Source organism: Gopherus evgoodei, chromosome 11 (assembly GCF_007399415.2).
Source record: "Gopherus evgoodei ecotype Sinaloan lineage chromosome 11, rGopEvg1_v1.p, whole genome shotgun sequence".
Classification (NCBI taxonomy): Eukaryota; Metazoa; Chordata; order Testudines; family Testudinidae; genus Gopherus; species Gopherus evgoodei.
Window position 1 is genome coordinate 37,629,948 of NC_044332.1, and position 144,179 is coordinate 37,774,126.

Here is a 144,179-nt window from a genome sequence, read left to right on the forward strand (position 1 = left end):
AAACTTAGTAAGTTAATGACACGTCATTTTGATCCACCACTGATTTGCTAATAGTTAAGGAGCTGATTTGATGAGTTCACTGATGTCAATATACCTTTCTAATTGGCACCCCCATTGGTACCTATGTTATATAGTAAAGTGGAGCACTCAACTCCCATTGAATTCAGTGACAGCAGAGGGTGCTGGGCCATGCTTAAAATCTATAACAATTACAACATAAGAACATAAGAATGGCCATACTGGGCCAGACCAAAGGTTCATCCAGCCCAGTATCCTGACTGCCGATAATGGCCATGCCAGGTGCCCCAGAGGGAGTGAGCCTGACAGGTAATGATCAAGTGATCTCTCTCCTGCCATTCAGCTCCACCCTGTGACAAACAGAGGCTAGGGACACCATCCCTTACCCATCCTGGCTAATAGCCATTAATGGACCTAACCTCCATGAATTTATGCAGTTCTCTTTTAAACCCTGTTATAGTCCTAGCCTTCACAACCTCCTCAGGCAAGGAGTTCCACGGGTTGACTGTGTGCTGTGTGAAGAAGAACTTCCTTTTATTTGCTTTAAACCTGCTGCCCATTAATTTCATTTGGTGGCCCCTAGTTCTTGTATTATAGGAACAAGTAAAGAACTTTTCCTTATTCACTTTCTCCACACCACTCATGATTGTGTATATCTCTGTCATGTCCCCCCTTAGTCTCCTCTTTTCCAAGCTGAAAAGTCCTAGCCTCTTTAATTTCTCCTCATATGGGACCTGTTTTAACCCCCTAATCATTTTAGTTGCCCTTCTCTGAACCTTTTCTAATGCCAGTCTATCTTTTTTGAGATGAGGAGACCACACCTGTACGCAGCATTCAAGATGTGGGGGTACCATGGATTTATTTAAGAGCAATAAGATAGTCTCTGTTTATTTTCTATCCTTTTTTTAATGATTCCTAACATCCTGTTTGCTTTTTTGACTGCCGCTGCACACTGCGTGGACCTCTTCAGAGAACTATCCACGATGACTCCAAGATCTCTTTCCTGATTAGTTGTAGCTAAATTAGTCCTTATCATATTGTATGTATAGTTGGGGTTATTTTTTTTCCAATGTGCATAACTTTACATTTATCCAAACTACATTTATTACACACTGCCTAGGTGCACTAACATTGAACTTGAAGAAATTGACTCAGCTGTATCATCAGAAAGAGCAAAACTAAACTTGGCTGTTTGCATAATATTGTTCCTTTGGCCAGCCAGACTGAATATTTTGGGCCTTTCAGCACTGTTGCCATTAGGAGGAGAAATGGATGATATGAGTCAGGTATATTCTTTGGTGTAATCCTGTTTATTTACAAAGTCCACAATGTTCTGTTTCCCTAAGCAAAGGAGAGACAAACAGCAGGCAGTTTCCTTGCCCACAGTTTCCCAAGTCTGCCGTTTCACTCAGTTCTGTGCCCCAAAGAGCTCTGTCTCTCTTCCTCTCAGGGCCATGCTCATGACTATCCCGTCTACTGGCTCTATTTCACCTCTTCCTGACCCCTCCCCACAGCTTGCCAAAAGAATCCCTAACCCCTCTGTTAGCAATCAGGAATTCCTTCAGCCCCCACACTGCTGCAGTTTCTCTTGTCTCCAGGTATCTCACAGAAGAAGCTGATTGTTCCATTTAGCTGGAAAGAAGAGTGCTTAGTATACCAGTCAGCTTTTAAACCAGGTCTAATTGTTTGTAACTCAAATTCCTGCCTGAAGGAAACCATTAACACCTTCCAGCTTAACAATAACCGTTATAATTCACATTACAACACGTGGGAACAGATACTTAGGAGCATGAATCCTAGAAGTTAGAACAGAATGCTGCAGAGACTCCGTCTGTGGAGAGTCACTAACTCTCTGAGCTAAATTTGCTCTAATCCAAAAGTTTAAATACAGAGATCTTCCACATTTGTTTCAAATCACACAAAACATTTCAGTAAATGCTGCACAGAGATTTATAGGGATCTCCAAACACAGTCCACTTCGTGACCGATATTGAGTGCTAATCCCTTTAGGTTTTGCCTTTGGAAAAGCCAACATTGTTACTACTTCTCTGGTCAAAGGTTACGCTTCCTGCTCTCCATCAATGCAACAGACCTGTGAGTGTTTTCAGATATTAGCCAGGTCACTTTCTTGCAAGAATCACTCTTGCCAATAATCTGATTACTGTGGCTAGTGAAGTTAATGCTGTTATTAAGAAGGCATTACTTACACCTTTCCTTTTTTATATAGGTGAGATAAAGAAGCACAGGCATCACACTCTTCCATAAACAATCAATAATTTTCAGAGTTGTGAGACACTTTAATTTCACACACCCAGACCTGCACAGATACGTGTGGCTTGGAAAATCAACAGCTAGAGAAAAAAGGTTCAGGAAGGGAGAACACTATTAATGGGAACATACAGGCTAGATCACAGTTTACATGGGGAGTACTGTATCTGACCTGTTGCATAATTAAATCCCCTTCTATTAGAAAATGCAAGACCCCAAGTGTTGGAGAGCTGAAGAGAGTTCATCATTTGACAAATCATTGTCTGATTTAGATGTAATTCTTTGGGTTTAGCAAAGGTTTGAGAAAGATAGTTACTGGTCTTTTCAAAGTGCTTTAGGGCAGGGGTTCTCAAATTGGGGGTCAGGACCCCTCAGGGGGTCACGAGGTTATTATATGGGGGGTCGTGAGCTGTCAACCTCCACCCCAAACCCCGCTTTGCCTCCAGCATTTATAATGGCATTAACTATATAAAAAAGTGTTTTTAATTTATAAGGGGGAGTGGGGGTCACATTCAGAGGCTTACTATGTGAAAGGGGTCACCAGTACAAAAGTTTGAGAACCACTGCTCTAGGGGCTTCCTCTTTTAGCCTGTTGGTCAAACTTCTACGAGTTTTATGTAACAGAAATCTGATACAGACCAACAGATAATTAGTGAAGAAAAATAAACTGAATTTCCATATGAGCCAAGTTATGTACAGTACACAGATGTTTAGATTAGTTCTCAGTTCAGGTATTGGGGCTGGTTTTGACATCAACTCAAGACTCAAGTTTTTTTAAGCTTGTAAAACAGTCCAGTTCACCTCTGCCTGAACTTGGACTGTCTCAGAAAACCTGTCTTCTCTCGGAAAAACTGTTTTCCTTTCCATTTCTTTTCCTCCATGCTGCTGCAGCACAGTTTGTACTGAGTTGTGATGAATTTCCCTTCTCCACATATTTCAGTACTGAGTCCCTGTCCAGGAAATTAAATCCCTTACAATAAATAAAAGGACACCACAATGATCTACCTGTATGCAGAGCTGGCTTTAGTCCTCAGTTTCAACAAGTTTTCATTAAAGGTGGCTAAACAAACATCTCGGCATCTATCTACTCCACTAGCCATCTCCCATTCTTCAGCTAGCTTTCTTCTTTGTTTCTTCAGATAAACCCTCCAATCTTACATCATTCCCCTAGGGCAAACTTTGAAGGTCAACTAATTTAGCAGAGTGAAGTTTAATTTGCTGAAGGAGAGGATTATTAATTTGTTCTCGTTTCTTTTGTTGATCTTCTAAATCTCCTACACATTTACACATCTGCAGCTTACATCCAGTGAGCTAGTGTGTATGTTTTTCAGATCCCTAAAATACATTGGAAGATAATGTTTATTGCCTCTGCTGGATATTTTGTTTTATTTATAAACAGTGTTTTAAATTCTATCCTTTTGTATTGTAGTCAGATTTCCCCATCACAATATCTATTGCTGGCAATGAACAAGTCAGCACCAAGGAATTGATTTTTTCATGACAAGTCAGAGAGAGAACAGAAGAGAGAGGCTGTTCTACAGTCAAAAAGTGATACTTCTAGAGAGTCAAGCGGGTCAAAATTCAAAAATTCAACCTGGTGAGACTTTATAGACAGAACAAATGTAGAGCATTGTAGCTTGCTCATTATTATTAATGCAACACCCAGAAATATAGGAGATAATTTTCAGCTCAAATAGTTCTGCTCCAAAGACCCTGCAAAATTAGGCCCCACACATGCACAATAATCTATCTTAGCAAATCTGGTGACTAAATCAGATGCTTAGACGCAATGCAGTGAGTATATGTAAGAAACAACAGGTGGCATGGGGTGAGGAGAAAACACTTTCAAACGTGTACTTGCTTATTTTATTATATCCCTCTTGCCAACCTTTGGAGGTAGTTTTTCTTACATTGTCAGCTCTCTGGGGCAGGCATCATGTCCTTTATGTGTTTAAACAGGACCTAGTACAATGGGGGCCCCATTCTTCATAATAGGAAGACTATTACAGTAACAAGGTCAATTACAATACAGTAGGTGTACTTCTAAAAGGTTCCAGTAATTTAGGTAATTTAAGAAGGATCCCGCCCCCCGACCCCTCCCCCAAAAGGATCATGACCTCAAATCCCAGGGACCCTAAATAATAGCATTATCCACAACACAGTTAAAGCAAATGATTTTGGCTTTGGAAAGTTGTCCAGGAAATTGGATGTTCAATGAAGGTTTGCTGGTGTTTGATCTTTCTGGAAGACCCCATCAATTGGTGACTACAGCTTTTTAGCACTACATTCCTTGTCTAGGCATGGGCAGGGGTATATCTCCTTACATCATTCATGAGCAACCAAAGCCATTTTTCACTGCAATTTTCTAATGTATGTACTATGTCAGCAGGGCTATCCCCTACCCTGAGTGATTGGTATGGTCCAAAACTATGTCTCAATCTCAAACAAAGCAAAAATCGCAAAAGACAGATGTGATGCGACAGCCACTGGTCTTATTACTATTGTCTCTGAAGGTCCTAGAACATTAACGACAGGAGAGCTGGAGTTATAATACTGCTGATGCTACTGCTTCTTTTGCAGTACTGCTACTGTGTATTCAGCAAAACAAGAACTACTGAAGAATAGCATAGTATTGATGATGAATGACAACTTAAAACAAATTGATACTATAAAAGGCTCACTGTCAGGTAATTTAGGCCCACACATTAATGAAAAATAAGGTTTTAAAACATATTACAAATGCTTTCATTAATAGGGAAAAAAATCAATGAACACAGTTTGTTTGAATTGAAATAGTCCCCAGTACTGTTTGCAACACAAACATTGCACCACTAATCTAGTGCACCAACATGAGTAAGAAAAAAATTTTTCATAGTGATAAATAAATGTGAACTGTTCTGTTTTCATATTGAAGTTAGATATCCAAATATTCAGGTTCGTACATTAACTAGCATGCATCTTATACTGAAGAGATAGTTCAGTGTCTCAGATCCTTCGTCTTCAAGGTCTTGTCTACACTTGTGATGTACGTTACTCTAAGTTACTCTAGTTAAGTTACATAAGTTACGTAACTTACGTCGACGTAACTTACATCAACTTAACCCAGTGTTTACACTACACTATGTCAATGGAGATGCTCTCCCATTGACTTATCGTGTCTTCACCAGAGCTACTAAATTGATGCCCACTGCATCTATTGCAGTGACGCTGATATAGCCTGGATTGAAGACAAGCCCCGAGACTGGATGACCACCACTGTGAATCATGCTGGGAAATTCTACAGAGGGAAGAGGAATATTCTGTTACTGGTTTCTTCAAAACCTAGAACAATATTTTCCACCTGTCACAAAAACTATATATCATCAACATTTTCTACTTTGTGGTGACAGAAATGGCCATTGCTGTGAGCTGTGTTTGCAAGCCCTAAACTTATCCTGGCATACAAATACACAGATGTTGCACAAAAATCTTTTTTCATTTCAATGAACATTTTGAACCATCCTTTTAGAGTAACAGCAGTGAGATATAAATGGCACGTGAAGTGAAGAGACTATGTATAAGGATTCTTCCATTTGCTATTCCACCGTTACTTGAATTATATTTAGTTCTCCTGTAGCCATGTAGATCAAATAAGAGAGTTAGCAAACAAAGTTTGCTCGTCATTATTTACTATTCATGCTGTATGATTGGTAAATGGTATTATCTGAGCACCTTCCAGTAGGGCACTAAGTGACATGACTAACATCTGTTGCCTGTGACTTGTTATATCTCTGATCCTCTTTCCAGGGGGAGAATTATGTGCAGTGTATTGTTTTGTTTTGTGTGCAGGGTTTTGTTTAATGTACGTGCTGCTCTGGATTTGTGTTAGAGAATGCATGGCAAAGAAGTGTACCTTGCACTTGGAGTGGAAGGTAATGAGATTTGAGGTGGTAGTTACTTCCCGTAAGAGTTCATTCCACAGTCTTGACCAACCCTCAAGAAAGCCCTGTTTCCAGCAGAGATAAGCTTTTTAATTCTCGTACAAAGTTCCTTTGTACCTGAGGAGCAGAACTGTCAGCCACAGTCCTCATCCCTGAGCTGTAGGTGATCTTTCTCATATCCTGGACCAAGGCCACTGAGTGCCTTGAAGATAAGGACTAAGACCTTGAACTTGCCTCAATATTTTATGGGAAGCCAAGGCAGATAGCAGAGGATAGGTCTGATGTGCTCCTGGTAGCCCATTTTTTCCGAGGAAATGAGTTGCTATTACCACTCTCCTTTCTGGCCTTACAGAAAAATCTCTTTTGTAGCCCATTTCTTTGGTTCTGATGGTTGCATCTGCTTCATACCTCAGTCTACTGCGCCATATTCCACAACCACATTGTGAGCTTCTTTCAAGCAATATACTGATTTTAAAATTGCTCTTTAAAATTGCAATTTTTAAAACTGACTTTTATTTAATTGACTTTATTTCTACCTATGCATCTCGCTGCTTTATGAGGTAAAAAGATATTGGATTTCTTACCATTCTGGTTAAAGATTCCATGGCATTTTCTTGAGACTAGGACTGATAGTTCTAGTGTTTTGACCAAATACAACTTTGGTTAACTACATTTTGTCCACTGTACCTAGTATTCGCCACTCTCCACTTTTAAATTGTTGTATAGTATTGCTGTGTCCTGTTTAAGCATTTTGCTGCTGTATACTCAGAGCCTGCTTTCTGGTGGGCACTATATGTGTGTGTAGCATCTCTCTCTCTTTCTCTCTCTCTCTCTCTCTCTCTCTCTCACACACACACACACACACACACACACACACACACACACACACACACACACAGAGTAGGTAGATAGTAAAAGCACTTTGGTGCTCCATACATTGAAGATATTATTAATTCAGTAAATGTCTATCCAGACAGAATTGCTTTGATTTTTTTCTTTTAACAGCATCTATTATTCCTCTCTGTTTCCAAATAACAATGTTATATAGCTGAAGAAAACAGTAATTTTTAGACACAAAGCTTGAGTCGTATGGTGGTACCAGTGTTGGCTCTTCTAGTTAGTAGTAATTACAAGTGCGGAATTATCACTTAGACTTTCCCATGAATCTGAAAGCATTCATGCTCTCTCTGTGGTCAAAGTGTAGCACTTCAGCACATTTCAGTCACTTATATTTGCTCTCCATCACATGCAGAAAAATTGTCTTTCTACCTCTTAGATTTGCGAAAAAGCTTTTAAAGTTCAACACTAGGAAAATGGATCCGATTTCTGTATGACAGGCACTACAGCAACATAGAAATCATAAAACCCCACAGAACTGTAACTGTGTAGCATGAGAAACACTGTCTTTAGCCTGCCCTTGGGTTTCTAGTGTGTTATAGTAATGGAACATCCTATCATTCTAGATACACTCTTTATACCTGCTTCATTTACAAACACAAGCACAAGCAGGTGGCGATTAGAGTACATAGGTATGGAAAGATATGCCACCAGGTAGTGTAATGAAGCAGCATAATTCATCCTTTGCTCTCTGCATTATGTACAGGGGAAGCGAATGCACATGAATCATGCAGAAAGCAGGAAAAGGAGATGTATGGAAGGGGAGAGTGATATGATGTGTCCCCCTCCCTAGGCCTCACATAGCTGGCAATAGGTTCACCTGTTGAATAATGTATATTTTGACATACATGTCATTTGACAGGTAGGGCCACCAAGATGGGCAATGTTAGGAAGCAGCCACTTATTACCAACAGAAAGGCGTGACCAAAGGGTTATTACATTTAAGGTAAAGTAATACTCACTCAGTTGGCATCCACTGTTGCAGATAGGGCACCGCAACATGTTTTCAGCTATTGGGAGCTATTCTTATTACTCTGAAATTCTGTCTGTGGAGCTAGGACAGATCACTGTCATCTCTACTAAGTGCAACAATTCCAAGGAGAGAGACAGAGAGGAGGAATGGACCTGCTGTATTGCATTATCCATGCATACAGTTCTTCTTTCCACTCCAGCTCTCAACAGCCAGGGCCCTCTCTCACATTACAGAATCCACAGTTGCTGGAAAGAGGCATTACTACCTTTGTTATGTACTAAGCCCTGGTCTACACTATGAGGTTAGGTCAAATTTAGCCGTGTGAAGTTGATTTCATAAGCAATGCGGCTACTCAAGCAACCTCGTAGTGCAGACGCAGCGTTGTGCAAGTCGACAGTATTGGCCTCCAGGAGCTATCCCAGAGTGCTCCAATGTGACTGCTCTGGACAGCACTTTCAACTCTGATGCACTAGCCAGGTACACAGGAAAAGTCCCGGGGAACTTTTGAATTTCATTTCCTGTTTGGTCAGCATAGTGAGCTCAGCATCCCAGGTGACCATGCAGTCCTAGAATCGCAAACGAGCTCCAGCAAGGAGCAAACAGAAGACACTGGATCTGATTGCTGTATGGGGAGAAGAATCTGTGCAGGCAGAACTCTGACAAAAAAGAAGAAATGCTAATATATATGCCAAAAATCGCACAGGGCATAGTGGAGAGAAGCTACACCAGGGACACAGCAGTGCCGCATGAAAGTTAAGGAGCTCAGGCAAGCCTCCTGCAAGACAAAGAAACGGTCACTCCAGGTCAGAACCCCATATATGCCGATTCTATGATCAGCTGCATGCCATTCTAGTGGGGAACCTTACCAGGACCCCACCACTGTTCGTGGACACCTGCAAGGGGAGAGTCTCATGCAACATGGAGGAGGATTTTGAGGAAGAGGAGGAGGAGAAGAAGAAGAATGCGTAGCAAACAAATGGAGAATCCATTCTTCCCAGCAGCCAGGACCTTTTCATCACCCTGAAGCCAATAGCCTTCCAAGGTGGGTTCCCGGACCCTAAAAGCGGAGAAGTCACCTCTGGTGAGTGCACATTTGTAACTACAGTACAATATTTAAAAGCAATACTGTTTAATGTTTGATTTGCCCTGAAAACTTGGGATGCATTCACGGCCAGTACAGCTACTGGAAAAGTCTGTTAACGTGTCTGGTGATGGAGCTGGAATCCTCCAGGGACATCTCCATGAAGGTCTCCTGGAGGTACTCTGAAAGTCTTTGCAGAAGGTTTCTGGGGAGGGCTACCTTAGTTCATCCTCCACGGTAGGACACTTTACCATGCCAAGCCAGTAGCAAGTAGTCTGGAATCATTGCAGCACAAAGCATGGCAGCGAATGGTCCTGGGTTTTGGTCGCATTCATGCAACGTTCAGTCTTTATCTTTCTGTATCAGCCTCAGGTGAGTGATATCATTCATGGTCACCTGGTTGAAATAGGGGAATTTTTGTAAGGGAACAGTAAAAAGACCCTGTTCATGCTGGGCTGTTTGCCCTTGACTAAAAGGGATCATCCCGGAGAATAGCCACGTGGTGAGAGGAGGGGTGTGCTGCACATCCAACTGAAAACTGCAGCCCCCTCCTTTTAAACGGCAAACCCAACTGGCATTGCTTGCTATGGGAAGGGAGGGTGCTGCAGTTTGAAACCATTCCCATATGTTATGAAGGTGGAAGAAGCCAATCCTGCGTATCTTTTGGCTTACCATGGCTGCCTGGAAACCAAATTCTGTTGCCCACCCATGTGTGATGTGTCACCATACCAGCAGGTGCCCAATATAAAAGGCAAAATGCGACCTTGTACCAAAAGCACATGTATTGTCTGCTGTGAATTGCTCGATTCACTGTGAAAGAGTCTCCGTTTTGTTCTCAGAAATGTATCTTCTTAAATTTTACTCTCCTTTTTTATCCTCCCACAGGTGCAAATGTTTCTATGCTCCTTGTATCTCTGTCCCTGAGGTTATCGCAGATTAGAAGGTGAAAAAAACGCACTTGCGATGACATGTTTTTTGAGCTCATGTAGTTCTCCCACACTAGTAGGGCACAGCTGACTGCATGGAGGCATTCGGTGGCAGAGGCCAGGAAATCATACAGTGAGCATGATCAGAACACGCAGGAGAAGATGCTGAGGGTAATGGGGGAGCAAACAGACATGATCAGGCATCTGGTGGAGCTACAGGAAAGGCAACAAGAGCACAGATTTCCACTGCATTCATTGAATAACTGCCTGCCCTCCTCCCCAAGTTCCATATCCTCCTCACCCAGATGCCCAAGAACGCGGGGGCAAGGAGGCTCTGGCAGGACCTCTCGCAGGGGAGAGGGGGAAGTGGGGCAATTTGCCCAGGCCTTAGGCCCCACAGGAGCCCCCACGAGAGTTTTCAGGGACCCCCACAAGAGTTTTCAGTGGGTCCTTCAGTGCAGCCGAACACACCTGGAGTGAAGGACCTGCCGCTGAAGACCTGGAGCTTCTTCCGCTCAGGGGCTTTGGCAGCAATTCAGCAGTGAGGGCTCCTCCTGCTCCGGGTCTTTGACGGCAGTTCGGCGGCGGGTCCTTCACTCGCTCTGGGGCCCGCCGCCAAAGTGCCCCGAAGACCCAGAGAGGAAGGACCCCTACCACTGAAGACCCCAGGCCCCCTGAATCCTCTGGGCAGTCCTGGGCTCCAGGCACCCAGCCACTCCACTCCAGAGGATGGCCCAAGCAACAGAAGTTTGTCATTCAAACAATTTCGATTTGTAGTGTAGCTACAATAAGCAATATGACCTTATCTTTCCCTCTTCCTCTCCTCCCACACCCCACCAGGGCTATCTTGTCAGTTATCTCACTTTTTTCTTCATAAATAAAGAATGCATGGATTCAAAACAATAGTGACTTTATTTCCTTTGCCAGCTGTGGTCGAACAGGGAGGAGGATTGGCTTACAGGGAAGTAAATTCAACAAAGGGGGCGGGTTTGCATCAAGGGGAAACACACACAACTATCACACAGTAGCTTGGCCAGTCCTGAAACTGGTTTTCAAAGCCTCTCTGATGCGCAGTGCACTTAGCTGTGCTCTTCTAATTGCCCTGGTGTCTGGCTGTTCAAAATTGGCCACCAGGAAATTTGCCTCAACCTTCCACCCCACCAAAAACGTCTCCCGCTTACTCTCACAGATATTATGGAGCACACAGCAAGCAGCAATAACAATGGGAATATTCATTGCGCGGAGGTCTAACCTAGTCAGCAAACATTGCCAGCGAGCTTTTAAATGTCCAAAGGCACATTCTACCACCATTCTACACTTGCTCAGACTACAGTTGAACTGCTCCTTACTACTCTCCAGGCTGCTTGTGTATGGCTTCCTGAGCCATGGAAGCAAGGGATAACTATTGACATTTCAACATCCCCAATGGTAATTTTCTGGTCTGGGAAGTAAGTCCCTTCTTGCAGTTGTTCGAACAGTCTGGAGTTCCTAAAGATGTGAGCATCATGCACCTTTCCTGGCCATCCCATGCTGACATTGGTGAAACATCCCTTGTGATCCGCCAGTGCTTGCAGCACCATTGAGAAGTACCCCTTGTGGTTTATGTACTGATTGGCAAGGTGGTCCGGTGCCAAGATAGGGGTATGCATTCTGGCTATCACCCCACCACCGTAGGGAACCCCATTGCAGCAAAGCCATCCACTATGACATGCACATTTCCCAGAGTCACTACCCTTGATAGCAGCAGCTCAGTGATTGCGTTGGCTACTTGGATCACAGCAGCCCCCACAGTAGATTTACTCACTCTGAATTGATTGCAAGCTTCCACAGGGTTATCGCCACTCACTTCTCAACTGTCAGGGCAGGTCTCATCCTGCACTTCAGGACGGGGGAAAGCAACTCACACAGTTCCATGAAAGTGGCCTTATGCATGCAAAAGTTTCAAGGCCACCGGGAATCATCCCATACCTGCAACACTAAGCGATTCCACAAGTCTGTGCTTGTTTGCTGGGCCCAGAATTGGCATTCCACTGCATCAACCTGCCCCACTGCTGCCATGATGTCCCAATTGCCACATCCGGTACTTTCAGGAATGTCTGTGTCCATTTCCTCCTCACAATCATCCTCATGCTGGTGTCTCCTAGCCAGGTTCTGCACATACTGCAGAATGCGAGAGGCGTTTACTGTGCTCACAACAGAAGTGGTGAGCTGAGCGGGCTCCATGCTTGCCATGCTATGGCATCTGCATGGGTAACCCAGGAAAAAAGGAGCAAAATGATTGCTTGCCGTTGCTTTCCAGGAGGGAGGGAGAGAGAGGAGACTGACGACATGTACCCAGAACTACCCATGACAATATTTTTGCCCCATCAGGCACTGGGAGCTTAACCCAGAACTCCAGTGGGCAGTGGGGACGGTGGGATAGCCACCCACAGTGCACCACTCTGTGAGTCGATGCTATTCACGGTATTGAGGATGCACTCTGCTGACCTACTGCGCTTAGTGGGGACATGCACAATCAGCTGCATAAAATTGCTTTCTAAAGATCGACTTCTATAAATTGACCTAATTTCATAGAGTAGACATACCCTAAGTGAGGCTGTTCTTTCACATGTTTGTTCACTGTGTTCTACTTCCATTTCTGAAGTGGCTGCATTTCAGTGGTGAGTGAAATGATCTTTGTATGTACTGTACAGTACAGGGTCTTCCGAATCCCGGAAGGCACTGTGTATACACCAAATAAATCACTGTAAAAGTAAATTGCTAATATTTGGTTAAGCTTCACAGACCTTACTCTGACAAAACCCCATTGAAATCCAGATTGATCACTGAAATCAGTGGAAGTCTTAACAGGTAAGGTCAACAAGATGTGGTTCAACATATCTGAGACAGTAGACTGAAGCCACGTGAAACTAGACTTGTGTTTTTACGCTTTCTGGACAGTATTTACTTTTTTGCCCAATCTTCTCCATCATATGTGTGTATTTTCAATAACTAGAATAAATCCAGCCCCTGGCATGTCTGCAGTGCAGATCACAGCTGGAGTTCTGTGGCTCAGTCGGGCCCCTAATCAGAGAATCCGAATCAGATTCTGACTGTTGCCCAAGCCATCAAATCCCGTTCCCTAAAAAGCTTTATCACCCTGGGCATTAAAATGCTTAGGGCCCTCCCTGTGTATTTATGCTTAAAAGACAAGTTTTGCCTCCTTCAGTTCAGCAAGAAAGGGTGCAGAATGAATGCCTCCCTAGCAGCCTTTTGGCCAAGGAGAAGGAATAAAAGTCCACCTGGCCCGGAAAGACTCAATGGATCTGTATGGCACAAAAGAGGACGGACCTAATAGCTTCAAACTGGAACCTAGAAGAAAGTCTGTGTCCTGTGCGGCAGGAGTACAAATCTTTCCCAGGGGTATGTGAGAAGGACACAGCTGCTGCCCAGAACCCCCTTCCAAAGCCTTTCAACACTCCTCGAAGCCCAGATCTTTATGATACCTAGGGCCTCAATCTGGGCTCCTCTTCTCCCACACAGCAGCTATGCAGGTGCTAACGCAGCCCTCCATGGCCCCTCTGCAAGAAGGGGCACTACAATTTGAAGGGACCATCTCAAGAGATCTCCTTGCCTCCTTGGATGAGTGCAGAAGGGTGGGCACAGAGCTGATTGCCTCCATCCTTTACCCAGATCAGCTGTACTGTGTAAGAGAAGGTTGCCTGTAGCCTAAAGCAATTTGTTTGTAGAAGGGCTTGATGCTGGAAAGGAAGTAAAGTCTAAAACACACAACTATGCTTATGTTTAAATGAGCGTTAATCGTTCGAGTATGAAATCCTCAGCCCCTCGTAGTGTGCCAGGCACTTCCATAGCTAGCCTTGCTGTGGGAATGGAAGAGAGCAGCAGGAATGGCCTGCTGCTTGGATACTTAAGCTATGTAGGTTTTCACTGTTCACCTATGTATAGGCCATGGCCTTGTGCAAAATCCCACAGAGGAGAACAAATTCATTCAAAATTCTGTGACTCCAGCAAAGCATCTGCACATTTCCCCCCCACCCCAAATCCCAGCTGCTGGTTTCTATGACCCGTAGCAGTGAAACAAAACGAAACAAAAAATTCAGCAGAAAATGGACACATGGGGAGCTCTGTGCTCCACAGATCCCAATCTCGACTCTTCCTCTTCGCTCTCCTCCAACGCCCTTCCCTCAAGCCATGGCAGAGTGTCGAGGCCAAGAGCTGTGTTATCAATGGCTGCCACTCCACTGCTGCACTCTGATCGCCTGCAAGAAGGAATGGCAGAACAAAGAGGGAGTTAATGTTACTTAAAGGAACATGAACTTTCTACTAGACTTACCCTACTCGTTTCACAGTCCTGCTGGGGATGCTGCTGCTTAAGATCACTCATTTTTTCCATGCAGACCTTTGGCCACGTGTTCACTATGTAGAGAGAGGAAGGTGGCTACGTGGAATAGGGCATCCCACGTAGCCACCTTTCCTCTCCACGCGGTCCTAATGAAGCTTTCTTTTGCTCCTCTTTATGCTGCCAAAAGTGAAGGGGGGCAAAGTAATTGCCATAATTACTGATCACATCATTGATCCACCCAGTCTATTATTCTGCTTATGGCAGTGGCAGTTAACTGGTAGTACAGAAGAAGCCCTCGATAGACTCCTATCTGGCTAATTTTCAATTCACAAAAATCTTACCGATGACATTTATCATCTTACATACTTTCAGTTTATATTGAATAAGGCCATAAAAATGATTAAGTGTAAATATAAAAGAAAGTCACAGGAAAATCAGTTCTGACAGATGTTCACTAGCCTGATACACTACAGATTACTTGCTTAGCTGTTTTCTCTTCTTACCACTAGCTGGCACTTAAGGTAAATTAAAGAATTTTTTCCTTGTTATCATTATAATAAATATCACCTTTGTTTATTTCAGTTACTTTTCTTTTTTGTTCTTAGCTCTGTTTTTTTTAATCTTGATTTTATTTTGCTTGCTTTTGTTATTTTTTACAACAGCTTCCTTTAAAGTGCTATATTTAAAGCAGATCATATGGAACATACCTAACTAAACAATATCTATCTCCCCAAAAATATTGTACTATTTAGGAAGGTAACATGGAATTTTAAATAATTATTCACACATAGAAAAGTGCTGTTTAAGAAAAATAATCAACAAAACACATTTGGAACATTCTAAACCTTTGTGCTGGTTGTGTGTTACATTTTTTAAACTTACTTTTAAACATTTATTTGGAATTTTGGGCTACATGTTTTAAAAGCTTGAATTAAGAATTCAGCTGATCAGTTTTAGTTATATGTTGCACCAGAATCTTTGAGGTTCGATGCTCCTTAGGAACAGACCCATTTTGAAAACTAGGGAGGTATGACTTGCTGAGGTTTTTGTTTTTTTCTTTGATTTTACAAAAATCTCTGGGTATATATTTCTAGTTAATAACATAAACTAATATTTCTAGATAGTATTTATAGTAATACTTTTGCCGCTTCATTTTGTCTCCAGCTGACAGGAGAAATTTGAAATGCATCATACTCACTATTCAAACTGACAACATGTGAAAGGTCCAGAAGAAACTGTTTGTAAAATTTCTTACACAATATGTCTTGTAGTGCTGCTTTGTGTCATGTTATGTGGTTTTATATCCTAATCTGACATTATGAGATTACATGATATATTTGATCTTTAAACAAGTATTTCTTTAAAATGTTTGGCAGACTTATAGCACTTCAGGTATTATTTTTTATTATGGACAGATAGGTCAAATCTGCAAACAATTTAATGGTCATATATCTCTGTCCTTGTCAAGTCGATCCTCCCAGCAAGTGTACTACAGGCAGGAGGAACAAATTAGTAGGCTAATCTTTCAAGGTGCTAAACACACTCAACTCGCATTGGTTTCAACTGGGAGTTGAAGTCTCTCAGCACTTTGCAGGCCTGGCCCTCCTATTAGCTTAATTTACAGTCTCAGTAACACAGTAAGTTCATACTTCCTGCATGTATTTTGGGACTACAGCTATCCTTTAACTTTTCCTCCTGAAGTCTGAGTAGGAGCTATGCAGTTTTAGAGCAAAATGGCTCCAGATGGTTCTCAGCTCCAGTTTTGGCTGACATTTTTCTTTCAGCTGAGACTTCAGAGCTCAGCTCTGCTGAGCGTAAGAAAATGTGGTGTTCTCATTAACACCTCATCCCTGTTTCCAAATAAACTGCCTCACACCACCATTTACCTTACTAGTGTTAGGCAAAAAATATTTGAGATGTCAAAAGGGGAACAAACTTGACACAGGAATTCCAGAAAATAATTACTTCCTTGCCTGAAGAGATGGAGGAAGGAATAGTGCCTGGAGTACACACAGCCTAGTATTACAAAGATCTAACTTAGTAATTCTTCAACTAGATTGTTTCAAGAGGGCTTGCATGAGCTGTGTGCTGTCTTGGTTAGAACACAGATGTTTCATATCTGCAGCCATAATGGAGGTATCTGAGACTGTTTGCTGGTGTGCTGGCTGTAAATAAAGATTTAGAAGCCAGGATGCAGCTGAGTCCTAATTTGAGCTGATTCACAATGTAGCCTAAAGGGGATCGCATCACCTCTTTCTCACTCGATCAGCACAGATGAAAAACCTAATAAAAAACAGAGTCACACCAAACACCAGATCCTTGGCCTCAGAAGTTTTCCTACACGTATCAATGTTTGTTTAAAAGATATAGGAAGGGATAGTTGCCATCTCATAAAGATGCAGATTCCATGCACTGTAATGATTAAAATATTCCTTTTGCTCCCCAAAGGCTTCACTTTGTATTCACTCCTCCCTGACTTTCATCACTGCCAAGTACTGTATTTCTGCGTGAGAAACAGGCAAGTGACTCCACTCTGAACCAACAGCCAAGATGTGCTATAAAAGTCATATGGTGCTTCCATTCCATCTCTTCACAATGTGCATTAATAGCAAAGCACATGAAGAGCACAGAAAACAACAGGAACAAAATTCACCAAACCCAGGATGCTCCATATCCTTGCCCCTCCCTCCAGCATAAGCAGCATCTTTTGTGTGGTCTTACCCACTGAACACATGAGGTGTGCTAACATGGAGCAGGGGCAGAGGGAGTCCGGGGACTGGCCAGCCAAGAAAGTGGGAGGGAATGTGCATGACTACAAAGCTGTGGGTTGCACAGTGTTGCCCCAAGGCCTCTGCAGGTGCATAACGTAGGCACCAAAGGTACTGTAGAAAGAGGAACATGCACAAAGGGGCTCTGGGAGTGAATGGAGGGTCGGCACCAGACCTGAAGGTTCGTTACTAAAGGAGCTACACAACGAGACCAACCATTCAAAGTCAGAGTGTGCATGAGGACTGTGGGGGTCTTGTGTCTCAAGAGGCCTCAGAGCACCCCTTGTCAGCAGGAAAAGTGGGGTATTCTATGAACACAGTAGCTGTAAGTGAAATCTCACTTCTTGGTAGTCATTGATAGCACCAGTGGGATGACATATAAAGATGTCCTACTTTAGGTGTATGGAAAACAAATGCCATATTCTATCATGGGCCATTTAAACATTTAAAAGTGTACATTTCTTCAAGAGCACAGAAAGAATATTTGAAATGTTTCTCCACTGAAAAGTAGTTTTTTGCTAGGTAGGCTGTGTTTCATAGAACCACCCCACTCCATGTTTATGCTCTAACAGCACTTTGCTGTAATAGCACATTGGTATGGAATACTGATGTTAAAAGCTGTTTTTAACATTTAATGAGCATGAAGTAGAGCTGAGTGAATAATGGGAAAATGCTTTTGTGACCACATTCATTAAACCAGATTTCAGACTTTGATTCAACCCTGCATCTCATCTCATTCATCTATTTTTTCTTGAAAGTTCAAGTTTATGTCATATACATGCTTGGGGAGGGAGCTTCTCTTCATGCAAATACTTGTTAGCATAAGGAGTCTGATACTCACAACAGAAGTGCTGGCACACACATCGCTGTTTGAGAGTCAGGGTGTTAGCCAGCAAGAGAGTGAGAAAGCTAATGATTACATCACAAACAAAATGGAGATGGTACAGGCGGTAGTATGGAAATGGTCAGAGGAAAGTCAGATATTCCTGTAGCAGACTGGTTTCTTGCCTGGAGACATTTTCAGCATGCCCCAGTTCCAGAACATGTAATAGGGTTCCAGTGGTGGGGGTCACAGATACATTAGTTCATCATGTACCTGTGCAATTCATATCATGCCGGTCCAATTTAACTCCTCACCTATGGCATGGGTCTATGAACACATGTGCTCATACATCTCTAATTTCCTGAAGACAATTGTAATAGCTTTGGTTCTTGAGATGTAATATCTCTTTTCAGGAGCCCTGAACTCTCAGTAGCACTATACTAGAAAAACAAAGGAAGTCTCTCATTAAGTGTTTCCTTATTTGTTAAATGACTCTGAGCTCTTACAGGAAGTTGACTAGAAGGGAAACTTTTTTAAAAAATGGGTGGTGGAAACCTCCTTATTAGTTAACTATGATGCTTCAGTGCTGTTTCTAATACATAGGATCATACAATAGTTTATTTCTGTATTGATTTTAGAGCTGATAGCAATGCCTTTAGTTAAAGTTGCCTGACATTTCCTACTATGAGATCTTGTTTTGATTGCTTATAACTTTGCCAAACTTTAATCATTTAAGGGGAAATTTTCCATGCTGAATGTCTGCCTTAGGCTGATTTTATTAATTATTATTATTGTAAAGTTTCAGCTAAAATGTTTCAGCTATTTCTGAAAGTCAGGTTACTGATAAATGCTTTATTTTGTCCCTGTTAAAAATTTTCTTCCAACCTTTTTGTTGAGACCCTCTTGATGCTCCATTCATTGGAGCGGGGCCTTGAAATTTGGCAGAGAGGTCAGTCTGGTGTCAGAAATGTGCTTTTTCTGTCCCTGTGAAAATCTACCCAAAGTTAGCAAAGTTATAAGCCTTCAAAACAAACAATTCAGTTTGCACATGCTCAGTAGAGAGTTGTAAGAATTTGGCAGCTAAATTCTCCAAAGATTTCATCTGCAATGAGCATGATGCAGCCCCTTACAATTGCTGAGTGCTGACCTGACTGTGCATCCATCATTCCACAGAGCAACTGAGCATACTTCGTATTAGGGCTGCAGAGTCTGAGCAGGACTTTCCCTGCAATTGCTGTTCCCAGGGGCTGTTGTGGTGCTGGACACAAGAAGTGAGAGCAGGGAGACTGTCTCTCTTCTTCTATATTCTTAATACCTCTCTTGCTGTGGCTCAGGCAGTAAAAAGGGGAAGGAGGAAACACTTGATTCAAACTCAGTGAGATGTGAAATGGGTGGGGAGTGGGAAAGGAGGTTGCAGGAGTCAGAGGGCAAGGAGGTGCCAGGGGCAAGAGCTAGAGGGCAAGGAGAAGCAGGTAGTTAGAAGCGTAGGAGAAGGACCATAGGAGGCACAAGATGGAGAGTTGGATAGGAGCATAGGGAGACCTTACCATGATTCAACCCCAGAGCACAGATTATCTTGTGCACTAAAAGAGGCCGGGGTCCTGTGGAAAAAAAAAAGGATGTGATCATGCAATTAAAAGGTGTAACATAATACATACACACAAGGGGGTGAATTAGGGTTGCTCAGGCATCCTTCACTGTGAATTTCCTAACTTTTGAGTGCTCAGCCTTGCAACCTTAATGTTCTTTTAACACACTTTTTTGGCTATAATTTAGCACATGGTAAAGGGACCTATAGTGCGGTCTACAGAAATCTAAATAAGTACCTAGGTAAATATCTTTGAGGTGATGTCCAAAACATGTAGCAATTTTAAAGCCAGGTTTTCCAGCCTCGTTCCTTTCTACCTTCTGGTAGACAAGAAGAAAATAAAATCATCTTATTGTAAGAAAACAAAGGCAAAGAAGTCTATGTATAGTGTCTAGTTCTAGAAAACAGGGCACCATAGGGCATACCTGTGGCATTTACAGATGTGTACTGTACAGAGATATTTTGGCAAACCAGTAAAGTGCCTGAAATCATTACTGATTATTCCTGCAAGCAGCCAAGTTAGCAGGTCATAAACATGTTCTTAGGTAGGCTCTCATAAAGTAGAAGGATAGAATAGAACTTTGACATCTCAATGACAGTGACTGTTTTAAATGAAATTGAATATGAAACAGGCTGGCATAAAAGTTACACTCTGGTCTTAAAAATCTTAAGTGCAGGTAGTCACTGATTTCAAGGCATAAACTGATAGCCATCCGCAAGGGTCACAAAGGAATTGTTTCCCTCTTTGTACAAGGCTGAACAGTTGACTCAGTTAATTATGGGAGGCTTTTTGTGTCTTGTTCTGAGGCAGCAGAAACTGCCAGAGGCAGGATGCAAGACTTCCTATTATACTTGGTGTATGGAGTTTGTTATATCTTAAATGCAAATATCTTTGTAACATCTTAATACCTTTCTCTGCTCTGATTATTTCAGTGAGTTTGGCAATGATCATTTGTACTTCTAAATCACCTTTGAGCTGAAAGTATTAGTCCAACATTACTAGATTTAGCCCCTGATATATAGGTATTACCATCTCCATTTTATAGATGGAGTAACTGAGACACAGACAAATTAAATAACTTGGTAAAGAACATTTTTAACAATCATTCAGGCTTTTGTAATCTTTCCTTTCAAAATTTAAAGGCATTAAACCATATTGTGACCTAATTTCTAGCAAATTTTTATTTGCTTCATCTATATAGTGAAAGACCATATTTGCTTCTAAGTCCCAATCCAGCAAAGCATTGAAGCATATGTTTAACTTTAACTAGGTGCCTAAGTCCCATAGAAGTGGCTGGGAATTAAGCACATGCTTTAAAAGCTTTGTTGAATAAGGATAGACCATTGAAGGGACACTAATCATTAAGTTCATTTTCTCTTTTGCACTGAAATAACTTAAAAAATCAAAATAATTTTCCACAGAAATAATAATTTCTGAGACAGAGACATTCGATGTCAAGTATATAGTGTAGCTCAAACAAATTGTATGGACCTGAAGCAGAGTTAGCTGAGTGAGGTTCTTTGGTCTGTGTTATAAAGGACTTAATAATATCAAACATATCACACAGATAGTCAAAATAGACCATCATATTGGTCCCTTAAAAGTAAACTCCTAAATATAGGGCTTCTTAATTAACACAAAGGAGGACTCAAGTGTACCAGGGTTTGTGGGTGCAGTTTGAATGGTTGAATGAATATCAGTTTTTTTAAATAACATTTTTTCTGCTTACAAATAACCAAGAAAGCCAAATCTGACATATAGTCAGTGAAACTTACATTTGTGTTTTTAACATTATCTTTTTTCTGTGTAATTCACTGGTTTAAAATGTTTAAATGACTGCTAACAGTGTAATATAGGTTATCTTGTTCATACAGACATTTGATATGATTAAGTACCTCAATGTACTTTTTCTGTACCAGCTTTAATACTGCTACTTACAAAGGTTATTATCTGAAATCTAAAAGGGTAGGCTTGTCTTCCTGAAAACAGGTTATCAATTATAACTTTATTTTGCTGAATGAGTAGTGATGTCTCCTCTTTGGAGTGTGTTGGATTGCACACATATGTATTTAGGGACTTTCTTCTCATGTGTGACAAGTAAGTTTTGTTTCTAAGTTTCCAGATGTTTTAAACAGCATAGGGGACAACATGAAATATTATTAGGAAGCAAGAAGCCTAGGATGCATCCACAAAGCAACAGCTCAACAAGATTGTGAACTTCTCTTTTTTGACATTTGTAATGAAATGGTCTTTGAGAAAGAACATAAGGCCTAGAGAGCTAGACTGTGAAAGCATGAAATAGGTGTTCATTATCAGTATTACATTCTGTATTAAGTCCTAAAGAAAAGAAATAAAGTAGAAATCAACTGCAAGGTTTGGTTTCTCCCTTTCTCTTCCCTTTATTTTGAAATGATTGTAACAATTAATAGATATATTAATTTTATATTTACCTCAGAGAGACATGCTGATGAATTTCTCTTAGAGCTGAGAAAAATTGTTATAGCAAAGCTGTGAGACTCCATTTTGAATCCAGTGAAGTGGGTTGATGGGCCAGGACCTATTATTGGTGGGGCTAAAGAACTATAAAGCCTGGCTCAGCAGACAGGTTCACTCTATTTTAGCAGCATAGTCTCTCTTATCAGAAGTGTTTTCCTGCTCTAAATCTAGATTAGTTAGAAAAGTTCATTCTGTTTTAGGAATTGAATATAGACTGGGAGCATTGTGTCGCTCAGAAGCTCATTCCTGTTTGACAGTGTGGTTTAGCTCTGAAGCTTGCTCCAGCTTGTGTGTTTAGTTTAGCTCTGGAGCTTCTTCTATCTTCAGGAGCTTACACCAGCCCTGGGAGCTGCTAGATTTCTAACAGCCTCCAAGTGCAGTGTGACAACATTTTTAACAGTTGATGGATAACACGTGATATCGCTTTAAAACCACAGTGTCATTTTTGGTGACAAGAAGAAACTGTGAATATTGTCAGTCTTTATCAAAGGAGACAGAAAAGTGTAAATTTATTATTGTTCCCTTGACAACTTCTGATCATGCAGTTTGTAAATCTCTTCCCTTTTAAGTGAAGTGGACCCCACGTATATCCATATACTTCTAAGGGCCAGATAGTGCTTTAAGCCGCTGCCACAGGCCTTGTTGTAAAGAGCTGAGGAACACAGAAGTGTTCAGGACTCTCCATAGAGGCACTAGAAAAATGCATGCTGGATTAGGAGCTCTGCCACTCCTCTTCCCTCTATAATTGCTGATTTACAGGGGAAAGAGACAGTAGCCCACCACACTCACACCCTTTGAGAGTCTAGCATTATGTCTGTGCTTCCAGTTCCTAACCACATTGTGCTTGGCTACAAGATTGACTCTATGTGATCAAACTCAGACACATTTTGAAGATATACAAAGAACAAAGCTCATGGTTAGTTACAGATTTGTTGCTGTTACTGACCAGGTATGTAGATGACCCAGATTCAAGTCCCTGCTCTGAATCAGGCAGAGAAAGGACTTGAATATGAGATTCCCCTGCCCTTGGTGAATACCCAAACTTCCAGGGCAGGGACTGTTTGTATTAGGGTTTTGTGAAAATTTTCACAAGGTCTCATTTTCTTTCTGAGGCAGAATGAAAACAAATTTCAATGCCTCAAAATTCTTCACATAATAGAACGGTTGTATTCCAGGCAGCCTTTGTCTGCACTCAAAGGTGCTTGGAAAGAGGTTACCACAAATAGACTATAAAGCTTTTCCCTGCCACAGAAAGGAGGAGAGACAAGGAAGACTGAAAAGCCAAAGTTTTTGGTGCTCTGTTTCATGTTGTTTATTGCTCTGCTTTGTCTCTGCCACCCGCATAGTCAATAAAACAATAAGGCTATTTGAAAAGTTAGAGCAGCTTTTGTTTGAGTAACAGACTGCTCTTGCAAGGCATTTGTATTTCAATGTACTGAACATTCATTATGTATTAGACATTCAACCCTGTAAAAATAGATCCAGGAAAAACATATCTTATCAACTTGGCTACTGCCCTTGCATAGCTTAGATTGTAGCTCCTCAGGCCAGCGATCACTCGGCACTTCCTCCACTGTGGTCTGGCTGCTTTATGCACTTCAGCAGTGCAAAGCAGAAGGAAAGTTGGCTTAACCAGCTGCTGAAATCTAGACACAAAGGCGAACTCAAATTGATGCTATGACACTGGGAGCTTGGGTGGGGAAAAGGAGCTGAGGTCAGATTACCTCTGCACCCCAGTGATCAGTGGCTGCCAGAACTGCCCCTGAGGCTGCTTTGAGTTGAATTGGGGGCCTCACCTGCCCCCTAGTCCTAGGATCAAGACTGCAGCTGTGCTGGGCGTTGCTCCAGTGCAGCTCAGCATCTGGCCCCAGGTAGTCTGAGAGCCCAGTCATTTTAGATATGTGATATGACATTTCTATCTTTAACAATAGTTGTTACCGTTTATTTGTGAAATGATGAAACCTTTCACCGAATTTTGAAACAGAGAAACTAGAAAAAAAATGGGGATACCAGCAGGTTACATACATACATAGCTCATTTGGATTATAGATGGTCACAGTTTTATACCCAATAAATGCAAATCCCTCATGCATTAGAGTTTAATTTATATTATATTATTGTATATAACAGTATATGAGTCCCTTGTATTTCTAAACAAGTTCAAGTGAGAAGCAGACCGTGTACCAAAAGCATTATGAAGCAGCCTACCAGTAAGGATACAATAATGGCTCATTTCCTGACCATTAATTCAGACATCATGCAGTCAGCCAAATGAATCCACTGTCCTTTGCAGCTATTTCGGTGACTGCTGCCCTATTGTCACCGATGGAAGGGACCTCGACTCAGTAGCTCATGTCTGTCTTTAATTAGAGTCAGTGATAACCCATGGACAGATCAGTTTGCCAGTGGCAATCTATCATACAGCCTTCAGTTCCTGGCATCAATAGATTACTGTCTATAAACAGAATATCTTTGATATAAAGACGGCTGGAATGAGAACACCATATGAGGAGCAGAAACTTACCTACTCTGGACAAATTAAAGTTCCTATGTGCAGCTTCCCCACACAGCTTGGCAGGATTTTTAGTGTAATCCCATGTTTTCTGCTTTAATTTTGACCCCATATCAAAACATGAGATGATATTGGTGCCTTGAGACCAAGAACCCTTTGAAGATTGCTTGCTTTGCCTCTCTTATTTTAGTGAGAATCATAGCAACGCTTAGTGTTCATTGGTCACAATAACACTCCACATCAATCAATATTTTAATGAAAAAAACTTAACAGCTGATCAGCTTTCCCGTATTAGTTGCTGACTCAGTCCCTGGTATATTATGAAAAAATAGAGATATTGTCTATGCATGCTATAGACATCATTGGTGTTTTATTTCCACATAAATGGCTCACTTTCTTCTCCACAGGGTTAACAGCATTCTTATCAAAGGCAAACACGTCTGAATTTCACCTGATTTATTAATTATTATTTATGATTATTTCTTATCATTATAAATGTAATTTTAAAACCAGAACATAATGCCCTGCAGCTGCTGGGATACAATGATTATTCTAAAGCCTCATCAACCAAATATTGCACAGCAGCGGTAGTTACTTGTCAGCATGAAGTTTACCTTTCACTGCTGCTCTGCCGATCAATGGGGCAGATACTGCACTGTGAGTGAGAGGCACCTCCAAAAATATTTTGCACAACTAAGTCCCTTTCTGTACCTTCTACCTACTTCTCACCCCAGGAGAGAAGGAACGGGCACAGGATTAGAAACCCAAAGCAGCATTTTTCTCTAAGGAGGAGACAGATAAGGTGGGGCAGGGTGCAGAGCAGAACTGGAGCGCCTTGTTATATCTACATATCCTCAGGTTCAGAGTTTTAAAGCTGGAATCTCTGTCGCTTTTTCTCAGAAGGGAGCATGTCGATTTTTCTGACTACTTTCATATCTCTTCCCCATTATTTGTAACACAACAAGGGATGATTTGATCCACAGCAGTGGGATTGCAGCACTATTAAATATTGAGTGTAGACAATTTAATTTGTGCAGAGATGCCAGAGATATCCTGGAGGATCCCAGGTATATAACACTACTCTGACTGGAAAGTTATAGAAACAGCTGTGCTCACTTTTAGCCTATTTGAGGTATTACTTGTATTGCAAAATCTTGGCTATGTTTGCAATCAGGAAATTACTTATGTAGCTGTGCCTACACGATTAACATTTTGTTATTTAAAAAGCCTTCGTGATGACTGTCTAATAGTAGGGAGATGCAGTGTTGTTGTGGCCACGTTGGTCCCAGGATATTAGAGAGACAAGGTAGGCGAGGTAATATTTTTCATTCAACCAGCTTCTATTGGTGAGAGAGACACGCTTTTGAGCTACACAGAGCTCTTCATCAGGTATGTTGCCACATGGGACTGGAAGTGTGAAGGCCTGATCCTCCAGCCACTTAAGACAACTCTCATGGACTTCCCTGAGGACAAGGTGAGTTCTTAAGGCTTTTTTCCAATGGAATATTGCCATATGCTTAAGAATTCCCAGATACAATAAAAATATAACAGCAGCAGTAAAGCAGAGACTAGTTAGTAAATCGCTTATAAAGAGTATAACAGCACTACCTCTGCCTGTTAAAATTTTATTAGCACACCATGAATTAGCTAGCCAGTGTGTCTTAGTGTTACAAGCCACTACTGTTGATTATATAGTGTTCTGAACCCGATGTGAAGAACTCTGAAACCCAACTCACATATCAAAGCAGAGTCTTCTAAGCAGGCTCTGAACGTGGTAGGCAAATTCCCTGGTGCTTCACTTGACAAAAAGATGGATTAAAAAAAAACTCTAGGGCATCATTATTATCACTGATGTGAAAGACTGCTTTGCTTATTTATATTAATTACAGATTAGTGCTTTAAATAGCTTCAGCTCTTGCAAATATTTTGAATTGATGTACTGGTATGTGTAATTCCTTGCTGAGGGCTAGCTCTACTCAACAAACATTGACACAAACAGGCCGCACAGTGAAGCTGTTTGCGTATTCAGGATCTGCAATACAGGAAAAAATATATACCTTGAAGGCGTTTCTATTAAGGGAAAGAATAGTTTGCAGCTATTGCTGTACAAAGCTCTGTGCTAAGATTTTAAATGGAAACTTACTGATGTGCTGCCAAGGTCTTGCAGGGCTCACAGGAGCCCCTTGTTAACCGAGACAATGCCAGGGCTCTATTATTTTTACTCTATTATTATTTATAGGAATACCCAGTGACCTCAACTGAGATTGGGGCCCACCTTGTCCTAGACACTGTCCAAACTGCACTGGTCCCTGCTCTCCAGAGCATGCTATCTTAACAGACAAGACCAAGGGAGAGAGGGGAGGTCTTATTTATCATAGAAGGTTGGTGTTGGAAGACACTTCATGAGGTAATTTAGTCCAACCCCCTGCTGAAAGCAGGACCCTATTTATCCCCATTTTACAGATTGGAAACTAAGATACAGAGCAATTAGTGTATAGAAGTATGTTTCCAGACGTTCCCCCAAAATTTTAAGTGAAGACGAACAAAAATTTAATATACAACTCCCAGTTGTCTGTATCTTTTATGTAGAACGTGCTGAGCTTTTAAAGCATTGCATAGATTTCAGATAAGTTGTAGACGTATTAAACATTATTTGTTTATTATTATTATTGATTATATTGTTCAAAATCTGACAAGCACCAGATCATAAAAATCATACTGTCCTGTAAAAAGTACTTGAAAAAGTACTTGAAAACACTGAAATAATGACATTTCTCTCCAATTATAGGCTGTTCTTTATTGATCAAAGGAGTAAATCTGACCATTCTTATCAAGAAATTGGATAAATTTAGTAAGAATATGAAGGTTCCAGTCTTCATACAGAAATAAAATTTCCGAGGAAACAATGGATTATTTTAAAAGGAGGAAAAAAATGGAAGGTGTTGTAGGAATGTTGGCACCTCTTATCCATCTTATGCATTGAATAAATGGGTTAAGTATTGTAGAGCAGACCATGGAAGAAAAAGATTTTATTCAAATGAGATTTCTGGGATTCATGATTGTTCGAGAGAGATCCAGTGCTCTTGAGGGGCATTTCTGCACCAGCCAGCTAACAGACCAAGCTGAATTGTTGATTATTAAAGGGTTAAGTTAGGATTTTGTCTGATAAAGGAGATCGACTCTAATTTTGTATCTGCTCCTGTCCTGTTAATATGTCATGCTGCAATTGTTTAAAGAAGTTTAACTGTGTTAGGGACTAGAGGAAACTTGTAAAAGGCAATTAATGAGGGGAGAAGGTTTCTCTTAATAGTGTTTATCCAAGAAAATTATTATTTTAATGCATATTGTAGTAGTGTTTAAAAGCCCTAGCCTCATTGTGCTCGGACCTGCACAAATCCATAACCAAGAGATGGTCCTGCCCCAAAGACCTTACAATCTATGAATAACTAAATAAGATTTCCAGTGTTATTTATGCTTTGGAAAATACTCTCCCTCCCCCCAAATATCTAACTGATGTGGAAGACCAGGAGAAAAGACATTTTTTTCTTTAAGGGCTTCTAAATGCTTCAGGCTAAAAGCCAAAAGGAGTACCTCTATTTTATTTTCAATACAGAAAATTCTGCAGAAATATTATGCTGAACCAATGGAAAGGAATATTATTGGGTTACTGGCAAAAAGTAGCATCAATCACATGTAATCCAATCCAGCAATTAACACCCCTGGCTTTAGACCGGTAATACAGATGCTGGAGCAAATTAATGGGGCTAAAGGTGCCACCGGAAGAGAAAAAAGGGAAAATTCAGGGCAATCTGGCCTAGTGCCATTTTAAGCTACTGCCCTTAGATTCATAACCATTAAGAGGGATCTGGGATGTTGAGGCCCGATACAAGTAACTTGTCCACGTAAGACATGTGAGTACAATCCACCCTGCTCCAGGTCAATGAAGAATCACCATTCAGTGTGAGCAAAGCCCTTTGAACCATCTAGGGATAGGATAACAACAGAAGTGATACTTATGTTAGCAGAGTGAATTGTATTGAATAACTTCTGCTATCAGATCCCTGGCAAATCTGTATAAATTCTACTGATCAAAGCCCACAGCCCAGTAAAGGGAGAAATTCTGCTATCCAGGTTGCTAACATTTGGAATAAGACTTCTACATCCTTGCTGATGAAAGAAACAGCCTTTTCTGAGGCACACTCTGCGGGGCCCTTACCGTTTTGCATACAATAGTGATCATGCCCACAAACCTGCTTGGAGGCCAAGAAAAGAGGGAGTTGTCTAAGGTTGTGAACATGGAGACCAATATTATTTCACACTAGTTTATAAAATTCAACCTTATGCCTCTCATGGCCCAGGAAGCCTACTCTACCTCATCAGCTGAGATGTCGTTTTCCATAATTCATGAGCACTGGAGCAAGGCTAGGCACTGGGATCTTGGGTAAGTACTCATTAATTTCCTCTTGGTTTTAGAAATGTCAGAGGTGTAGAGTTGAGAATAATAAAAGTCAAATTTCTTAGATATATCTACTATGTGAATAAGAATATTATACTGAGCATTTCTGATATTATACAGCCTCTGCTGTGTGCTTGTGTCTTTAATTGGCATGCAAGGAGTTTATCTACTTTACCGCCTGCACTTATCAGAATAGATATAAAATGGTATAGTGATCATGGCTGCTTTCAAAGAAAAAGATATGTTCTTTTCAAGGGTGTAAGTGTAATAAATCTTTTAGGTTTAAGGACTCTGTGGAAGAGAAGAGATACTGTTCTGCTGACAACTGAATGTGGTAACTTTCCTCAAGGAAAACAAATCAGGCTTCTATAGCAAAATATAGTAAAAAGTCATTGAAATGTGCTATTCCAGAACATGCAATACAGAATTTCTAATTAGCTCCTCTCACCAATTAAGACACACTTACATCTCAATTTGTTTTTTGAATGGTTAACGTAGGTGACCTGTCATTGATTTAGAATATTTTCAGTCTGGAAATCTCTTGCTAAGCTACAGTTCTACTGAAAAACTCTGTTTTAAAATAACCAATCAGCTTTAAAAGAAACTAAAATGAACTACAGGAATTAATTTATACTGGAAATAGGGACAAAAAGATTTAATCATCTCAGAAACTTTCAACACTGCTGTAAAAAGATTAGCTAAATCTTACTGTAAAATAACTACAGGAGGCTTAAAGAATACTTTTATACTTTTTTCCCACAGTATATCTGTGAAAATAATTAGATATTTTTATGTTTGGATATTACAGTGATGAAGGCCACATAAGTACCTAGATAGATGTGTTTAAATTGATCTGTCAGTATGGTGCCTCCCAATGCTCACTTTTTCATATAAGCCTAGTAACTAAGGTTAACGTGAATTTAAATCATTCTTCAAGATAAAATGAATTAACAAAAAAGTTGAATAATGGTATGGTCACCTCTGACAAATCTCCCAACTATTAAAGAGCAGACTGCTTCTGAGTACCATTTGCTTGCGCCTTTTTTCTTTCTTTTTTTTAAATCTTAGCAACGCGCACCATGCAGCATCTGACTAAACGTAATACAATTTGATTTGTGTTGTGGTGGTTCTCGAAAGAACAAATCTGTAAAATTACAACATGTGAAAGTTTAACACAATGATATAAAATGGCAATGGCACTGTTCATATCTTAAACTGACAGACTGATGGTGATTATTGCAAGGACAATGTCCTGCATGTCAAACGATTTGCAAATAATTTATGTCACCTTATCCTCCATTATTGTTTTTGCAGAGGACATAAAGTGTGTCACTAATATTAAACTGCCTGCAAGAAAAAGCCTAGCTCAGCTCTTTCCTGGCTGAGAACACAGAGCCATCTGCACAGAGACAAACATGCATATGGCCATCATTTGTCCATCATCTTACACAATGTGAAGGTTTTTACTTGAAATGCCAACCTGTGTGGCAGATGATGTATGTGTTTCTTCAGTCCTGTGATTACCAGCACAGAGCTGCTGTGCAGTGCTCTTCACCTCATCAGTTCCACAAGCTGCACTCCAAGGTGTGTGAAGCATTTGCCGTAAGATGGCTTCTGACGTGCAGCAAGGCAGAAGCATTCTGGTGTGAATATTTGACTCCAGATTTTGTTCAAATCAGGGTCATATTCTGACCTGTAGAAATTAGTGTGGGTAGAGATTTAGCACTACAAAACAGCAATTTGAAAACTAGAATGAATATATTTCAAAGATGGAAAGCAAAGGACAGTGCTGTGTCTCCTGGGTGATTCCAGGCAAGGCAGGAGTGGGGGTGGGGAAAGACTTTATAAATGACCTGCTTTTTTTGGGAATAAGCGGAGGCCAACACAATATGTGTCATTACTATTTGTAAAAGTTGTACCATCCTCACAGCCAGGAATAAGAGAGGTTCTTTGTCTAGTTCCTTTGAAATACTGAATTTATTTCTACTATAAAATACATTCAGTGAATAGCTTTAAAGGGTTATTTGCAGTGGGCTTGTTATTATTAAAAGATGCAGTGTGGCGATCCGAGCAAGGAAGTGGGAAGCAAGACTCCCAAACTTTTATTCCAGATTCCGCAACTGACTCACTCTGACCTGCGACAACTGATTTAATGCCTCAGTTTGCACCTCTGCCAAACATATATAATTATATCACTTACCAACAGCATGTGCCTACATTGTGTGTGTGTTTAAGTACCTCAAGATTGTTAGATGAAAATCACTAATTTCAGAGTAAGTTATCTATATTTTTAAATGACTATAGTGTTGTAGCCAAATGATAATAATTAACTTCAGTTCAACACAAAGCTCAACTTCACTACAGTGATTTGGAGGGTGCACTGAAAATATGGGGTTAATACAGCTTCAAATCTATCCCTACCACTCTGCATTGTCCTTTCTCTAAGTATTTTGAACATTTTACTGTATGAAAAAAATCCATTTCTTGCCCTATACAGCTTTTGAGTCTGCCCATAAGTAAACAATTTATGCTCATTGTATTGTTTATACTAATAAATAACTAGACTAAACTAGAAAATGCAAATGAAGAGGAAAAAGATGCATTTTCCAAATGATTTTGCATCATTTATAATTCTGTGTGATTCTGCTTTCCCATGTAATTTTCTCAAACAAACAAAACCCCAGCATAGTGGCCTGCCTAAATGAATTTGGCCATTTCTGCCTAGTTACTGCAGTAATTGGAGATTAGAGTTAAATCTCTTACTTTAAGAGAGGTAGACATCAGACAGCAAAGTAGTCCATTGCACACACAACATGGTAACCTGAAGAACATTTGAATCAAAGTCTTTTGAAGGTTTGAAACATTGCAGTCATGTGGAACTGTGAAGGTGGCAGGACTGCAGAAGCAGGCCCTGGTACATGCATCTTCCATGAAGGTGGCACAGTTCTCACCTCCCCTGCTTTTTCCTGTTATAGGATGAATGGACTGGAATTACAAAAGGCAGTCTGGAGGGAGGAGACCCACAGAAAGCCAAACAAAATGGCATCCATAGGAACCAGTGATGTAGGAGCTATTCAATCCTGCCACAAAGTCTTGTCCATGTGAACAGCAGCAGCTTCTGCAACAAAAAGCAATTTTGGGGGGGAGTTATTTGACAGAAGCACGTTTGAGCATAACAATGTATGCCCTTGCATGCGGGTTCATGTTTATTATAATAGTCTTCAGAGACCCTAGTCAGGATGGAGGCCTAATGCTGCTAGGCAATGACAGTATACAACCAGTCCTCTTCCCCAAAAATATTACATCCTCAGAGAGCAAGTGACATACAAAAGTTGGGGAAGAGGTAAAGTCAAACTTACATGAAATGTAAATAAATAGATAAAATACCAACTCTCTCCAGCTGGCCACAACCTGGTTGTCAATGACTGATTTCTTAAAAAAGTGCTGCAACAGAGGTGGGTCTTTGGAGAGTTGAAAGAGGAAAAAGGTCCTTACAGATCAGTTCAGCTAAGACTCTTCTTGACTAAGGGGTGGCATGGAAGAAAATGCAGACATGTTTGTGTGACAAGCTAACCAATAGATGTAGTCCAGAGGCATTCTGGATATTAGGAAGGAGGTTACAATAATCAAGGCAAAAGACTAGGAGCTGGGTGAAACTGAAGGCTGTATGGACAAAAAAGAAAGGACAGATCTTACAAATCTTGTAGAGGAAAGAGTGGCAAGGTTTGGACAGTCTGGAAGCGCAGGGTGAGAGACTGAGGAAACAGAGATAGATCACTATGTTAAGGGCTTGAGTGTCAGGAATAATGGTGTTGCTGTCAACAGTGATGGGGAGCAATGGGGGATGACCAGAGATGGTTTAAAAGGAAACACTGGTGTTCTTTCTTGGCAAGAAAGGTTGAAGTTGGCAGTGAGACATCCAGGAGGAGATGTCAGGGTGAGAGGCAGAATTAGATAGATTGGAACTGGTCGGAATGCTGATCATGCGTCATTGGTGTAAGAGGGGGTAGCTGAATTGTACAAGTAGATGAATTCACATAGAGAGAATGTGAAGTCAGCAGAGGAAGGGCTATAGAAACAGGCAGCTCTGGAGACTAGGCCATACCAGAATTTGGTTGGATTAGCTGGATTCGGGACAGCTGTTTTCCAGTACCTGGTGGAAGCTGAGTAATGAGGACATTATGCCACTCCCTCCCCCCATATTGTCTGCAGCAAGGCAAGCTTATCCACTTTGCCCACCTTCCTCTCAGCCAGTTCCGATGACAGCCCATTTAGGTAGATGGATGCTCCTTTCACTTGCAATGGCATTGGCTGTTTCTTCTCCTTGACCAGTTCATATTAAATCCTCTCATTTCCGCTTCTCCACTCCCATCTCCCCATATCAGACCCTTTCCTCTTGATTGAATTCAGGGATCTAGGAGGACTGACAATTTGAGTACTGCCTAGAGTCTGTAGAAACTAGTTGTCTCGTTACTCACTGTGGGGATGAGTATTTTAAAACGTTCTTACAAACTTAGCTTAACCTTCTAGGTCTATAGTTTAACTAAAAAATATTGATAATGAGCTCTTGGATGTTCTTAGGTATGTTTGTTTATTTTTAACAAACAATTCATTTGTAAAAGAAAAGTCATTTCCAAAAATACATTTAGTTACAAAAATGGCTTTATAGAAACAACAGGAATATTTTCAATGTCAAACCAAACAAGAGAAACGGAATGGCATGTAACTGCACTCATGATTTCAAGTCAATCTCCATACATAGTAGATTGGAAGATACACTAATCTTAATGCTGGTTAGAAGTAGTTAGTTATTGTGCATGAACAGTAGGCACTTTTCCAGCATTAATAGCTTGTCTATTACAATGTTCTAAATTTACAGCAATAGATATAAGAGTACTTGACATTCTATATGCAAAGAGTCTGCAACATGACATGTTTTAAGCAAATGAATTTGACTTATTGGAAGCCACAGAGAGCCTCTAAAAACACCAAAGTTCTATTTTTCTTCCTCCCAATCTATAATACATAAAGAATTCAACCTGAATTTAGCCCTCATATGCCCCTCTCCTGGAGTGAGACCCCCTTGAATCAAATTTCAGCTTGGTGTCAGTTTTTACATCTGATTGATAAATCCCTTGACAATAGAGTTTACATGGAAAGTGCTGACTGACCAACCCCTCAAACTGGCCTCACTCAGGCACATCCAGTTACTGAAACAGGATGTGTTATGCCACCATGGCATGTGGGTTTAGAATATATACAGACACTATTCTAACATTAGAACCAAAGTGCTGGTCTACACTTTAAATTTACTGGTATAATTGTCTGTCAGTGTTTATTTATTTATTTAATATAAACCAACTTAGTTATATTGGTAAAAGCCCTAATGTGGTTGCAGTTTTTACCAATATAAAAAGGTGCCTTATACCAGTATAACTTATTCTGTTTCCTGAACCTTGTAAGCATTTTTATATTAGTATAACTGTATCCATGATAAAAGCAACGAGGAGTCTTGTGGCACCTTATAGACTAACACATGTATTGGAGCATAAGCCTTCGTGGGTGAATACCCACTTCGTCAGATGAATGTCCAAGTGGGTACTCACGCACGAAAGTTTATGCTCCAATACGTCCGTTAGTCTACAAGGTGCCACATGAGTCTTTGCTGCTTTTTACAGATTGAGACTAACACGGCTACCCCTCTGATACTTGTATCCATGACCATACTCAAAATACAAGTTGACAGTCAGTCAAAAATGAAAACTGTATCCTCACTAGGAGGGTTTGCTGCTTTAACCAGACATGGATACTTAAAGTGGCAAACTTTCTACTACAGACAAATCCAAATAGTTAAGTCAACATTCCTTTTGAGGTAGGCCAATTATTGCATCATCTCCCACAAAAACTTTTAACTTTTTAAAAACTAAGGTGTTGTCCAATATTATGCACTTACTATGAGACTCAAAGATTACACGTTAACAAAAAGGGAAGAGACAGAAGAGTGAGTAGCAAAGCATGATCTACGTAGCAAAGTACGACTAAGCTAGCTAGTACTCTTCACTTCCAACTCCTGCATTTATTGTAAGACCAGATAATGAGCAGCACTTTTTCTTTTGTAACAATTCATTAATCAGAGAAATGATCCTTGCTAGTGTTTAGATGTTTTACTTAATTTGGTACTTCTGGCCCACTGCCCCACTAGTGCCAAAATTATTATTTCTCCCCCAGCAGATGATAAATAACAACTTCAGTCATGATTAATACCATGAATTTCTCAACCTGACTAATACAAAAAACTTGAAACCTGCAGAACAAGTGGGTGATAATTGTTGTGAGAGCCATTGGAGCTATGGTCTGCTCCTAAAGAAAGCAAACCACAGGAAATGAAGTGTTTGCTAGCAGCCCAGCTGATCCTAAGAGGCTTCATTAAGTGCAGCTCGGCAACATTCTCCATGTTTAGATTTGTGATACATTTTCCCCCCCTACCACCAAGCTTTAATTATCTTTGAGAAACAGAAGACTGCCACAGTATTTTCTTCTGAAAAAGCCAGAGAAAATAGCAGATAAATATCATATTAACACAGTTCAATATTGTAATATGTACTGGCTGATAGATGTACAATATCTTCGTAACATGATAGCTGACAACGCTACTCTCAGGAGGAGTTTTTTAAATAATTCAATGTTTCTGACAAAGCTGGCCACAACATCACTTACAGAACACAGCCTCACTGAAAGCCAAAGTAGAACCATTTTCAGAGGGTGAAAAACAAACCACTGGCCGAGCATTGGTGACCAACTGAAACAAAGCTGTGTTGCTAAAAGAGCTGTGGGTGAAATCCTGCCTCCATTGAACTCAAAGGGAGTTTTGCCTAGGATGACCAGATGTCTTGATTTTATAGGGACAGTCCTGATTTTTTTGTCTTTTTCTTATATAGGCTCCTATTACGTCCCACCCCCTGTCCTGATTTTTCACATTTGCTGTCTAGTCACCTTAGTTTTGCCATTGACTCCAATGGAACCAGGACGTCATCCTGTATCTTCTTGGCTATTTAGTTTGGCACAGAATGCAACAACCTTTGCTGCCAGGGACAGTGTTGCATTCAGTCTGCTTAGTCTACGTCCTTAAAATTCAGCTCCTTGTTACTTTTTGTCTTGCTTGTTAAGACAAAAGTGGAATCCAGTTTCATTAATGGTCCATAAAACAATCTATAGCTGAAGTAACAATATGCTTGGTGTAACATAAGAAATTGAGGCTTAGTAAAAAAAAAAGGGCTTCTCTTCCCCTTATACAAACAACTCCCATTCTTAGCAATAAATTAAAATAGTTTGGACTTGGGTTCTTACAGCTTTCGGGGTGATAATCCCATCTTTATTGATTCAATGCAATAATGTAATTATTAGCTGCAGGAGTAAAACAGTAGTTCATTGTAGAGAATTATTTAATGAAACCTTTGCCTACAGAATACTCTGGATGTCTGATTACAGTGGTGCCCAGTAGCATTACAATTTTATACATGGAGTGTGGCGGTAAACCAGAGTCACAACAAAAATTGTATTGTGTGGTTCCATTTTTTTTTCTCTCTGGCTTCCAGATCAAATGTTAGTTTATAGGAAAAATGAAGCTTTGCCCAAATACCACTGTTTGTCTTTGACCCACCATAAACTCAGGGACACTAAAGGGTACTCCAAATCAGTGTAACTTTGTTTCATGTTTGAAGGAACTTCCCCTTGTTTTGGGGCCCCAATTCTGGCCTGATCCCTATTGTGATTAAAGTGCATGATGTAGTGCTGGCTGCTCTGAAAGAGGCCTTAATAGTGTCTAGAACCAGTTGCAGACAGACAATTTTGTGTTGATAAGCCACCAGGACCAACCATGAGGTGTACCAAAGATCGCTCGACTTGCTCTAAGGGCACATCTACACAGCAAAAAACTGTGCAAAGGCTAGTTTACCTGAGCTAGCTTGAATCCAGCTAGCACAGGTAACAACAGTGAAAACAGCACAGCACAGCCTCAGAGCCAAGTATGTACATTGGGTCCATGCCGGGATTGTATTACCCATGCTAAAAATCTACGCTGCATTGTCTCTTATTACTACTCTACCCACACTGGCTGGATTCAGGCTAGCTTGGGTAGCCTGTGCACAGCTTTTGCAGTGTAGACATACCCTTCATATTGTCATGGCTCCATGACTCAGACAGTTAGCGACACCAGTACTACCATAATCCTATCAGCACTTATTGGGAAGGAGGACCTCTATTTTCACTAAAGTTTTTTGATTCATTTTAGTCATCAAGGTGGGAAAATAATTCACTATTTTCAAAACGTCATTTAATACAGACTTACCATCTAAGGGCTGGTCTACACTGGGGGGGTGGGGTGGAAAATCGATCTGAGATACGCAACTTCAGCTACGCTATTCGAGTGGCTGAAGTCAAAGTATCTTAGTTCAACTTACCTGGCCGTCCTCACGACAGCAAGTCAACTGCCACGGCTCCCCTGTCGACGCTGCTTACTCCTCCTGCTGAGGTGGAGTACGGGTGTCGATTCGCAGATCGATTTATCGCGTCTAGATGAGACACGATAAATCAATCCTTGATAGATCGAGCACTACCTGCAGGATCAGTGGGTAGTATAGACGTACCCATAGAATCAAACTGTTAATTCTCAGGAGAAAAAGGCATGAAGAATAAAACAATGCAACACTGAACAAATATTCTATACACAATTTAAAATCAAGAAGGTATACTCAGTTGTAAGACATACATATGTTTTTACACATTTGAATCTCATTTTAATCTTTGTAATCAGGTTCTGGTGGAATTGATCTTTAAAATGTTCAAAGATACCGAGTCATGGCATGAAAGCTACTGGCATTACTGTGTTAGAAATCTTATTCAATTTCACATTTCTCTAAATTAAGTATATTTGTGATAGTTCCAAGCCTTTGTGTTTTGTGTACACAAGGTAACCTTTGGGAGTTTGTTTTATTTCATAGATATTAAGGCCAGAAGGGACCATTGTGATCATCTAATCTGATTTCCTACGTAAAACAGGCCATAAAACTTCCCTGAATTAATTCCCACTTCAAATCCAATAGCAGAACTACAGGTTGTTGTTGTTTTTTTTTTTAAGGAAGGCAGCCAATCTTCATTTTAAAAGAGTCCAAAGATGGAGAATCTGCCATAAGTCTTGGTAAACTGTTCCAATGGTTCAATTACCCTATTAAAAAAGTGCACCTTCTTTCTAGTCTGAATGTGTTTAATTTCAACTTCTAGGCAATGGGTCTTGTTATACCTTTATCTGACAGAGCGAAGTACCTTCTATTTTCAAATTTCTGGTACTTCTAAACTAATCAAATTACTCCTATCATCTCTTTGTTAAACTAAACAGATTGAGCTCCTTGGGGCTTGATGTACACTACAAAGTTAGGTCGACATATGCCATGTTAGGTCGAGCTAATAATTGATGTGTCTACACTACCGAGTCCCTGCCACCATCCTAAAGAGCCTGTAAAGTCAACTTCTGTACTGCACCTCCACAAGAGGCATAGTGCTTCAGTCGACATCCACGCATCGACATGGAGATAGTGTAGACACTGCACTATGTAATTCAAATGAATTGGCCTCCAGGTATCCCTCAGCGCTCTGGAGAGCACTTTCAAATCCATTGCACTTCAGCCAGGTACACAGAAAACAGCTGCCCACCGGTTAAAGCCCTGGGAACTTTTGAATTTTTAATTTCCTGTTTGATTTGTGTGGAGAACTCATCAGCACAGCTGACCATGAATGTTCAAGGCCGCAAACGCGCTCCAGCATGGAGCACACAGAAGGTGGTGGATCTTATTGCTGTGTGAGGAGAAGAGTCTGTGCAGGCAGAGCTCCGATCCAGCAGAAGAAATGCTGACATCTATGCCAAAATCACACAGGGCATGGGGGAGAAGGGCTACACACAGCAGTGCCGCATGAAAATAAAGGAGCTTCAGCAAGCGTATCAGAAGACAAGGGAGGTGAACAGTTGCTCTGGTTCCGAGCCACAGACATGCCGCTTCTATGAGGAGCTGCATGGGATTCCAGGCGACATGCAGGGAACACAAGCATGACACACAGGATGAGATGGCATGGATTATAAGGGAGCAATCAGACATGTTGAGGCATCTGGTTGAGGTTCAAGAAAGGCAGCTGGATGCTAGAGTCCCGCTCCAGGCTATGGTGAACCTGCTGCCAAGTTCCACATCCTAGGATGTGGCCGGGGGTGGGGTGGGGGGAAAGAGTCCGGTATCTCTTGCACTCAACTCCAGTAGAGGGTACCAGGACCAGAAGGCACCCATGCCTACACTTTGATTGTTATTGCAGTGCAATTGTAAGCAAGCTGTCCTTGTTTGTCCCTTCCCCCCGCCAGTATTATCAACCCCTTAGCACCAGGTTAGCTCACTTTTCTTTGCTGTCTCTCAGTGTTCGTGAGCATAATAAAAATAAACGGATTGAGGAGAAAAGGCTCTTTATTCATTCAGTACACTGTAATTTGCGGGGATGTAGTTTAGAGGGGAGTACATGCAATGAAGAGGACAGCTTGGTGAGGAACACCACACAAGTGTCACATTACTGTGGGTCATTGATTAAACTAGTTTTTAAAGCCTCATGGAGATGCAGTGCATCTCGATGTGCTCTTCTTATTGCCCTCATGTTTGGCTGCTCAAAATTGGCTGCCAGGTGATCTGCCTCAACTCCCCACCCTGCGGGAAACTTTTCTCCCTTGTTTCACAGATATTATGGAGCACACAGCAATAACAATGGGATATTGCTGTCACTGAGGTCTAACCTAGTAAGCAAACTATGCCAGCAGGCTTTTAAATGTACAAAGGCACATTCCACCACCATCCTGCACTTGCTTAGCCTATGGTTGAACCACTCCTTACTGCTGTCCAGGCTGCCTGTGTACAGCTTCATGAGCCATGGGAGCAAGAGGCAGACTGGGTCTCCCAGGATCACAATTGGCATTTCAACCTCACCAACAGTTATTTTGCAGCCTGGAAAGAAAGTCCCTGCTTGCAGCTTTTTGGACAGACCAGAGTTCCTAAAGATGGGTGCATCATGCATCTGTCTCGACCATGCCATGTTGATGTCAATGAAACGGCCCCTGTGATCCACCAGCGCTTGCAACACCATTGAGAAGTATCCTTTTCAGATTATGTACTGTTTGGCAAGGTGGTCTGGTGCCAAGATAGGGATATGCATGACATCTATCAGCCCACCACAGTTAGGGAACCCCATTGCAGCAAAACCATCCACTATGTCCTGCATGTTGCCCCGAGTCACTACCCTTCTTAGCAGAAGTCTATTGATTGCCATGGCAACTTGGATCACGACAGAACTCTCAGTCGATTTACCCACTCCGAATTGATTCCCTACTGATTCCTTCCACGGAGCTATCACCACTTGCTTCTCCACTGTCGCAGCAGCTCTCATTTTAGTATTGCCGCACTTCAGGGCTCTTCGCACAGTTCCATGAAAGCGGTTTGTGCATTCAAAAGTTCCGCAGCCACTGCTCATCATCTCATAGCTGCATAACTATGTGGGCCCACCAGTCAGTGCTTATTTTCTGGACCCAGAAGCAGTGCTCTACTGAGTCAAAGTGATGTGCGACTGTCACCAGCATCTGTGAATTGCTCCGCTCCATGGCTTCCAGCAGGGCTGCTTGTGTGGCATCACATTGTTCCATGCAGCAACTCCTGCTTTATACTTTCATGTATACACACACATCTCTACCCTGACATAACACAACCCGATATAACACAAATTCAGATATAATATAAAGCAGTGCTCCAGGGGAGGGTGAGAGGGGGGTGCGCACTCCACGTTATATCGAACTTGCTTTGATCCACTGGTTTCACCTATAACATCATAAGACTTTTTTGGCTCTCAAGGACAGCATTATATTGAGGTAGAGGTGTGTACAAACATACACACACACACACTATATTTATGCAAATACTGCAGGATAAGACGTGAGGTGTTTATAATGCTCACAACAACAATGTACAGCTGAGTAGGGTCCATGCTTGCTATGCTATGGCGTCTGTGCGGGTAACCCAGACTTAGGAAAAAAGGCACGAAAAAGGCTTGGTTTGCTTGCCATTAATTTCAGGGAGGGAGAGAGGAAGGGATTTTAGTGCATCATAGGAGGCTAATGCCATGTTCCTATAACCACCTGCACAAATGTTTTGGTCCTATGAGGCATTGCAAGCCCAACATTCCACTCAGCTCCATGCACTGCCGGAGAGCGACTCACAGCGCAGCACTCCATGAGGTGATGCAAGCCCCTGCTAGTGAGGATGCACTCCACCGACACAATGAGCATAATGGGGACATGCAAAATCAACTTCCTTAAATCAGAGGCTCAATGTCGACTTAAATAAAATCGACCTAATTTTGTAGTGTAGACATACTCTGAGTCTCTCACTATTAAGGCCTATTTTCTATCCTTTAATCATTCCTGTGGCTTTTCTCTGAACCTCTCCAATTGTTAACACATTTCTTGAAGTATCGACACTAGGGGTAGGTGTGCGCTTGGCGCTGGAGATGTGGTTTCTAGCTTGAGGAGATGTATACATATTAGCTCATTATTTTCAATGCGCTAGCTCCATTAGAGTTAGTGTGGGTACATCTCCTTGATCTGGGAGTCACCTCCCCAGCTCCAAGTGTAGCTATACCATAGAATTGGACACAATATTCCAGCAGTAGTCACACCAACACCAAATAGAGGCAACAACTTTCCTACCACTACTCGATATTTCTCCCATTTAGAGAGACAAGGTGGGTGAAGTAATATATTTCATTGGACTAACTTCTATTGGTGAAAAAGACAAGCTTTCAAACTACACAGCTTTCAAGCTTCCTCAGGTCTGGGGACACAGACCCACCTTGTCTCTCTAATATCCTGGAACTGAAATGGCTACAATAGCACTGCATATAACATATTCCTGTTTACACATCTAAGGATCACATTTGTCCTTTTGGACAGAGCATCGCACTAGACACTCATGGATTGCTCATTATTCATCAGGACCCCCAAGATCTTTTTCAGGGTCACTGCTTCCCAGGATAGCGCCTCCATCCTGTAATTATGACCTACATTCTTTGTTCCTATGTGTATGGCTTTACATTTGGCCGTACTGAAATGCATAATGCTTGTTTGAACCCAGTTTACCAAACAATCCAGCTCTCTCTGCCTCAGCAACCTGTCACTATTCACTATTTATCACTCCCCTAATCAGTGTGTCATAGTGTAACTGTTAAAAAAAATATGGTTTTCTTCCAAGGCATTGATAATATAATAAGCAAAGGACCAAAAAGACCCCCTGCAGGACCCCACAAAAACACATCAGTTTAGTGACGATTCCTCATTTAGAATTAAAGTTGAGTCCCAGCAGCTAGCCAGTTTTTAATCCATTTAATGTATGCCATCTTGATTTTGTATTAAATCAAACTGTTGTGCTACACCAAATTAAATGCCTTACATCAACACTATTAAGCTTTACTGATAGCTTTTTTAATGAAATACAAATTTCGTTGATAACCTCATTAAAGAGTGACAAATCTGTTATATTAGTGAGCACACAGAATTTCAAAGGGTTAATGTAAAAAAAGACATTAAAATTTCAGTCATATTTTACATTGCAGTTTGGTTAAGTTTGATAATTGTAATATACCAACATAATGGATCCCAAAGCACTTAAAATACTTTAAATTATAGATATGTGCCATATAGTAATCACTCCATTTACCACTGAAATGCAGCTACCTCTGAGGTAAACACAGCAACTGTACCAGTGCTCAAGAACACCACACACCATTTAGGCTCGGAAGCAGAGAATACTCTTTTTCCCAATTGAAACTACACTGGGAATTTTGATAACTCAATTACTCAAATAATAGAAGGAGAGGGTGATTAAGGATACAGAAACTATTTAATTTAGTTGCAAAGTCTTATGGTCTTGCATCTCATCTTACTTTAATACTGAGTTTTCAATCTAATTCACTATTCTCTGCATCCTTAAGTGCAGTCTGAGTGGTTCAAATAGATTTACAAAGGCTTTATTTGTTTATAATAGATCTGTATCGTTTGCCAACCATTTTCATAGAGTTTGAATTTATATTCTGGAACAGACATTCAGAGAGAGTTAATGCATATGGCTATCTCAGACTTAAAGGGGGGAAAAAGGTTGATTTGACGTTACCGAACAAGATTTGCAGTCATTTCTGTTTCAAATTAGTAATGAGAGGATTGTACAAAAAGTACAAAACCAAGTTTGTATAGTAACCTTCATACAAAAGGTTGTCAGAGTGCTGTACAAATAAGACATTCAGGGCTGGCTGGCATCAGTCCAGAAAGAGCTATTCTAAAAAGCCATCCATTCACATATTAGAAAAGGCTAAATCACATTGCTAGGATTAATTCCCTTCAGTAGAAAGAGTTCCGCATCCAAAGTGCTGCATTACTAATGCTCTTCCTCTCTCCTGAAACCTGTTATTGCTAAGATATAAAAGGTTACTGAGCTCACCGCTGTGTTTTCAAAGCACTCTAAACTTTTGCTACAAATCTAGTATTACACTAGCAGCCACTGCAGAGTCTTAAGAATAAGTGGTCTACGTGCTCAGGTTTTTGTACCTGTGAGTATTCCTGCAGCTGGGTTCCATACAAGCTACTGTTCAGGCACAAAGGACACTTGAAATCCATTGAGTAAAATATACCTGTAGATAAGTCTAGTGGTAACAGAAGAATGGCCAAAATAACTTAAGATTGGTTACAATCTCTCCTTTCAAATGCTCATTTGTCTTCAACAGGTGGAAGAAGGCAGGTTGGACTCATGGACTTTAAAGCCAGAAGGGACCATCATGATCATCTAGTCCAACGGTTCTCAACCTTTCCAGGCTGTACCACTTTCAGGAGTCTGATTTGTCTTCCGCACCCCAAGTTTTACCTCACTTAAAAACTACTTACAAAATCAGACACAAAAATACAAAAACGTGTCCCAGTACACTATTACTGAAAAATGGCTTACTTTTGCATTTTTACTACGTAAATATAAAATAAATCGATTGGAGCCTGTTTTTCACTTGTTGAGCCTTGTCTGAAGCTGGACAGCAAGACTGGAGCCCCAGCCCTGCTCCCCAGGGCTGATGCATGTAACTTAGCTTTGCGGGGCCCCTGTGGCATGAGGCACCGAGCAACTGCCCTGCTTGCCATCCCTTAACACTAGCCCTGCACTTGCGACACCCTAAACCCATCCCACAACCCCTCTGGGAGTCGCAACCCGCAGGTTCAGAAACACTGATTTAGAGGAGTTGAGTACCCCTAGAAAACTTCTAGGAACCCCTAGGGATACAGGTACCTCTGGTTGAGAACCAATGATTAGTCTGACCTGCACATTGCAGACCACAGAACTCGCTCACCCAGTCCTGTAATAGACCCATAACCTCTGGCTGAGTTACTGGAGTCCTCAAATCATGATTTAAAGACTTCAAGTTACAGAGAATCCACCATTTACACTAGTTTCAAGCTGAAAGTGACCCGTGAACCATACTGCAGAGGAAGGCAAAAAAATCCCTGGGGTCTCTGCCAATCTGACCCAGGGAAAAATTCCTTCCTGACCCCAAATATGGTGATCACTGCTTGAATATGATACTCAAGATTTTACACAGGATCTAGTCAAATCTGAAATTTCTTCCATCAGAGACTGTTAGTTTTTATCTCAAGAAAAACGAAAAAAATGTTGCAGTTAGGTCTGGGCTAGGCAACCTATGGCATGGGTGCCGAAGGCGGCACACGAGCTGATTTTCAGTGGCACTCACACTGCTCGGGTCCTGGCCACCAGTCCAGGAGGCTCTGCATTTTAATTTAATTTTAAATGAAGCTTCTTAAACATTCTGAAACCTTATTTACTTTACATACAATCATAGTTTAGTTAGATATTATAGACTTAGAGAACTTCTAAAAAGGTTAAAATGTACTATTGGCACGCGAAACCTTAAATTAGAGTGAATAAATTAAGACTCAGCACATCACTTCTGAAAGGTTGCTGACCCCTGAGTTAGGTATTAATCAATACTTCATTCTCCTCTAACTTAAAAAAAAACCTCACATCCATGATTTTTGGTTTTTGCATTCATGTGACTTATGCAAAGCAGTTACTCAAAACGGATATCTGAATCTTCAGTGTAACAGTTTTAATTAATATTTTGATCATAGAACATCTCACCACATAGTACTTAAAAGGTTTTTTTTTTTTGGTTTTGTTTTTTTTAAATGGTACTGGACCAACATGCAGACTTGGGAAATTCCTCAAAGACCAAAAGCAGGAATGGAGCTACATCTTCCAGTTTTAATAAGCCTGAACTGCTAGGTTATAAACAAATGCTAGACCTGCATAACACTCATGTCAGTGTACTTCTCTGGAGGAAACCCGATGTTCCAGTATAGGACTGAAGAATTCAGTAACCACATTTCAACTGTGCAAGTAATAATGGCAACTTGTAACATTAATAATAGTAAGATCTCAGTTAATAATTAGGTTAATAGTTATCCTGCTGATGAAGCTGTGAAATGTGCCAGGCTTTCCAGCAACTGGTCTTTGCTAGCTTTATGAGACACAAGGGAACGTAAGTTAAAACCTCATGATTAATTTGTAAACAATCAAAACCATAATTATTTTGATATTGATGACGGCAAACCAATGTAGCCAGAGGAGTGTGGACCTCACACTCTACATCACTGAAACACAATAGTTCCAACAATCAGGCTCTTGAGCTAGTGCCTCACTGTGCCTCGGTTTATTGAACCTAGAGTTTTTTGGCAGAAAGTTGATGTTTCTTGTTTTTGGACAGTATTTCTGAGCAACATCTCAACTTAAGTTTTGGAAAAATATCATGCAAAATGTAATTTATAAAGTAGCACAGAATGCTGTTATTAAATGTGCCCAGAGATACTAAGCACTCGCAAGGCAAGCAGGAGCTCTAAATTGCATGCTAAGTAACCTAATAAGTAGCCTCACTGAAATTAACAGGACTACATGTGAAGTAAGATACTAGATGAAATAAGGGTGACAAAACCGGGGTTTATGCAAATAGTGTGGGAGAAAATTTGTCACCAGATTGCTTTCTGAGAATTTTTGAAGTCCAAAGAGTAACCTGCATTCTAATATATTTGCCACTAACAAACAAACAAAACTGATTTTTAAGTCTAGTTTGGTTTTGTATTAAAAACCAAAAAGAGCAAGACTTCTGGCATACCATAATGGGATATGTAACTTGAAGTACTTTACTATCATACTAATGCACCTAAACTTATCATAGGAGAGCATCAGAAAAACCTCAAGGAGCCGAGGGAGACCAACAGGAGTGGGGAGAAAGAAAAAATATGCCCAGAGAAGAGACAGCCAAGTCCTTCTACTTGAAAGAGGAAGAAGAAAAAAGCCCATACTGTGGGCTTCAGAGTTTGGGAGCAATACTGTCAGGCTGGAAGCAGAAACAGCTGGACACAGACATTTAAGTGGCAACAGCTAGCGTGCTGGAGGAGAAACAAGACAAGATGAAAAATAGGAAAGACTGAAGAAACATAAATATAAAAACATTCAGAAACGAAGGTGAAGAGATTAAGAAAAAGCAAAGCCAATAAGAAGTACCAAAAGACAAAAAATGAGAAGTGACAAAATTAAAGTTGATGCTGTAGAAATTACTGATGCCTGTAAAATCTGATTTGATGACTAGTTTTTAATCAGTTGCCAGAAAACTAGAAGAAGTTTGTTTTGCCACCTCATCCCAGATAGAGAAGCTTTTTTTGAGGTGAAATAATTAAGATACTGTAAATAGTCCTTTCACCTTTAGCTCAGTAATTCAAAACTAGAACAGATTGGAGTGAGACAGTCAACACCACAAAATGGCCTGTCAGGTTTCCTATCAAAAATGAGCTAAATAACCTCAATGCCGTTTCCATATCCACATCACAAAACATAAATTTCTGATACCTTTCTTAGCTATCTGAGTAGAGGTCAAGGTCTGATGTCCTTTCTTTCCTAGAAGTTGTCATTCTGAGACATCTTTTTGGGACAGCATGTGGAAACTTGCATGGCTCATGCACATGCTGTACCTGTTCTGTGCATTGATAGGAGGCCTCCACACTCCCAGGCTGTTCACTTTTCACAAGCATTATAGTCACCTCAAATTTTTTTTTTTTAATTTCTCAAGACAATACCAACAAATCTTAAAAGTTGCTTTAATTGTATTGCATTGTTACCATTTCATTTAAAGTTAGTGGTATCCTACATCTGATAAAGCTGTAGGCATATTCTTCATTTATCCATCTGGTTTTGAATGCCAATCTCTTAAAAGGACCTAATCACCTTGTAAACACACTGACTTTCAGAGTGCAAACTTGTTGAAGCCTGAATAGAGTAATTTTCATATTACTTGCTCTACCATATAGTCAACAGGTTAATCCTGCAGGATGTATTGCAAATTACTTTCCTTTTGTCCTTCTGCTAGGAAGATCTGAAAACAGTTTCTAACATATGAATAAAACTTATTAAAAGATTTTTGGAAAGATCGAAGAGACTTTTAAAAACAATAGTTTTTCATTTCTTTTTATTTTTAATACAGATACAATATTGTTCCAAGGTCACTTCAGTTTAATATTTAATAGCCTATATGGCATTTAATTGGCAATAGCTCAAAAATCATTTCATGTTAAATGTATACAGTGAATTCTATAACACACAAAATGCAGTTTGAACTTCCCTTGCTCCAGAATGTTTTAAACCCTCTTTTGGAAGCTGCTATTACACACTTTTTCATTTCCAAAGCTGCCATCATCATCATCATCATCATCTGTTAAACAATGAAATCAAAATTGGTTTCAGAAACTGGGCCTCCTCACCACAAAATGAAGCATTTAACTTGGTAGATAACTCTTTGAGGATCTGGATGCAGCACTTGCAGAGCTGTCTTTATCATGATCCTCAAAATAGTGTTGCTCTATTCTCCTGCAAAAGGCCACGAGGTTGCTGTAGTTTTTCACTTTTTCGGAGAGTTCATCACTCGTCAGCTGAGTAGTAAGAATTGTGAACAGATGTCCAAATACCAAAGCATCTAACTCAGTTGGCCTATAAAAGAGACAGGGAAAAATGTGGGCCCCTGGGAGTCAGGAATCACTGAAAACCTTATAAAGAAAATCCTACTGTACTCTGATTTTTTTAAATATTAACTCAAAAAACTCCAAGTATTTTCACAAAGTAATCAAACGGGTCATATTTAACCAAATAAAGCTTGAGATTTAACAAATGCATGAAACCTTAAATACAGTAGAACCTCAGAGTTATGAACACCAGGGTTACAAACTGACCAGTCAGCCATACACCTTGTTTGGAACTAGATGTAAGCCATCAGGCAGCAGCAGATACTACAAACAAACAAACATACACAGTACAGAACACACTGTGTTAATTGTAAACTACTAAAAAAATAAAGGGAAAGTTTAAAAAAAGATTTGACGAGGTAAGGAAACTATTTCTGTGCTTGTTTCATTAAATTAAGATGGTTAAAAAGCAGAATTTTTCTTCTGCATAGTAAAGTTTCAAAGCTGTATTAAGTCAATGTTCAGTTGTAAACTTTTGAAAGAACCACCAATATGTTTTGTTCAGAATTATGAACAACCTCCATTCCTGAAGTGTTTGTAACTGTGAGGTTCTACTGTATTTTACATGTACACTAACAAATTTTGGCCTGAATTCTCAATGTGCTGCTCAGTGCTCCCATTAACAAATTAGGGATTTTTGGGTTGTTGTTTTTTTCCCCCAAACAGTAAAGAAGTTACAAAATACCTTTTCATAAAATGTATGCGGAGCCTAGCCACTGACTCATCTGTCCGGCACCAACTGTTCCTCACTTTTTGATCTTGTGGGAAGGGAATCTATATTTCCAGTCTCCTCTGCAGATACTGTGCATAACAAAACTACCCCTTCAAGCAGAATGGTGCTCTTCAAAACCGCAAAAAAACCACACCTCTCCTGGGCTTTTCAGCCACCAAAAATTCCTTGACTAGTGAGAAAAAGTTACTACATGTTGGTAACATTTAGAGCCATCTCTTTTGTGTTAAAGAGACTAAACAAATGGAAATAACACTGCAACTAAAGCCACTACAACCCAAAGGAGAACAGTGATTTCTTGAATACGTCTGCAGTCATACTCATGGCTATGTGTACAAGCCTTCCAGAGCTTGACCTTAGTGAACTTTTTGCAGCACTGGTCTATATGCAAACAAAACAAAAAAACCCAAACAAAACATTTTCCTTAAGTATATTTAACAATTTAGAGCTTTTATTCACTAATGTCCAAGAACTACATACTAATATTAATAAGCTAGAAGAATATTTTATTAGATTAATTATAGAGAAACTCTATGACTATTTACAGACAACAAACATTTTAAAAATGTAAAGGTTGAAAGCGTGTGTTATGGAGTCCAGCTAACACTCCCAAATAATAGCACTTCCTTTACAAAAATCACCTTTATAAAAGACAGTTCAGAATGCCTCAAAATGAATAGTTGCAATACAGCTTCAATTTGTTCTCTACTGCTACGTAATCCTACAGCACTCACTCTCATCCAATTACATTGCTCACCTAACCTTAACTTTGCAAAATCTTTGGGGGCAAAGAGGCGAGAAACAAAATATTACAGCCTGCTAATTGAGACATTTCTCCATCCCCATCTAATGTACTGGGGATCAGAAACTGGGCTTTCTTTGGCCTGTTCCAAACTAACAAGTAACAGCCCAGTTGAAGTAAGCTTAACCTATGGAAAAAAAAACAACAATACAATTTACAGTTACTCAGCTTCCCAATTCCTCCTTGCTTTCTGATTCTGTGGCATAGCTGGACAAGACAATTGCTTCCTCCTACCACCCCACCCCCAGATGCCTCCTCTCTGAATCTCACTGGCTCCTTCATATATCCTTGCTTTAATAAGCCTTTAGTTTCCTTCCCCATCTCTATTAGTGTGTAATGTCACAAGCTGATTTTATGTAAGTGTCTTTGTAATTTCCCCATTGTTACCCCACCAAAAATATCTAAAACTGGCCCCCAGATACTGCCATGATCAGGGGAACGTGAAGGCAGCTTTTTTTTTGTTAAAAATCACATACATTCCAAGAGTAATGTACATTCTTTATGTAACTTCATGGTTCATATGCCATGGTGATGGGTGCAGTACATGAATATATTCAACATTAATTACAGGAATATTTTTGGGAAAGTATACATTTGCAACTGGATGTGACTGACAATAGCAAAGGACATCTGCTGTATGTCAGATTTGGGTCCACGGTGGCTTTTCTGCAAAAGCCCTGAACCGTATTCTCTTACACAAATTATAGCTGCTACTTTGTAATAAATCCTTTGTGGGGAGAAGACCAGCATTTCCCCACAGTTATATGACTTCACAGGCATCTTCAGGCTAACCCAACTCTGTAAAGTATGTCTACGCTGCAATCCAAGGTATGAACGAAGCACAGGTAGACTTAGCGTTGATATGGAGGCACAGGCTTCCAACATGAGTATTTACGCAGGGTCCCCAGTGTGCTTGTGCAGACTGTGCTGCTATTTTTAGCTATGCTAGCGCCCTTAAAGCTAGTGTGGTATGTCTATCTGGGCTGCAATCACACCTTGGGCTGCAGTGTAGACAAAGCCTTCCCCACCACTGTGTCACTTGAATTAACATGTGCAGGAAGCACGTTTTGATCAAAATACATCACATTCGTTCTGCTTATGGATGTATTGGCGCACTTACACTGATAGGTATCATCTACGAAATGGCAACTTATGCTCATGTAATTAAGTGGATTATTACTTAGTTACCTATTAAAACTACAGGTTTTTGTTTTTACATTATATGTTTTTAACTGACAAATTATTGTGTATTCCAGGTGTAGGAAACCTTGGCACGCGTGCCGAAGGCGGCACGTGAGCTGATTTTCAGTGGCACTCATGCTGCCCAGGTCTTGGCCACCAAGCTGGGGGGCTCTGCATTTTAATTTATGTTTAAGAAGGTTCATTTAAAATTTTTTAAAACCTTATTTACTTTACATACAACAATAGTTTAGTTATATATTATAGACTTATAGAAAGAGACCTTCTAAAAACGTTAAAATGTATTACTGGCACATGAAACCTTAAATTAGAGTGAATAAATGAAGACTCGGCACACCGCTTCTGAAAGGTTGCTGACCCCTGGTGTATTCTGTGTCAAGTCAGTGGAAAACAGGATTAAGTCTATAAACACTAGAGAAAATATATGAAATATTTTATGGAAACTTAGTATCTTTTGTAATATTTACAATTACTTAGTAATTTCAGAAATTCTTATATATGCAATTTACGGATTCATTCCTACATGTTCCTTAACTACTGATAAGGTATTAAAATAAGGCAAAAATAGTCCCCATTCAGCTCTGTTCTGGAGAGTAATATACCTACAGTACATTACATTTCCATATAAAGTAACTTACTGCTTATTGAAGAAATATGGTTGTGTTCCCAGCCTTTGAGAGAGAGCTTGACAACACTGATCTACATCTTCCAACACCTAACCAAACAAAAGATTAGTACAGTACCTAAATAGTCAGATGAGAACACAATTATCTACAAAATAGCTCCCTTATTGCATACATAACACCAGTAGGCATTTGTAATAATTTACTAAATTAACTATGTAGACCATAGATATTACACAGATCCAGATTACAAATCTTATTTCCAGACCTTAAATGACAAGTATATTGTTGACATAAGGAAAGTTGTTAATTTCCCTATTGTCAATAATTGGGTTAAAATTAATACATTAAATTTTTACCTATAAACGTCTTTGTATTTTTCTTGGTGCTCCAAGAACAAATTGCCACAATCCTGCAAAGGGACCCCATTATCTTCACATGGAAATCAAAGTCCTTGGCTGCTAATCCCTTTCCAGGATCATGGTCTAAACTCACATAAAGAGATACTCAGCCCAGAGATAGATATTCATGAGAAAACATCTTTCATTTTTCTCAGATTGTGTGTGTGATTTAAAAGTTTATTGCTGTCGAAGCCAGCAACATGGATTCCACAGACAATTGTTTTAAATGTACGGAGTTGCACAATACATATATTTTATGAAACACAGGAAATAAAATACTGTTTTTCTGGAATTTTGACACTTTTGATATTTTATTTATATGTATTTCATTGCTGAGAGATTATTAAAAAAAAAAAATAAATGAAGAAGTCAACTCTGGCTATTATCTGACAGACCTGTTCAAGTGACTTGCCAGCCCATCCAATAGCTTTCATCTTACGTCTGACCTCCCATTGTTTCTGATAAGCCAAAATGCGATTGAGAGGCCAAGGATAAGGGGATCCATACCTTGGATGAGTAATCTTTGTTTAAAAAGACAAACAAACAAAAAGACCACAAAAACAAAATCACTTTTTTTAAAAAAAAAGGCAAGTAAGACTGTATACGGTTATTTACAAAATAGCTATGGTTTTCATGGATCAGAAAGCATTTACAATGGCTTTTATAAAATATTAAGAAGTTATTCTGCACAGAAATTCATAGTTTGCAGCCTAAAGAAAAAGAAACCATTTACTCTATTACCTTAAAAATATATAAAAACATATCTACTTTGCAGCCAGGTACCTTAAGTAATGATACATAGATTCCCTAAAACGTATATGCAAGCAAAATTAAAGTGAAAAACTATATCATTAATGGTATAAACTTCTATGTTTCATTTATGAGTAGGGACTTGCATTTGTGAGCAAAAGTGTTTTCTCATTAAATTTTAATTAAGATAAATGCTGCAGAACCACTCACCTCCTCTACTGTTGTATCATCACACCACTGAAGATACAACTAGGAAAAAAAAAACCACCTTTTATTCTGAAATTTCAGTTAGACTGCACAGAGAGTTATTTCTAACTATTGATGTTTTCTTTTAAGTTAAATTAATAGCATATCCCAAAAATATTTTAAGTCTAACAGTGCCTTCCATGAACACAAAAGAGAAGTTAATGGTGATGCTTGCAAGACAAAAGCCGGTTGCTAGTTCTCTTTCAGAACAGCCACCGGAACAGATTTGAAATTAAGATGGAGTTCAGAACATGCTATATACATTATGAGTCAACTCTCTTTACATCTACATGTTAGTCTTTATAAACTCATCATTGTTTTGTACAACAAAAAATCAACCACATTTCATGAATTTTTCATATGACTATGTAAAGAGACCACAGAGAATGTGGAGTTCTGTTCTTGTAAGGACACTAGCCTAGGAGTTGATGAACTATTTCCCAATCTAAGAATTTGAAAATAAAATACATTTTCCACATGGAAAAAAATGCTACATTTTTGCCCACTTATCACCTACTCAGAAAATCAACAAATTATTATGGTTTGCTGTACCTCTGCTGTCAATAACATATTATTGACTAATTCCATGTAGGCTTTCATCTCAGCTTTTTGGACTTCATCCAACCCATCACTGAGTGAATGGCCCTAAGGGGGTAAAAGAATATACAACCCTGTAAGAAAGGATATTACAATATTCAGCTAGGGCTTGAGCCAAAGCCAACAGAAGTCAATGTGCTTTAGATTAGGTCTTAATCTCTCTATATAGGTCTCTAAATCATAAAATAGATGGGTAAATATTAGGAAGTACCTTCCATACTAAAATTACCTTCAATATTAAACAGAAAATGTTACACTCCAATACAATCAAACACACATGACAAATGTAGATTTATTTTCAGCTACAGAACTACTGTGCATTTCTTTTTTAGCTGTAAACTTGATTTCATGGCTTCACTATTACTATGATTTCTTCTGTGCGAAGAAGTAGGTTGATGATATAAACAGTTTATCAAAATAAACTGCTTAATAAGCAGACATTGCTTTACAAGGACAGAATAGAGTAAAAGCAAATATGAACATATATTAGCTGAAACTTCAAGACTTAAGCAAACACTATGTCTTTTCTAAGAATACTATACTTGGGAGCCAAAAAAGGAGTGCTGTTGTAAGGTCTAGGTTATTTTCCAGCCCCTTGCTAACATGATGAAATCCTGTACTTACAGCTGATTTCTATCATTTGAATAAATGCCAGAGGAAAATATCCCCATCATACCATCACAGACCTCCATTACACCATATTTTCCTTAAGCAAAAGGTTACTCCCTGCATTGGGTTAAAATAGTTGCCATATTGTAAAAATGCAGATACCTTTACATTCATATGAGGTTTTTCTACTTTACTCTCTTAAAAACTAATTATGTCACATTTCTTAAGAGTAAGCTAAATGAGTGCAAATGCTAAAAAGGGTGACTACCGTATTTATCAGTTACTGAGCAAGTATACTTAATATCCTTACCTTGGCTTTTACAAACTGGACTATGGGGCCAAGTTCAGATACTACTTGATTTCCTACACGAATAAAGGGTACTTTACCTGCAGTGAGATACGGTAAATTTTTAGTAAATTAAAGCTTTCTAAACATACAGAAAATTATTTTTGAAATTATGGCTTTGAAGTGTTTCAGCACAAAGTCTATCAGATTGTACATGACAGTTAATATGCAAAGTTTCATTTGAGAGACGCTCACAAATAGAGCCTCCCCATGCCTATCTCTTTAATTCACTTTTATGCTATGGCTTGCCCTACTGATTGGCTTTCACGCGAACGCAGTGGTCCCCAACCTTTTCACCATTGTGGTTCCCTTACCCCGTTCCCCTCCCACCCACCCAGCCCCAGGAGCTAGGCCAGGAGTGGGGACATGGCTCGGGAATAGAGCGGTGGACAGGAGTAAGGGAGCCAGGGCCAGGGGTGGAGGTTGGAACTGGGAGCCTAGCTGCAGCCATGGGGTGGAAGCCCGAGGTGGGGCTAAGGCTGGGTGCGGAGTCAGGGTGGAGGCCGGGTAGACAGGGCTGAGGCTGGGTGCAGAGCTGTGGCCAGGCCATAGGCGGCGGGTTGGGGGCAGAAGCAGGGGCTGTGGCTGGAGGCAGTGCTGGAGCAGAGCTGGAATGGAGCAGGGCTGCATGGTGCTCCTTCCCTGCCCTCTGCTGGGGCTGGCCTGGGCCGCACCATGCCCCCCGAAGTTTCCTCCACACACCTCTAGGTGGACATGCCCCACAGTTTGGGTACCACTGCTCTAACGAATATTTGCAAGTTATTGTATAAACTGATAGGTCTCAATCCATTAATTAAATCGTGCTTTGCTGGGAAGATTGGTTGTTCAATGTTTCCACAAAGCACAACTGTGGAAATCCCAGGGAAGCAGATAGAGCACTTGGCTGCCTTTATGAAACACCTATTTGACAGACACCATCTTTAAACACCTTTACATACACAGTGCTATGTAAATTTAAGAAAATTTAGATTATATATAATATGTATTTTACATATTGTTATTTAATCACCTCAGCATGGAGGAAAAGACATTGGACATTTTTTATTTTACATTAGTAAACATAGTTTACTGAATATGATGAGAGACAATAATGGACTTTGCCCATAAATGAAACAAGTCACAGTACACAATAGGCTCACAATGAGAGACAAGGAAAATGAGGATAGCCAAGTGTGTCTTCATAGAATATTTTAAAAGAATAAACCAAAGTCAAATATTATGTACAGGGTTTTTAAAAGTAATATAATTTGAAAGATATTCATGAAAAATTAAGAAGTCCAAACAGATCCCAAATGCACAGAATCTACTGCTAGACCTAGTTCAAATAGAATTCATAACAACAGCAGGTTCAGTCATGGTCTCTATCATGAGATTCATTCCTCTCTGATTCACAGTCAGCCTAAGGGGAACAGATGAGGTACACTGTATCAACAAAAACCTCATCTGCATCTGTATGATGAAATATTACAATAGAAATGCAAGGTTTTCTGAATTGCAAAAACTCTGTGGTTTACATTGCTGGCATATAAAGATGATCTTTCGGTATTCCTATATCCACAGTCAGCATTTGACTCCTACAAAAGGATTTTCTAGTTGTGGAAAGTATCATTACAAAGAGTCCTACACAAATGTGGAGATGCCCGTCTGAGAACCACTACAATCAGTTTGAGATTTTTTACAGGAATGAAACCTTTTGCGAATAGCCTGATTTGGTTGGAATTAATTTTCATGTTATTAAAATGATACTGAAGTAAACAGAAAAACAAACAGAAAACTGCAAACAAATTGTAGAGGCTCTTAGGACAATAAATCACCACGTTTATACTCCTAGCTGTATTTAAAATGGAACCAGCATGACAAATAGAATATGCAAGATGTGATCAGTGCAGCACAACTCTCATCAGCCCATGTCAGTCATACTCCTTTCTGCATTATTTAGACAGTGGTATAGAAAAAAAAAGGCTTCAGACACAAATTATGGTGTATTAGATAATAGCCAATGTGACTGGGAGAAAGGGAGTGCAGGAGATGGAAAATACAAGTATCACCAGTCTTAGGGCTTGGCTACACTTGCAGTTGTGCAGCGCTGGGAGTTACAGCTGTCTTCAGATAGCTGTGTAGGGAAAGCGCTGAAGTGTGGCCACACTGACAGCTACCAGCGCTGAAGTGTGGCCACATTCGCAGCATTTGCAGCGCTGTTGGGAGTGGTGCATTGTGGGCAGCTATCCCACAGAGCCCCTCGTCCCATTTTGGCACTGTGGGTTGTGGGAAGGGGACGGAAGGGTGCGGGTCATTCCACTTCCTGTCCCAGCGCCCCGTGGTGCATTGCTTCACATCCCAGCAGTCACTGTTTTTCCGTCCACGTTTGGTGCCATTGTGAGTCTCCCAACGGTTTCTGTGCAGCGCGATTTCTGTGGAAGATGGAGCCCGAGCTGCTGAGGACTTTGCTGATGAGTGTCGCCAGCACATCACAGTTGGCAGTTGAGCTATTCCTTCAGCTCCAAAGTGACAGTGAGGAGGCCAACGATGATATCGATTCGCCTGACGCGTATGACACTAAATTGCTTTTGGCATTAACGGAAATGCTCAGCACCGTGGAACGCTGCTTTTGGGCTCGGGAAACAAGCACTGAGTGGTGGGATCACATCGTCATGGAAGTCTGGGATGATGAGCAGTGGCTGCAGAACTTTCGGATGAGAAAAGCCACTTTCATGGGACTGTGTGTTGAGCTCGCCCCCATCCTGCGGCGCAAGGACACAAGATTGAGAGCTGCCCTGTCAGTGGAGAAGCAGGTGGCTATTGCAATCTGGAAGCTGGTAACTCCAGACAGCTACCGATCGGTCACGAACCAGTTTGGAGTGGGAAGGTCGACCATTGAATCGTGTTGATGCAAGTTTGCAGGGCCATTAATTGCATCCTGCTAAGAAGAACCGTGACTCTGGGGAACGTGCAGGACATTCTGGATGGCTTTGCACAAATGGGTTTCCCTAATTGTGGAGGCGCGATAGATGGGACGCATATTCCTATTCTGGCACCACCCCACCTAGCATCCGAGTACATTAATCGGAAGGGTTATTTCTCTATGGTTCTCCAGGTGCTTGTGGATCACTGTGGGCATTTCATTGACATTTACACAGGCTGGCCTGGAAAGGTGCATGATGCACGCATCTTTCGGAACAGTGGCCTGTTCAGGAAGCTGCAGGCCAGGACTTTTTTCCCAGACCAGAAGATCACAGTAGGGGACGTCGAAATGCCCATTGTGATCCTTGGAGACCCCGCTTACCCGTTAATGCCTTGGCTCATGAAACCGTATACAGGGAAGCTTGACAGGAGCAAGGACCAGTTCCGCTACAGGCTGGCCAGTGCAGAATGACTGGAGTGTGCTTTTGGCCATTTAAAAGGGCGCTGGCGCTCTCTTTATGGGAAGCTAGACTTAGGGGAAAGCAGCATCCCTGCGGTTATATCCGCGTGCCGTACCCTCCATAATATTTGTGAAGGGAAGGGTCAAACATTCAGTCAAGAATGGACGTCAGAGGTTCAAAGCCTGGAGGCTGAATTTGCACAGCCAGAGAGTAGGGCTACTAGAGAGGCCCAGCACAGGGCTACAAGGATTAGGGATGTCTTGAGGGGGGAATTTGAGGCTGAAAGCCAACAGTAATGTTTGGTGCCTTGCATGGGAGCGAAGTGCAGTGGTTACAATGATTTGCAGTGTCTTTTTTTTTTTTCCCCCTGGGCTACGGTATCTTACACTTTCTGCAATAAAGAAAACTGTTTTGAAAGCCACAAATTCATTTATTGAAAAGAAAATAACTGAAAGGGCAGAGGGGTGGGGTGGTGAACTGTACAGTCAGAGGTTTGAATATGTCCTGTCTGGAGTGCTGTGCAATGACTGCTGCACTTCAGGATGAAAATGCTGCATGGTGACAGGGGTTGAGTGCAGAGGGTAAGGGTCGTAGTTCTCAGGGCTGGTAGGTGAACGTACAGGTGTTGGGGGCAGCTGCTGGTGGTAATAACCTGGATGCTGGAGAAGGGGCTTTTGAGCTGACATTGGGGCACAAGGGAAAGAGCTTTGGGACTGGGAGGGGGCCGCATGGTAGTGCTCTGCCTGCATGGCTATGAGTGACTGGACACAGTCCGTTAGGTGTGCCAGGATGCTTATCAGCTGCTTCGTGCTTTTCTTCTTAGCTACTGCCTTTCTCCTGCTTTCTCTTTCCCTCTAGTACTGCATTTTTTCCCTCCAGTCCGGGAGTTTTTTACTCTCTCTGGCAGACTGATTCATAACTGCTTTCACCATATCTTCTTTGCTTTTTCGTGACTTCTTTCTCAGGTTTTGTAGCCTTTCAGCAGTCTCTGATCCAGCCAGTGGGGTATTCAAGGACACTGTTATTAGAAAGACAAAAATTGAAACATTTAACAGAGAGGCAGCATTGTGTATAATCACAGTGAAGGAGTTTACAGACTCACTTTAGCATACTTTCCACATACCAATCAGAGCACAGAGAACACACAGCAGCGAAGACATGGTGAGTAACGGGGAATGAGTGCAGGAGTTAATTAATCCTGGATGATATCTCACTGCTGCGGGTCACCTGGGAAGGGGGACTGATTGGGTCAGGGCTGTACTGGGGTTTCATTGCGTTGGGGAAAACAAACTGCTGCAGGGGGACCTACACTGAACACTATCCCAACATTTTCCACAGGAGTTAATCCTGGAAGATATCTCGCTGCTGTGGGTCACCTGGGAAGAGCGGGAGGGTCTTCTACAGCTATGCGGATTCCGCCCTGGCCCCTATGCAGTTTGCCTGTGTGCAGCAATGATCTCCCCACCCCTCGCAGCACAGTGGCGCGGACACGTTAGCCTGACTGGGAGAAGGACCACAGTGGCTCTCCCTATAAACTTGCGCAAGTGCATTGCCCACGCTCTGGCAGAAACTTTTGAAGAGATTACCAAGGCCGATTACCGCGACGTGATAGACCACATCAATGGGCTATTCCACATCTAGGCATGCATGCATGCAGCAATTACCCCCACTCCTCTCCCGAAACATTTCCATCCTGAAAATAAAAGCTGCTTACCGGGAACCCGCTCCTCTGCTTCTCCTTCACCAAGTTCCAGCTGCTGCGACTGGCTACCTTCCTCCTGGCTTGAGAAGAGCTCCTGGCTGCATGCCTCTTGGGACTATAGGGTGTCTCCCCCCACCCCAGTACCCTCACTCTCGGTTTCCTCCCCACGCTCCATCTCCCCCTCCGCTCCCCACTCTGAACTGTCCATCGTGGTCATCGGATTGGCAGTGGGGTCACTCCCAAGTATCGCGTCCAGCTCCTTGTAAAAATGGGGGCAGCACCTGAGCGGCGGTTTCCCTCGCGGGCTTTGCAGTAGGCACTCCACAGCTCCTTTACTTTAACCCTCACTGCAGCGTGTCCCAGTCATGGCCCCTTTCCAGCATGGCCCTTGAGATCTGCCCATAGGTATCGTAATTCCTACGGCTGGAGCGCAGCTGTGACTGCACAGCTTCCTCACCACAAACACTGATGAGGTCCAGCAACTCACCATTGCTCCATGCTGGAGCAATGGTCACCTGGAAAGGCATGGTCACCTGGAAAGATTAACTGATTGCACACCACACCTGGCTGAGCAAACAGGAAGGGAATTTTTAAAATTCCTGGGGCATTTAAAGGGCGGGTCACCTGACGCCAGCGCAGTAAAGTGCGAACTGATGAGCAGAGTGGCTGAACAGGCATTCTGGGATACCTCCGAATACCCCGGAGGCCAATTACAGCGCTTTTGGTGGCCACACTTAAGGAGCAGCGCTACATCACCAGTGCTGCAATCCTTATACCCGAGGCAGAGCAGGAGTACAACCAGCGCTGCAGCCAGGGAGATGCAGCCCTGTATGTGCCTTGCAATGTGGACGGTGAGTAAGTTGCTGCGCTGGTGGTGGGTTTACAGCGCTGCAACTTTCCAGTGTAGCCAAGCCCTTAGTATCTTACATGTAAGATACTGACTTATTTCTACAAGGAGTCAGCCCAATGGGTTTATTTTGAAAGGCTGATTAAAAAAAAAAATCCTGCTTTTGCTACAAGAACTGTACTGTTTTCAGTGCTACCAATCACTGAGATTTTTTTAAAGCATTAATTAAAGACAGGATTCCAGCTGATTTTCCCCTAATACCAAGAAGGAGGAGCAGAGCTAACCATGCAGTATGCAAATGCAAAGACCCACGTAGGCAGGCATTTTTACTACTCCATACTTGAATCAAAAATTATAAAAGTAGCTTAATTTAACTCACACAAATGGATCCTAATGCAATGAAGAATTTTAGGCTATCAGAATTGTGTTGTGCATTCAGCAATTCTTTTCTAGTAATCTTTTAGATGAGAGTGTATAGAAATTCCTAACAGAGTTTGGGATTTTTTTTTTAAAAAATCATCCAACACTGAACTTGCATTTTTTGCAAACAGTCTTTTGAATCAGAGGAGGACTTAAGTACAACACTATTCAAGGTACTGACAGTTTATCCATGATCTGTCCGCAATTATTAACATGCTGACAATCACCTTCCAGCTAAGATAACAAAAGACATTTCTTCCCACCCTTAAAACAGTGGAAAATGGAACATCATTCATTGGTCAACAGGGTATCCCCAGGGGTATGTCCCTGGAGATCAGTAGAGATACTTCTGCATACAGAAACCTCTGGGCTTGAGAAGGCCAAGAGTCCCTAGGCATTTTTTGAGAGTGTTACCACCAGACTTTTAAGTAACCGAGGGCGTGAATCCACTGTATGCCCACTGCATTTAAAATGTGCAATACAGTACATTTTAAAAGTTTGTATTTGATTTATCTCATTTTCTATAGAGAAAAATCACAGTAGACTAAGGAAAAAAAATAAAGAGGCAACCCACATACACCAGCACTGACTGGCTGTTATCTGCAAGATGAGGTGCTGTTGCCATGGCATCAAAACATAGGTACTAACACAGTAATTTAAATGAACACCACACTTACCAGATGGGGACATATATTCTGCATTTGCTCTACAAACCACCTGGACTGGCAGATTGCACATTTGCAAAAAGGCCTGAAAACGAAGAGGAGCACAGAAAAAGGAAAACACGTATTAGCTGATGGCAAAGCATGGATTTGTTTTAAATATATTAAACTAATGCTTAGCGCAATGTTTATGAAGTACAGGTATCTGTATTCTGTTTTAGGGAAAATAGAAAAGGAAAGAAAGAAAAAATATAAAACTTCATTGGACAATAGTGTATAAGGATATTGTCCAAAATCATTAGTAAGAATTCTTTCGTCTAATAAAGTTACATCTGTTTTTCCCATTTGATGGTGGCATTTGACCGCCAAAGTTACTGTTGTTTATAAGTCACTAATAATCAGTTTAAGTGACATTTTGCCAACCTGAACATTGGAGCACACATCTTTTGTGGTTATTATAGACTAATATGTTTAGAGAACAAGCACCAGCATGTGCTGCTACATCTCTAGCATATTTTTTAAAAAACAAAACACACACTTTTTTTTTTTAAATCCTTCCCCTGCCATATTTTCACTAGCCAACATTTTCACGATTTTTGCTTTGCAATTCTGCTAAATTAAAAGGCGGTGTTTATTACCAGTAGAGTTTACTTGAATTAAGAGTATAGTTGACCAACGTAATGTTTTTTTACATCTCTCTATAACCCTGGACAAAGCTATTTCCACAGGATACTAATTTTTATCAGCAGTAGTCATCATTATAAAATACTTAGATAGTTTCTGTGTAGGAACAAAATAACTTTCACAGGGTAACTCACACTTTCGATAGTGAGAGCATGGCAAGTATAAATAATCTCTCAGAGTCAGTGGTGAGGCACATAGTTAAATCCTGTTGGGTATTTGGTATTCGCCTTTGCCAGTGAAAAGGCCAAAATCTCAAATTCCAAATCTGAAAGCTATTAATCCAGAATTCAGCCCTTCACTACTTCTGAACAAAGGCAGATACAACTAAATTAAATTTAAAAATAATCTATTACACATAAAAGAAGTTTTATTATGATTTTAAGGACAGTATATGGACTTAACATGCATGCACAACAGCTTCGTTAACATAGCAGACCACTAGGGTCTATCTGTTATATTGTGTGACACTTGCAGACCAGGTTTCAGCTCATGCCAGGGTCTCCATGTCTCAACTGAACACTGGCAAATACACAACTGGAATCAGTCTGGCTCACCTGTGTATTAGCATGAGGATATATAAGAATGTGTTTGGTGTTTACACTTTATTGAATGCTTGTGAGTTGCTGCACATATTAATCTCACTTATAGCATCTGTATTTTGAAAGGTAATATTTAAGAATTTGTATTGTAAACTTCTGTGACTGGAATCACCAGACAGGAGAGAGACATTAACTAGTGTAAAGTACTATTTTCCAACAGAAGGCGTTGCGTCCTGGCCAACAAGGAAATCCCATCAACACCAGACAGACTATTGTGGAACATTAACAAGAACAAAAGATTGTGATGCTCTGCAACCCTCCTACCCCACAAAGATGAGTCATGCATGTAAATTCCTGTCATCAGCTGAGTTTGCAGCTCAGAGCACAGGGGGGAAGGGAATGAAAAAAACCCAACAAGAAGGAACTGTATCTCAGTGCTGCTTGGACTCTAGGGGACAAGGTTTTCTAAGCACAAGCAGGGAATCCCAAGCTGCTTAGCTTGGGTTAGCCCTAAAGGACATACAGAGCTTGCTTACTACAGAAGCTTCTATTACCTTTTGAAACTTAATATTGTAACTCTTTTGTGTATAATGTTTACCTGCTTTAATCTTGTAAATAACTCATTTTACAAGATAACAGGATTGGCTACAAGCATTGTCTTTGGTGAGAGACCTACGGTGCAACTGACCTAGGGTAAGCATCTGGTCCCTTGGGGCTGGTAGTAATCTGACTATTGCTGTGATCCTTGGTGTAAGGGACCATCTATCACAAAGGTGGGCTTACCTGGCTGGCAAGACAGTAACCTAGGGGACTGTCTGTGACTTCACCTTAAGGCTGTTATTACAGTACCTGAAGAGCTCTAAGTATAGAATTCACAAACAATTTGGGGTTTGTGCCCTGGTTCTTACCAGTCTGCTTGGTACTTGAATCACTGCAGAACAGTTTGACTTATTGATTAAGGTGAAAAAGGCTATTTCTGCTTCAAAGTACACAACCCCCAAGGAAAGAAAAGTGATCCTTTTCTATCTTTATTTTAGAAACAATTCCAGGCTGAGAGGCATGTATATTTTTTGCAATTGTCTCAACTCTACTGAATGAAATGTTTCTTGTATTAAAAGACAAATTAACATGCATGAAAATAAACTCTAACTAAAGGTAAGATTGTCACAAAAATCAAGACAAATTCAGATCTTGAATTGGTACTTGCCCTGTTACCCACTGTGCACAAGTGCGCCATCAGTGTGTGATTTAATGTACCAAATATTCTGCAATAGTCAGGCATTAGGGGTAAAGTTTAAACACACAGCTTTATATTTTTGGCCAAACAACTCTTCTTTCTTTATTATAATTTCACTTCAGTAAAAATATTGAAATTAGGATTAATTTAAGAACACACTTCCAAGCCCTGGTTTCCTTCTCCTGATTTAAGGCAGAGGCTGGGGAAATTTTGCTCTCATGTTTTGTGGCTAGAATTATGCCAGAGAACTTAGAAAAATATGTTTCAAATCAGTAGAGACTATATTAAAACACCATCTAAACTAATAGCATTTCCTTCCCTCCACTTCATTCAGCCTCCTCCAAGAGTTTAGTTTGGGAATGAAGAATAAAGTTAGACCACTGATCTTTGGTAGGACTGGGGAAGAGTGAAGTTAAGGAAGATAACCAGCAACCCACTGGAAAGATAGGAAAAGCACAGAAACTGAATGAGACACACAGAAAGGAGGTCCCCTCACAGACTGCTTTCTCCCGCCACACAGTGAGAAGGGAGCAGGAAGGAGAGCCTTTTACCCCCAGCCAGAGGACATCCAGGAGCTGGGACAGTTGCCAGGAACCAGCTTCTTCCTTGACCACTGCACCAAGAGACTGAATCAGCATCCTTAAACTCATCTGGTTCCCTTCTGCTGTGAAGAGATATGAGGAGATTGCTCCTTCTAGGGAGCCAAGCTCTTATATGGTAACAGTCCTACCTCAGGGATAAAAATATCTTCACCCATTTACTCTCATCATTGCAAAAAAACCCAAAAAACATCCACTCAGCTACCTGTCAAAGGCAGTCCTTCTTTCCTGTTTTCCTCTGCTCCGTTCAGCTCCATTCCCCACAAAACAGCACAAGGACTGTTGTCTCAGCCTCGTCCCCTTCTGCCTAAGCACCCTGGTTCTGCTCTATCCTGCCCTAATTCCTGTGTTCAACCAGGAAGCAGAAGCAATGGCTGGGAAATAAAGACAACCCCAGAACTTATTTTAAAAAAATGGATTGAAACCTTCAGCATAAGCCTCCCAATACCAAATAAGCTATTAGAAGTCATAAAAGCCTTTAATGTATAGGGCATTCGTCTTAACTTTGAATTTCCTTTCTTTATTATTCTGGCACTATATGTATTTTTTTAAGTACCTTTGCATACAAATGGGCCCATTCCCTCTCCATAAGGTCATCTAAAAAGACTGGTGTATAACGTACTTTAAAAAACCCGATATGCAAGGTTTAGATAGAAGGGCCTAAATGTAACCCCAAATACAAACACTCCTGAACCTGGGAAAAGTATTGGCCCCATATGTACTAGCTATCTTATGAACTAATTAAAAAACAGGAATTTGGTTTTAGATTCTATGTACTGGTAGAGTAGGAGTACATACAGAATTTTAGACACAATATGCACGTGAAATATACATAGATTCTAATTTTGCATGGCTTTCAAAGCTGTATCTGGGCATGCAGGAATGTAAACAGCATTCAGTCAGCAATACTGCATTATAGTGCTAACACTGTACATCTCAAATGACAGCTTCGAGAAAGGTTGTATTTCAGGAGCAAAACATTCTTAAATTAATTTATCACACCTCAAATCCATGCTCTTACTCCTTAGCTGTTTATTTCCTTCTTGAAAAGTAGCTGAAGTTTAATTTTGTCCAGGCTTGCCACTGTAATTCCCTTTGCAATAGGGCACTAAATTAACTTCAGGAGTCTACATCTAGCCGGAGGTGAATTTTTACAGCTGCCATGTGCTGTTCTCAATGCTGGTTCTAAAGCAAGTGTGCCTGAATTATCCTGGAGTTAGTGCAGCAAGCAAGTCATCTCAAAGCTTTTAAATGTAGTGGTACATGCAAGGATAGGATTGTATACCAAAGAACTATCACTGACCTTTTCAGGTCTGAACAATGTAGCTACAGGGCTGGTGCAACCATTTAGGCAACCAAGGCTGTCACCTAGGGCGCTGGGATTTGGGGGGCGCCATTTTCTTCGGCAGTGACCGTGGCGGCCAGATATTGGAAGCTGGGGCGGGAGAGCGCAGGGAGGGCCGCCTGCAGCAAGTAAGGGGGGGTGTGGAATGCAGGGAAACTCCCCGCCCCAGCTCACCCCGGCCCCGCCTCCTCCCCCTCCCCAAGCACACCGTGACTGCTTCACTTCTCCCACCTCCCAGGCTTGCGATGCCTAAGCTGATTGGTGCCGCAAGCCTGGGAGGTGGGAGAAGTGAAGCAGCCACGGCATGCTCGGGGAGGAGGCAGGGCAGGGGTGAGCTGCTTCACTTCTCCCACCTCCCAGGCTTGCGGTGTCAATCAGCTTAGGCACTGCAAGCCTGGGAAGCAGGAGAAGTGAAGCAGTCACAGCATGCTCGGGGTGCTTGTGTGCAGAGCAGGGATGAGCTGGGGCGGGGGGGGGTGCCTCAGGGCGGAGGGTAGGGGGTGTGGAGCTGCCGCAAGGGGGCCCCCTCAGGGAGGAGCGGGGGAGCTGCGTGGGGGGAGGGCGCCTCAGGGCAGGGGTGCGGGGGGGGGGGTCGTAAGGTGGAAGTTCCACCTAGGGCGCGAAACATCCTTGCACCGCCCCTGTGCAGCTATACAGACAAATTAGTAGTACAGACCAAGCCATAGTCTTTTCCTTGCAGAGACAGACCTCACAAATGTAAGCCAATAATTAGGGAGGCTTTTCAATGAGGAAAAAAAAAATCTACAAAATTAAAGCTGATCGTACAAGCAGCAATGACCATCAGAATTAGATAGCTCTTCTAATTCTTATTTTGCCAGATCTTAGCTTCAGATAAAATTAACTGGATTCATTCATCCATTCAGCCTCCCTCCTGCAGTGCTCCACTCTACAAGCCTTAGAAGCCTTATGGTTTCCCTTTTCCCAAAGTTTTAGTAGGTTCCCCCTGTTATGTTATTGACATGCACTGTGACCGTATAGATCATTGTTGCAACCAGGGTCCTATGGCTGCACCAAGTGTACAGAGGAGGTCAAGTGGGGTGTCTGTGGAAAGGTTGTAGTTTGCTGGTCATGATTATGCTGTCTATATATGTGTATCTTTTTTTTATTTGACGTTACGAACATTGGCTATGTACTTGCATCTCAATGTGTTTGATTCTAAGTAGCCTCAGTGAAGCACTTGGTCAGCTTCTTGAGAAAGGACTATTCTCGGTAAGCACACAATCAAGAAACATTTAACTGACAATGGACTTTGGGAGACGCCATTTCACGTCTGAGCTTTCCTGGGAACGTTCAAACTAACATGTAAACAATGCCATTGGCCTGCAAAAAGTTGAATCATTTATGGACATGTGACTTGCCCAGGTGACTACAAACTCCATCTTGTTGCTGTGACTTTGCACAGAAGAACAAGGCGGTTTCTACCCTCTCCATTTTGTCTTCAGCTGGCTCAAGTGATGGCCTCTCCACTCCCAAGAGATGCCTGAAAGAAGCTGGAACAAAGGACAGTAACTACGGGGGTGTGAGTGATTGCTGGACCCAGACTAGGAAGGAGTCCAATCTGTGAAAGAAGCTTACTGGAACATCTCTGGGGATGAGATTTCATTTGTAATCAGTTTCTTAATGCATTAGGCTTAAACTTGCGTGTTTTGTTTTATTTTGCTTGGTAACTTACTTTATTGTGTCTGTTATTACTTGGAACCACTTAAATCCTACTTTTTATATTTAATAAAATCACTTTTGTTTATTACTGAATCCAGAGTACGTAGCTAATACCTGGGGGAGCAAACAGCTGTGCATCTTCTCCTTATCAGTGTTAAAGAGGGCGGACAATTTATGAGTTTACCCTGTATAAGCTTTATACAGAGTAAAATGGATTTATTTGGGGTCTGGATCCCATTGTGAGCTGAGTGTCTAGGAGCTAGAGGCAGGAGCACTTGCTAAGCCATTTTCAGTTAAGTCTGCAGCTTTGGGGCTCATGGTTCCGACCTGGGTCTGTGCTGGAGCAGACTGGCGTGTCTGGCTCAACAAGGCAGGGTTCTGAAGACCCAAGCTGGCAGGGAAAATGGGCTCAGAGGTAGTCTCAGCACATCAGGTGGAAGTCCCAAGGGGGTCTCTGTGACCGAACCTGTCACACTCCCATCCTCTACAAGTGTGAGCAGAGTCATTAGATCTCAACAAGCCTTAGGTCTTGCCTTCAATTATAGGCAGTGGGTGGCAAGAGCTAGAGGAGACTCCAAATCTCTGTATAGCTGTACCAGGGCCATGAAGAGGATGGCAAAAGAGTGTCCCAAGAGAAGGGAGAAATCCTGCAGCCCCATGTTTAGTGGCACCAGATCCAGAAGGAGACAAATCTGGCTTTCTTTATAGAATCACAGAACTGGAAGGGGCCTTGAGACATCATCTAGTCCAGTCCCCTGCACTCATGGCAGGACTAAGTATCTAGACCATCCCTCACAGGTTTTTATCCAACCTGCTCTTAAAAACCTCCAATGATGGAGATTCCACAACCTCCCTAGGCAATTTATTCCATTCTTTCCTAATGTCCAACCTAAATCTCCTTTGCTGCAATTTAAGCCCATTGCTTCTTGTTCTATTCTCAGGAGTTTGAGAAAAAAATTTTCTCCCTCCTCCTTCTAACAACCTTTTACATACTTGAAAACTTATCACGTCCCCTCTCAGTCTTCTCTTCTTCAGACTAAACAAACCCAATTTTTTCAATCTTCCCTCACAGGTCATGTTTTCTAGACCTTTCATCATCTCTCCAATTTGTCCACATCTTTCCTGAAGTGTGGCACCTAGAACTGGACACAATACTCCAGTTGAGGCCTAACCTGCGCAGAGTAGAGCAGAAGAATGACTTCTTGTGTCTTGCTCACAACACACCTGCTAATGCATCCCAGAATGATGTTTGCTTTTTTTGCAATAGTGTTACACTGTTGACTCATATTTAGCTTATGGTCCACTATGACCCCCAGATCCCTTTCCGCAGTAGTCCTTCCTAGGCAGTCATTTCCCAAGTTGTATGTGTGCAACTAATTGTTCCCTCCTAAGTGGAGTACTTTGCATTTGTCCTTATTGAATTTCATCCTATTTACTTCAGACCATTTCTCCAGTTTGTCCAGACCATTCTGAATTTTAATCCTATCCTCCAAAGCACTTCCAACTCCTCCAAGCTTGGTATCGTCTGCAAAAGTTATAAGTGTACTTTCTAGGCCATTATCTAAATCATTGATGAAGATATTTAACAGAACCAGACCAAAAATGGATCCCTGTGGAACCCCACTCGTTATGTCCTTCCAGCATGACTGTGAACCACTGGTAACTATTCTCCTGGAACCAGTTTTCCACCCACCTTGTAGGAGCTCCATCTAGGTTGCATTTCCCTAGTTCGTTTATGAGAAGGTCAAGCAGACAGTATCAAAAGCCTTAATAAAGTCAAGATATACCACGTCTACCACTTCCCTCCATCCACAAGGCTTGTTACCCTGTCAGAAAAGGCGATCAGGTTGCTTTGACAGAATTTGTTCTTGACAAATCCATGCTGACTGTTACTTATCACCTTATTATCTTCTAGATGTTTTCAAACTGATTGCTTAATTATTTGATCCTTTATCTTTCTGGGTACTGAAGTTAAGATGACTGGTCTGTAATTCCCTGGATTGTCTTTATTTCTCTTTTTATAGACTGGCACTATATTTGCCATTTTCCAGTCTTCTGGAATCTCTCCTGTCTTCCATATGACTTTTCAAAAATAACTACTAATGGCTCAGATATCCCCTCAGTCAGCTCCTTGAGTGTTCTAGGATGCATTTCATCAGGCCATGGTGACTTGAAGACATCTGACTTGTCTAAGTAATTTTTAACTTGTTCTCTCCCTATTTTAGCCTCTTCTGATCCTACTTCATTTTCACTGGTATTCACTGTTACACATCAAATCACCACCAACCTTCCTGGCGAAAACAAAGTAGTAATTAAGCACCTCTGCCATTACCACATTTTCTGTTTTTGTCCCTGCCCCCTCCGCACCCCACCTCCATTGAGTAACAGGTCTACCCTGTCCTTGGACTTCCTCTTGCTTCTAATGTATTTGTAGAATGTTTTCATTACCCTTTATGTCTCTAGCTAGTTTGATCTCGTTTTGTGCCTTGGCCTTTCTAATTTTGCTTCTACAAACAAACTTGTATAGTTTGTTTATATTCATGCTTTGCAATTTGACCTAGTTTCCACCTTTTGTAGGACTCTTCTTTGATTTTTAGATCATTGAAGATTTCCTGGTTAAGCCAAGGTGGTCTCTTACCACACTTACTATCTTTCCTACGCAGTGGGATAGTTTGCTCTTGGGCCCTTAATATGGTCATTCACTATTCATAGTGGGGAGGTGAGGTGACTGACACATTTTTCACAATCTGTGTAATATCTTCCTAATCAAGAATTTATAAACATTCTTAAGGTGCTGAGAACTCTTATTTTATGTGCCAACCAATTAGTCAAGTGCCATTAGACACACAACTAGCATGCTTACAATGGATGGATATAAAATCCAGTATAACTTAACTTAAAAATTTGCAGCACATTAATATTCCACCTTCACACACTACCATTACAGAGTCATCTCCACATGTGATGAGCAGTGCCATAATCTGTGGACTTCTCAAAACCTACTAATATTCTTTAAAGGTAATTTACATTCAAAACAAGGATATGAGCTACAACTCTTAACTGCACCCCCCTTTTTAGGGGAATACCAGTAAGGTTCATCACAACATCAGTGACTTACTGGTATTCACTGTTGACATCATCACTTTCAAAGGGGTACTCTTGGATTCTCCTTAACTATTTATTTGCTAGGACCTTGTTCTGACAAAAACACAAGCATTTAAATAAACTAAGCATTAGTGACTTAATATGTGGTGTACATATTGTGACAATTGTTAAAGGAAATAACACTGCTCCTAGCCACAGAGAGGGCTGAGGTCAGGGATGCGATTATACAATTTCCCAGATTCCACCATCCATTCAAAAATATTACGGCTGGTCTACACTGAAAACTTACATCAGCATAGCTGCATCTCTCAGGTGTGAAAAAATCCACACCCTGAAAGATGTAGCTATGCCGACCTAACCCTCAGCGTAGACAGCACTAGGTTGATGGAAGAATTCATCTGTTGACCCGGCTACTGCCTCTCATGGAGGTTGATTAACTGCAGAGACAAGAGAAACCCTTCTGTTGCCATCATGAGTGTATACACTGAAGTGTTGTAGTTGTGCCAGACTGTAGCATTTTAAGTATAGCCATAGCCTTAGACAATTGATTTCACTACAATAACTTTCACATTCTCCTGTATTAACATGACTGACAGACTTAGGAAATTATGAGCATTAAAAACTTAACTGAAAACCACAATTAACATATTAAGCACAATTAATGTTTTTCATGTAAATGACAATTATGTTATCCCCTAGATAATTTGAGGGTAAGGGAATCACAAGCAACGTGTGCTTATAGGTATCTATTGCCAGAAAACTTTGACTGATTTTTTGATACAGTAAACATCATATGAAGAGAAAGCATTAGACTAATATATTTGGATTCTAGCAAGCATTTGATTAGGTGTCGGGGAAATTACTCCAAATTAGTTTAAATTGGCTGGATTTGAATAATCATGAGGAGAGGAAAACAGACAAACACCACACAAAGAGGTACAAAAAGTGACAATGTATTGAGATGGGGATACTTGGGAGGAAGGGTCTAGTGGACAATGCAATGATCTTTGTCAGGCTTGATCTTACTTAACATCTTCTTTAGTGACTAAAAAGGAGTGAGCAGCACAAAGTGTGTAGATGATACTAAACTGGAATGCACTGCAATACCAGAGAGAATAAAAAAAAATAATAGAATATTGATGACTTGCAGCTCCAAGCATCTCATTTTCTCAACATGGTGCCTTCCATATATGAAGAGTAGGAGGGGTGACAAGGTGGAGTTCTACTTCACCTTTTACAAAAGAGCCCTTGCGGCAGTAGGGGATTACCCAACATTCTCTTGGACTTTCCAACAAGAAGAGATTGGAATCACTCCAACTCAATTCTGTTAAGGTCCACAAACATCAGTTCTACTTCACAGACAATGGTAGCAAAGGCAGACATATCTATTGGTTCAATATTCATCAACAGAGATCAGTCAACCAAACCTATGCAGTCTCTGTCCCATATTCAGGTCTAAAACCAGAACACAAAGGGCCAAGGAAATCTGATGATTCTACACAACTCAAAAAGTTGCTTTGCCAAGTCCCTCTTTAAAATAGGAAAAAAAAATGCCCCCAAAAGGTTAGGAACTGGGCAATAACTGGGAAGATGACTAACATCAAAAGATAGTTCATTGAGAGTGGGCACAACAATAACTTGTTGAAAAGATGCCAACACCTCTAATGGGAAGCATTAATCTCTATCAAGAGTGCATTCAACCCCCCACCCCCAAATGATTTTACAAGTCAAGAGGGGTTCAGTTTGCAGGCCAAAACCTAACGTTCCCCTAAGACCTTCAGAACTTCACATAGGAAAAATTTAGCATTTGCACACATCCACTGACCTCAGCATGGATCTACTACCCAAGCAGCAGCCAAATCTTAGCAATCTTGCCAATAAGTACTTTAAGGGAGATACTCTACTCTGAGTGAACACAGTGGAGTCACCCCTTGCAACACATCTGCCACTCATAACTTCAGATGAAAAAGTTTTCACAGCTATTTTAGTCAGGAAAAATGTTCATAGCTTTTCAGGTCCCCCTCTAGGGAAGTCTTAGCCCCCTCCGCCAAAAATACTCAAATGCCAATAGAAAAAGGAGAATAGCTTCAAAATGCAAACTGAACTCCTATTTGGTAGCTCAGAAAGGGCAAATGTCTTTTTCTGACTTATTAGCATCTGGCCATAAGAGTTGGGATAGATTAACAGAAATATTTAAAATCAAGAAGAATAAAGTGAAAACTGGTCAGTCTTCCCCTTATTTCGCTAGCCTGTATTACAACAATAAGCAATAATACTAGTGCCCAGGACACTTATAAAAATAAAGGAAACTTCCTACAAGAGTCAATGTGGAATTCATTATCACAGGAAGATATCAACCCAAACATTCTGTCTGGATTTTAAAAAGACTCAATTTTATGGACTGCATTTGTAGTTCAGCATGTTATAACAGTAAATGACTCTCACATTTCTGGGTATAAGATTATTGCCACTGACATCAAGAATTCCTTCCCTATTCACTCATCCCACAGGGTTTCATCAGAGGGGTTTACCTTCTTCTGAATCAATTATATTGGCCACTGCCAGAAGCAGAACACCAAACAACCTGGACCTGCAGTGCAATCCAGTATGGCTAGTCCTATATGATCAATATAGCTTCTGAGGGTTAGGTTCTATTAAAAATTATTCCTAAAACTGAAGGTATGTTGTCCTCTCTGTGGAGAAGGTTATTAACCTGGTAGCAGACAAACAACCCATCTCCTACAGCACAATGTACTCTAGTACAGGACCTTAATTTGCTGATTTCATATTCATTTTTGGTTCCACTTAGTAGGACACCTCTACCCTGAAATAACACTGTTCTCAGGAGCCAAAAAAATCTTACCGTGTTATAGGTGAAACCGCGTTATATCGAACTTGCTTTGATCCACTGGATTGCGCAGCCCTGGCCCCTCAGAACACCGCTCTCCCATGTTATATCTGAATTCGTGTTACATCGGGTCGCGTAATATCAGGGAAGAGGTGTAGTAGCAGTAGTAGTGTATCTATTTTATTTTGAATGTCAGTATGAAACAAAAAAGTGTATTTTAACTGCAAGAGAATGAACTATCAGCACATATGCAGAAAGGGCTCATGTCAAGCTTTAACATGACAAGGACTATGAAACTAATAAACCTCTTTCACATGTCTTTCATTTTAATCATGGGAGATGGCACAATCTGTCTGCTAGGCACAGATGGTGTTCACCTTTCGAAGAGGGGAAAACCCTTATTTGCGCACAGACTGGCTAACCTAGTAAGGAGGGCTTTAAACTAGGTTCAACGGGGACAGGTGAGCAAAGCCCACAGGTAAGTGGGGAACAAGACCTGGGAGATGGGTTGGAAACAGGAGGGAGCACGAGCTATAATGGCAGAGAGAAAGGAGGGTCAGGGCAAAGCTGGGAGGCAAGATCAAACCAGTATCTTAGATGCCTATATACAAATGCAAGAAGTATGGGTAATAAGCAGGAAGAACTGGAAGTGCTAATAAATAAATACAACTATGACATTGCAGGCATTACTGAAACTTGGTGGGATAATACACACGACTGGAATGTTGGTGTGGATGGGTATAGTTTGCTCAGGAAGGATAGACAGGGGAAAAAGGGAGGAGGTGTTGCCTTATATATTAAAAATGTACACACTTGGACTGAGGTAGAGATGAACATAGGAGATGGGAGTGTTGAGAGTCTCTGGGTTAGGCTAAAAGGGGTAAAAAACACGGGTGATGTCGTGCTGGGAGTCTACTACAGGCCACCTAATCAGGTGGAAGAGGTGGATGAGGCTTTTTTCAAACAACTAACAAAATGATCCAAAGCCCAAGATTTGGTGGTGATGGGGGACTTCAACTATCCAGATATATGTTGGGAAAATAACACCGCGAGGCACAGACTATCCAATAAGTTCCTGGACTGCATTGCAGACAACTTTTTATTTCAGAAAGTTGAAAAAGCTACTGGAGGGAAGCTGTTCTAGACTTGATTTTAACAAATAGGGAAGAACTCGTTGAGAATTTGAAAGTAGAAGGAAGCTTGGGTGAAAGTGATCATGAAATAATAGAGTTTGCAATTCTAAGGAAGGGTAGAAGGGAGTACAGCAAAATAAAGACAATGGATTTCAGGAAGGCGGATTTTGGTAAGCTCAGAGAGCTGATAGGTAAGGTCCCATGGGAATCAAGACTGAGGGGAAAAACAACTGAGGAGAGTTGGCACTTTTTCAAAGGGACACTATTAAGGGACCAAAAGCAAGCTATTCCGATGGTTAGGAAAGATAGAAAATGTGGCAAAAGACCACTTTGGCTTAACCACGAGATCTTGCGTGACCTACAAAATAAAAAGGCATCATATAAAAAATGGAAACTAAGTCAGATTACAAAGGACGAATATAGGCAAATAACATAGGAATGCAGAGGCAAGATTAGAAAAGCAAAAGCACAAAATAAGCTCAAACTAGCTATGGGAATAAAGGGAAACAAGAAGACTTTTTATCAATACATTAGAAGCAAGAGGAAGACCAAGGACAGGATAGGCCCACTGCTCAGTAAGGAGGGGGAAACAGTAATGGGAGACTTGGAAATGGCAGAGATGCTTAATGACTTCTTTGTCTCGGTCTTCACTGAGAAGTCTGAAGGAATGTCTAGTATAGTGAATGCTTACAGGAAGAGGGTAGGTTTAGAAGAGAAAATAAAAAAAGAGCAAGTAAAAAATCACTTAGAAAAGTTAGATGCCTGCAAGTCACCAGGGCCTGATGAAATGCATCCTAGAATACTCAAGGAGTTAATAGATGAGGTATCTGAGCCTCTAGCTATTATCTTTGGGAAATCATGGGAGACGGGGGAGATTCCAGAAGACTGGAAGGAGGCAAATATAGTGCCCATCTATAAAAAGGCAAATAAAAACAACCCAGGAAACTACAGACCAGTTAGTTTAACTTCTGTGCCAGGGAAGATAATGGAGCAGATAATTAAAGAAATCATCTGCAAACACTTCGAAGGTGGTAAGGTGATAGGGAATAGCCAGCATGGATTTGTAAAGAACAAATCGTGTCAAACTAATCTGATAGCATTCTTTGATAGGATAACGAGCCTTGTGGATAAGGGAGAAGCGGTGGATGTGATATACCTAGACTTTAGTAAGGCATTTGATACGGTCTCACATGATATTCTTACAGATAAAGTAGGAAAGTACAATTTAGATGGGGCTACTATAAGGTGGGTGCATAACTGGCTGGATAACTGTACTCAGAGAGTAGTTATTAATGGCTCCCAATCCTGCTGGAAAGGTAGAACGAGTGGGGTTCCGCAGGGGTCTGTTTTGGGACCAGCTCTGTTCAATATCTTCATCAACGATTTAGATGTTGGCATAGAAAGTACGCTTATTAAGTTTGCAGACGATACCAAACTGGGAGGGATTGCAACTGCTTTGGAGGACAGGGTCAAAATTCAAAATGATCTGGACAAATTGGAGAAATGGTCTGAGGTAAACAGGATGAAGTTCAATAAAGATAAATGCAAAGTGCTCCACTTAGGAAGGAACAATCAGTTTCACACATACAGAATGGGAGGAGACTGTCTAGGAAGGAGTATGGCAGAAAGAGATCTAGGGGTCATAGTGGACCACAAGCTTAATATGAGTCAACAGTGTGATACTGTTGCAAAAAAAGCAAATGTGATTCTGGGATGCATTAACAGGTGTGTTGTAAACAAGACACGAGAAGTGATTCTTCCGCTTTACTCTGCGCTGGTTAGGCCTCAACTGGAGTATTGTTTCCAGTTCTGGGCACCGCATTTCAAGAAAGATGTGGAGAAACTGGAGAGGGTCCAGAGAAGAGCAACAAGAATGATTAAAGGTCTTGAGAACATGACCTATGAAGGAAGGCTGAAGGAATTGGGTTTGTTTAGTTTGGAAAAGAGAAGACTGAGAGGGGACATGATAGCAGTTTTCAGGTATCTAAAAGGGTGTCATCAGGAGGAGGGAGAAAACTTGTTCACCTTAGCCTCCAATGATAGAACAAGAAGCAATGGGCTTAAACTGCAGCAAGGGAGATTTAGGTTGGACATTAGGAAAAAGTTGCTAACTGTCAGGGTAGTTAAACACTGGAATAGATTGCCTAGGGAAGTTGTGGAATCTCCATCTCTGGAGATATTTAAGAATAGGTTAGATAAATGTCTATTGGGGATGGTCTAGACAGTATTTGGTCCTGCCATGAGGGCAGGGGACTGGACTCGATGACCTCTCGAGGTCCCTTCCAGTCCTAGAGTCTATGAGTCTATAAAACAGCATTGTTACCCATGTCAGTTCTAAGATGCTCCTATACACTGACTTACAACATCAAGCTATGAGCACATGGTGTCTCTTAATATTAATAATCAGAAAAAAAATAAGTTTTCAGCCTCTGTATGAGCTTTTGAAAATGGGTTTCGCCTGTAAATTTAGTCTGATTTTAAGTGAGAGAACTGTTAACTAAGAAAACACGTGAGTCTATATTCATTGACAGAATTTGAATGAGACAGTTTGATTCAGTTAAAACAACAACACTGCTTAAAATAACACCATCAACTTGTTTTATTTCCCCAATTTCAGAAAATCCAATTTTCTGATAGAGCATCCTTTAAATAGTGTGTGTTGAATTTTTGGTTAGTATTAAAAATAAAGAGAATGCTCTTCCTGCACACATTGCTAATGTTCAGAAGGGATTTGGGGAGGCCCAAGAGGACACCGCAGGGTTCACTCAGTATCCCTCTCCTTTCTCTGTACGTTCACTCGTGCCTGCCATTTTCACCTTTGCTGCTGCTTTTGAAAACTCCCCTCAGAACTATGCAATAGACTGATGTCATCATACTAGGGCATAAGATGGGAAGTGAAAATGCCTATATACAGTGCTATTAGAGAGAGAAGGTGGGTGAGGTAATATCTTTTATTGGACCAACATCTGCTGATGAGAGAGAAAAGCTCTGAAGCTTTTGCAGACTTCATGTTCACTCCTGTTAAATGTACAAAGTAAAACAAACAAAATAGACGATTTATTCTCTTTAGCCTTTCAGTTAGTCGTCCTAGGTGTTACCTGAAACACTAGCAGGTACCAAAAAAAATTTCAAACATAAATGTTATTTTTCAAGTTGACAATGTGACTACTATTTCAGAGTATCTCTTAGTGAATCATCCACTAGGTTTTTCCATCTCAAAGCAGAAAAAACACACCCACTAAACACAATACTCTAAGCATAAATTCCAATTGCATGTAAATAATATCAAGATTTCAGTATTTAAGGTCAGAATCACTACCTCCCACCCTTTTATTCCAGAGCTCAGACAGTTCACATTCTATATCCCTGTAGGCAATGGTGAAAGTAAAATAGAGCTCTTACCGGTACGGGTCCCACTCTGCGCCCCCGCCCTGAAGGGGCAGGGCCTCAGATGAAAGGGGCGGGGCCAGGGGTGGAAGGAAGTTACATTTCTTACTGTACAGTCCAAATACAAACAACCTACCTCTCCTACATACTTCTTTCATGACTTAGATATAGAAAATAAAGCTACTATTACAACTACCAGTACTGTCTGTAATAAAACTTTACTATTGGAATACGCCTGAAAAACTGAAAACTCACTGTCACATTTTTCTCCTTGTCCTCTCTCTTCCTCCAGCCAGGCTGCCCCACATGGCTGGGCTCCACGTTCCCCCAACTCCCGCACTCAGCAGGGGCTCCCCTCTAGCTTGTAGCAGGGGGACTGGCTGAGGGAGAAGCCTCCCCAGGTAGCTTGCTGACTGCATAAGAACAGTTTAAACTTAGCTGTTCTCTCTGCGTCTGAACAGGATTCGGGGCTATTTCTGGCATCCTTGTTAATTTCAGTCAGGGTTGTTGGGGAGGGAAGGGGGGACAGTGAGACCAAGGCAGGTGCAGAATACAATAGCCATTTGGCTGCAGAGCTTAAATCCAGAGCTAATAAAAGTTAGTGGAAGGGGAAAACTCACCAACACATCAGTTTCTCTCCACCCTCCTCCTCCAGCCAGACTGCCAATAGGGCTAGGCTCAGTGCTTCCCTCAACCCCTGCACTCTGCAGGGGCTCCCCTCTAGCTTGTAGCAGGGGGACTGGCTGAGGGAGAAGCCTCCCCAGGTAGCCTGCTGCCTGCATAAGAACAGTTTAAACTTAGCTGTTCACTCTGAGGTCCCCTGGATTAGGGTCTATTTCTGGCATCCTTGTTAGTTTCACTCTCAGTTGTTGGGAGTGGGTGGGTGACCAAAGGTGGGGCAGTTCTTTTCTGCCCCCTGGATGAGACGATCTTCAATAATATAAACTGAATATAAATGAACTGCCTCGGCTTTGGTCACCCCAACAACCGAGAGTGAAATTAACAAGGATGCCAGAAATAGCCCCTAATCCAGGTTCAGACTGTGGAGTCTTGCTGCTGCAGACCCTGCTGAGTGCAGGGGTCAGGAGAACACGGAGCCTAGCCGCATCGGGCAGCCTGGCTGGAGGAGGAGAGGGAGAGAAACAACAAACGTGACAGTGAGTTTTCCCTTTCCAAGCTTTTATTAGCTTTGAGTCTGAACTTTTTGTTATGCAGCCAAAAGAGGTGAAAGTAAGCCAGTACTGAATCATCCACTTATTTGCCAGTACACTACTGCAGTACTCCGTATGGGGCCGAACCAGCTTACTTTCACCTCTGCCTGTAGGAGAAACCCTACTTTCAGATGACAAGCTCCAGGCTTCTTTCAGAGGAGACGCATATTATCAGTTTCATAATTAAGTCCAAACCACTGTACGTAATATCTCATTGACTAGTATTTTAAAAGCATTCACAAATGCTACTGCGAAGAAAGAAAGGTGTTTTCATTCTTATTCTGTTTCATCAAGAGACAAAGGAGAATCTGTGATGACAACTGAAGAATTATTCTTCCTTTTATTGAAGGGACGTCTTTTAAAAATGAAAAACCATGAACAAATCTACAAAATAATTCAGTTTTTATATCAAACAGCTGCAGACCTTGTAATTGAAATAGTGTGTCTAAGGCTACAAATGAAAACTGTTCAGTATCTTTCTTTGAGTGACAGATTAAATTCCTAATCCAGTTGTGGTAATGGCCACATTTGTAGTTTAACATAAATTAAGAGCTTAATTATATTTGCGACTATTTTAAACAAAATAACAAATTCCTTTGTACCTGTGAATGTAATTTATAGCAAAGCCAGGTTCATTTTCCAAACCAATCTATTTTACACTGCAGCAGAACACTGCTATAATGGTATAATGTAATTCTTGTTGTAGAATGCGGAAAGAGTAGATTCACTGGTAGCACAGAGGAGGTTTTGAAGATAAATGAAGATGCTATTCATTCGGGGTAATTTCATCTTAGAAGTATATGAAAGATGTTTCACTCACATGCTGTAGTTGCATGGCTAGGGATTTAAGTGTATTTTCAGCTACAAAGTAATGCTACTCGATCAATTATGTTGATACTGTATTTCTCATCATGAAGAATTTTCGCTTTTATTCTGTTTAAAAATGGATTGTCGGATTTTCATTTCACTACTGAATCTTTCTTCTGTGTAGGGCAACAACTTAAAATTCAGCTTACTGTTTAGCTTCAAAAGCAAAATTACACAATTCATATGCTAATATCACAAGCCTGCAAAAAACTATTAATCATAGGTGCTTTACCTCAACAAGTTATCAAATAATTGTATAAATAAGCAGTTAACCTGGGCAATTTAAACTTCAGTTGCATAAGTGTCCCTCTTTGATGCAATATTACTAGCCAATTCTAGCTCCCTTCTTGAAGCAATACATAGACCAAACGCATGGTTTCTGCAACCGATACTGGATTTTAATATCCCTCACTATACGTTCTGAAACCACAAGATAGTACCACACACTATGTGGTACCTGCCTGAAGGTTTTTAAGTATCAACATGTTTAGGCTTGTGTATAACATTTTTATATAGAGAGAGGCTGAGGTTACAAAAATAGTTTATAATGCAAAGTATTATACAATACACGTAGTATTTAAAGCAATATATACAAGATCAGCCTCACATTTTATATAAGGATGTAAAAGAACACTCACTTCTGGAATTTAGAACTGAATACTAAAGAGGTCTTAGTTCTCCAGGCATCCTGAGCAAAATTCACACTCTCCTTTTACTTCCAGCATAATGTCTGAGTAATTGAATTTTGTGTGGGAAAAATCATGGCGACTGTGGGGACAGAATCTACTTCTAGATTCAGGCAAAGCAGCCTGTCTGCTGTTCCATTCCACAAGCTGGAATACTATCTGCAGACCCTCCATGCCCCCTTATTTGAGGCCTATAGATTCATAAAAAGCACAAATCCAATTGCCCCACTTCTGCTTTCTCTCTGACTGTTAAATGTCTGCATTACAAAGGTCTCAATAAATTTGTCTTCCAGATTTACTTAAGATCACTGAAATAACCCTTATTCCGTCAGGTTTTAATTCTGTACTTTCTCTTCTTTTATGTGTTTCAGTCATTACATGGTTTACACACGTGATTCAAAATTAAATGCCTTATTGACTTGAGAGCATACAGGCTGTACAAGAAAATAAATATAGGAACTGGAAAACACCATAGTTCACTTTTTGTATTGCAGTAATGTCAACAAGGACTGGGGCCCAAATGTGGTAGGTGCTGTGTCAACTTGGAGGAAGACCATCCTGAACAGTTTACAGCTAAAAATAAGAGTTATTTAAATAGTATTATGTAAGTTATTAAAATTGAGTGTTAGTAATTTCCATTTTGCTGCTCTCTCTCACAAACATTAAAATGGTACCATAGAGAACCAACACAAAATCCTTTTGTCAAATTCTTAAGGTTCTTCTTCCAAAATCAGAGTGCATGTTTAAGGTATAGTAGAAAACAGCAGGCAGAAATTGTAAAATTTGAGGTATTTAAATAAGAGTTTCATATCTGGGGAAGGATTTGAGGGACAAAAATTATATCTTTATTTTTATTGCTAGGTGTCTGTGAAGTCCTTTCTATTTGTCCATAGGATGAAATAAATGGCTGGGCAGGGGAGACCAGGAGAGTATTTTGCATGTATACACAGGTCTATCAAACAAAATAAAAATATATTAGAAAACCACTGCTTTAAAATCAACAAATTTGCAGTTGCCAGAGGGAGTTATCTAGGGAGTATAAAATGTTTTTCTTTGCAATAATACAGTAGTGTGCATACACACACACACACACACACACACACACACACACACACACTATACTGCATGTATTTAGGCTGTCACTGATTAATATTCTGTTAATGGTTTTCAGTGCTAACTACATCCACTCTTTTTTGGATATACTGAGGTTTAGCTATCGAGATACTGTTTTTATAGTCAGCAGAAAGGAAAAACAGGAATATTGAGTACTTGAAAATTTCATGATAAATAAGGTCAGGGAAATGATTTTTGGGGAGGAAGATGATAGGAACACTGAGTTATATCACTTATCTGGATTTGTGAATGTAATTTTTCATTAATGTGAATGGGAGCAAGGCTGCACATATCATGAGAAGAAGAGACTTTATTCTACGTATGACATTCTCTACCCTGTAGCAGGATAATCATCACTGAAATTACATCGTTTTCCTTTTATATGAATTTATTTGCTGTGAAAGTAAATTGACATTTTGTATCAAGATTTGCAGCATAATATCAAATTATCTTCATTTCCTATAGGACTGTATAATATACTACTTTAGTTTAGTGGACAAGTAGTGTACACCAAACACCGTGAAAGATCAAGGGATTCACAATTGAATCTACTTTTAGGAATTGCAGGTTACCCAAATATATACATCTCCAAGCAGGATCAGCACAGGAGTTCCACAATGTGAATTTTTAATTAAACGTAAGATGGCACTAATATTCAGTATAATGACTATATCATATCACTTTCTAAAAAGGTTACCCCCAGTCATATACATCCAGTCTTAAGTTTGCACTGCAATATGCAAGAAATAGGCCACGTAACTCCATTCAATATTTTAAAAAAATGTACATAATCAATTCCTTATCCTGAATCTTTAGCCTTTATAAGAAAATGTCTGCAATAATCACTCACACACACACCCCTTATTTTTCTTTCCACGGTATCTGTTCCATAGCCAAGCAGAAACTGACATGCTAGATCATGCTTCCAGAAGTGGCCGGCACCAGGTCCCTGCAGCCTCTGGGGGGAAGTGAGAGGGGGAAAGAGGGCTTCGCACGCTGCCCTCACCTGCGGGCATCGCCCCCTTCAGCTCCCATTGGCCGGGAACAGGGAACCATGGCCAATGGGAGCTTCAGGGGAGGTATCTGCAGGCGAGGGCAGCGCACCGAGCCCTCCCCAACTCCCAGGGGCCACAGGGACACGGTGCCGGTCACTTCTGGGAGTGGTGCGGGGCCAGGACAAGCAGAGAGCCGTTCAAGGTAAGTGGCGCTGGGCCAGGGCCCACATCCCAGTCCCCTGCCCTGAGCCCCCTAACCTCCTGTCTTGAGCTCCCTGCCGCACCCCTCCTGTGCCCTGAGCCTCGCCACACCCCACAAACCTCCTGCACCCAAATCCCCTGCCCTGAGCCCCCTGCCGCACCCCACACCCCAATCCCCTGCCCTGAGCCTCCTTCTGCACCCCACACCCCTCCTGCACCCCAACCCCCTGCCCCGAGCCCCCTCCTGCACCCAACCCCCTGCCCTGAGCCCCCTCCTGCACCCCAACCCCCTGCCCCAAGCCCCCAATCCCTTGCCCTGAGCCCCCTCCTGCACGCTGCACCCCTCCCTGCACCCCAACTCCCTTGCCCTGAGCCCCCTCCCGCACCTCTCTTTGCACTCCAACCTCCTGCCCTGAGCCCCTTCCTGCACACCGCACCCCAACCCCCTGTCCCATCCCTACATACAATTTTCCCACTCAGATGTGGCCCTAGGGCCAAAATGTTTGCCCACCCCTCTGCTAGATGCATGGTAGTGTTACCACTTGTAAAGACTGTGGTCAGCTTTTATTTTAACTAATTGCTTAGTAACTCATTAGTCACGCCCTTTTATAGATATATATATGTATTCATCTATTCTTTGCAAGCCTGCCAAGGCAGACATCATAAAGAGGTGCTATGATGGAAAGGAGATTTCTAGAAGGATTTGGTGTAGGTGACAGCCAAATTATGGCAAGTTTAGGGTTTTATCTAAACCATCTTTCCTGAAGGATCTCCTAGCAGCCCCCCCACCAAACCTATTTAATCAGAGGAACACAGAACTCTGAGGCATCTTCACTATGCGTAAGCCCAAACAAGCAATGGACAACCTGTGTGCTACGTCTAAGGGAAATACACATACCACAGGTCAGTGGCTGAGAGTTACTGGAGAGAAAAAGAAAAGCAGCTTGTATAAGAATATATTGAGGAAAGTAGTCCCAGGTATTGGCTTCCTCTCTTCCTACCCCAACGCATGCCTATCCACCCCTCCTTAAAAACACACACAATTCATCAGAAAAAGATACAACTGTTCCCGGTTTTGATGTTGCCTAATGTAATGTATGCCAGGTGAGCTAATTTTAAAACTGCCTGATCATTAAGCTTTATTTTTTTTCCTTTTAATTACACATCCTAATATTTACATTTTGTGGACAGCTATTTTTTTGAGATCACAACTGTGTTCCTAATACAGATTCTTCTAAACTGATACCATTCCCCCATACAGAATAAAATTGTTCCATAAAGTTTAAATCAGATATCTGCCAAAGTCATATTTATAGTCATGGCTACTATCAGCTGTCAAGCCAAAGAATATTGAAGAAAAACAGGCATTTTTAATATATTATGGTTAATATATCATCTAAGTGACATGTGCAGGATAACAATAGAATTGGAATGGTCAAGCAAAAGGCTACATTAGAAAAGGAAACTTCTGTTTTGTTTGGAAAGAAACCAAAACCACACCTGTAACCCTGATGGATGGAGAGAAGATTCACGAAAACTACAAAAGTAAGGGTTTCTGGGGCTAAAACTAACAAATGATCAAATGCTCAACAAATCTCCTTATTTCTTCCCACTGTAAGGAATTATTTAAAACATACTGCACCACGGAGAGGGGGGTAAAACAATAGCATCTGTTTTTCAAAATAAATGGAAAATTTGTCCACCTCTAAAGGAAACAAGATACTTTTGGGGAGAGGGGTAGGATTACCAAAGTAACACTGGTATTTTCCGGACTCTCAGCAAAAAATGTATTATATACTTTGGACAGAATAGGGTCCTTAGAGGATTGCTAGAGTGACCAAAGAATCCTGAACTTTTGATTGGCATTTTTACAAAATACAGGTTAGTGAACCTTTTACATGATCTCTCTAATGGTCGCACTCTGACCAAAAGATATGCAGCCTTCTAGGGTACATAAGCCTCCAAAAGGCTACATTAACTAGTTGTGCAATGGACTAGACCACATAGGTGAACAAGTACAAATGAGAGAATAAATCAACCCTCTTTCACAGCCAATACTAGAGTTGCTTTGGAGGATGGGGAACTTTTCTTTCCAGCCAGTCCCGCTCTACTACTGAGGGAAACTATCCCCTCAGAATAAAGAGCAGCCTCTGGGGTCACTGAACTTAACAAGTTAATGGAGTTTACATGGACTTTCCAGCCACAAAGGCACTTTAAAGCAGATTAGAGCCTTAAATGTGTCAATTATATGGACTACCTCTAACACACACTGGAGTGTACAAATATACAGTGGATTCTAACTCTTTACATATAGCGGAACTGGATTCCTTGTGTTTTGGGGATATTGGCTAAGGATAATGTAACCAACAAGCATATAACGAATGGTCTTTGGGAGGACATCTTTCCCTAAACAACCCAAAAGGTGGATGACAGCTGGAAAGACAACAAAAGTCAAATAGGAGCTGACAGTAGTGTGTCCAATTCTGATTATAAATAGGTAGACAGATGTAAATATTAACAGATGCATAGGCACTAATATTAGGATCCTTAAAAACAAAATCAGTAACACCTCAGTGATAAAGATTAAAAGGAATAATTTCAACTTTGAAAATGGTATGTTCCTGGACACAACATAATGTTAAATCTACAAAGTACTTAGAAAATTTCTAAATATGTCATTTGAATACTTTTTATGTAATTTACTTAGGATTTAATCCTTCCAAAAAATATTTTAATTTAACATCTCTCTAGTTTAGAAAAGATGATGCTTTACCTGAACAGCAAGAGAAGATGCATTGTCAGAAAGCAAAATTTGCTCCTCTGTAGAAAGAAAATGAAAGAATATAATTACATGAAATAGTTAGTTATTGTTAACTGCATAACAGTCTGTGTTAAATCTCTTGTATATAAATTAAAAAGGCAAATACTTCAACAGAGAATATATGCACCATTACATTAATTTTATGTTATGCTATTCGACAGCAAAACATGAGATATGAATACAAAAATATACCAGGAATATTTCTTCAAGAAATACCCTCCCATTTATCTTAATTTTACCAGACATGTACAATTAGAAACCCCAACTAAAAAAAAATGTGTCTCAATTTTAAGCCAATTATTCCTCTACTAATCCAAGTTAAATAAAATACCATCTTCATAATTCCTCTAGCTAAGAAGTAAAAGCATCCAGCATCCTCAAAAAACCAGCTTGCAGTTAATATTGCACACTGTGTCTAGGTCTGTCACACAAAAGAAAGATGACAAGTTTGCTGCAATAAAAATTCCATGCTTAGAAGACTAAGGCTGCTACCTATTAGTCTTCATTACTTTGCAGTCTTCTGACAACAGTAGCAGGCTGCTGAGCCCCAAATGGGGGCCATAATGTGATCTGATGATATATGAAGAGCTGCTAAAGGGAGCCTGAACCATCCTAGCCTATACATTTTAACAGTTCCTTTTTACTGAGAGCCCACTTTACCATAAGACTTCAAAAATCTGCTGCCTCAGCTATTGGTGCAGTAAATCTGACAACAGTGCCTGCAACCACATCATTTTACACTGCCTACAGCAGCCAATATAATGAGTCAATAATAAACCAAGGACCTTATAGGCCATGAATAGCTGGTTTATATTGGCAGATGCAAGCTTAGCTAAAACCTCTGACCAGATATACACAAAAGAATCTCTTCTTAACAGTTTCTATTTTCCCTGAAGTTAATTATATTACTGTATATTTAATGTTTTTAAAAATAAAATCATTAATTGCAGAAAATAATGTACTCACCCTTCAGTTGCTGATACAATGCAGCATTTTCAGGCCAAGGTTCTGCAGCTATGGAAAGAAAAGAAATTCATAATTAAGCAAGCCAACCAACAATATGCTAGCGGACGTGAACTGAACATGAATGTTACCTAGAGCAGAAATTAGAATTTTAGAGCCACTGATGCAAAATTTGGCCTACCTTAAAAATGACCCACTGTTATTCATACTGCTCTCCTTTTCCCAGGGATAGGAGTAAAAGAGAAATCTGATTCCTCCCAAAAACAAAAGGCTGCAATATTCCTTAAATTCAAGCTATGCCAAAGGGTGACCTTACAGCTCTAAAACCATAGTAGAAGATTTCTTCCTAACTGTAAGAGTTCTTGTACACATTCGCATCAAAACACACTATGCTGCATTCTGCCCACTCACAAGACAGGTAATTTAAAAGCTGTAAGATAAAGAATTCTGATAAGGACAGGACAGACACGCAGAGAAGAGATGGCACAACTGGTGCCTACAAAACTAAGTTTAAGAGTTTGCTTTGGGACAAAAAGTTTTCTGCTGTTTTAATATTGGTTCCTGATTCAGCATCCCCTATAACAAAATCACCAAGCTAAGTGCTTCGGCACTTCAGAAGGCAACATACCAAGCAGATGGTAGTACTGAAGGTTTATTTTGCAACACAGAATATGCGACAGCACCGAAGTTGATATTTGTCAGTATTCTTTTGAAAGACTATCATCATTTGTTCAAAAAGGCAAGATATTCCAACTAAGAATCTGTGCATTTAATCAATCATGCACCAAGTGAATTTCTGGCATAGCATAAATAATCATCACTACCGATGTACTATTGCTAATAGTGGTTAGATAACAGACGAAATGACATTACAATGAATGATTACATTTCTTTGTTAAATACATCTTATATGTCCATTTTAAGGGTGTTAATTCAAGTTTTTTTGTTTCAGTCAAATTGACTAGTTGTGATTAAAATTCATTCTACTCACATAAAAAATATTTTTAAAAAGCATTCAAGTCTACAAATGACTATATGTATGTATGGCTAAGAAAAGGTCATTCTTTGTATCAGCTGGCCTTCAGAACTCTAAAGAAAAATACCGCATGAATTCATAATTAAAATATTCTTTTTAATATTCTTCTGCACTGTTAACTTTATATTTTATGGCAGTTAGATAAGATTGTAAAGCTTGTAATAATGTATACACAATCTTGCAAAGGTCACTACCCTAACATCAAGCACAAAAAGCCTACTAGTATGGGCATGAGAAGGTAACTAATCACATCCAAGTGTCATGACAAAGTATTTTGTTTTCTTATAGCATTTATTGCTTTTAAACCCATCCATTACAGTTTGTTTCCTGGAGTAATAATTCTTGAGATGAAATACAGTCTTATTTAGTTAAAGAAAAAAAAGATGACAACACAGGGTACCTGGCACCAATTGTTAAAATAATGTAGTTAAATTACATTTTTTTAATTCAGTAGAAGTCCAAGCTCATAGAAATGTTGAAATTTAGTGACATGACCACCGTATGTGAATGGACCAACTACTATTTGCATGCTAAGAGGCGGAAGTACCGCCAAAATCAAATGATCTGTGTGGTTTCCACCATTTGGGGTGGAAGTCTAGTGAGATTTCAGACCAAATTGACATCAAAGTGAAGCCTAATCTCAATACAGATTTGGATGTAGACACCATATTTCCATCAGGAGACGTGCTAAGAAGCCAAAGAAGCTCCTTCATGGAAGATACAGATGCACAAAATATAGGCCAATAGCGAAGGTACCTATTTTTTGCTGTGACAACCTGGATGTCCCGTTCAAAATGTTCAATCATATCCCATATATTAAAAAGAATTGTCATCTTAAAACCTGGTAATGTGAAGTCCACAGCTGAGTATATATACTTTTGCTAACCATTACACATAGCCCTTAGCTCCCAACTTCAGGTGTATGGAGGAGCACAGTATAACTTCAGGGAGAAAGGTGCAATAATTGTTTTAAGCCACAAATGTGCTCACACAATCCTAAACAGACTGTACACAGATACAGCACAGATAGTAATGCAAACTTCCTCACACTGCATTGTCAATATATCTCAAATCCTGATCTAGAGCAACTATTTCAAGGAAGTAAAAGTGTAGTACTGTCTGCGTTCAGTCCAGGGCAATGTCAACAACCATGCTTACCTCTCCGCTAGGTGTGATGGTGCTTGGTGATGAGGCCGTTTGTCTGCAAGAACTAGACTGAGATTATCAATTTAGTTCTCACAGACTACTCACCATATGGTAAGAGCTTTTGGTCACTGAAATCTGGCCTAGGATAGTAAGCAACAAACTTAGAACAATATTCTGTTACTCATATCTCAAAAGAACCATCTTATAAGATTTACCTTAGATTCTTGCACACTGGGCCAAGTGTGCTTGAAGAGTAGCCAAACTACAATACAAAACAGTACACTCTCAAAGGTCTGCACAATTCTCATTGACTTGTCTGAGAATTATGTTATTAAACACCAATACACTACTCTATTACTCACCCTGTATCTTGTGGGCACCCTACATGCAATCATTTCATATGTTGCTTTGTACAGAGATTTAATGTCACAATATAAATCTGACAAATGACAAGCTACGAAAGATGGAAATTTAATTCAGAATGGTATCATTAGAGTCCCAAAGACTATTTAAAACTAGTCATAATCCCAAAATCCACTGCTCAGAGAGACTAGATCCCCTATTTTATGACAGCAGGGAAAAATCTTTAAAGAGATGCCATGTGTTTCCGTAACATGAGAGAGAGTATAGTATTTTTAATGTACAGCATGACTCCTGGCTTCTGTAGGTGAAGACATAATTTGTGGAATAATAGGCACTAATATTACACGCTGCTTCAATTCTGTCATATTTCCAATCCATCAAGTTGATTAATGCTATAATAACTCTACACAAACTTATCATTTGTGCACTAATGAAGTCAAATCCAGTTTATCCTTCAGCAACTAGATTATTTTGGTCTCCAGATGTTAGTTCTCCAGCTAACTAAGGCCACCGTGGCAGTGATGGGGCAGAGGAAAAGCAACAAATGTGACATATACCCAATTTTGAAAGTTTTCTGTGGGAGATCAACTTCATAGTATCTCAGCAGCAGATCCAATAGAGCAGACAACCATCTTCATCGCTATCTTACAGTATGAAATAATTGACTGGTTATATGCCTTATGGACTGCAAGTTATTGTTGAACCTCAGGAATATGGACATGAGAGAGGAGATAAAACTGACAGTTCAGCAGATGGAGCGTTGCAGTGATCAAAGAAGCTAAACGGTAGTTAAACCTGGCATGTAAAAGCTTCTTTAGTTTTGAAAAAGACTTAAATATAAAATTTAGTTATTGAAAAATTTTACTAAATGCCATGTGCATTAGATTAACCATATCAGTTGTTTGCTCATCACTGGTGGGTTTGGAGAACAGCAGCATATAGAACCAACAGACATTGGCATGGTTCATTGGTACCAAATTAAATTCTCTAGAAAAAAATCCTAAAAATTAAGTGTCATCATATGACCCAAGAATCTTTAACTATCGAGGACAGTGGATATATATTAAGTTGATTGCCAGCTCCTATTCTGTCATATATTGTCCTAGCCATTCCTTGAGATCATTTTTTCCTGATAGAAACAAGGTTCCATATAAATCAATGTGACATAAAAGTCTTGTCAAATTCTTTGTTGCTGGGAAAATATTGTATAAAGTGCACTTTTCAGATTTAGTAATGGAATATTTTACTCCTGAACCATTAAGGACTGGTTCAGCTATCCAATTTACCTTTAGACTTAAAATGATCATTTCTAGTCACTTCTGATTTTTAGTTTAATAATACAGTTTATCTGTCTAGGCACTTATATGCCCTGTCCCATCATCACAGCAGGAGCATCTCACAAGCACTTGTGTAAATATATTCAAGACTCTCCTGTCAGATAGGGAAGTATTATCCCCAGTGTATAGATAGGGAATTCAGGCACAAGAAAATGAAATTCACCTCTGTGCACAGAGCCCACACAAAGCCTATGCACTGGCTCAGATCCCAAATAAGCTTTAAAAAAGAGCAGAAGTGGGGCTTTAGTGATATAAAGGCCTTGTGGGGGCCCTCAGCACAAAAGTGAACTGCAGCTAAAGAGATCAGGTGAGGTGACTCAACCAAGTTCACACAAAATGCCTGGAAGTGCAGAAGACTGAATTCAACCTCCTCAAGGCCCAGTCCAGTGCCTCAGCCTCAAAAATTCCCCTTTCTAGACTGCTCATTTTTAATGCAATTGTTTTAATTTTTGAAGTATCTCATGACATTAGAGAAACAGCCACTGGATTTCCAGTCCAGCAATCATGAGCAAGTGTGAAAATTTCCAGCACAATGGTATTGACACAGAATGGGGAAGGGAATGGAAATAATTCATCCATGTTCCAAGCAGCATTAGCAGCAATTCTCTTTCATAAACTATTTACAATTATTCATTTCCTTTTATTACTCTAAAAAAAAAAAGAAACTACAAGATATTAAATAGGCCTTTGAGAGTTCTAGTGAGGTATAGTATGTGCTAGGCCACTGTTTTACAATTTTTCTTGAAAAATTCCATTGTGTATAACTAATGTCAGATAGCATAGTATGTGGGGGTATGGCTTGCCTACTGCTCAGTCATCCATTCAGCAAATTTACTTCCAAACTGTAGCATTTTTTTATATTACAGACAAATAAATAAATATCTTAAACCCACTGGGAGATTTCCAAATCCATCCTTTAAGCCCTTCACCTCAGAGGAGATAGAAATGGTAAGAAGAGAAGGTATTTTGTTACCGAATACATTCAACTTGAAAATTATTTGTTCCCTGCTTCTAGTAACACCGCAGAACAACAAAGTATCATTTAAAAACAAATGTTTTTATTCAATATTTATGATAATGCTACTTATACACTAGTTCCACCCCATCTACAATCAAGATAAAGAATTAAGCAGAGCACCGTCCTCCAGCACATTTATTATTTGTTAAGTGATGATGCTACATATACTCTATGCCAACTCACTCACTCACTCATGCCCGTCACCCCAATTGGGGTATGGGCCACCAACCACAGTTCTCCAGAGTCCTCTATCCTGGGCCATTCGCTCTAGCTGGTTCCAGGTATAGCCCATTTTTTTGCTATCAGCCTGAAGGTCGCATCGCCAGGTGTTTCTTGGACGGCCTCTTTTCCGTTTGCCTTGGGGGTTCCACCGCAGTGCCTGTCTGGTGATGTTAGTTGGCGGCTTACATAGTGTGTGTCCTATCCAACCCCACCTTCTCCTTCTGATTTCTTCCTCTGCTGGGAGTTGACAGGTCCTCTCCAAGAGGTGGATGTTACTGATGATGTCTGGCCAGCGGATCTGGAGAACCTTTCTATGCCAAACAAGATGCAAATAAGACAACCCCTGCCCCAACGCTTACAAACTCTCTGATATTTCCATTCTCTTTCTTCTGCTTCTGTAAACAACGGGTATTTAACAGGCTACCGAACGATTTCATGTGATTCACTGCATGCAATTATGTACTCGAGGATAGAACCTAGACCTTGGTCATTTTGGTCCATTCACCCAGTACAGTTTTCTAAAATGCCAAATAACGTTCATAGATCTCAAATGAAGGAAGGATGAGCACAGAAAAGAAATGTTCCTTCTCCGTTAAATGGTTGCATTAATTAGTTTCATTTCTTTATTTTTACCATATTCTCATGGTATATTACAATATTTATTTTGCATAAAAAATTAGGAAAAAGAAAAACATCTATACATTAACATTAGGCATGAGAAGCTAGATTCACATAATGGTAAAGCCTTGTCTTAAACTAGCCAAGAGGCAGAATATTCTGAATTATGACCAAAAATGTTGTTCTTAATTCACCTTGCTGTTTAAATACTGCACGTGGTAAGACAAGTGAACTTACATATTATTCTCGAAGGTTTCTCAAGACTATTTCATCACAACAATGCAGACACTTAAAAAGCAATGGAATTGTAAATTTGGGCAATAACCTATCAATCTTAATCTCCAAGTATTAGCTCAAAACCTCTCCACATTCAACAACACTGACTCCTAACAATAAAACAGACCATTTGTGATCTACTCAGGATATGTCTACATCTACAATTTTGCAGCGCTGGTTGTTACAACTGTGTTAGTACAGCTGTATAGGGCCAGCGCTGCAGAGTGGCCACACTTACAGCAACCAGCGCTGCAAGGGGTGTTAAATGTGGCCACACTGCAGAGCTGTTGGGAGTGGTGCATTGTGGGCGGCTATCCCACAGAGCACCTCGTCCCATTTCAGCGCTGTGGCTTGTGGGAAGGGGAAGGAAGTGTAATTGTCTTTCCGCTTCCTGTTCCTGTTCCAACGCCCCGTGGTGCTTTGGTACACATTCGGAGCAGTGTGGCAGCACTGTGATTGTACAGCGCTTTTTCTGCGTTTTTTTTTAAAAATGGATCCTGAGCAGCTGACGACCTTATTGATGAATGTTGCCAGCACATTGCGCTTGGCAGTGGAGCTATTCCTTCAGCTGCAAAATGAGAGTGAGAGTGAGAGCGACAGTGAGAGCGACAGTGAGAGTGAGGAGTCAGACGATGATATTGAATCGCCTCACTGTGAAGACAGTACATTGCTTGTGGCAGTAACAGACGTGCTCAGCTCCGTGGACCGGCACGTTTGGGCTCGGGAAACCAGCACTCAGTGGTGGGATCAAATCGTCCTGCAATCCTGGGATGACGAGCAGTGGCTGCAGAACTTTTGGATGAGAAAAGCCACTTTCATGGGACTGTGTGCTGAGCTCGCCCCTACCCTGCGGCGCAGGGACACGAGATTTAGAGCTGCCCTGCCTGTGGAGAAGCGGGTGGCTATTGCAATCTGGAAGCTGGCAACTCCAGACTGCTTCAGATCGGTGGCGAACCAGTTTGGAGTGGGAAAGTCTACCGTTGGAATGGTGCTGATGCAAGTTTGCAGGGCCATTAATCGCACCCTGCTAAGAAGAACCGTGACTCTTGGGAACGTGCAGGACATTGTAGATGGCTTTGCAGAAATGGGGTTCCCTAACTGTGGAGGGGCAATAGATGGGACGCATATTCCTATTCTGTCACCACCCCACCTGGAATCAGAGTATGTTAATCGCAAGGGGTATTTCTCCGTGGTTCTGCAAGCGCTTGTGGATCACCGTGGGCGTTTCACTGACATTTACTCAGGATGGCCTGGAAAGGTGCACGATGCACGCATATTTCAGAACAGTGCCCTGTTCAGGAGGCTGAGGGCTGGGACTTTTTTCCCAGACCGCAAGATCACAGTAGGGGACGTCGAAATGCCCACTGTGATCCTTGGAGACCCCGCTTACCCCTTAATGCCATGGCTCATGAAACCATATACAGGGAAGCTTGACAGGAACAAGGACCAGTTCAACTACAGGCTGAGCCGGTGCAGAATGACTGTGGAGTGTGCTTTTGACCGTTTGAAAGTTCGCTGCTGCTGTCTTTATGGGAAGCTAGATTTGGTGGAAAGCAGCATCACCGCTGTTATATCCGCGTGCTGCACCCTCCATAATATTTGTGAAGGGAAGGGTGAAAGATTCAGTGAGGAATGGACCTCCGAGGTTCGACGCCTGGAGGATGAGTTTGCTCAGCCAGAGAGCAGGGCTAATAGGGAGGCCCAGGAAAGGGCTTCAAGGATTAGGGATGCTGTAAGGGAGCAATTTGATGCTGAGAGCCAACAGTAATGTTTGATGCATTTGATGTGCTTTGCTTTACTTTGCTGTGTAATATTTACCACTTCCAGCAACAATAAAACGTAGTGAAAGAAATAGAAAAAAAAACTTTATTCAACATACAGTACATAACAGGCAAGGGGGTAGGGGTGATGGACTGTACATTTACAGGTTTTAATATGTCCTATTTTGGTCAATATTCACTGTCTGCTGCACTTCAAGATTACTATGCTGCAGAATAATGGGAGTGGAGTGAACAGGGTAAGAATTATAGTTATCAGGGCTGGTAGGTGATCTTACAGGTGTTGGGGGCAGCTGGGGATAATACGGAACTGGCTGCTGGAGAAAGTTGTTTTGTGGAAATACTGGGGAACAAGGAAGAGGGCTTTGGGAGGGCTGTGGGTTACCACGGTACATATTTGTCTGCATGGCTACAAGAGACTCGAAAGACTCAGTTTGGCGAGACAGGAGGCTTATCATCTGCTTTGTGGTTTTTTTGGCAGACAATTCCTTTCTCCTGCTTTCTGTTTGCCTCCATTCATGTACACTCTTTCTCCACTCATGTACACTGCTTCTCCATTCATAGGTCTTCTCTCTCCATTCCTCTGTCTTCCCAGTTTCTCTGTTGTAGTGGCTCATTACAGACTTGATCAATTCCTCTTTTGATTTCCTAGGATTCCGTCTCAAGTTCTGCAACCTACGTGAGGCCGGTGATACGGCTGCGGTAATCAAGGTCCCTAGAAAACAGAGAGATAGAACCATGTAATACACAGAGGCATCATTGTTTATTATCACAGTCTGAAGGACTTTTTAGACTTTTGGTAGCATCCTTCTCACATACCTCACATAACACAGGGAGGGCAGGCAAGCTAAGTCATGGCGAGCAATGGGGTGAGTGGTTTTGCCCCGATTTCCCCTTGGGAGTGGGAATTGACCGGGGGGGGGGGGAACGCGGTGCTGGACGCCTGCTTGGAGGGTGGGTGGGGAACACCAGAGCACACCGCGGGGCAGGATGCCTGCTTGGAGTGGGGGACGGGGAACACCTGAGCACACCGCGGGGCTGCCTACGTGCTGGGGGGTGGGAAACACGGGAGCACACCACGGGGCTTGATGTCTGCTTGGAGTGGGGGACGGGGAACACCAGAGCACACCGCAGGGCTAGATGCCTGCTTGGAGGGGGGGTCGGGGAACACCGGAGCACACCGCGGGGTAGGATGCCTGCTTGGAGGGGGGGTCGGGGAACACCAGAGCACACCGCAGGGCTGGATGCCTGCTTGGAGGGGGGGTCGGGGAACACCAGAGCACACCGCGGGGCTGGATGCCTGCTTGGAGTGGGGGTCAGGGAACACCTGAGCACACCGCGGGGAAGGATACATGCTTTGAGGGGGGGAGTGGGAAACACGGGAGCACACCGCGGGGCTGGATGCCTGCTTGGAGGGGGGGGTCGGGGAACACCAGAGCACACCGCGGGGCTGGATGCCTGCTTGGAGAGGGGGTCAGGGAACACCTGAGCACACCGCGGGGAAGGATACATGCTTGGAGGGGGGGTCGGGGAACACCGGAGCACACCGCGAGGCAGGATGCCTGCTTGGAGGGGGGGGTCGGGGGAACACCTGAGCACACTGCGGGGCTGCCTACGTGCTGGGAGGGGGGGTGGGAAACACGGGAGCACACCGCGGGGCTGGATGCCTGCTTGGAGGGGGGGGGTCGGGGAACACCTGAGCACACCGCGGGGAAGGACACATGCTTGGAGGGGGGGTCGGGGAACACCTGACCACACCGCGGGGAAGGATACATGCTTGGAGGGGGGGTCGGGGAACACCGGAGAACACCGCGGGGAAGGATACATGCTTGGAGGGGGGGGTCGGGGAACACCAGAGCACACCGCGGAGCTGGATGCCTGCTTGGAGTGGGGGATGGGGAACACCTGAGCACACTGCGGGGCTGCCTACGTGCTGGGAGGGGGGGTGGGAAACACGGGAGCACACCGCGGGGCTGGATGCCTGCTTGGAGGGGGGGGTCGGGGAACACCTGAGCACACCGCGGGGAAGGACACATGCTTGGAGGGGGGGTCGGGGAACACCTGACCACACCGCGGGGAAGGATACATGCTTGGAGGGGGGGTCGGGGAACACCGGAGAACACCGCGGGGAAGGATACATGCTTGGAGGGGGGGTCGGGGAACACCAGAGCACACCGCGGAGCTGGATGCCTGCTTGGAGTGGGGGACGGGGAACACCTGAGCACACCGCAGGGCTGTCTACGTGCTGGGGGGGGGGGAACACGGGAGCACACTACTTACCACGAGCACGATCCTCAGCTTCCTCCTCAACATCAGCTTCCAGCTGCTACGACTGGCTAGCCCCGGGGCATTTAAAGGAGGGGTCAGGTGAGCACAGGGCAATGGAGTTTGCTTGATTACCAGAGAGGCTTCTTCAGGTATGCTGGGATACCTGCTTATGCCACGGAGGTCAACAAAAACGCTGGTGAGTATCTACACCTGATGACCAGCGCTGGTGACCCAGCGCTGGATCCTCTACACCCGAGGCTCGACCGGGTGTATGGCCAGCGCTGCAAACAGGGAGTTGCAGCGCTGGTAGTGCCGTGCAGGTGTGTACACATCCTAAGTTGCAGCGCTGTAACCCCCTCACCAGCGCTGCAACTCTGTAGTGTAGACAAGCCCTGAATTTCAGGCTGAGATTGGTGCCACAGGAAAAAGCTGTTATGTAGTCTGTATCTTCTACCTTTAGACATCCCAAAGAAAGCCCCATTGTTAGTTTCTTTCCTAGCCGAGATAAAACAAAAGGAGACAGGATTACCAGTGTATTCTTCTTTCATAATGGAATAGCAAACATTTTAAGTTTTGGGGGTGCTAGTGGCTCTATTAAGTATAAATATGGAAATACTGGTAATTGATATATTTTTAATCTGCCTTAAGACAAAAATGTAGGAACAAACCTTGATTAATGCAATGATATCACAGTCAAATTGGAACCAAAGCAGTTCAAAGACATTTCATCCATTAGTAGTGATCAATAAAGGAAGTATAACTAAGTTATGAATTAGCTGCCTGAACAACAGCCAATTCAACCCACCTATGTGAAGACACAGATCAATTTTTAAAAGGTACTCAAATCAATTTCATAAAATTGACCTAATGTTGTAGGCTAACAAGGGTCAAGAAAACCAGTTCATAATGTCAGTAACTCTAAGGCTCTGGCAAAAAAGAACACCAATTACTTTAAGGAAAAAATGTTATCTTAAGATTCATAGTTGTGCGAATACCCCATTTGTCTCAAATTGAAGCGCATGCAATAATTCATATACCAAGTAATTACACTATTTGGTTAAATCCATCCCCATAACCCTTCCCCCCAAAGAAGTTACAGTAGAACCTCAGAGTTATGGACACCAGAATTACAAACAGACCAGTCAACCATACATCTCATTTGGAACCAGAAGTATGCAATCAGTCAGCAGCAGAGACAAAGAAGGCAAATACAGTACAATAGTGAGTTAAATGTAAACTACTAAATAATAAAAGGGAAAGTGAAAAAAAAAAGATCTGACAAAGTAAGGAAACTGCTTCTGTACTTGTTTCATTTAAATTAAGATGATTAAAACAGAATTTTCCCCCACATCGTAAAGTTTCAAAGCTGTATGAAGTCAATGTTCAGTTGTAAACTTATGAAAGACCTCCTATAAGGTTTTGTTCAGAGTTACGAACAACCTCCATTCCCGAGGTGTTCGTAACACTGAGGTTCTACTGTACAATACAGATAGATCACGTATGTTCAGTGAAAACTGATCAGCAACCTGGTCAAAGGAAAAACCCAATTTCAGCAGCAACTCTGGAATTCAGCTGCCAGCAACTTTTAGAAAAGTGTCACATGCAGAATCTCTAGCAGTCATTTGACATGATGGAATTTGCTATTTTATCCTACAAAAAGACTGACTACATAAGTATGACCTTTAGTTATCTTCTTTGAACTGAGTGTTGTAGCTGGCATTTACTGCAAGGGTAGGGCACTGACCCTATAAAATGCTGAAAACTTTTGAGTAGAGCTGAGTACCCTCATCTCTCTCATTGGGGGGGTAGAGTAAAGGGGTCGACTGGAGAGCAATCTGCAGTCGATTTGACAGGTCTTTACTAGACCCGCTAAATCAACTGCCAATGGATCGATCTCAGAGCCTCAATCCAGGCTGTAGTGTAGATCTGCCCTAAGGCTTCCAGGCCATGTACTGGGCAGCTTGTGTTTGGAGTAAAGGAAATACAAGCTGCATGACAAAGACCATAAACCATAAAGGGCAGCTCCATCGTCTCCATTTTGTCTTCAATCCTGCTTCTTACCTCTGGAGTAACTTTTCTACAGACTGAAGCTCTGAACAAAGGACTGGATGACCAATCCAAGCTGTGGATGTGTTCCAGAGGGGCTTTCAAGTCAGCAAACTCACCAGTACTGCTAAGAACCTGAGATATGGATGTTGATAGTCTCTGTATATATTTATTTGAGTGCTTGATCATTTAACAACTCTCTTCCTGTTCTCTCTTTTTTCTTTATAATAAACCTTTAGCTTTAGGCACTAAAGGATTGGCTGGCAGTGAGGTATTTTGGGTATGATCCAAACTAAATTTAACTTGCTAACATGGCTGACCCTTTGGGATCAGAAGATCATTTTGCATACATGAGCAGAGTTTTTAAAATAACTTCTTACTATACTGCACCTAGGTGCTAACTGCAAGCCAGAGAACCGGAATGCAATAAAGGGGGCTGTGTGATTTCTGTTTTAGCTTCTTGATAATCAGTGTGGGGGATTAGAAGCACAGTTTATCATTGGTTGGGGAGTTTAACTTCAGTTTTACCCACAGTCTTTGGAGTAATGGCTCTCTCTTTTTTAGCCTGCCCTGACCTTGGCATTTCCCGTGAGGGCTACCCCAGGCACCCCCAGGTCACAATACCTTCCTATACCACTCTAAATACATCATCTTCCTGCCTTATATGATCAGCCTTCAACTACCTTTAGGCTACATCTACACTTGAACCACTACAGTGGCACAGCAGCAGAGCTGCAGCTATAGCACTTCAGTGCAGACACTCACTACAGCAATGACTGGGGTTCTGTAGGTAATCCACCTCCCCGAGAGGTTGTAGCTAGGTCGACAAAAGATTCTTCTGTCAACCTCTCTCTGTTTACAAAGGTGGTTCAGCTTAACCCTGTTGCTCAGGGGTGTGGATTTTCCATGTCCCCTCAGTGACGTAACTGGCTCAACATAACTTTTTAGTGTCAAGTATCAGAGGGGTAGCCGTGTTAGTCTGGATCTGTAAAAGCAGCAAAGAATCCTGTGGCACCTTATAGACTAACAGACGTTTTGGAGCATGAGCTTTCGTGGGTGAATACCCACTTCGTCAGATGCCACAGGATTCTTTGCTGCTTTAACTTTTTAGTGTAGACCTGGCCTTAGATCACCTGACCCATTTTGACTATGAGTCAGCAAAGTACTTAAGCATGTGTGTAACTTTAACCATGTGAGTTGTCCCAATGAAATCAATGGGACTACTCAAATGCCTAAATTTCAAGCTGAATTGGAACTTGGTCATCTATTAGCCAAGTTATTTACATTCACTGTACTTTAAACTTTTCCTCTTAAAATCGGTGTCTTCAGCCTCCTTATTTTTTGAGGAGAGTAGGGGGCTCTTTTCTGAACACCTTCCAACTTGTCAATATATTTCTAGTAATAAGGTGCCCAGAAACAAATGCAATATTCTAGGTGCAGTAAAATCAGAGACTTTTGACAACATCCCTACCTATGGACTCCAGAAGGGATGCAGTTTGCATACAGTTTGGACTCCAGAAGGGATGCATACAACAGCTAGAAAGGTATTCCTAGGTTTGACATATTAGCCTATCGACCCTTTCAGCATTTCTATCTATTAGGTTTCACCCTTCAATTCAATATCAATGTTATGGATAATTTTCCCCCCAAATAAGGCTTACATTTTTCCCCTCTAGATTCTTTGCATTTTGTTATTTTCTAATTTCTCTGATCCATTTTGCACTATTTGTCTTGACTGTTATATGCACCTTCTTCCAGTGCATAGTAGAATTAAAACATGCAGATTAATTATTAGGAGTTGGTGTAAATAGCATGTTAAAGATGTTAAATAAGACTGGTCTCAAAGATCAAACCCCATAGAACCCCAATGGACACCTTCTCTTCCATGCATTCCTCTGCTTCCTTCACCCTCAACACACACACTGCAACTTTGCGCACTACTGTATCGTTCATTGTAATTTTAAAAAAACAGTCTAAGAAATGTGCCAACGGTGTAGTGGCATGTGGCACCTGTTCAGTGCCCAGAGCACTGGAGATTGGAATGGCAGCAAGAGAGTCCCAGTTCTCCCCAACACAGCCCTATTTGTTTTAGTATTAAAAGAGGAAAGGAAAGGAAAAAGAAAATGGGAAATTCATGGGGAGGTGCATGTATGTATCCCATGGGGCAGAAGGAGGAAATTGGGGGAGAGAGATGGAAAAAACTTGATGCCTTTCCAGAGCAATTATTGCACTCATTCTAAAAATACTTCGAACTAGTGCTGACCTTTGTTGCAGTCTTTCAGTCAGTTTTCAACTCACAGGCCACTGTTCATATTCAAGCCATTTTAAAACTAAAACCTAATTTTGCAAGTAAGTTTTCAAAAGATCATATCAAATAACAGAGTATAAAATGTTACTAACATCCAGAAATATATCTACTGTGTTCCCCTTCATCTGTTAATTTTATAATTATATTTTTAAAAGTAATCAAGTTTGTCTGTCAAGAGACAAGAGAAGCTGTTACTTTAACAGAAAACATGAGACAGTAAATACCAATTAGAGAAAGATTGCTTAGTCTTAATGGATCCAGAAACAACGCAGGAAGCATTTTACGTTTATGAGCTGTAATTATATTAGTCTTATTTCCTGGTTTAAGAAGTATCTCAAGTGAAATGCATACTGTATCAAAACAATGAAAGTAAATTATTTCTCCTCTGACCTAGAAGAGATTTGACAGGCAATTGGCTCAAACACAGCTATAAAACATATGGAAATTACACTAGCCTAAGGTGGTGTTAGCATTATAAAAGATCTGTTTATTAAAAATAACATTTAACCTGACAGTGCCCCTTTAAAAGAGCTTGCATTGATGTTGACTACAGCACAGACTGCTTAAAGCTAGTTTGAAGCAGGTACAGCTACTTTTGCAACATACAAGCTTGAACTACTAACATGATATGCACCCATATTTCTGTAATACAAAAAGCCTTCTTAGTTGGTGTACTGTTATTTAGACTTTGGACTTTTATGTGTCAGAACAATTTATGTGGCAAGTTTTGTTCTCTATATATTTGTTATGAGCAAAATCATGGTTCACCTTAATACATAAAAGATGCAGACAGACAATTCATTTTTATACACACCTTTATTGCACTGGGGTAGACTTTTTGAGAGTGTAAAATATATACAGGAAGAGGGAGCATGTTTTTCAAACTGTATTAATTTCTCCCAGTACTACAATTAGACTAAGACTCTGGGTACAGCACACCAGCAATTAGCAATCACTGGTCTAGAACCTGTGCTTGGGAAAGGTTCTCTTTCCCCCTACTCTTTGGCCATCTTTGCAATAGTCTTTCTAGATGATTTCAGCATCTGATATCTCACAAAAACAAATGGAGTTAAGAGATTAATATTTTACATCATTTCAGAGCTGGGCTCCAAAAACTTTTAAACGCTGTAAGAACTCATTTACTATCCTGGTAGTTATTTTGTGTTTGATACAGGATTAGTCTGCATATGGTCTCTTTCATATCTATGGGAGAATATATTGTTGGACGTATTTCAGAGACAGGTTTGCACTACTATAATTTGTTTACATATGTACTATCTGCCATGCATGAAACATTTATACTTACAGTTCATAAAACTACAGAAAAATGTTATTTTTCTCTACTTTACAGCAGCAACATCTTGTATATTCAAAAGAGAAAAGTGTAAGTGAATGGTTTTAGCATTACCCAGCCAATGTTACCATAAAAAGCTTCTTACTCCACATAAGTGATTTGATCATCATTTTATATTTAATCATTAGTGCATTAGAGCAGCACACTATACTCAGCATGTTCAGACACAACTCACACAGAGCCCTTAAGAAATTACCATTCACCAGACTGATGAAATATTGCAGATAATTACTTGCTCACATACTTGAATAAGTATGAGATGCTGTACCCACTGTCTTGATGGGAAGGCATGAAGTATGGTAAAGCAGAGGACAGGCAGTAGTTAAAAAAAGTCGACATCCTCTGAAAAGTTAGGACATATTCCTTGACAGAAAAAAATCCTCTGCTTCTAATACATTTCTAGAAAATAAACTTTGCTGGGCTGATTCTATTTAAGTACACATGTGAAAAAGCCATGTTTTATGGCTGCTATATTGGTAGGGCAGTTAGAGTTAATTGGAATTGCCATGACAAAATGACTGGCTAATAATAGAGGGTCCTGTTCATGAAAACAATCAAATTTCATTTTTATTACTGATGTAAAGAATTCTCAGTCATGATTACATTTCCATGAATGCATAATAGGAAACCAGTACTCGTAAACGGAGACATACAAAATAAGAACATTTTAAAGCAATCATAATTTTTAAACGGTATTCTTTCTAATATAGCACTTTTTTTACCCTCAAAAACATATTCTTACATGTGTGCACAACTTCCTGTCTTTGGCATAAGAATAAGAAACTGTACTTCATGTCTTCAGTATGTGCTGGAGCATATATGACTATTTTTATTTTGTTTCTTTAATATCGCCTCTTCTAAGATACTATATTACTAAGGTAATACCCTGTGGTCCTGTTTATTGGGTAACTTCTTGGAAAAGCAAAGAAATGTAGTGGATATGGGCCAAGATACTGGATGAGAATTTCCAAAAATACTTATTTTGTTCATATTGGAAGATTTTCTGTTTTCATTTCTTTTCAGTCTATGACTGTATGGTGTATAAATGTAGATCAGCTATGAAAACCAAAACTTTTTTATGGCTGAAATGTCTATTATTTTAAGGCCAGATAAGTGCTTTGACACTGAGCATTTTCCAACAAAGCAGAGGTCAGGTCATACGTTTGTTTTGTAGAATAAGGTTCAATAGACTGTAGACTGCAACTACTATTTGCACAGTACTTGGGGGTCACAATGAGTAGTCAAGTATCAAATATACATAGAGAGGAAGAATAAAACAAACAGAGGATTATTTGTATTCTGTAAAGATAGAATAGCACAATGGTAGATAACAAAAAGTACTAGCAGTACTCAACTAAAGTTAGAATATGAGCCATACTTGATCTATATCCGATAGTTAAAAGGAGGAGTGTTATGGGACTGGTTTATTCTGGAAGGATAGATTTGAGGCCGGTCTACAATAGGCAGGCAGCTCGGAGAGTGAGAATCCATTTTGGGTATAGACATTGCACTGGAAGTATATACATATTCCGTACAAGTGTAAGGATCTTTCTAGGATGCTTTGGTATATTGGGAGAGGGAAGAATTAAGGATGTTTGTGGACTTCTATATGACCACGTCCAGATTTTCCAACATTTGCACATTTTCTCCCTTGAATTAAACCTTATAAATTTTTTTTTCAAAACAACATTTTAACCACATTTTCTGCAGAAGTAGTGGGAATGTCTATATATTATCTTCATGAAGTTTTGTGTTTGTGAATATTCTATTTTTAAATAAAGAACTTTAAAATAAAGTAACTTGATGAAAGAATATTTTGCTATAATCACAGGTGTAGTAGCTATATTATACCATAATAAAACTAGACAATAACCACCAATATTTCATTCATTAAAACACAAAAACAATGTAAGTAATTTAATAAGTACACTGACAGAGACCATAAATTGTCATTGCAACATTTGAATCTGTGCTGATAGAGATCATAGCCTCCTTGATCCTGAGGCAACTTGGCCAATGGGCCTTGAACATCACTGGCACTGATGTATATTATTGGAGTCTGTGAACTCCACAGATCCTTGGGTTTAAATTTTCAAATGTGACTAAGCAACTTAGCCATATAACTTGTTTCAACAGGAGTGGGGTAGCTAAATATCCTGGTTAGCTTTTTTGTTTTTCGGTAATCGGAATTGAGGTAGGAGGAAGTTGGGTCTAGGCCTTTAACCTGAAGCAATTAGAAACTCCACCTCATCACTGCATTGGAACTCATACTGGGTGAAGGGAGGGTCTTACCCAGGAGACAAACACCGCCTCATCCTCCTGCCCTGGAGTTCTCAGAGATTACATGCTATGCCTTTGCAAATGTATAGCTTTTGTAATGAGAAAACACAAGTCACTAAAAATCTGTGAACTGGAAAAAAAGAAAAACTAGTTGAGTTGAGAGAATATTTAAGACAGTTTTGAACTCCTTAGGCTAAACTATTTGAATGGAATACACTTTTTCTCCAGGCAAACAAAATAAAAGAAACCTTTTCTTCTAAGAGCTCAGATGACCTATACCCCTTAAATTTTATGACAAGGTCTTCAATTTATGCAGCAGAGCTGCAATGAATCCTGTCACTTTTAATACAGTACAAAATTGTTTGCTAAGCTTCCCGGCTTCAAAACAGGGGATGGGACAAAAAACAAAAACAACTGAACAAAAAAGCTTGAAGTACTACCTCAAGAGGCAGTTGTTATTTTGGGGCTGCTAGGCCCCACAGAAGGGAGCTCTGTTCAGAGACATGTTGAAAGTAATGTATGGCAGCCACTTCCTCCTGTCTTTCCCTGCTCCCACCCAAATAGTGTGTAAGCCTCTTCTGCTGGTGCTGCATACCCCTGGATCCCCTTCTTTCTCAGCCCCGCTATACAGTCCCTTTTCTGAAGGCCTCCTAAAATGGAAGGCAGACAAGGTCAGAAGAAGTTCCTAAAGGGGGAAAAGTAGAGTAGAGGGCTCTTTAGATCTTGTTATGCCTTTGTGAGGTAGATTAATGAGCTGGATAGTGAAGCTGGACAAATTCAGCCTTGAAATAAGGCAATATTTTTAACAGTAAGTGTAATTAACCATTGGAACAACTTACCTAGGTACGTGGTGGACTCTCCACCAGTTGCAGTCTTTAATCAAAGTTGATGTGTTTCTAAAAAATCCACTCTAGATCAGCTAGAAGTTATGGGCTTGAAAAAATGCACTTGGTGAAATTCTATGGCCTGTAGTATCAGGGAGTAGCTGTGTTAGTCTGTATCCACAAAAACAAGGAGTCTGGTGGCACCTTAAAGACTAACAGATTTATTTGGGCATAAGCTTTTGTGGGTAAAACACCACTTCTTCAGATGCAGCTGAAGACAGATGCATCTGAAGAAGTGGCCTTTCTAATTTTGTCCCTACATACTTGTGTTATTTGTTTATATTAATCCTTTGTAATTTGACCTAGTTTTCACTTTTTGTAGGACTCTCTTCTGATTTTTAGATCATTGAAGATTTCCTGGGTAAGTCAGGGTCATCTCTTGCCATACTTCCTATCTTTTCTACACAGTGAGATAGTTTGCTCTTGTGCCCTTAATAATGTGCCTTTGAAAAATTGCCAACTGTCTTCAATTGTTTTTCCCCTTAGACTTATGTCCCATGGGATCTGCAAGATTTCAGGTCTCCACCCCAAAAAAGTTGCCTCCCCACCCAAAACTTATGGGCGGGGGGAGAAAGAGGCGCTAGTTTTTAGTTTTTAGTTTCAGTATTTAGCCAACTTCTATCTTAACTGTAGACACTGAACTACCAAAATGATCACAATCACATAAATAGCTTAATACTCAGTAATAATGAGAAAGGAAACAAGAAAGTACATGACAATTTTTATTTTTTTTTTAAATCAGACACAAATTTGGTTCACTCCTTAACAGAGTCCAAAAAACCCTCCAAATCAGATGCTTATTGGAAGGCTCATCTTTCTTCCTTATATTTGAAAATGGAAAAAAGACTGTAACTGAAGGGATGAGGAATCATTGAGGAGGAGGGGAATTTGTGATGGGTTATGTATAATTGCTTCAGTCAATGTCAAGGGCAACCACAATGTATGGATAGACACCATTTTAGCATTTCTAGAAATCAAAATAAAACTATTTTCTAGGGTACAGAAAATGGAACAGGAACTTGATATTTTGGTAACAGGTGTCAAATTGTATGTATCTTTAGAAAATGAAGAAGAAAAAGACGACGAGAAAGTTGGCCTCTAAAGAGATGGCCAACTCTCACACAATAATGCACCTATTATAACATTAGGCCACTTATAAAATACAAGTAAACTTTAACTTCTGATGGAAGAAAATGGCCTTGCAAGTTAAAAAACAAACAAACAAAAACCATAAACACAATTTTTGGGGTGGCAGGACAACCAAGCCACACTAAGACGTTCAAATAATATGTTCATCATTGTAATCCACCACTGTAGGTTACACATGTTGTTGACATCAGGCTATTAAACACTCTGAAGTTTGCCTAACAACATTTCCAGAGCATAACATATACAGTGGGACACCACACAATGCCACGTGGTATAGTTACTGCAATAAATAATCTAGCTCTTTAAACACCATAGCAAAACTACCTCGGACAGCATCATCAATAACATGGTCACCATGCAGGTAACATTTACTGACGCTGCTTACAAGAGGTGCCAATTCTCTACAAGAGCCTGACGCCAGGATGGCTGGGTCCTCTCTAGGGTATGGGGACCTGTGCAGGACCCACTGGCTTTTGCACCCTGCTCCCCCCACCCTTGCTAGTCCCATGCCCCTCTCTGAACCCTGCCAGCCTCCTGCTAGCTCCAGCGCCCACCCCACGCACCTAGCCCCCCTCTGCCACCCCGCAGCCTCTACTGCAACTCTCGCCTACCCCCCCCCCTCCCCATTACCTGCTATCTGAGTCACAAACGCTTCCGCCACCAGAGACATGATCCCCCGCGGCCACCTGCGCTCCGCAGGGCCCGGCCGAGCCAGGAGGAACCAGTGGCAGCCCCGCAAGGTTAAGGGCCCGCACAGGAACTGGGAGCCGGCCTGGCAGCGCCGGGGCAAGTGCATCCGGGGCCCGCTCCGCCTCTCGGGCCCGCCCCTCCCGCAGTTCCCTCCGCCGCGCGGGGCAGGCCCTGCAGCCTGGAGCCCGGCAGTGAAGAACGCGGGGTCCCCGGGGAGGGGGTCCCCCTCCCTGAATGGCACCGATGCAGCTCCATGAGCATGACCCTAGCGGCAGCCAGCACTGTCCTACACTAGGGATCAAACCCCCCACCCACTGCACAGTCCCGCGCTGGGCAGAGGCTCCCATGGCCTGGGAATTAACCCAACCCCACCACCACCACCACCACACTGGGCCGCCCAGAGGATTCAGAGGGCCTGCCCCCCCCCGCCGCCGAATTGCCGCCGAAGAAGCTCCGGGGGCCCAGGCCCCGCGAGAGTTTTCCGGGCCCCCGGAGCGAGTGAAGGACCTTGCTCCAGGGGCCCCGAAAAACTCTTGTGGGGGGCCCTGCGGAGCCTGCGGCAAATTGCCCCACTTGCCCCTCCCCTTCTGGGAGGCCCTGCACACATACACACTGTACAGTCCAGTGTTGGGCAGAGGCTCCCATGGACTGGGGATCAACACCCCCAACACTATACAGCTTTAGACTGGGCAGATACTCCCATGGACAGTGGATCAACCTCCCTCCCACACACAGACACACTGTACAGTCCTGTGCTGGGCAGAGGCTCTCTTAGACTGGTGATCAAACCTCAAACACACTGTGCACCCTCAGTCTTGTAATTCTTGGATGTAGCTGGATCAAATACCACATTAAGCCCCATCCTACACAGTGTCTCTATATACCTGGGGATCAGTCACCAACTGTACTGTGAGCCTCATTTTTTATGTAGGGTGTCAAGGTTCCTTACCCACTCTGAACTCTAGGGTACAGATGTGGGGACCCTCATGAAAGCCCCCTAAGCTTATTTCTACTAGCTTAGGTTAAAACCTAGTACTCTGCCACCACTAAGTGCTTTAACAAGAAACAGGGAAAGGACCACTTGGAGTTCCTCTTCCCTGAAAATATCCCTCCAAGCCCTTACACCCCTTTTCCTGGGTAGGCTCAAGAAATACCGTGCCGCCTCCCAGCCTCTACACCCCTTTCCCTGGGAAGGCTTGGTAATCCCCTCACCAATTAGTCCTGGTGAACACAGGTTCAAACCGTTGGATCTTAAAACACTGAAAAAATCAATCAGGTTCTTAAAAGAATAATTTTATTAAAAGAAAAGGTAAAATTCATCTCTGTAAAATCAGGACTGAAAATAACTTTACAGGGTAATCAGATTCAAAGAGCCCAGAGGAACCCCCTCTAGCCTTAGGTCCAAAGTTACAGCAAACAGAGGTAAACCCTCTAGCAAAAGGAATATTTACAAGTTGAGAAAACAAAGATAAAACTAACACGCCTTGCCTGCTGTTGCTTACAAGTTTGAAATATGAGAGTCTTGTGCAGAAAGATTTGGAGAACATAGACTGATGTCTGGTCCCTCTTAGTCCCAAGACTGAACACCCCCAAAAACAAAGAGCACACAAACAAAAGCCTTCTCTCCCCCCTTCAAACCCAAGATTTGAAAGTATCTTGTCCCTTTATTGGTCCTTTGGGCAGGTGTCAGCCAGGTTACCTGAGCTTCTTAACCCTTTATAGGTAAAAGGATTTTGGTGCCTCTGGCCAGGAGGGATTTTATATAGTATTGTCTACAGGAGGGTTGTTACCCTTCCCTTTCTAGTTATGACATAGGGTGACCAGATAGCAAGTATGAAAAATTGGGACAGGGGGTGGTGGGTAATAGGTGCCTATATAAGAAAAAGCTCCAAATATTGAGAATGTCCCTATAAAATTGAGACATCTGGTCACCCTATTTGTATGCAGTGTTGTTGTAGCCATGGTAGTCCCAGGATATTAGAGAGACAATACGGGTGAGATAATATCTTTCATTGGATCAGCTTCTGTTGGTGAAAGTGACAAGCTCCTGACCTTACGCAGAGCTCTTCTTCAAGTCCAGGAAAATGTACCCCTTGTGTCAGATGGAGTTGGCAGCAACAAAGGCCAGGTTCAATATCTAAGGAATCCTCTTAATACAAAACTGAACTGGCTTCAGCCCCCACCTGGCAATCTGGGAAAACTAAATACCAGCCCTGGACAACAACTCTAAGAGGCAGTACTTCCCCCCTCACAAGCACTGAGTATGTTGCATCAAAAAGAAGATTTTTATTAAATGGGAAAGGGAACCCAGCATTAATTTGAGAAAACACTACCACCATGATTCAAGAGTATGTAGCCATGGCAAACACCCACCCCCAGTACATGGGCACTGTCCTTTGCCTCAGTTTCCCTCTTTACGGTGTGCATATGTCACAACCCATTCAAGTTGTCTTTAGTCAGCAGAGACCCAGACCTGAAGAAGAGCTCTGTGTAAGGGTATGTCTACACTGTAGTCGTGGCAGAGCACTGGGAGAGAGCAATGTAATAAAACCACCTCCACGAGGAGAATAGCTACCAGTGCCAGGAGCGCGGCTCTCAGTGCTGGTGCACTGTCTACACTGCCACTTTACAGCGCTGTAACTTGCATCACCCAGGGGGGTGTTTTTTCACACTCCTGAGTGAAGAAAGTTTCAGCGCTGTAAGTGGCACTATAGACAGGGCCAAAGTTTCAAAGATTGTCTCTCACCAACAGAAGTTGATGCAGTAAAAGGTGTTACCTCATTCACCCATCTTGTCTCTCTAATCAGCCTTATTTTGGGTAGATGCCTCATTGTTTGTTCAGCCATCAGCTTATAGAGGGAGGAGGAACAGTGACTCACCCAGCAACCTACCATCCATCCAGATGGTGAGCATATAATACAGCAAAATACTCCCCATCTCTACAAGGGCATAAAGTGTAATACATGTGGCAAATTCTCCCCAGAGAGAATGATACACAGTAAAATCCACAAATCCCCCACCGAGGGAGAAAGTGAAGTGTAACACACAAAGCAAAATCCCTCATGCTTTAGCTCAGTGACACATCCCAGTTACAATATAGTTAGGGGTTGTCCACAGTGCAAATGTAAACTTTTCTTAAACTACAACTGTCAGAATTACATTTCTAGTGCAGGTGGGGTTTAAATGATATTAAAATCCCCTTTACACACAAACAGATGGACTTGTAAACTCTGCCTTTATCACACCCCTTCACCAACCCCAATGATTTGGGGTTTCCGACATTTGGGACCTTGGACTATTATGTAGACATCATTAATGATACCATAGCTGATGCTGAGTCTACAGCTTATTTGAACCCTCTAACTTTTGACTGGAGTTAAACAGATTATTTGCTCATTGGAAAGCAGATAAGGTAAGAATTTTTTTCTGAGAAGTGCTACATTAAAGATATTTGCTATTTAAACAAATATTGTTTTGTGGGTCCGTCCTCCCCACCCCACACACAGTGTTTCATGCATTTGGGACCCACTTGCAAGGTTTGTGCAGCTCCATATGACATTTCTTTTACTGATGACAACAATCACTGATTTCCCTGAGCATCGAGAGCGGTGTGAAAGAAAGTTTTGAGGAACCACAGGCAGCTTGAGGGAAGTTGGGGGCAACCAAAGGATCATTGACAGATTACTGGGCGAGAGGGAGTTTGGGGGTTATTGGAGAGATACTGGACTGGTTGCTGTGTTGGAGATGAAAATGGAGGCACCTGGAGGAGAGGGTGGCCAAGGAGCCCAGGAGGGGAGGGAGCCTACTCCATTGTACCTCTGCTCCCTAGTAGGCCCCCCTCCATTCAGCCAATCCCCTTCTGTCAGCCCATTCAAACCATGGCCCATCCCCTCCTATTAGTCAACACCTGTCCTTTCCATTAGCCCCATCCACCCCATTAGTCCCTGCCTTATCCTGCCCACTAGTTCCTCATCCTGCCCACCCACTCCATTAGACCCTCACCTCTCCAGCCAGCGGGGTGCTGAGGCAGCCGACCATTCCTGATTCCTTTTTGCTTCATGGTGGGCTCCCCCATGATGGCACCAAAGCAAACGTGGAGCAGAAAGCAGGAAGAGGGTATATAAAATGCCCACCTAGCTGCCTTCAATTCTGACACCACAGTGGTCCCCACTGGCTGGGAGTGAACACTGTAAGGGAAGCCCCACTTTGTCCCTACTGCAGGACGGGTGAGTTAGTTGCCAGCACAGGGCTGTTTGGTTGTAGAAGTGGAGGGCTGCAGATATGAGCATTGAGAATAGTGCATGATCCTTAGTTGTTTGTTGCTATCTGTTGTAATTGGGTAGGTCTGGAGACAATGGGGGTTGAAGAGGGGAGAAGGTTGGACTTAGGCACTGTAGAGGCAACCCTGGGAGAAGGAAGAGAATGGAGGGAAAGAGGGACAGATGGCAGGAAGGGGAAGGTGAGAACTGGAGAGGAAAACACAGCCTTCATAGGGCTGACAAGCCTCATTAAATTCATCAGGTACTGAATTTGAAGAGCCTTACAAGACTTCTCAGTATAGTAAGGAGGAGAAAGGAGCCTCAGGAAGAACCCTCTTCTCTTCTCCACTTGCTGCATCATGTTGCTCCTCTAGTCCAGTGGAGGGGCTCCAAAAGCAGTGAATCTGTCTTCTGCTCTCACCTGCATGTGGCAAAGTAAAGCATTCCGATTTAAAACAAAACCAAATGACAAAAACAAGCAGTAAAGGAATTCACAGACAATAGAGTTTATTAGGCTGGTGTTAATGCTGAGAATATCTATTGATTTTGAGAAAAGAGAACCCTTACCATAATACTGTAGTCAAAAAAACAAACACTGGAAACGAAGGAACTTCACATTTAAAACTAAATTTAAAAAACATTTGAAAATATGGAAATTGCTGTATGTTAATTATTCAGGTCTACCCACCACCATAAATAGTCCAAAAGACTAAAAATGCAAACCATTGTGCAAAGAGTGCCTAGGCAAAGAAAAGTTGACACTTTGATAGCCGTATCAAATGACTAACACCTAATTATAAAGAACATTGTTTATATAGAATTCACCAAGTCATACGGAGCATCCAGTTCTAGGTGGATAATGCAGTGCAAGGCAAGGTCTAGCATTTAGGAGAGGTAAAAGGGAGGGAAAAGATATAAATCAAGCACATGTTCTCTTACTACAGTACATACAAGTCTTTCCTTCACCAGAGCCTGCTGCAAATAAATGTATTAATTATTTGGCTATAGCTATACTGGTCAATTTCCCTGTGTAGACAAGCTCTAAGAGATGGAATGTAACTCTCCAGAGCCTTGCTCTCCTCAGAGGCTATCTTTACTAATGAAGGTATAAATAACCTTGCCCCCAATTCAGGGGCGGCTCTAAACATTTTGCCGCCCTAAGCACGGCAGGCAGGCTGCCTTCCTTCGAAGCCGTGGGACCAGCGGACACTCCGCAGGCAAGCCGCCAAGGGCAGTCTGCCTGCCAGCCTCGCAGCGCTGGCAGAGCGCCCCCTGCGGCTTCCTGCCCCAAGCATGCCCTTAGCGTGCTGGGGCCTGGAGCCACCCCTGCCCCACCTGCACGTCTGGTCCTGGGTCCTTAAAGAAACAGTACTGTGGATTTTTTCTAAATTCTAATTTCCTGGAACCTCTTCCTTCATGTACTCCTAAACTCCCTGAACCTTATAGGGCCATGCCATAGCCATGGAACAAGGACTGGCTGGCCTTCTGCCCTTGAAGGGGGCAGATCACCTGTTACATGCACAAAAATCACATTTGTACATAGCTCAACATATACAATTAATACAGAGATACTTAAGATCATGGATTGTCAGAAATGTTCACTCTGTCTCCTTTAAGGGCTGTCACATAGTAGAGTTCCATTTTACCCCACTTCTAGCAGTGAAATGGGGAGCTGTTGAGGTCTGCAGTTTCATATAAATGTGGTGATGTCCAGATATACATGTATTTTTCATTAAACTTAGACACTGTAACCCTTACAGATATCTAGGTGCCAAAATGCCTTTGGAGGATCTGGATCTTTTTTTTTTTTTTTTTTTTTTTTGCTTTCCCAGGTGGGGATGAAAGCAAACTCACCCTTAAACCCACATAAAAGAGGAGGTAAGGCTGATAGGCATGGGGCAACATTCAGAGGACTGAGCCATAACTGTGAGTTCACATGCTGTTGTTAGTGTATGTCTGACATTTAAAAATATAGTTTTCAGTCTGTGAGGTAGGTTGGAACCATCAGTACTTTTGGATCACAAGTGACTCTAGTAATACATGACACATTTGTTTCAATTATGGCTAGGCCCACAATATGATAGTTCTTTTTCACATGGACCTCACCTCACCAAGTCACACCTGTGCAATCTCATGGCTAGATAACAAACATATCCTACTTGGTGCTTCACTTGAAAACCAGCAGGAAGCACCATCTGGCTCATCTCTTATATTGCATATGAGAACTGTGCTTCCATTTTCTGCACTGGCTACCTATTCACATCCAAGTGAAATACACCTTGTGTGGTCTTGCACTCACTTATATCCAGGGTTGCTGGAATAATTTGTATAGTGAGTGTGCTGAAAGCCATTGAACCAAACTGTAAACCCTGTATGATGGAAACCACTTCAAGCCAGGATGTGCAGTAGCAACACCAGCACACCTAATTCCAGCATCTATGGTTATATCAGAGATCTCTTCTGTCCTGCAAAGACAGTCACAATCTATTGGTTCAATCTTGCTTGTAAGTTCTTGCAACTGAACAATCTGGCACCCACATGGGGAGGTTCTTAGTGGGTGGCCCATGCTTTTGGGATCTACTCCCTCTGGCATACAAGACCAGGTTTGATAAGCTTCAGGGTGCAAAATAATGGAAGTTTGTTCTGCCAAGTTTTTTACTTGACTTCTGAACAGTTTTTAAGAGCAAGATTTATAGGTTTTATTAAGAGCCTTTTTAACTTACATTCTGTGAATTTTATAATTTTATATTTTTTAATTTGAGGCACTCGTGTGATGGAGAGAGTCACCATTTATAAATCAGTGAATATATGAATACATGGATTTTAAAATAATACTCCTATACCTATGTTAACCACTGGATTTAGTACTAAAGATTACCAGAAAGTTAAATTGCATCCATTATGTGAACAGTGGTTGGGCAAAATCCAATCTTTGTCAGTCATTAAAAAATTTATTGTTAATTGGCTTTGTATCATCTATTTTCAAATACCACTCTAAACTTTATTGTGTTTAATCTAGTTTACTTGTTAAAGAAATATAAAAAAGGACATTAAGAATGTAGATTTAGTGTAGCAAGGCAGTTAAAATGAAGAATAATGGATATAAAGCCTTCATTTTCAGGTTTTACTGATGCAGTAACATAACAAAAATCATATTACTAGGATGCAGACATTTTTATAAAGGGTATATAAACCTTTTTTCCCTCATAAAGAATGGTCCTGATCCAGCAAACACTTACACATGTGAGTAACTTTATATACACACAGCTGCATTGGGCCACTAGTAAGAACAATAACTACTGAAATTATAGTTGACACTTCTGCAATGAGCTATCTAGAAGTGGAACCCCTCTGCTCATGTAGTTCCTCATTAAAGTCAACAGAGTTGGATGTGGGTGAAGAGGTCTCATTGCAGGAACATAGGTTGTAACAGAAAAGTTATTCTTTTGATAACTCTTTTGTAAGAAATGCACTGTTTATGCAACTGTAGTTAAGGTGAATCAGTGGTCTCCATTATAAACCTACATTTTCTGGACTTTATAACTTGCTATAACAATTTGCTCTATGCTGCAGTGTAGTAGCAAATATCTTTTTGGAGAGTGCTAGCTGTAACTCAAATGATGCAGCTTCAGGCTGGTATTTTTGTTCGTTTGTTTAGTTATAATTGCTACTTTGCAATCCATTACTCTTCCATGGCTGTTACCTTTGTGTGTTTTAGGTAGGGGCAAGATTAGAAAGGCAAAGGCACAAAATGAGCTCAAACTAGCTATGGGAATAAAAGGAAACAAGAAGACTTTTTATCAATACATTAGAAGCAAGAGGAAGACCAAGGACAGGGTAGGCCCACTGCTCAGTGAGGAGGGAGAAACAATAACAGGAAACTTGGAAATGGCAGAGATGCTTAATGACTTCTTTGTTTCGGTCTTTATTGAGAAGTCTGAAGGAATGTCTAACATAGTGAATGCTTATGGGAAGGGGGTAGGTTTAGAAGATAAAATAAAAAAAGAGAAAGTAAAAAATCACTTAGAAAAGTTAGATGCCTGCAAGTCACCAGGGCCTGATGAAATGCATCCTAGAATACTCAAGGAGTTAATAGAGGAGGTATCTGAGCCTCTAGCTATTATCTTTGGAAAGTCATGGGAGACGGGAGAGATTCCAGAAGACTGGAAAAGGGCAAATATAGTGCCCATCTATAAAAAGGGAAATAAAAACAACCCAGGAAACTACAGACCAGTTAGTTTAACTTCTGTGCCAGGGAAGATAATGGAGCAAGTAATTAAAGAAATCATCTGCAAACACTTCGAAGGTGGTAAGGTGATAGGGAATAGCCAGCATGGATTTGTAAAGAACAAATCGTGTCAAACCAATCTGATAGCTTTCTTTGATAGGATAACGAGTCTTGTGGATAAGGGAGAAGCGGTGGATGTGGTATACCTAGACTTTAGTAAGGCATTTGATATGGTCTCGCATGATATCCTTATCGATAAACTAGGCAAATACAATTTAGATGGGGCTACTATAAGGTGGGTGCATAACTGGCTGGATAACCATACTCAGAGAGTAGTTATTAATGGATCCCAATCCTGCTGGAAAGGTATAACAAGTGGGGTTCCGCAGGGGTCTGTTTTGGGACCGGCTCTGTTCAATATCTTCATCAACGACTTAGATTTTGGCATAGAAAGTATGCTTATAAAGTTTTCAGATGATACCAAACTGGGAGGGACTGCAACTGCTTTGGAGGACAGGGTCAAAATTCAAAATGATCTGGACAAATTGGAGAAATGGTCTGAGGTAAACCGGGAGAAGTTCAATAAAAACAAATGCAAAGTGCTCCACTTAGAAAGGAACAATCAGTTTCACACATACAGAATGGGAAGAGACTGTCTAGGAAGGAGTATGGCAGAAAGAGATCTAGGGGTCATAGTGGACCACAAGCTAAATATGAGTCAACAGTGTGATACTGTTGCAAAAAAAGCAAACGTGATTCTGGGAAGCATTAACAGGTATGTTGTAAACAAGACACGAGAAGTCATTCTTCCGCTCTACTCTGCGCTGGTTAGGCCTCAACTGGAATATTGTGTCCAGTTCTGGGCACTGCATTTTAAGGAGGATGTGGAGAAATTGGAGAGGGTCCAGAGAAGAGCAACAAGAATGATTAAAGGTCTTGAGAACATGACCTATGAAGGAAGGCTGAAGGAATTGGGTTTATTTAGTTTGGAAAAGAGAAGACTGAGAGGGGACATGATAGCAGTTTTCAGGTATCTAAAAGGGTGTCATCAGGAGGAGGGAGAGAACTTGTTCACCTTAGCCTCTAATGATAGAACAAGAAGCAATGGGCTTAAACTGCAGCAAGGGAGATTTAAGTTGGACATTAGGAAAAAGTTCCTAACTGTCAGGGTAGTTAAACACTGGAATAAACTGCCTAGGAAGGTTGTGGAATCTCCATCTCTGGAGATTTTTAAGAGTAGGTTAGATAAATGTCTATCAGGGATGGTCTAGACAGTATTTGGTCCTGCCATGAGGGCAGGGGACTGGACTTGATGACCTCTCGAGGTCCCTTCCAGTCTTAGAATCTATGAATCTATGAATCATGAAAAACACAAATAAAAAATAAGGAACTGAATTTCATTATGAAGCTATTTTGTGGAGTTATGTGCTAAGTTTGTTCAAGATATAAGGCCATGTCTACACTATCAAGCTTATAGCAGCACAGCTGTGCTGATGCAGCTGCGCTGCTGTAAGATCACTTAGGTAGCCACTCTATGCTAACTGGAGAGAGCTCTCCCCTCAACATAATAGCTACCGCCTGCCACACATCAAGGTAGTTTATGTCGGTGGGAGCAGCTTTCCTGCCAACATAGTGCTGTGCACACTGGCACTTATGCTAGCGTAATTTACGTCACTCAAGGTGTGTTTTTTTCACACCCCTGAGCAACATGTGTTTTGCTGACATAAGTGGTATTGTAGACATGGCCTAAGAAGCCTAATCCTGCATCTCATGTTCACACAAAACTCCCAAGACTGCACCATTCGCTGAGATTTTAACTTTATATATTGGCAAAACACAGAAATCAAAGATGATCAAAACTTTGTGCACTTGAGGGCTGCATTGGCAACTTGCCAAGAGTGCAAGGAAAGCAACTAATTTGCTTAAAATAAGGTAGATATTAATAAATTATAATACTGTAGTATTTTGCACATCTATCATTCTCATCTGTACAGCGCACAGTGGTTATTATTATCCCCATCTTACAGATGAAACTAGTACACAGAAAAATTAAATAACATTCCCAGGGTTACAAAACAAGTAAGTGGCAGAGTCCAGAATAAGACCTAGGTTTCCTCATTCTCAGCTTCATGCTCAACCAATTGAATAAGTAAACATCACCTGTTCATCTCTAGATAGAGCATAGCATGCTGGGACTTGTAGTCTCAGTGGGTCAGCTTTCTGTATTAAAGAAAAGGGGAGCCGTGGGTCAAAAGCAGAACCTTGTGGGCAGGGCTGTCCTTAGGATTTATGGTGCCCTAGGTGGGATTATTAAACTGGTGCCCCTGTGCCTGTCTTGCTCTTAACAACACAAACATAAGCTTGCACTATTGGAAAACTTGCCACTTGCCCGTTATTAAAACCAGTTTAACTTAATGAAGCACACTGTAATGCTGATGGACTAGCACTAAAGAAGTAGCACCATAGAAAAAATTCTGATTTGACAGAATGATGCAAATAATATATTTTTTTAATTTGTCAACATTTTATTGGAAACTTCTATGAAGGGGTATTGAAACAAGGATTTGTTTTTAATTAAAAGCAATATTTCTGGCTTTTTTGGCTGCAAAAAACAGTGATAATGTCATCGTATGACAAAGACAAAGTGATGTCTTGTTTAACTGCATGAATAGCAAGACCAATCAAGTGTTCCTGACTCCTTACAGAGCGGAGATTGTTTTAATGAGCTTTAGTTTTGAGAAACTCCATTCTCCTGATGCTACTGTTACAGAAATTGTCAGGAGAATACGAGTGGCAATGTACACATTAGGATATATGTCAACAAGTTTGCTGATATCAGTAAACTGTACAATGTCCATCGATTTTGCATGTGGCAATAACTCAATTCTTCGTACAGTTCAAGTCCATTTAAATCAAAATGATCACCGTGGTTCAGGAGGCTCTCTAGGTCAGGGATCCGCAACATGGTGCCCGCAGGTGCCATGGCACCTGCAGGGGCCTCTCAATGCACCTGCATACTGGCTGGCAGACAAGCATCCACCGAAATGCTGCCAAAATTCGGTGGCATTTCAGCGACAACGCCTCTGGTTGACAACACTTGCCACCAATAAATAGTGTCATCCAGAGGCATCGCTGCTGAAATGCCACCGAATTTCGGCGGCATTTCGGCAGATGCTCATCCACTGCCATGGTCATTCATCTGGTGCCCACCAGACGAAAAAGGTTGGGGACCACTGCTCTAGGTTCTTGCACTTTGTCATTAATTGCTCTTGTTTTCCTATTTCGTTGAATTTATTCCTGCTCAGCCCGCTACCAGCTGAGTGAATGGAACCCCAGGCCGACAACGGGTAGAGTGGCTCAGCCGGGGTCTCAGCTGCCAACTTGCTCAGCCCGCTGCCACCCTGGGGATCCTTGGGGGTCCCCAGGCCAGCAGCAGTTGCTGAGGGGGGCTGGCGCCTGGGACCTCACATGGCAATGTGGCAGCAGCCGGAACCCCAGAGCAGCGGCAGGCTGAGCCGCTCAGCCCACCGCTGCATGCCATCAAAAATCAGCTCATGTGCCACCTTTGGCACGTGTGTCATAGGTTGCCGACCCCTGCTCTATACACTAATAAAGAGATGAGCATATTACAGTTGTTGGAGGGCTCTATTTAGCAGTAACAGGTCTATAGGGAAGTGTCATAAACAGATAGCTAAGGGTTAATGTTCTTTTACCTGTAAAGGGTTAACAAAGGGAACCAAACACCTGACCAGAGGACCAATCAGAAAACAAGATTTTTCAAATGTCAAGGGAGGGAAGTTTGGGTGTGGGTCCTTTGTTCTTTGTCTTGGTTCGGTGACCCTCTCGGCTCTGAGAGTGATCTCTCTATCTCCAGGCTTTCTAATCTTCTGTTTCCAAGTTGTAAGTACAAGGATAGTAAGACAATAGGTTTATATTGTTTTTTTGTGTTTACATGTGTGTAGTTGCTGGAATGTTTTAAATTGCATTCTTTTTGGATAAGGCTGTTTATACATTTTCTCTTTTAAGCAATTGACCCTGTATATTGTCACCTTGATACAGAGACCATTTTTATGTCTTTTTCTTTCTTTTTATATAAAGCTTTCTTTTTAAGACCTGTTTGAGTTTTTCACTGGTTAAGTCTAAGAAATGAAGGGAGGGGGAAAATCTCTTTATGTTAGATTTACTAAGCCTGACTTTGCATACTCTCTGGGTGAGGGGAGGGAGAGATTATATCTCTAGGTACCTGTGTTTCAAGGACTTGAAGCAGGGAATATCCTAAAGTACCCAGGGCGGGGAAATCTGGGAGGAGGTAAAGAGAGGGAAGGGAAGTGAGTTATTTCCCTTTGTGGTGAGACTCAGGGCATCTGAGTCTTGGGGTCCCCCAGGAAAGGTTTTGGGGAGACCAGAGTGAGCCAGACACTGGAATTTTCTGGCTGCTGCAACAACTTAATTTTCTGTTTTTTCTGTTTTTTTGTTTTTTGTTTTAAATATTTAAATTGAATTCAGGATTGTTAGCAAGCATTTTTGGCGAACAAATTTGTTAAATGACAATCTAAATGGCAACGCAGTACTGCTTCCATGCTTGGCTCACCCCCCCAGCCTGCTGGTCCAACAGCTGTAGTAGTGGAGGAGATAGGTGGAAAACTGCAGGACGCCAAAATCCACCTCTTGAGGTGCAGGGTGGCAACAGCAGCAGCAAACCCTCAGCTCCGATCACACGCCAATGGGCACCACCACCAGCCCAACAGACCATGGTGAAGTTAGCACAGCATCTGATCTCAGGGACGGGGCACCCATGGAGCCACAGCAGCTCATCCTGCCCTGTGCACCTTCCCCTGGATGAGATGGATCACTGCCAGCCCAGGGGAGAGACGTGCTCCCAGCTAGGGTGACCAGATCCAGATGTCTTGATTTTATAGGGCCAGTCCCGATATTTGGGGCTTTGTCTTATAGGTACCAATGACCCCCACCTAGGGTGACTAGACAGCAAGTGTGAAAAATCAGGACGGGGTGGGGGGGAATAGGAGCCTATATAAGAAAAAGACCCAAAAATCAGGACTGTCCCTATAAAATCGGGACATCTGGTCACCCTACAGGTGAGTTCCTTCCCCCACCCCTTCCCAGAGACCCCAGCAGCCAATCCCCGCCCCTCAGACTGTGCTGCATTCATCTCTCTCTAGGACCCAGCAGCCCTGCTCTTACATGCTCCACTGCTTCCCATCTGTCCGGGCTCCCGGCAGAGCGGTGCCCCCAGACCTAGTGGTGCCATAGGCGGCTGCCTATTCTGCCTATGGCTAAGGACGGCCCTGCTTGTGGGCTGCATTTTGTCCCCCTCCTGCAATAAAGGCTTAGTGCAAAATGTGATTGATTTATGCATCACACCATAAATCTTTTCTTGGAGGCCACAAAGACCCATAGATGCAAAAATCATCTTAATCAAAAGTATTCTAATTGTATTAGCACAGAGTGACTGTCTATTGGGTAAATAACACATATTATATTTGGCTTGCATACCCCATTACATACTTAATTGCCTACAGATTAGAACCACTAAAATGTCAATGGAATAAATTGTAAATTACCAGAAACATGTATTTATTTAACTTCCTAACATGAACTGACTTGTGTGTTGTGATGAAGCAGACACAGTGCAGTTTGTCCTCTGTTACTGTATGATGTACAGTGGTTATCATTATAATTTGTTTGTATTATTATAGTGCCTAAGAGCCCCAATCATGGACCAGGGCCTTACTGTGCTAGGCACTGTACAGAGAACAAATAGCTAGTTAATTTAATCTCTCTCTGATTCAACAAGGTGCCTTATCCCAGTTAAAAACCACAGTAATTATAAGTATGTGCAGTGAAAAAAATCAGTCAAAACAGAAGGCCTATGTTTAAAATGAAAATGAAGAAAGAGTTTACTCTAAACTTAAGGCATCTATCAATGACAATGTATGTGGCTTATGGGTAGTTTTTCCCAGATCTATTTCCCACTGCACAGCAAACAAATGGACTTGTAACAACTGTAAGTATTTACTTAACATTTAGGGTAAGAGAATAATATAGTTTAGAAAGTATAAAAGTCATCCAAGGTTTGTAAGCTGTTGTGAGAAAATATTTGACACCACAAAGCAGGTCTTTCCATTTGTAATTTTGTCTGCTAAGCATTTTTTTTGAGAGAGAGGACAATTAATAATTTGTTTTATTTTACTCTTTCATGTGTAAATTATTGCTCCAATTTTTTACTAAAAAATAGAGTGAGGGCTCACTTTTTAAAAAGAGATAATAATATAGTCTGTATGTTTGTTGTCTGGTTTATCATTTTGTTCCTTCATCCTGAAAACAGAGCTATTTATGCAATCAACAGTATATTTCGCTGTAGTCTGGGATGACCCTAAAGGAAAGGTCTGTGGTATTGTACTGCAAGTGGCCCACACACATTCAATTCCGTGTGACCATTTCAAACGTGATGTGTTCTTACTGCCTGCATCTGATTTCCAAGGAAATAAGATTTCCCATGATTATCTAAATAGCCAAAGCATACATAATCCAAATGTTTCTTTATCCCACTCAGACATGGCAACTGCATGCCATTTCCTCCACAGAAAATGACAAATGCACCGCCAGCCTTCCAAGCCAATGATTTTGTTATGTCTTCTATGGCAAAAATACATACCTTTTTTTGCAGATCCTTTTTTGGACTGTGGGCTTCAGCCAATAGCATCTAGGTAAAATGTAATCTATGACTGATATAGTCATTTCTTTTTGGTTTTCTGTTTTAATGAAGTCTGGGGAAAAATAAAGTGAAAAAATAATATTAATTCTTAATAATGCAGAGCATGGTGAGTATTCGCTAAGGTAAGGCTGGAATACTGTCCTAATTCCAATGAGAATTATGAACTGTGCCTTTATTCCTGTTAGCATAACTGACAACCTGTTTCCAACTGCTAGGCATCAAAGTGAACATATGCAACACCCAACTGCTGGGTTTAATGTTGAATGAATAAATGTTAGACCTTATCTATCATTTATTTGTCTCATGTGTACACCCATGTCTATTACAGACATTGTTATTCAATTATTCAGGAATTGGCACATGAGTTGCATTATCTCATTCCTCTGGGTATCTTGTGGACAGAATAATGCAAAAGAACAGGAACTAACGTGTACAGTTAAAATTGTTCATGGGGAACCAAGGTGTCATTAAGCTGCCCATATCATGTGAGAAAAAACTATGTTTAAAATAAGCACTAGGTTTTAACACAGAATGTGGTTATGTTCATACCAGTGAATTGTTTCTGACTCTTGTTCAAGAGTTGTAGAGTTTAGTCTTAATTTAATGTGCTTGCAAATTAAGACTAAACTCTAAACTCTTCAACAAGGGTCAGAAACAATTCACTGGTATGAACTGTGTCATTTCGATAGATACAGAGCCATGTACTGCTACAAAGCAAAAGTGTATGTATTTAGTCAGGAAAATATATGACATGAGACCAATTAATTGTAAGTGGCTTGGTATAGTCTAATGGCCTCATCCAACTCCACTAACATTGATGGGAGTCTTTCCTTTGACTTCAATGGAACAAGAGCAGCCCCCAAAATGAGGACTTTACCTGACCATTTTATAAAATTGATACATTCCTCAAAATCTAAGTGACTGGCATGAACATGGAAACCATTACAAAAATGAAAACCATGACAAACCACTAACCCCTAAGCCATGTGACAACTTCAGAGGCAGAAGCAACACAGCTGTTTTTGAAGTTTGCATGAGAACCACGTGCTGTTAGGAAAATACGTTACTGTGGTTGCATGTGTATGAGTATTTGTAATTAAAATAGAAGGAATATTAACAGTAGGCTTGGCAGGGAAAATGTATTTAAAAACAATAAAAAATATTTGGAAAGGAAACAAGTCATTTTAAATATTTGGATTAAAAAAAGTTTTGATTTACATTTGTTTCTCCAATGCTTGTTGTACTTCACTTGTTTGGGATATTCCCTCTTTATTTATTTTCTTTTTTAAAAGACAGAAGTTAGTAGCTATTTTTCTAGTGTTTTAGTAAGTGATCAGCATAGGCTTTGAACATTCATTTTTGGTGTCTTTAGTTTTATAAGAAGCTGTAAACATTTATTTTGGTTGCAATTAGTTTCATGCAGGTAATCCAATTACTGTGTTTTTTTAATGACAACCTAAGAAGTGAATCAGCTATTTAGGGATAAATGGTAACATGCATCATAGAGGAAGTGTCTGTGCATGTGTGTGTTTGTGTTTGTAAGTATGTGTAATTTGGGGCTTACAATTTCATTTTACTTTGCAAACGCAAGTAAAATACAATGTGTAACCTAACACTTCAATCTTGGGAGGTCACATCCCTCAAGCACTAAAGATACTTGCACTATACTCATTGTCAAGAATCCATTATGTGCCCCCCAGCCCAGCCATCTGTTTTTCACCTCAACATTCAGCCTGAGATGTCTGGTCTTTTTTTTTAAACGCTATTTGGGAAAGTTCTGTTTCCTGTGATCTCCCACATCTCCATTTGTGTTAGCAGCAATCAGCAGAGCAGCCACTGATGATGATTATGCTTGAAGCTTCAGAGGAAGAGAAGTTCTAGTGAAAAGGGAAAGGCCTCTATTTCAACCTTATTCTGAAGGGCACCTTGGGATAGGGTGACCAGACAGCAAGTGTGAAAAATTCGGACAGGGGGTGGGAGGTAATAGGAGCCTATATAAGCAAAAGACCCAAAAATCAGGACTGTCCCTATAAAATTGGGACATCTGTTCACCCTACCTTGCGATGGAAGATACAACGTGGAGTAATAAGCCACACAGGTTGCAACTTCGCAGCCTGACTAATCTAGTTCAGAGTCCTGGTTTGATTTCTACTTCTTGGACCTAAACAACAACAGCCATTTTTCTTCAAGGATGGGACAGATTCAAGATATGTTTTGGCTTGCTTTTGGGCATCCAAGACATAACTGTAAACATTAACAACATTCACGGAACGTGTTCTGGGGCACAACAGTGTTAGCCATCCCTTAGATTATACATAAAGGTAAAAATTAAAGTGGAATTTTCAGGTCACCTGTTGGAATATTTATAGTCCTTTGCCAGCCACAAGAAGACATTTCAAGTGAGATGTAGTGCTAATGATAGACCAGCTGACTGAACTTCTTTCTCCAGAGAACTGGCATAACAAGTGATAGCTTCCCCATGCTACCTAGACAATGTACTTCAGCCCTCATCTGCAGAGCAAGTCAGTCTTTGGGCTCATCAGCCCCTCAGCTCTCTGTCAAGATCATCAACAGAGTGAAAAGTACTGCCAGTTGTGATAGTGGACAACTACCAACTAGGAACCACAGTGAGACCACTACACCTATTTCACATAGGCCAGCAAGCAGCCAACAACCGGCAATAACTGTTGGATCTGGGCTGGCTTCTACCCAGCCACCCTAAACTCACAAATCCCCTGAAATTCATCCCCCTTTAAACTGGGATTTTATGTTTAACATCTATTTAGTTTTCTTGTTTTGTTTTTTTAAAATTCTGTTAGCCATGAACTTATTTTGTCCTTTGCCATTTGAGTTATTCTGACTTCTCAACTAAACCCAGGAAGGCAGGAAATCAGTCTAAAACAGGTCCTTTGGGATTTCCTTCGGCTCAGTTTTACCTTGCTCTTTATTCTACAAGTGCTGACTTACAGAAATCAGATGAGAGAGATCAGCCTTGTTCACACTTGGATGAACTTCGCTTGTCTGTTCCTCATTTTGAACTTGGAACTGCACAACAAGGAACCATCAATCCCATTTGGTCTTTTGCACCAAGAGATGTCTGCAAGCAAACCAAATCTTTCTGAACTTTAACAGTCAGAGGTTTCCAAATTTGATAAGATTTATTGTAAATTAATGTAATATGGAGCATTTCTTTAACCATATGGTATTATCAAGAACCTGAGAACTAGAAGATAACATAAGTAATAAGATCAGGTTGTAAGTGCTGTGTGAGGCCTATTTCTTTTCCATTCTTGGCCAAGGGCCCCTCCCCTCCGAAAGGGCGGGAGGTAAGACTCAATCGGGCAAAACAGAGTAGAATGGGAGTTTGTGATGAGACAACGTGAACTCCAGCCCCCTCCCCCTCCATCATCATTGCATTGGTTTAGTTTTGCCCGATAGCCTCTCTCTTCGGTACTGTGCTCATGTCTTTTCAAATGTTTATTCGAACTACTGTACGGATTCTGGAGCAAGCCAGTCAGTTCCCTTTGGGAAAACAAAGTAAGGATCCAGTAAATGCTACAGCCCTCGACTATAGACCGGCATACATTCTTGCAGTGGATCTGTGGGGAACAGATAAGGTGCTACGGATACCTTTTTTTTTAAACGGGGGAGCTTTTAGAAATATTGGCCTTTTTTGGTGGTGACAACAAAAATCTTGCAAAGGATAAAGTATTTTCTACTCTTCCTTGTCTCTGTCTCTTCTCTGCCTGAACTCTGTCTGACCCTGCTCTCCTCGGAGGTTTTCGGGTAGGAAAGAAGCAGTCCACGCCCCCAAATGGAGTTGGGGAACCAAAACTTGCTGCATTCCCGCTAACTGCCAGTTCGGCCCGCGATGCTTGTGTGTGATCAACGCGAGCAGAATCTGGCTTTGAATGAGCCGGGCCACGAGACAAGACAAAATAACTTGGAGGAGATCAGATTTACTCCTCCCTCAAGGAGTAAAATGTGAAGCCACCGTGTGTTTTCATACGTGTGTTTGAATGGGCAGGCGAGAGACTTTCAAGTAGTTCCCTTTGGAAAAGGAAATAGGTATCAGGGAATCCGTGAAGTTGTTTCGCTTTGCATGCGTGTAGATTTCAGTGTTTTTCCAAGCAGGGTGCATTGCCATATCAAAGACTTCTGGAGGAGAGACCGGAGGTCACTGAAAATGCGTCCGTCCCGGAGACCCTTTGAAATACCGATACATCACTGGGGGTCCTCTGTTGTTTTAACCGAGAGCTAATTAGCATTACACGGTTGAAAGACAGATGGGCCTAATACATAAGAATTAATACTGAAAACGTTACATTGAAAAGTGTGACGTAGTTTTCCAATCCGGTTTTTTTTTTTTAATTTCTCCAGCCTCTTAAAATCTGTGAGTTTTTGTTAAAATGGATCTCCACAAAACTTATCTTGAATGTGTTCGGAGTTCACTATTGCTAGGGTTCTGCTTTTATGCAAGTGATTGCTTTCGGATGACTGACTTTTCAGTAGTCATTTTTTATCAGGGGAGTATTATGCACTTATTTCCCCGGCGGTTTAGGCTTTTTAAAATAGGATTGTGATGTCCTGGGTAATTAAACTATTCCATCCATGTGGATTGATACTGGGATGTTTTTCAAAGGTTTGTAGGTTAGTGACTTACTAGAGAAAACAAGGGGAGTTTCCCTAGAGAGAGTCTTACTCTCGGTTCCATTGGAGACTGAAGGTCATCCATTGAACTTCTGAAACAAGAACATGCACGTGTTCTTTTTTACTTCAACTCTCTTTTGTAATTCTTCACTTTAGATGTGTGAATTCGGCCCCTTGCGCCCTTTTGATGTGCGGGTACCCTACTGCGAACCCTAAAAAATGTTTTTAAATTAAAACTACCCTATTTGCAAACCACGCTTCTGTAGGCGTTTGCGCTGTAAAGGTGGGAAAGAGGCAATATGTGCCTCTTGTTTTTGTAATCACATTGTGTCCGAATTTTTTTTTTAAACCCCTGATATCGGAAGAGCATGGTAACAAGCATGGTATTTACTGTTCTAATTTGTCAAACATACTGAAGCGAAGTCTGACCCTGGCAGAAGGCATAAAAGACAAGGCAGTAATAATGCTATTACACTTCACCAAAACCTTCCCACATCCATTTCACTTGAATCCGTGCTGTAGCTATGTATTAATTTTGACTATTTTTCAGCTCCAAGTGATTTTGTATTTTATTTTTCAATAAAAACCAACAACCATGCTCTAGCACTTAATTAAATTCAGAATTATTCAAGACAAAGCCTGTTGTTCACAAAATATAAATACAATACAAATCCGGACACAGCGTTGATCATTCGGAGTTTTGACATGTAACAGGACAGTCAGTCCTTGATAGTATTGGAACTATATGAATGGTGATTGTTTCCCCCGCCCATTCAGGCACATTGAAAAACTAGGAGCAATTTAAAACACCTTATAGTGCAAATGTTAAACTTCTCTATCAGTGCAGAAACTCAACTGAACCAGCCAGTTTGCATTTTCTTTGGCTCTCTTACTAATAGCAATAATACTGTAACTTACTTTTGTTGCATATATATTACTAAGCTGGAGGACTCTGCGTGGTCTTGTTTGACCTTTAGAACCGATACAGTACAGGCATAGCGTGTGCCGGCTACTTTACCAAAAAATTCATAAGGCCAATGAGGAAATTAGCAGAGTGTTTTGACTGACAGCTTTCCCTGATATACCCATAAATAAAATGTAAACAAGTTTCAATAACGAGCACTTATATATTGTTAAAAAAAGCAGCTACATATAAATTCCTTCGGTGGACACAGCCCAAATAGTTCATTGGCAGCGATCGCCTTAGTGAAATGATTGGTTTTTTTGGCTCGGGTTGTGCAGGATTAACACTGTTGCGATGCTTTATGCATTCCTTCAGAGGTCCGAAACTCGACCTTCCTTCCCTCGCAGGTAGCTGTCACAACAGCTGGTACTGCAGCGATCAGCAGAAGTCTTTGGCAGGACAGAATTCCTGCCTGGCTTGGCGGGGCTTTCCGCGGAGGGGGATCCGGCAGGTGAAGGGATCAGCAGCCCTTCTCTTTCCCGTTTCTTTTGTTTCATTCTTCTGTTTTGGAACCAGATTTTCACTTGAGTGTCATTAAGGCGGAGCGAGTGCGCGATCTCTACGCGGCGGGCCCGGGTGAGGTACTTATTGAAATGAAACTCCTTTTCAAGTTCCGTGAGCTGCTTGGTGCTGAAATGGGTCCGCACGGTGCTGGGGGGACTAGGCACCCCATAGGCGGAGAGTTTGCCTGCAACACAAAACGTTTGTTCAGTAGCAGTGAGAGCTGGGCACAGCGCAAGGGAGCCGGTTCTCTGGGCATTAAGCCGGCTCCAAAGGCGAAGAGGTAACGCTTTGCATGAACGTCTCACGCGGGCGCTCATCGCTCACGGGTATTTGAGGTGAGAGAAGGAAACAATAAGTGGCCCTGCAAACTATCCCGTCCTCGTTTCGCTCTTAGCGCTTAGGGCCCGCCGCTCTCCTCCTCCATAAGCGCTAAGAGCGAGCTGTGCCCAGGAAGCCCCTCGCCGAGGTTCACACTTACTTTTCTTGGGCGCATTTCTTTTCACTTTCATCCACTCGAAGGTGCCGAGCGCGCCCCCTGAGGCCGGAGAGGTGGGCTTGGGGTAGGTCCCCGGGGAGGGGGAAACGCTCTGGAAGCCCCCCAGCTGGACGCCAGGTGGTTCTTTGAGGCAGGGGAGGAAGTGGCTTTGCTCGGCCGAGGCGCTGTAACCCACTGGGAGCTGCAATCCGTTGCCGGAGAAGATGGAAGTTGCATAGCGCAGGTGGCCCCCCCCAGCGTCCTCCACCTGGGCACTGGCTCCGTAGGGCAGGGCGTAGCCTGAGCTCGGGGGCAGGACGTTGAAGTCAGCAGCAGCAGGTGGACCGGAGTCGTAAGCCCCCGCCAGAGCGCAGGCAGCAAAGCGAGAGGCCGCGGCTGGGCGCTGGGCCGGGCCGGGCGCAGGCCCCGCGTCTGGCACTAGCCGGCTGCCCAGGTGCGAGCTCTCCCCGCCCAGGGGGCACGAGGGCTTCAGGGCGACGGCGCTGGGGTCTGCAGGGCAGAAGCTAGGCGGGGCGCGCAGAGCATCGCCGCGAGACAGGTACTCCAGGTAGGAGTTCATGTCCTGGCGCGGCTCTGGGCCAGCGGCGCTGGGCAAGAGCCCGCTGCTGCCCGCCGATGCTGCCCGGGCCGCTCTCTGGACCTGCCCTCCTCCTCCCAGAGCCATCGTAGCGGCGAAGGTAAATATTGTCCTAATATAGAGCCAGAGGGCCGGCACGTGCCGCCCGGTGGCCAATCGTAGCCCTCCGTGGAGAGCCCACCTCAAGGATGCTGGGTGCTGCTAGCTGCCTTCTGCCCCGGCGCAAACTTTGCCAAGGAGGAAGCAGGCTGCGGCGCACAGGACCCCCGGAACCTCGCAGCGCCGGTAGGGTCAAGGAGGCAGTGCCTGGCATCGCCCTGCACCGACCCGGGCTGCCCCCGCAGGGGTGCGGGGACAGGGGAGGGAGCTGAAGGTGAGACTGGGTGGGGGGCTCTGGCCACTGGGGTTGGCTCGGAAGAATGGGGTAAAGGCGGCTGGTGCTGTGGTCTGTCGCCGTCTTACCCATTGCGTTGTATCACCGCTGTAATCCTGATTGTGGTTATAGGACTCCAGGGAGTCCGGATCGGTACAGTCTGCAGTTTTAGTTCGGGAAGCAAAGGGGGCTAGCAGTTCCCTAAACTAAAATCCCGGTCACTTCGAGCACTTGCCGGGAGCCTTTCAAGTGCATAATAAATGCTCGAGAAGCCTTCTTTCCTACGTTAATGTACCTGGCCAAACCTAAGTCGACTGTTCCAACCGTTTAGGTGGGATAGAACAGTAATGTTTTATGTATTTCAATGAAAGGCGGACGTTTCTTGTACGTTGTAGTGTATCGTGTATCTAGAGGTGTTCCTAGTTTCTCTTTGCAGTTTGATCTATCCTTGCTTGCAATAAATGGCGAAAACTGTCTTTTGCCAACTTTGTGGTAACTCATCCTCAGCTGTACCTGTGTTTCTTCTCCGCTTCACTTATGCGGATGAGTAAGAAATTCGAGGTTAAAATGCATCCGGAAGACAGTTCCAATCTGGGTGGGGTTCTATGTTACTGCACGTCACAGCAATTAATGGACCTGCTCAATCCGATAAGTGCTTTGTAGTCTCTTGAAAGTGAATCCGAGGGCTCACCCTGTTAATGGGCTCTCATGTGCCCCAGGGTGATACAATAGTGTTTACTAAGTGTTTATGACTGGCACATAAATAAATAAGAAGATAGATTAGAGTAAATCTCATTGCTCTACCAAACTTTCTAACTTTGTAAACTTCGTTTCCCTTAGGCAGAAAGGAATTAATCTGGTGAAGGGAAAGATCAGACTTTACAAGGCAAGTGATGGTGTTTTCGTAAAGTGTTACAATGAAAGCACTCCAAGATTTGACTCATGAACTCTTGGGCTCTATTCCAATCCAAATCTACTAAACATGAAGTCACTACACGCTAAAAAGGCAAGTATTTTGAGTACTCCTTGGAGTTCAAGACGCATGACAAAAAAGGTGTTACCTGTCGTGTAGCCCATGGGAGGAGAGGGAACGGAGCTACAATTTAAAGTTTTGAAATATGCGTCCTTCTCTATAAGAGAAATCTACAAAGTTCAGAAGCAGACTCTTAAAAGAGAGGGGGAAAGCACGTTCATAATTCAGCCCTACTCTCGCCCCAATACAATAATGCACTCCCCATCGGATATAGACACCTCCCATAGAATACTCAGTTCTACCTAAGGTCCTGTCCTGTCTTCAGTTAAAAGGGTGCAGCTCCCGCTGAAGTCATGTAATCGAGGCAGAATCGGGTCCTACACCGGAGATTTTTCATGGGGCTTAGAGCTAAGGGGTCAGGCCTAAAACTGCCCTCTTGTTTCTGATGATCTACTCCCCAAAGCAGCAGAGCACCTGCAATTCCCACGAAGCAAAGTTGCAAACTTCTATCCTAGTGCTCTTAATGGAAGTTGCAGACGCCCAAGCCCCATCCTGCATTCCATACTTCGATGATAGAGAAAAAGAAAAGACTGCATTAAAGAAGGCAGGATGTGGGACATGAGCTTAAAAAAAGAAAATTAGTAAGGCCGCACAAGTTAAGCATTTAATAATAAATAAGTTGTTAAGGTTATGAACTTCTGTTAGACATTTTTGCCATTGCTTATGTCCACTGAAATGTTTAGCCAACTTCGCCCTTCAAAATAAGGACTTCATTATGTTCTCTTGAACAAGGAAAATTCCTGTTATTTGCAGCAACTCAAAGAGTTTGTTCTCCCCCCTTTAAAGGTCCAGTATCCATTCACCTAAATGGTGTTTGTTCGTTCAGTAGCTGGACATTATAACAGTAGAACACTTAGGCCTCTGCCCCGTTCTCTCTCACAAACCTTTGCTTTTAAGCTTTCAACTCAACCACAGTTGGGACTGACGTTTATTTAGCATTAGTTCTGCCCCTTTCTAATGCACAGATGGCAGAAAAACAGAAGTGTTTTGGATATTTTTCCTACCTCAACATTTTATAAAATAAAATATAGTAGGGACACTGGACCACTATGTTGATCAATGCTTTTGTGGCGCAGTTAAATCAAGAGTTATTGAGGTTAGAAAAAAAGTGTCTGCACAACTATATTAAAAGCAGCCAACCAAGTTTGATTACAATGAACACATTCCTGGATCAGATTTCCCTCTATACCCACAGACAGTCGTCTTTTAACAGTTACAAACTATGTTGTCAGTGATTCACCATAATGGGAGTCTCATATTTCGGTTTGCAGCGGATCCAGCTATGAATTCGATCGTTATGATCCCAGAAAAAAAATATATTTAACCAACTGAGGCCGCCAGTTGATGTGTGGTCAGGAAATTTAGTTTTTGGCTTTGTGTCCATTTAAATCCAGACTATGGTGATAATGAAGGTCAACACACCTGTCTGGTATAAACTTCCCAGGCGTAGTTCACTGAGATCAAGAGAGTTTGGTGAGGGAGGCATTTTCATTGGAGTCTGAGGTGCTCAGCAGCTCCAAGCAAGCACGGGGTTTCTTGAAAGGGGGTTGTCTGGAAAAGAATCCTGGGAAGATCAGGGATGGAGAAGGGAATCTTACAGCTGGGGGAAAGGAAGTGTCAGCTCAGTATGGAGTGCTAGGGCTGCAAAGAAGGTGGATTTGGAAAGCCACTGGGCACAGTTTCTGTCGGGCTTATTGACTAGCTGGCAGAATCCATTTTAAACCTTTTGGGCGAAATCCTGGCATTTGTCCAGAATAAGTGGACTCTGGCGCGCAGGTGCGCTGTTGCGCCACCCGCCCAGAGAACTAGCCTCAACCAAACTAGGTGCGAACAATGGCGCCCGTCCTCTTCGCAAACAATTCATTTAAAGGAATTCACTCCAAAGCTAAGTTGGAGTCATGAATATTAACATAAAATAAGAAAGTCTGACAAATAGCTGGAGTGAAGGCACTTATTTAAGAGGCATTGGCACTGCTCAAGCACACCTCCACTAAAGTCAAAGGGAGCTTTCCCTAGTAGAGGCAGAGTACTTCAGAATTTGACCCATTTGTCCTTTTGTTCATTCTCCTTTATTCCCCCGCTCCCTCCCCCCCCCCCGGATAACTGTTTCAATCCTTTTCTCCAGGGGAAAGGATACATTCTCCAGGTACCAGCTGAAAGAAGTGTTTTCCTTGCACTGTTATCCTTGATGGTTCTAATATCATAGCTTATATTGACACTGTGGTTATTTAAATGTGACCTAGAAAAGCGCCGAGGAAATTTTACACCACACTAGCGTAGATACAATAGATTCTCCATAAAACCTAGGAAGTGAAAGCCCTAGTCCAGATACGCACTTGGATTTCCCGCCTTACCGTCTAATAAAGAACTTCTCTGTAAAAATAAAATATCAGAGACAGTTACTGGTGGATCTAGATCTATATTGTGTCATACACATTCTCATTTGAAGTTACTCTGAGGAATATGTTTTCAAGTGGCTCTCCAGGAAAACTGACCGTGTACATTTCACGAGAGTAGATATGAAAAGCTAATGATAAACATTTCAGCAACATTAGCCGATACTCTGAATTGTTGTGACCCCACTGTAAAAGCAAATTATAGGTGCCCGGACGTGAAGGTTAATAGTGGTAGTTGGAGAAAGAAATTGAAATGCAGTAGAGGTAGATTATTTCGGAAAGTTTTGGATAAAGTAAGAAAACATTTGGATAACTGGCATTAGCAAAAATGAAGTCATCCTAGTGTAATCCAAATGCAGCTCCTGGGAAAACATGGACACAGTGAAGGCAGCTCACTTCTTCAGATTGAGGAAGGTGCATCATTCTCCCTCGGCTGACCTTTGGGGCAGCTTTGATAGGCATTAGAGAGAATTCTGCCCCCCTCCCCGAATGTGATAGTTGAAGGTGAAATGGGGAGACTAACGGAGAACCTCCCACCCATAGACGGAAAACTTGTCTTCAGAAACTATCCTGTTATGCATAACTAGGGAAAGTCCCTGTAATTCTCATCAGTGTCACTGAAATAAGACCTAGGCTGGTGACATGGAGTCTTTGCTTTCCCTTATCCTGCTACGCGGACTCTATAAACATCTGGAGGAAAGATTAAGTGGTGCAAGTCCAATGGCTTAACGACATGGGAACGTCTTGTTAGGGGAGTGCAGAGAGGCGCCCCTACCGGGCGAGCATGACTCTGCAGCACTCTTCTTCGGTTTACTCTTTCCCAAAGACCCTTAAATAACTCCACTACTCCATAGGCCTTAAGACACTCTCCTGCTAAATCGGTTTATATTACTATTCACACCAACACTTAATTCTGGGGCTTCTCCCCTTCACCCACACGGCAATCCTCCATTCTCTAGCCTTCCCACCCAGCCTCTTTTCACCCCTGGTGTCTCAGCACAGATTTGGGCTTCTCCTCTTTCCCCCTGCTTTGGGGAAGCCACTCCCAGCCTACCTAGTTGGTATATTTCGGTCCCTGAAAGGCCAGACTCTCCTAGCGCCATCTATTCGCTATAGCCTCAGAGAAGACATCCAACGCTCTACAACTTCACCGTATCACAGCAGTCTCCTCTCCTATTTCTTTCCTACTGTCTTAATCTTCTCCCCTACCGGCTTCTCCCCTTTATAAGGCCCAGGTGCTTTCCCTTAAGCCCAGCTGGACAGCAGATAACCAGTCACAGGTGCACTCAAATCCACCTCCTCTTAAAGGCACAGGTCACCCTGTGGCAGGGAGACAATGCAAAATCTCACTTTACAATTGTCAATTAACACATACACGCCAATTTGTTGGATTGGTCCTACATTGAGAAATTTCTTTATTTTATGTTATGTTAAAGAAACGCCACAAAGTACTTTAGGCTGATCAGAGCGAAATCGGTTTACATTTGTGGGACTCACAGCAATACCTCCGGGTCTGTACCTCTGCGGAAGGTGTTTTTGTTTGTTTGTTTGTTTGTTTTTTAATTACTATAACAGCTACGTTTATTTTCAAGTCCAGTTACAATTTTTCCACCATGGAGCTTGCTAGGCAAAAATAGAATTAAATAGTTGACTAATTAATTGACTAATTAAGCGTTTTAACTTCTGTACAGGAATGTGAGTCCCTTAATTAAGTAGCCAAAAGTTTTGGGGCTTTATTAAGGGAAACGTTTTAGTTAAATCGTTTGTGCTAAATTTTTCTGGCTTAATTCCAGATTTGTTTTTATAGGTAAGATGGGAGGCAGGAAAATATGAGCCAGTGAAGATGTCCTCAGAGCTATCACTTAGAGCAGTGACTCTCAACCTTTCCAGCCTACTGTTCCTGCAAGTTTCTCCTCATTTAACAACTACTTCCTTATAAAATCAGATATAAAATACAAAAGTGTCACAGCACACTATTACTGAAAATGGCTTATTTTTGCATCTTTACCTTATTATTATAAAATACATCAGTTGGGATATAAATATTGAACTTACATTTCAGTGTATGTAGAGCAGTATAAACAAGTCATTGCATTAAATTTTAGTTTGTATTGACTTAGTTAGTGGGTTTAATGTGGCCATTGTAAAACTAGGCAAATATCTAGATGACTGGATGCGCCCCCTGGAAGACCTCTGTGTACCCCCAGGGGTAGGCCTACGCTGCTTGAGAACAACTGACTACATAGAACCTATAATGGCTTTGACTGGAAATAAGATAGATAAAGCCCATCTTGCTTATCCTGCGCATACTTGTGTATTGCCTTCAGGGGCAAAATTACCGGGTGGGGGCGGGAGAGGCACAAAGTCTGAGGACGCTGTTACTCCGACCAGAGGGTCACTTTTTGCATTTCGCTTTTTTGTGACTAAAGGATTCAGTTGCATCCTCCCTGCTGGAAACTGAATGCTGAGCGTCAGCCCGTGAATATTAGATTGCGGTGTTCTGAGCTTCGGTTTCTGTCTCCTCCGGCTGCGGTTTCTGGTCGAATCCCAGCTGGCCCAGACTCGAGCTGAAGTAGGAGGAACCGCTGTCGAGTGAAGAGTGCACATTGTGTGATTGATGAACTCCCCCCCCTTCCTCCCCCACCAGCCCCGCTCCCAGCAAGGACCGCAGCCTTCCCACTGCAACTGCTCGCTTGGTAATGCAGAGTGGTTGCCTGTTCAGTGATTAACTTGATATCTAGTCTCCAGAAGTGTCATGGGGCAATGTAACTCTGGGCTAGCCGATCTCACGACTTTTAAAAATATAGGTTGTGGGTTTATAATATATAGCATGTGGTCCTAGAGCCAACCAACACGGACCACTAATTGCACATGTAGAAGAAACGGGCTTTCTGTGCCGCCTGTCTGCCACAGAGCTATTGTTCCTGGCGAGGGATTTCAAACGTTCCCTTGGATAGACCCAGCGTCACTGCAGATAACAAACACTGTGAATAGTGAAAGCTGTGCAGATCAGTTCTTCTGAGACTATAGAGTATTTGCAGTCGCTTTCATTGTGTCTTATTATTGGCAGTCTTTGGAAATATAAGGAGACAAGAACTAAAATTGACTGTCGTTGTCTCTTTTCTTCTTCTTCTTCTTCTTCCAGCTTTTATTTAACTGCTTAGACATCTTTCTTTAACAGCAACAGATCCAAGTTAGGCTGTTGCAGAATTTGAGCCATAAGGCAGAATTTCAACAATTTGCATATTGCAGAATGTGAATCAGCCAGGGCGAAATCATGCTTGAGTTCAGCGGATTCAGTGGAACTATTATGAGTCCGGAGAGCAAGACTGGGCCCTCCCAGGGACCTTTTTTGCTCTATATTCCTGTGTTCGTGCTTAATTCTCGCTGAATTAAACTTTTGCTCGTGAATCTACCTTCCAATCAGCGTCAGATGGTTTCCTTGGTTTTCCACCGGGCTGGCTGAGTGCAAGGAAGTCTGCTTTGTGCACTGGTTTATTACTTACAAACAATTCACTACCGGGGTTTTAAAATTAGCCGCCTCTCTTTAGCCCCTTCTACATCAATAACTTTTGCAGGGTTTTACAGCGATTTACATGCCAGGTTTGCAACCCTGACCTTACTGGCACACTTTTAATAGACGGATTTTTAAGACTTTTTGTTTGGCAGGGTTGTCTCCCTCCAGCTTCCTCTTTATGTTGCTGCTGTGCAAATGATTTGATATTTATTTCACCCTGATCCCTCCCGCTATTTTAACTCCATTCGCCAAAACTTGCCATGTCCATCCCTTAGACTTGAGCCCGTGCCAAATCTGCTGCAGCCTTTTCAGAGGGTTGCGAGGTCTGTCCCAGCATCAGAGATGCCAGTTCCAGCATTCCACGGGGCCTTCGCATTGAAAAGACGCGGCAGCTTGCAAGCCAGACAGTACACACTTAATGCGGGGGTGGCAGGATGGCTTTGAAAAGCCAGGGCTTTCAGAGCTGAAGAGCTCCCGCCAATTTTAGTGTGAAGCTATTACTGATGCGTTCTTCTAAGGAGCATGCTAGGAAGCTAATCATAAATACACTGGATGGAGACTCAAAGTACGATGAACCCTGCAACCGTAGACATTTTAGTTATATTTCTAAAACAGATACAAGCCTCAGACACCGGTTATAAAATCATCCGGGGGGGGGAGGAAATAAAGTTATCCGCGTCACCTATAGGAGAGAACTGTTTCATGCATTATTCCTTTTTCTGTGGGCTTGCATTTTATTTTCCTATTGACCATTGTAAGATGCATCACCAAATACAAACAGAAAGAAACGATTTCCAGAAGAAGAGGACCACGTGACAAACAGGCTATAAAGAATACCACTTCCACATTTATTTCCAAACAACAATTTACAGGAATTGTGCCTATAAAATATTAAAGTAAATGATGTAGAGCTATTATCACAGAGATTATGACAAAGTCCCCAGCCAAAAGGCTGGATATACAGATAGGTATTTCTCCGAGCTTTGTCAAATACAGATCGGCCATGTGGTAGTTTACAGAAAAGTCAGTCTCCAGCATTTTTCTCTAACCCCATCCCAGTCCCCCAACCGAAGGGACATTTAAACTAACTAGCTGCTTTCCAGGGCTTTGCAGAAAAGTCTGCTGCTTTGCAATGGTCCCTTTTGTTGAATGTGAGCTGTGTAGGAGTCGTATGAAGTGGGACGAAGGGAATAACGCTTAGTGAAGGTGGTCAGTTGACATGCTAAAAATCTTGCATAGTGACTGGTTATTACCAGCCCAGACACCAATTCTTTCTTTGGTATAAATTATCTTAATGGGGGAGAGGGAGCTGATCTTTACAGTTCCTACAGTCAAACGCATTTGCTTGGTAACGCACAAGGGATATCGGTCTTTATTTTTCCATGACGTGGTTTAGAGGCAGGTTCTCGTTTTCCTTTAGCCTGTTCTGTGGATTATAATAGAGTTTTCGGGGTCTAACTGGATGGCTATAGATCAGAACAATATGAAATAGTTACGTGTGTTCCCTGATCGCTCTCCTCCTTTAGTTTTGTTGCAATCAGGACGCTGAGAAGTCTTTGTACAGACTGAAAATGTTATTACAACCAAAAGAGCATTAAGCATAGTAAGTGATGAAAAGCACCAGTCCAGCCTTTAAATCAGCCTCAGCATACGGGCATATCCCATTCAATTCAGTGTTTCTATGACTACTGAGGTCGCCTAACTACAGTGTGTGATTCAAAACAACAACAAAACCCACCTAGGGAGGAGATACTTAGAGGTGTAATTTATGAGTTCTTTTTCCTGTGCACAGCTCCGTTTGAAATGATAAATAATAAGTGGATTATACTGGGCAGTAGGTTACCCGCTACTTACATTTAAAAATGAAGATGCTTTTCAGCTCCCATTCAGTGACTTCAGCGGGGCCAGAATTTCCCCCGGTGAGCTTTGCTACTGACTATATATGGAATAGGATCTGGCTCTAAACCTTTTACTTTAGTTTATTACTCATCACAAGAGGCCCCACAATCAAAACGCTTACATCGAGGTCACATTTTCCCGCCAGCTCCGCACTAAATATCTTCTTTTAGCAGGAATTGATCCTTACCACGAAGCGCCGTTATAATCAGCTCATCTGGGGCCTGATCCAAAGCCAAGTAAAGTCATGGGAGTCGTTCCATCGACTTCGATGGGGTTCGGGTCAGACTTTTAAGTAGCCTGACATTCAAGGAAGCCATCTTTGTCTCCTTCTCAGCAGCACATCACAAGGGGTTGTTTGGCCCCGCTTAGAAATGAATGGTCAGGGCTAGTGAATTGTCGGTGACTGTCACTGTACCAAACGTTATTGAAATGATTCCCACACGAATTGAAAGACCAGCTTCAGCCTTCCTGACCTGGTTTGCTGCTCTTGGTTTCGATGGGGTTGGGGGAGGGGTTCGTTCCTGGAATGAATGAAGGTTTGGAGACCCACACAGCTCAGTCCTTGCACTCGTGTTTTGTTTTATTTAGATTACCACGGCTCACACAACTAATTGCACGCTCAAAAGGAACCGAGTGTGTGTTGAACGTGAAAGCGGGTTGTATAATTTATGAAGTTTTAAACTGCGGGTCAAGGAAAAGGACGGCTTATGCCAAAGTGTCTCTCTCTTAGGTTGCTGGTGCTTGTACACTGTAAAAATGCCAACACTATAGAGCAGGTAACATTACTTCCCATCATTAGGCTGTGCCCATGGGGTTCTACCGCAGTTACAACAGATTTGCCTCTACCAGAAGAAACCATAAGAAACGGAATGTATTTATCACATGACCCCTCTACCACCCACCTCCCACACACAACAGTCGGAACATTCGTAAAAGGAGATTTGCAAGCGTTGCCCCCAAGACATACAAAGATATGATATACCAGCGCTCACCGATAACACTGTGTTTTTATGCTAAAGCAATTTCTTCAGACCCCCGCCCCTTTTAAGGGGAAGTGTATTTATAATCATTTCCCTGGTAACATGAATTTTAAATGAACTAACAATATAACCTAGCCCAGACACTATGTGAAGTCTAGCCCATAAAACATTAAACAGTAGACAACACTTAGATTTAGACACCCGCAGACTCAGAAGATGCACGTTGTGTAACATAAGATACTATAAAATGCCAACTGGAATACACTGATTATGCATTTTTTATTTATAGGCGGATGAAGTGAAATATGCTTTCGTCTGAAGAACATAAAACTAATCTATATGTACAAGTTCAGTTTTTGATCTATTCCCTGCAAACTGTAACACAAAGCATCGTATTTGTATAATTCACGAATAGAGTTTATTACTATTTATCTTAGTGATTATTTATTTAAAATATTAATAGCTTATTTCTGACGAAATAACTGATGTGTGTCATAGAAAACAATGGTAGGTCTCGAAGTGGTTAAAATATGTCTTCGATCACAGTAGTTTATTCTGTTTTGTTTACAGATGGATCTACAACACGTATATTCAAATCTGCTGGGGAAAAAGTTGAAACTTAACAAAAGGATACACTTCTTTTCTCATCGTAAGTGACATTTTAAAAATAACACAGAGGAAAAACTAAATAATATTTCGAAGCATTATTGTCCAGCGAAACACAAGGATCAGAAAATAAAGATTTCCCGTGTTGACCAGAACTCTAGGAGTTAAGTATTTCTCACACTAGGAATTCCAGGTCTTGTCATCAGGGGATGGCGCAGGGGCGGCAGTTACTTGTCAAACTAAAAAGTGATGCGTCGGGACGATTTTGCTGGGAATACAGAAGATCTGAATCTTAACTGAGCATCTGTAAACGCGATAAGAATAACGTCTTCCTGGAAGGACATGTCTGGTTACTAACATTGTTAATACCATTTCTACGTTTACAAAATCGTTGTAAATCCGGCAAGAGATTAAACACCGTGATCTAAATAAAAAGGAGGAACCAAGATGTTTGTTTCTTTTATGAAATATTCTGTTAATTATGGCAGTAAGATCTGTTTTCACAAAGAATGTATCAATGTCTGCTACAGAAGATTACACGGACGGAGATAACTTTCCTAACTAAAAGCTATTGTGATCATCTTGGAATAGTTTGTTTACTTACACTGTGCCTCAGTTTCTACACTTAGCGGCTTCCTTTCATTTGTATATATTTGATTGTCAATTTTCTTTCATTTTTTGAATGCGCGAAATTAAGCTCGGGCTTCCACTAATGTCTAAAAAATTGATTTATGGTTAGTATAAAGACAACAGTATAAATAACAAAGGAGACGAGCAGCTGCAGCTCGAATTGCTACGGAAACCCTAATTAAATTATCACTATTAGATGGTTTCTATTTTTTTTTGCATTCTAAGCTTTTTCTGTTTCAGATAGCTAGAATGTAATACCACCAAAATAGCCCACCGAATTAATGTGTGCAAGAGATGGCTAATCAATAAATAAATGCCAACCTCTCGGAGGTTTTTGTATGCAGAAATTTATCAGAAACAAAATGGCCGAGTGTTCCGCTTTGCAGCTTGCATTATTAAAACAGACACACTTCCAACTTTAAAAGGTGGCTTACTTTTTAAAATCTAAATAGATGTTCAAACGGCACCAGACAATTTGAAATAAATACACTTTATAAAAAGGCGTTAGGGCTATTTGTGTGATGCCACAGTTTGTTTTACTCTATTATAAAGACTTACAGTCTTAATCCTTACATAAACTACAAACACCAGCCACTGTTACAACTGTTCAAAACTACTCTCTCAACTAGTTCAGACCAAATATACTAAATAGGTGAAATGTAATAGTCACCAGGGACCTGACTCAATCTCCCGAAGTTATGGTGAATAAATTCTACAAATATCCACATAAATACATTAAGACAAGGATAAATAATCAGTGATACAAAAATGTCTCGCTTAAAACAATAAATACATATCATTTAGTCCAATGCAATCCTTACATTATTGAAGAATTCATAAATTAAATTCTCTGAAATAAGTTTATATGCAAGCAAGATCCTATCGTTCACAATTGGTCTAAAAACACCTCAGCATGACGCGCTGCTAATACTAATTGATCTATAAGACTTACCTTCAAGTACATCATTACCAGATTATTAGCCCCTTGGTTTGCAGTATATTGCACTGTCATGTTTTAAACAGCTATAAAAGAAAGGATCCTTTTCATTGACTTATTTAGAGTCGCAAAAAAAGAACGCAGCTGTTAGGGGAGAGAAATCCACTAATAGGGTTGGCACTCAGAGGAAAGTAACACTGTAACGTCAGAAAAGTGAGGTAATTTAAACGTGAGTACATTTCGCTCTCTCAATCCGTCCCAGTCCACTACAGATGCGTTAGTTTGGGTGCTTCCTGAATCCTTCCCTGAGATGTGTGATGAGAAGTAAGATCTGTGTATGTAGGATGAGGGTCACAAGGTCCATGGTGATGGTTGCCTGGGATCTGAGCAGCGCAGCTGTAGTCCACGCTAGCAGATGAAGGATGAGAAAGATGGCCGATATTGAACATTGGGCCAGGAGCTGGCATGGAATCAACAAAGTTACCTCCGACATAAACGGGGCTGCCCTGCAGATTGGGATTGGCAAAGCCGCCGCTGCTTTGCATGGTGTGATGATCATACTCTGCTCCCGGGTACCGTTTCTGCTGGGGTAAGCAGCTGCTGAGAGGTGCTGTGTAAGCAGCCAGGCCATACATGTTTTGCTGTGATTTGGCAAAGGATGTTGGCGAAGGAGCATCATAGCTAAGACTATTTACAGTTGGAAGCTGGCTGGAATATCCTACGTGATTTGGGCCACTTAAGGGTGGACTTCGGTCAGGGGACTGTCCTACAGGAGAGTGCATGATCCCTTTGGCTTTCTGGTCTTTTTTGTACTTCATTCTCCTGTTCTGGAACCAGATCTTTATCTGGCGCTCCGTCAGGTTTAGAAGGTTGGCCATTTCCACTCTGCGTGGGCGGCAGAGATACCGGTTGAAATGAAACTCCTTCTCCAGCTCCACCAGCTGCGCGCTGGTATAGGCAGTGCGGACTCGCTTGGAAGCCGGGCCGGGGGGACTTTTATCTTCGCAGTTGTCTCCTGCTGAAAGAAGAGAAACAAATAAAGGTTGATCCTTGTACAGACCCTGACACAGCACCCAGCTAAGGACAGGATAGTGCTCCAAAGAGCGTTCTGTACAAGCCAAACCAACACAAGCCACTGTCCCAGTTCTGACGAGGTAAATGACTCTGCTATTGTCAGGAACTGGTCCTGTGCGTGCCCTGTCTATGCAGACTCACTCACATCGAACCTGTGCCAGCGGTTTGACTAGAATCAGATCAAATCCCGTGTACCTTGGTTCTGCTTTCCCCGGCTCTCTTCCAAAGATGTCTGTTTACCACTCCGAGGTGTACTTGATGTAACATAGCCCTTAAGATATTACCACACTGGAATTCAAAGTAAAATGAGACTTAATGGGCAGAGTACTGACCGTTTTAAGGGAAAGAGCCTGTCAGAGATTGCTGATGATTTCAGTATAACCCCTTTTCATATCACATTAATTAACGTTGAAGTACAGATTATTCTGGCTTTTTATAAATATGCCCCGACTCTGAGCACCCTGAGATACTGCTCAAAGAGACTTTAATGGCCTCATATCAAAGTTCCTCTGTCCACGGGTCTCTCGCTCTCGCTCTTTCCTTATTTTTTTTACCAGACCTAACACCGGATCCTG

At 41.6% G+C, this 144,179-nt stretch overlaps 3 protein-coding genes across 6 annotated transcripts in view; all 3 read right to left on the bottom strand.

The window, feature by feature from the left end:
- Nucleotides 1-47,694: 47,694 nt before the first annotated feature.
- On the bottom strand, nucleotides 47,695-107,849 carry MTX2 (metaxin 2). Of its 2 annotated transcripts, XM_030580460.1 has the most exons (10): nucleotides 107,686-107,849; nucleotides 86,976-87,023; nucleotides 85,962-86,008; nucleotides 61,574-61,646; nucleotides 54,530-54,606; nucleotides 53,566-53,658; nucleotides 52,978-53,016; nucleotides 52,413-52,538; nucleotides 51,632-51,708; nucleotides 47,695-48,229 (listed from the first exon to the last, which is right to left on the bottom strand). In XM_030580460.1, exons 1-10 carry the CDS (start codon nucleotides 107,723-107,725, stop codon nucleotides 48,019-48,021), a joined length of 831 nt encoding a protein of 276 aa, XP_030436320.1. In that variant the 5' UTR covers nucleotides 107,726-107,849; the 3' UTR covers nucleotides 47,695-48,018. The 2 variants fall into 2 exon arrangements, with proteins under 2 accessions (XP_030436320.1, XP_030436321.1); XM_030580461.1 differs by lacking the exons at nucleotides 85,962-86,008; nucleotides 86,976-87,023.
- A 21,044-nt stretch (nucleotides 107,850-128,893) lies between these two features.
- Nucleotides 128,894-130,141, bottom strand: HOXD1 (homeobox D1). Its single transcript, XM_030580619.1, has 2 exons — nucleotides 129,565-130,141; nucleotides 128,894-129,270 (listed from the first exon to the last, which is right to left on the bottom strand). Exons 1-2 carry the CDS (start codon nucleotides 130,139-130,141, stop codon nucleotides 128,894-128,896), a joined length of 954 nt encoding a protein of 317 aa, XP_030436479.1.
- A 12,655-nt stretch (nucleotides 130,142-142,796) lies between these two features.
- HOXD3 (homeobox D3) overlaps nucleotides 142,797-144,179 on the bottom strand; it is a 2,834-nt gene continuing 1,451 nt past the window's right edge. The window contains exon 2 of one of the 3 annotated variants that reach the window (XM_030580304.1): nucleotides 142,797-143,545. In XM_030580304.1, coding sequence (XP_030436164.1) covers nucleotides 142,797-143,545 — 749 coding nt within the window. Of the gene's footprint in view, nucleotides 143,549-144,179 lie in introns of all 3 variants that reach the window. The other 2 variants (XM_030580303.1, XM_030580305.1) reach the window with 2 other exon arrangements.

What these genes read in the sequence shown, in the direction of transcription:
- MTX2 (XM_030580460.1), bottom strand. Translation starts at nt 107,725, where the DNA reads ATGTCTCTGGTGGCGGAAGCGTTTGTGACTCAGATAGCAG. An exon ending in AGAATATATGTCCCCATCTG is followed by an intron (nt 54,607 to 61,573) that starts GTAAGTGTGGTG and finishes ATCTCACTGCAG; the next exon opens with GTAAAGTACCCTTTATTCGT. An exon ending in ATATGTTATTGACAGCAGAG is followed by an intron (nt 53,017 to 53,565) that starts GTACAGCAAACC and finishes TTTTTTTCCTAG; the next exon opens with TTGTATCTTCAGTGGTGTGA.
- HOXD1 (XM_030580619.1), bottom strand. Translation starts at nt 130,141, where the DNA reads ATGAACTCCTACCTGGAGTACCTGTCTCGCGGCGATGCTCTGCGCGCC. An exon ending in AAGAAATGCGCCCAAGAAAA is followed by an intron (nt 129,271 to 129,564) that starts GTAAGTGTGAAC and finishes TTTGTGTTGCAG; the next exon opens with GCAAACTCTCCGCCTATGGG.